The 120007-nt window shown below is 39.1% G+C and overlaps 1 protein-coding gene across 1 annotated transcript; it reads right to left on the bottom strand.

Annotated features, from left to right (window-relative positions):
• Window positions 1-17374: 17374 nt before the first annotated feature.
• Window positions 17375-86365, bottom strand: CCDC83 (coiled-coil domain containing 83). Its single transcript, XM_023558531.2, is given in 12 exon segments — window positions 17375-17783; window positions 20682-20884; window positions 21386-21465; window positions 22588-22663; window positions 22666-22691; window positions 23688-23809; window positions 35360-35428; window positions 38657-38748; window positions 56876-57043; window positions 60439-60601; window positions 75115-75199; window positions 83969-86365. Coding segments are annotated over 12 exon segments (1341 nt in total). The 5' UTR covers window positions 84064-86365; the 3' UTR covers window positions 17375-17621.
• Between the last annotated feature and the right edge of the window lie 33642 nt (window positions 86366-120007).

Genomic DNA, 120007 nt, shown 5'->3' with positions numbered 1-120007 from the left:
TTTCTAAGGAAGCGCCATATCATTTTCCAAAATGGTTGTATCATTTTACATCCCCACCAGCAGTGGATGAGAGTTCCGATCTCACTACAGCCTCTCCGACATTTGTTATTTCCTGTGTTTTGGATTCAGTGCTAGTAATGCCTGAGTGAGATGGTATCTCATTGTGGTTTTGATTTGCATTTCCCTAATGGCTAGTGATAGAGAGCATTTCCTCTTGGCTGCTCGAATGTCTTCTTTGGTGAAGTGTCTTCATTTCCTTTGCCTGTTTTTTAATTGAATTATCTTTTTGTTGTAGAGGTATTGGATTTTCTTGTAGATTTTACAGATTAGACTTTTGTCTGATTTGTAATAGCCAAAAATTTTTTCCCAGTTTGTAGGTTCTCTTTTTACTCTTTTGGTCAAGTCATTTGGTGAGCATAAGTGTTTAATTTTTAAAAGTTCCCAGCTGTCCAGCTTATCTTCTGGAGTTTGTGCGTTGTTGGTTGTGGCTTGTATCCTGTTAATGCCGTATATTAGGGCCTCTAGCGTTGACCCTATTTTTTCTTCTATGAACTTCATAGTTTTTGGCTTGGTATTTAGGTCTTAGATCCACTTTGAATTATTTTTTGTATATGATGTGAGATATGGATCCTGTTTCATTTTTTTGCAGATGGACATCCAGTTTTGCCAGCACCATTTGTTAAAAAGACTGCCTTTTCCCCATTTGATGGACTTTGGGTCCTTGTCGAAGATCAGGTGACCATAAGTGGGTGGATTTACAACTGGGTTCTTAATTCTGTTCCGATAGTCAATGTGTCTGTCGTCGTACCAGTACCAGGCTGTTTTGACTATCATAGCTGTATAGTAGGTTCTGAGGTCAGGTAGTGCGAGTCTGCCTACTTTATTATTCATCTTCAACAGTGCTTTACTTACGCAGGGTTTCTTCCGTTTCCACATAAAGTTAATGACTAGTTTTTCCATCTCTTTTAAGAATGTTGCTGGTATTTGGATCAGGATTGCATTGTATTTGTAAGTTTCTTTGGGTAGAATTGGCATTTTCACAGTGTTGAATCTAACCTATCCATGAGCATGGTATGTTTTCCCATTTATGTGGATCTTTTTTGGTTTCTTGCAGTAGTGTTTTGTTGTTTTCCCTGTATAGGTCTTTTACATCCTCGGTTAGATTTATTCCTAATTATTTTTTTAGGGGCTATTGTAAATGGTATTGATTTCCTTTTCATCGCTCTCTTTATTGGTGTATAGGAATCGAGCTGATTTTTGTATGTTTATCTTGTATCCTGCTACTCTGCTGAATCTTTCTGTAGTTCCAGTAGATTTCTCGTGGAACCTTTCTGGTTTCCTATGTATAGTATCATATCATCTGCAAATAGGAACAGTTTAACTTCTTCATTACCAATTCGGATGACCTTTATTTCTTTTTCTTGCCTTATTGCTCTAGCTAGGACTTCCAGCGCAATGTTAAATAGAAGTGGTGATAAAGGGCATCCTTGTTCCTGTTCTCAAGGGGAATGGCTTCAGCCTCTGTCCGTTAAGAATGATGTTGGCCATTGGTTTTGCATTGATGCCCTTTATTATCTTGAGAAGTTTCCCTTCTGTACCTCCCTGGAAACTCTATAGGGCAGTTCTACTCTGTCCTATAGGGTCGCTATGAGTCGGAATCGACTCGACGGCACTGGGTTTGGGTATACCTATTTTATTGAAAGTTTTTATCAGGAATGGGTGTTGGACTTTGTTGAATGCTTTTTCTGCATCGATTGACATGATCATGTGATTTTTGTCTTATTTATATGGTGGATTACATTGATTGATTTTCTAATCTTGCACCATCCTTGCATACCTGCTTTGAATCTTACTTGGTTGTGGTGTATTATTTTTTTGATATGTTGCTGAATTCTATTGGCTAGAATTTTGTCGAGAATTTTTACATCTATATTCATGAGAGATATTGGTCTGTAATTTTCTTTTTTTGTGGTGTCATTACATGGTTTTAGTATCAAGGTTATGCTGGCTTCATAGAATGAATTTGGAAGTATCACTTCTTTTCCTATGTTCTGAAATAGTTTGAGCAGTACAGGTGTAAGCTCTTCCCTGAATGTTTTATAGAATTCTCCAGTGAAGCCATCTGGGCCAGGGCTTTTTTTTGTTGTTGGGTTTTTTTTCAAAATTACCTTTTCAATCTCTTCTGTTATGGATCTGTTCAGATTTTCAACATCATTTTGTGTTAGTTTGGGTAGGTAGTGTGTTTCTAGAAATATGTCCATTTTCCTCTAGGTTTTCAAGTTTGTTGGACTATAGTTTTTCATAATACTCTGTGATGATGTTTTTTTTTCAGTGGGGCCTGTTGTAGTGTCCCCCAATACATTTCTTATTTGGGTTATTTGTGACCTCTCCTGTTTTTCTTTTGTCAATTTGGCCAGTGGTTTGTCAGTTTCGTTGATCCTTTCAAAGAACCAACTTTTGGTTTTGTTGATTCTGTTGTTTTTCTGTTCTCTATTGCATTTATTTGTGCTGATTTTTATTATTTTCTTTCTTCTGGTGGCCCTGGGCTTCTTTATCTCTTCTCTTTCTATTTGATCAAGCTGCGTAGCTGATATTTTGATTTTGTCCCTTCTTTGTTGATGTGTGCAACTATTGCTATAAATTGACCTCTGAGGACTGCCTTTGTTGTGTCCCAAAGGTTTTGTTATGATATGTTTTCATTCTCGTTTGATTCTAGGAATTTTTTTGTTCCATCTCTGATTCTTCTATTACCTTGTGGTTTTTAATGAGGTTGTTATTCAGTTTCTATGTAATTGGTTTTTTTTTTCCCGTCACTCTTCCTGTTGTTAATTTCTACTTTGATGGTGTTGTGGTCAGAGAAGATACTTTGTATTAGGTCAGTGTTTTGGATTTTGTTGAGGGTTGCTCTGTGGCCTAAGGTGTGATCTCTTCTGGAGAACGTTCCATGTGCATTGGAATAGGATGTGTACTTTGCAGCTGTTGGGTGAAGTGTTCTATATATGTCTATGAGGTCAAGTTGGCTCACTGTGCCCTGGAGGTCTTCTGTGTCTTTGTTGAGTCTCTTTCTAGATGTTCTGTCCTTTACCAATAGTGGTGTGTTGAAGTCTCCTACTGTTAGTTTATGTACTTTAGAGCCCTGTCATTGGGTAAGTAGATGTATATTATGGTTAAGTCCTTGTGATGGATCCTCCCTTTAATCATTATATAGTGCCTTTCTTTGTCTTTTATGGTGGATTTTGTTTTAAAGTCTCTTTTATCAGAGATTAGTATTGCCACTCCTGCTCTTTTTTGGTAGTTATTTGCTTTATATATTTTTTTCCATCCTTTGATTTTTAATAAATTTACATCTTTGTTTCTAAGATGTGTCTCTTGTAGACAGCATATTGATGGATCTTGCTTTTTTTTTTTTTTCCATTCTTTCACTGTCTGTTTCTTTATGCCATGTACATTCAGCATAATTATTGACAAGTGTGAGTTTATTGCTGTCATTTTGTCGTGCTTTTTTTTTTTGTGGTGCATTTTCTTTCTTCTTACTCTCTTGTGCTGATTCCTTTTGTTTATGGATTTTCTTTTCATTTCTTTTGTTTTTGTAAATTTGTTTTTATTGAGACTTTGTTTTCTTTATTTTGATGAGTAGGTTTCTTAACTTTCTTTGTGGTTATCTTGAAATTTACCCTTATCTTTCTAGGTTTGAATCACTTTATTACTTGGTATCACCTTGCCTTCCTCTCCCCTGGAAAATTCTATACCTGCATCGTTTAATCCCTCTTTTATTGGCCTGACGTTATTATTTACAAGTTAACCTCTCTGGTTCCCAGTTGCAAGTCTGTTGGTTTTGGATCATCCTTGAGAGTTCATTTCTTAGGTTGGTATCTGGCTGGTATAATCTTGTGTCATAGATTCAGGCTGTGGTCTGATGTTGCTTGTTCTCAGACCTAAGGACTCCCTTTAATAATTCTTTTAAGTTTGGTTTGGTTTTTACATATTCTCTTAATTATGTTTATCTGGAAATGTCCTGATTTCACTGTCATATTTGAATGAGAGTTTTGTAGGATATATTATTTTTGGTTGGCAGTTTTTTTTCTTTCAAGGTTTTATATATGTTATCCCATTGCTTTCTTGCCTGAATGGTTGCTGCCAGATAATCAGAGCTGAGTCTTATTGTTTCTCCTCTGTATGTGAAATTTTGTTTTTCTTGAGCTGCTTCCAAGATTTTTTCTTTGTCTTTGGTTTAAAAAAAAAAAAAAAAGAATTTTTTTTTTTTTTTGGTTTTAGCAAGTGTGATTATGATGTGCCTGGGTGATTTTCTTTTGGGGTCTTTCCTGTATGGAATTTGTTGAGCTTCTTGGATGGTCAGGTTTTCATCATTCATGATATTAGGGAAGTTTCCTGTCAGCAATTCTTCAATGATCCTCTCTGTGTTTTCCGTTTTCTCCCTCTGTTCTGGAACTCCAATCACTTGCAGATTTTTGCTTTTGATTGTATCCCACAGAATTCTCAGAGTTTCTTCATTTTTCTTTGTCCTTTTTTTCTGGTTTTTCCTCAGACTTGTATCCAAGTGTTTGTCTTCAATTTTGCTGATACTGTCTTCCATCATTTCAAACCTGTTCCTCAGCCCCTCTATGACACTATTTCTGAAATCTTGTTTATCTTTTAGATTCCTAATTGTTGCTTTTGTATGATTTCTGTTTGTGAATTTATTTTGGCATTTTGTTCCTGTATTATTTTCCTGAATTATTCCATTTTTTCCCTGTATTTTCCATGAATTTTTCTGCCTTTTCCATAAATTTGTCTATTTCTTCCTCATTTTTGGCTGCTTTTTGTTTCAAATCTTAGATAGCTCTGAATATTAGAGATTTGAGTTCCCTGTCCAGTAGTTCTAGTGCTTTTTCTTCTACTGGAAGTTTATCTGGTGTTTTATTTTGGACTCCTACTGGAACCATCCTGTCCTTTTTCATACATGTTTTGATGTTGTCTGCTGTGTTTGAGACATTCAGCAGTTATTTTCTTTGTTTATTGATTATAGATCTGTTTATTTTGTCCTGCTTTTTTGTTTTATTTGGTTATGTCTGAGCAGGTGGGTTGTACGATCTTTGCCCATCTGTGGTCACGATACTTTTCACCTCCTTGCCCAATGGGCAGGGCCAGTCGCTCAGCTTTGGTGCAGCAGGGCAGGTCCAGCTGAAGGAGAGGGGCTGGGTGGGTTGTTTGTGGCATGCACTAGGGTTAACAGAGCAGGCTGGGAATCAGTGCTGGGTAGGTTCTGGTAGACCATGCCTGTGTTGCTCGGTGGTGTGATGTTCAGTGCACAGTGCAAGCAGGCAGGAAGGAGGAGGAGATTGTGATGTGTGGAGATAATATGGGTACAGGAAAAAGGAGACAGAGGAGAGAGAAACAGGCAAAAAAAAAAAAGTGCTAAGGGAGCTTGCCACTGGGGTGGAGAGATGAGAAACCAAGAAATGGAAAAAAACGAAAAGGAGAAAAAAAAATAACTAGATAAAATTTAGGGGGAAAAGAAAACAAAAGCCCCCAGGAGTCCCACTGGTGTGGCTGCAAAGATTGGAGAAGTGGTTCCCAGGCTGCGCAGTATATCCTGGCTAGAGGGGGTATAGATGTCACACAGCGCCAGGTATTCAGGAGACAGGAAAAAAGGTAAGTATAGAGAGATGAGAACTGAGAAATGAAGAAAGGAAGGAAACAAGAGAAAAGGAAAAGAAAAAGAAATGCTTCCAAGGGCTGTGCAGTGCAGCCTAGCTAGAAGGAGCTCCCAAGCCGTGAAAAGAAAAACAAAACAAAACAGAAAACAAACAAAAAAAAAACCTTGGCTATCCCACTAGTGTGGTGTCATGGGCTGGGGGGAGTGGTTCCCTAGTCAAGCAGTGCTTCACAGCCTTTCAAGAAGAAGCAAAAATGGCACACAGAGCCAGGTGTTCGAGAGAAAGGGTGGGGGGAGGTGGTAGAAGGCACGGAAGAAACCAAAAGAAACAGAAAATCAGTAAAAGCAACACCAGCAACAGAATCCAAGCAGCCCAGGGCAGAAGCAGCCTTCCGGTCAAGAGACTGGCCAGTTGGAAGCAGAGGAGTTGTGGGGGAGAGGTGTCGGGGTTTAGAATGCGTATATCGCTGGTTACCAGGTCCTATGTCTCCTGCTGGGAACTTCATGAAGCTGCTTTCCTGTACTCCCTGTCCACTGATCTCTGACATCAGTGGATCGAATCCAAGCAGCACAGATGCTTCACTTCCTGGCCAGCCAAGCCACTGCAGCCAGCCAGGAAGCATGGAGGTAGAGCAGTGGGAAGAGGATACGGGGTGGAAAAGCGTGTATTGCTGGTTACAGGGTGCTCTGTCTCCTGCTGGGAGCTCCATGAAGCTGCTTTCCTGTACTCCCTGTCCGCTAGTCTCTAACATGGGTTGGATGAGTCCAAGCGGCACGGACACTGCATTTCCCAGCCAGCTTGAGCCACTGAAGCCAGCCAGGAAACACAGAGGTAGAGCAGCAGGGAGATGATGGAGGTAGGAAAGTGTGTATCGCTGGTTACCTGGTGCTCTGTCTACTGCTGGGAGCTCCATTAAACTGTTTCCCTCGCTGCTTGTCCACCATTTTCTAACAAGAGTCCAAGATGGTGAAGCCATGCTGCGTTAGCTGATAGGGGACCTCTGCATGTACCTCTCTTCACTCTGTTCTTTGTCAGTTTCTTATTCCATTCGGTGTTTGGCTAAGTTCTTTATCTCTTTGTTTGACACTTTGGGTTACAGGAATGATGTTTACTTAGTTTTTCGGGTCTTTGCTGTGGAGGGATGGCGTGGTGCTTCTATGACGCCATGTTGGCCAGGAGTCCCATATGTCCATTCTTGAAGCTTCTGTTCAGATCAATTTTGTCTTTTTATTGCCTCTTATAGAGAGAACTCTAAAAATTCTCTCTTCCTTTGTTTATACGTATGTTTCTCTACCCTATTTTGCCTGTTTGAATCCTATTACTCCTGGGAGGTAAAACTAGCAACTCTGGTGGACACTGTTGACTAGCTACCATAAGTCATTCCTAAACTCTTCTCTGTTGCCCACTTCCCACAATGTTGTTGTTAGGTGTCATTGAGCACCTACCATATAGCAGCCCCATGTGACAGAGTAGAACTACCCTATAGGATTTTCTAGGCTGTGATCTTTACTCCAGAGCAGATCGGTCTCTCTCCCACAATAGAGGTTGGAAAAGTTAAATACTGTCTTTCCGAGCTTCCCTGTAGATAGGCATGCCTGTTGACTCAGTTCAGGTCAATGAGATACAAAGGAAAATCTGCTGGATGTTTTCCTCCCTGATAAAAGCCTTTTTTATCATATTTTTTTCTTTTCTGTTTAGGATGCTTTTATAAAGATCTAATGCCTGGATTTAGGGTAGTCATCTTGCTTCTATAAGTGAAGATCAAGTGAATTGCAGATTTGAGAACCCAAGTCCTGACATTATAAAGTAACTCAATCACCTATCTCCAGACTGCTTTAGAAATAAACAAATGATCTTGTGATTAAAAAATAAAAACAAAAAACTAGTAACTCCGGGGGCACTGTAAACTGAATAGCCTCTTTGAGAAAGTCATAAAAATGTTCCTATCCTTTGCCCTGTTACCTCACTTGTGGAAATTTTTAAAAATTCGAAGTATGGAAAATACTTAATGCAGAAGAATACCCATCACAGTGATTGATGTTACTAAAGGAACAACTGTATTCAGTAAGAAGGCAGCCAAGGATGAGTCCCAGAGAACACCTCCATTAAGAGGCATTAAAGGATTTGTGGAGACCAGGAAAGAGATGCCAAGGACAGTCAAAGAAATAGGGAATGGTCAATACAAGTGAAATAAAGACCAAAACCTGCCCATTGGATCCAGCAATTAGTAAATTGAACCTGATGCCTAGCAATACATGGGCTTTGGCAGGGGCAGAAGCCAAATTGTGTGGAATTGAGGGGATGGGAAGAATGCAGAAGTATCAGGAAGCTTGGTTATAGAACTAAAAGAGGTAAAGGACTTAAGTTATCCAGCGCTGCTTTAACAAAAAATACCACAAATGGATGGCTTTAAAGAACAAAAATTTATTTTCTCACAATTCTGGAGGCTAGAAGTCTGAATTTAGGGCTTTTGCTCTAGGGAAAATTTCTTCTTCCCTAGTAGCTTCTGGCAATTCTTGGCATTCCTAGGCTTGTTGATTCATCTGCCTCACCTGTTGTCTTCCCCTGTGTGTTTTTTTGTCATAGAGTTGATTCCGACTCAGTGACCCTGTATGACAATGAAGTGCTCCATAGGTTTTCCTAGGCTGTTATCTTTACAGGAGCAGGTCACCAAGTCTTTTCTCCTGCAGAGCTGCAGGTAGGATCAAACCACCAACCTTTCCATTAGCAGCAGAGTGCTTAATCATTGCGCCACCAGGACTTCTTTCTGTATCTGTACTCCCCTTTATAGGATACCACTCAGAAGGGGTTAATTAGATTTAGGTTTATGACTTTATTAACATAACAAAAGAAAAACTAATTCCAGAGAGGATCACATTCACAGGTACAGGGGTTAGGACTTAAACATATTTCGGGGGAGACACAATTCAACCCATAACAAGGACAATAAGCAAAGGGCATACAGGCCCAGGAAGAGTCTTCTTTAAGCCAAAAGCAAATTTACTTCCTTGTTCATTCATTCACTCAGTACATTGGGTACCCTCTGCGTGCCAGTAGTTCTAGGTGCTAGAATCAGTAAGATACAGGTTCTGCTTTCATGGAGCCTATTGTGGGAGCCCTGGGGGTGCAATGGTTAAGAGTTAGCTGCTAACCAAAAAGTCGGTGGTTCATATCCACCAGCAGCTCCGTTGGAGAAAAGTCTGCTCCTGTAAAGATCACAGGCTAGGAAATGCTATGGGGGCAGTTCTGCTCTGTCATACAGGGTCACTACAAGTCGGAATTAACTCAACAGCATGAACAACAACAATGTTGTGGGAGCAGGCAATGAACAAATATTTTATGACAAGTGATCATGGATGCTATGATGAAAAAGCAGGGTGAAGTGGTAGAGACTGATAGCAGAGTACAGTCATGTGTCACTTAACTTCCACTATAAAACCAAAAACCAAACCCAGTGCCATCGAGTCGATTCTGACTCATAGCAACCCTATAGGACAGAGTAGAACTGCCCCACAGAGTTTCCAAGGAGCGCCTGGCGGATTCGAACTGCCGACCCTTTGGTTAGCAGCTGTGGCACTTAACCACTACGCCACCAGGGTTTCCAACTTCCACTATATGTTCTGTGAAATAGGATGTTAAGTGATTTAGATGTTGTGCAAACACCATATTATATACAGGCAGTCCCTGGTTACAGATGCCTGACTTAAGTACAACCCTTAGTTACGAACCAACCCCTATAAAGCCTATTATATTAAAAATCCAAGGTACATACTCTGGTTCTTAATAATAGGCTCCTCACATTGCAATCACTTTGTATATAAGAAACATGAGATAAACGTGTTGCATATGGACAACTGTTGCATTTGCTATATCTGGTTACGTCTGCTACGTCCTTTTCTCCAATTGGGATTTCTGAACTTATGGGACCACGGATGTATATATGGTGGGATGTTGCCCAAATGGACATTATGCAGAACATGACTTTATAGTGCTATTTTGGTTAGGGTGTCAAGGAAGACCTCTGATGAGCTAACCCTTAAGAAGTGAAGGAAGTCAGGAAGCAAGATGGCAAGATGTGTAGAATGTTCCTTCTTCACCCACATACCCAGGCAGAGGGAGAACAAAGTCCCTGGGGGAATTGTGCTTAACTTCTCTGAGGGACAACGAGGACACCAGAGAGGCTTGAGTAGACTGAATTAAAAGGGAGCGTGATGGGAACTGAGGTCAGAGAGGTGGCAGTGGTACAGAGCTTTCTGGGCCATGCTCAGGCTTGGATTTCATTCTCAGCTGAGAAGCCACTGGAAATGTTGAGCAGAGGCCTGAGGCCTCTTTAAAACTTTCATTGAAAGGATCACTCTGGCTGCCGTACTGAGAATGGACTGTATGTAGACTATAGAAGAAACAGTCAGACCAGCCAGGAGATGGTTGTAATAGCCCTCCAGCATGAGCAAAGCTTAGGTCCTGGGAGCTGTAGCTGGAAGAGATGGCAACGAGGCTGCAAAATCAATGGGAGGGAAGGAAATGCCGAGTGGTTAGGACTGGAGATGGGGTGGTTGAGGATAGAAGAAAGGCAAATGGAGAGCCAGGAACACAGAGGACAAGTTGCTGAGATGGTTGTCTTTTGGAGATCATTCTCTCTACCTTCTGGCTCCATCACTGAGTCAGACGGTACAGTTTAAATCCCAGTTTGGGCAAGTTACGCTCCCTGTGCCTTAGTTTTTCTGTCTGCAAAATAAGCATAATAGTTCTTACTTCCTACAGGTGTTGTATTTAATGAATTAATAGAAACACTTAGAATAGCCTGGCACATGACAAAGTCACCTGACCCAAGCCATGATATTTTGAGTTGCCTCATATGCATATGAAAGCTGGACAATGAACAAGGTAAACTGAAGAAGAAGTAATGCCTTCGAAATATGGTGTTGGTGAAGAATATTGAATGTACCATGGACTGCCAGAAGAACAAATAATTCTGTCTTGGAAGAAGTAAAGCTAGAGTGTTCCTTGGAAGCAGGGATCACAAGACTTTGTTTCACGTACTTTGGACTTGTTATCAGGAGGGACCCATCCCTAGAGAAGGACATCATGCTCGGTAAGGTCAGCAAAAAAAGAGGAAGACACATGGGACGAGATGGACGGACACAGTGGTCTCAAACACAGCAATGATTGTGAGGACGGCACAGTACCGGGCAGTGCTTCCTTCTGTTGTACATAGGGTCACTATGAGTCGGAACTGAGTCGGAACTGACTCGAAGGCAGCTAACAACAACATCGTTATTCTTAGGTGGATGTAGAACAGTTTGTGAAGAGCATAGATTCTGAAGGCAAACCACATGTATTCAAATCCTGGCCACCTAACTAGCTGTGTGACTTTGGGAAAGTTTACTAAATTTGCCTGTGCTTGTTTCTTCATCTGTAAAACAGGGATAATTATAGACCCTACCTCATAAGTTTACAATAATCAAATACATTAATATATGTGAAGTGCACATAATAAGCACACTGAAGTGTTTGCTAGTATTAGTATTGTTAATGGGTCTTTTCAAATATTCTTTGGAATTGTCCATTCTGATTTCAGAGTACAACCCTGAACCCCCAATTCTACAAGCCCTTGCACAAGCAAAAATCCTTAATCCTTGACAGCTTCAGTAACACTAGGAAGGGCCTGGTGTGACAGAAGACTAAAAACAGCCAGCCCAACATGGATACATATACTTAGGGCAGCAGTTTTAGCTTTCCAGAGGCAAAGCAGAATATTTTCTCAAATAGTTTGAGCCTTTTGTTTTTGTTTTTGTTTTAAACAAAGGATCAATGACTTACCCAAACCTTATTTGGTGTCTTAAAAGACCACCTTTTACTATTGAAAACATTGGTTTCTCGTAAGGTAAATGTTCATTTTAGACTCTATGTTAGAGTTAGGTTTGGCTATGTATAACAGAAAACTCAAACTAACAATGATTAGAACAAGATAGAAGTTTATTTTGTCTCCCAAAGAAGTCTGAACTGGCATAGCAGCTTTGCCCGATGATATTGTTAAGTGTCCACTTATCTTTGGGTCTTGCTCTTCCACAGTCCTTAAAATGTTACTCTCGTCTGCGCAATCCAACGTGGCTAGCCAGCACGACCAGATTCCGAGCAGTAGGTTGGAAGAAAGGGGAGAAGAAGAAGGGGAAGAGATGACTCAGAAAATGGGCACAACTGCTCCGGTTCCCGTGGCTAGAACCTTGTCACATGGCTGCACGGGAGGCCGGGAAATACAGTCTTTAATTTGGGTGACCGTGTACTCAGGTAAAACAGTGGTTCTATTATTAGAGAAGAGACTAGATTTGGAGGAAAACTAGCAGCCATTGCCACAGTCACACAATTTTTTTAAATTGTTAATCTCTTATTTTCTGATCAATGATTTCAAAACCCTACCATGACACATAAGCTGAGATCTGAGATAGTCTAAAAAATTAGTTTTAGAGTTGAAATATTTCCATTTAAAAACCAGTAAAATACAAAAATGTTAAAAGCTTGGAAAACAAAAGGTAAGCAAATCCAAACTGCTAGTGGTCGGTAAATGTTGCAAGACATATAATGTGTACCTTCTCACCAGATTTCAGGTCCAGCTATATCCCACATTGACATTTTCACATAAATAACATAAAAGGCACAGAAGACACGTTTTAAGTGGCTAGAAGAAAATGACTGATGCAAAAATGAAATGTAACAGTCAAAGAACATCAAAGATCTGAAGTTAATTACACACTTGCACTAGAACCTCAAGTGGCCAGGGCATGCCATCCCTCTGATTTGGTGTCTGAGGACTTTAAGATAAAAATACCTACCTCACTAGCCTAGTTTAGAGTATTCATACAAGGCGGGGCCAACAGAAGGAGGGAAATGTTGCAAGGGCTAGCATGTTTTTATAGCTGAGACTATGAAAAAGATGGCACCAACCCAAAACGGCAAGAGGTCAGCAAGTCAACCACAGGACTTGAAGGAAATGCTGACAAAAATTCACACTAAGTATCTGTGAGGATATCTGGATCTGCAGTCACTTTAAATCTGCGTTCACTGTGCTGGAAATCTGAAAACATTCCGCTTTGAAGAATCCTTAAAAATATTTTGAATGTTTTTAGCATTTACTCAGATCATAAAAACAGAGTAACCTAAAACATAACTAGCCTAACGAGTCATGTTCAAAAACAGCAGCCTTTCTGGGAACTTGAGCCTCACAAACTTATAGGAATGGGAAATGGAAATACTTAATCGAGTTAAGTCACTAATATTTAGAAAGCCTCCCTTGCTTGAAGGCACATTTCTTTGCGTCTAGTGCAAAAGCCAGTTTTATTCCAAGAAAAATACAGAGAACTGTTGTGTTGAGGTCTAGTAACACAAGCGAGGATCAAGCAGGCCTTTAACAAACAGCCCTTTATTACCACAAAAATACCCTGGCCTCTCTGTTCTCTGAATCGCTCTAGTGTCTGACTACAGGACTCAACAGGAAATAAAAATGTTACCACTGATACATACGTCCCTGCCCACTCCACCCCCTTCCTGCCCACACACACACACAAAATAAGAATTTCGAAACTGGTTTACTACTGGTCCCTACAGCCATCACTGCAGCAGATTGAGCTGTGGCCTCTTGGAGACTGTTTGGGGGCAGAATATGTGCTCACGCCATGATTCCCGCTCAGCAGCCAAGGCAGGATGGAGCCAGCCCGTGGATAGAAGATTTTACAGCCCAGCTGTCATCTGAGACTGATTTGTTGCTCAAAATCACATGACGTATTGGACAAGGACACTGCTCTATGTACCTCACCCCCTGAATGCATTATGAATACAGCCAGATGTTTTTGGTCTAATTTCAGAATCATTAAATTACTGTGAAATGTAAATAATCATTTCAACTGCCATATATTGCATATTTACTATTTTTACTATGTGCAGGTTGAATGCAGTATTTCTAATTCTTAAAATAATCCTGCAGTATGGGAATTAAGTCCATGTGGTACTGTATGTTGAGCAAATAATCCGAGAAACTGAACTATGTAAGGAAGAACGTGCATCAGGATTGGAAGAAAACTCACTAACAACCTGTGATATGCAGATGGCACAACCTTGCTTGCTGAAAGTGAAGAGGACTTGAAGCACTTACTGATGAAAATCAAGGACCACAGCCTTCAGTATGGATTACACCTCAACATAAAACAACTGGACCAATAAGCAACATCATGATAAACGGAGAAAAGATTGAATTTGGCAAGGATTTCATTTTACTTGGATCTACAATCAACCCCCATGGGAGCAGCGGTCAGGAAATCAAATGATGTATTACACTGGGCAAATCTGCTGCAAAAAGACCTCTTTAAACTTTTCAAAAGCAAATATGTCACTTTGAGGACTCAGGTACACCTGACCCAAGCCATGGGATTTTCAGTCGCCTCATATGCATGCAAAAGCTGGACTGTGAATGAGGAACACCAAAATTAGAATTGATACCTTTGAATTACAGTGTTGGTGAATATTGAATACACCATGCCAAAAGAATGAACAATTCTGTCTGGAAGAAATACAGACAAAATGCTTCTTAGAAGTGAGGATGGCAAGATTTCATCTCCCATACTTCAGACATGTTATCAGGAGGGACCAGCCCCTGGAGAAGGACATCATGCTTGGTAAAATAGAGGGTTGGTGAAGAAGACGAAGACTCTTCAAGGAGATGAATTGACACAGTTGCTGCAACAATGAGCTGAAGCACAACGACGATTGTGATGATGGAAATGGCGCAAGACTGGGCAGCATTTTGTCCTGTTGTACATAGGGTCTCACCTCGAGTTGGAACTGACTTGGCAGCACTTAACAACAACAGTACTGATGAGAAAACCAGGCTTTAAAAAGGTTCAGTGTCGGCCCAGGGTTCAAAGCAGCCAAGTTCACTCCTCAGAATGGATTTTCCCATACTTGACCCTGCCTCCTTAATCAAAACCTAGGCACAAATGGTTAACTACTCCACCCACAGGAGCCTCAGAAGATAGGCCTGGCAATCTGCTTTGGAAGGGTCACAACCTTGAAAACCCTACAGAGCCGTTCTGTTCTGCACACATGGGGTCACCATGAGTCAGAATTGACTCCATGGCAACTAACAACCACCACAATCAAACCTATCTAATTTCGGGTCCAGAATAAGCAATTGCCTGGCTTGAGGCTAAAGCTACCACACTTGATCCCTAGCCTCAATAATCTTGAATAAGCAAAACTCACATGCTTAGTTATTCTCAGAATCAAAACCTACATAAAATCTTCCTAAACTCATTTTAATTTTTATCAAACCTAGTGTAAGGTGTTACACAATGTGAGGCATATATATGTAATATCAAAACCAGTTGCCATGGAGTCGATTCCAACTTACGGCAACCCCATTTGTGTCAAAGTAGAACTGTGGTCCACATTCGATGGCTGATTTTTCAATAGATCACCAAGGCCTTTCTTCTTAGGTGCCTCTGGGTGGACTCAAACCTATAACCCTTCAGGTAATAGCAGAATGCATTAACCACTGGGACCACCCAGGGACTCCATACACATTATATATGTAATGTGTTAGTTATAGATAATTGTATATAATACACATATGTGTATATATTATATAAACAAAAATATATTTTATATATATTTATGTATATTATATAATTATGTATCATCATTGTATATATAATATATGCACTATATTATATAGTTGTTAGGTGCTATTGAGTCAGTTCTGACTCATAGTGACCCTATGTAGAACAGAACGAAATGCTGCCCAGCTCTGTGCCATCCTCACAATCATTGTTGTGCTTGGGCCAATTGTTGCAGCCACCGTGTCAATTCATCTTGTTGAGGGTCTTCCTCTTTTTCGCTGACCCTGTACTTTACCAAGCATGATGTCCTTCTCCAGGAACTGGTCCCTCCTGATAACGTGTCCAAAGTATGTGAGACCAAGTCTCGTCATTCTTGCCTCTAATGAGCATTCTGGTTGTACCTCTTCCAGGACAAATTTGGTCATTGTTTTGGTAGTCCATGGTATATCCAATATTTTTCGCCAATACCATAATTCAACGGCATCAATTCTTGTTCCGTCTTCCTTATTCATTGTCCAGCTTTCGCGTGCATGAGGCAATTGAAAACACCATGGCTTGGGGTCAGGCACACCTTAGTCTTCAAGGTCACATCTTTGCTTTTTAACACTTTAAAGAGGTCTTTTGCAGCAGATTTACACAATGCAATGCGTTATTGATTTCTTGACTGCTGCTTCTGTGGGTGTTGATTGTGGATTCAAGTAAAACGAAATCCTTGACAACTTATATATCGGCATATATACTATGTAAGATATAACACAATGTTATAGAACACTGTGGGTTAAACACATGGTAGCTCCACCCACCCCACCTAGAATGTCTTGTCCTGCCTTCTCCTACTTTTTCTTTTCTTAGTGTTGAAGACTGAAAACCAGTATCACCAGCCCTGGGAAGGCTTCTCTGACCCATCAGGCTCTCTTACTGGACCAAGAGCTCCTTGAGGAGAGGGTTCATTTTGCATCCCTCATGCCTTACACACAGCACCTGGCTGGAAGGACTTGTTGATAAATGCTCACTTGAGTAAGTGACACACTTGAGCAAGTGTTCACACTGGTACAACCTCATCGAGATTTGCTTTGTAATGTAGTCATCTAAAAAAGCTACCACCATAAGCTGTTTAGAATTTGGATTGTTTAAAAAAGTGCAGATTTGGAGATACTGCTGTTCTGCAAATCCTAAACACAAGAAATGATATTAACAGAAGGAAAGAACATTCTTCCCCTTCCTCTTCCAAATGATCCCTTTATAATTCTGACATCTTCTTGGCAGCAACAAGACTTTTAGTCATTTGATATTTTTTTCCAATTCAAATTCACATTGTGAAGGAGTAACTGCTGAAACAAATTATGCAGGAATCCTACCATGCCCAGCTCGTTTTAATAATCTCATGGACTGAACTGTCCAGGTGTGAAACAAAAAACAGTGTCAGTTTCTGCTGACCTACGAAATCAGTGAGCTGTTCCATAGGCTGTTTTTGTTGGTCACTGGAAGTTTTTTGATTTATTCCAGTGGAAAGTCAGTCAGTGTTTTTCCTATATGAGGAAAGTAAAGATATAACTGGTTAAAAAAAAAAAAGGAAAGATAGAGATGGGGGTCTCTCTATCTGTGGAATATTTTATGCAACAAATTAACATCCTCTAATTTATTTGTTTCTATTTTTTTATATTCATTATAAATAGGTTAAAAAAATAACCAAAAAAAAAAAAAAAACCCCAAAACAAAGAAACAAAAAACCCAAGCCTGCTGCCATTGAGTCAATTCTGATCTGACTCAGGGGGACCCCATGTGTGTCTGAGTAGAATTGTGTTCCATGGGTTTTCAATGACTATAATCTTATAGCTGTAGATCACCAGGCCTTTCTTCTGCAGCACTACCAGGTAGATGCAAACCACCAACTTTTCAGTTAGTGGCCAAGCTCAGGCTTGAATTGTGGACTGGTTATCATTCCGCAGCCTCAGAGGGAAAGCAATATAGTCAATGCTATGCAAACTTCTAAATTTTTCTCATAAAAATTTCTAATTGAACTATTTAATGTTGGAATCATAGACTCATTAGTGAATTTTTAAGTGGGAAGCAACCTCAGAGATCACTTTGAATCCACTGTCAGGCTTATGAACACTTTAAAACAAAGCGTACTTTCATTTTTATCACTCATGCCAAACCACTAAATGAAAAGCTGAATACTTGGAGCTTTGATTTGAAATGTAATCGTGACCTTTAGAAATAAATTTACCTAAGGGTTATTCTAACAACTGGTTTAAAAATAGACCAAAGTGTAAATAAAATGGGCAAATGATATATTTCAGTTCCCAGAGATCATTGATAAGGAAAAGTTGTTTTTACTTTGCAGCTTTCAGTCTTAGAGAAAAGACTTCATCATCTTATATGTGATGAGTCTTTGTGGACTGCTGATATCTTCGTAGAATTTGACTGGAAGTTCCTTCTCTTGAAAATGAATGGGCATTTTCTTGCTCTCCACAGTCATGAGCTTCACTTCCAGGGGGCCCAAGTTTACATAATCCTATGGTGAACAGATACAGAAAAGAAGAGTTTATTCAGCAAGTTACCAGCCTCCATAGATTAGATTTTCTTTATTATGGTTGGCCTTTATCTGATGGATTTCATTACCCTCCTAATTGCCCAACTGCTGTATAACCCATGAAATATGAGACCTGCTGTAAATAGCAAACAACTGAGAAAATTTGTATTCCCAGTGGGGCATAGCAGACAAGATCTCCCAAAGAGCAGGCAGCAAAGGGGTAAAGGGGTGGGTAGGGGGATGTGCAGAGGTGTACTAGCTAGAGTAAGGAGATATAGTCTCTGCAAGCTCTTGTTGGTGAAACAAAGTGTTGGCTATATCCACGGGTGTGTGTGGGTGTGTGTGCATGTGTGGCCCTCTGCTGGGAAGATTATAACCATACCAGAGCTTTCCATATTATTCAAGATTAAAGAGAAAGATCCACTAAAGCCATTTTGACTAAAAATATTCTAATATTGGCCAACTTTTCCATGGATTTTGTGCTTTTCACAGGATTTGGGGTATTGTATAGATAAAACTTAACCATATACTGCCAAACTCACTAACAGTCTGAGATATCAACAAGCAGAGCTAGAAATCTAATTCATAGGAAAATATACCCTAATTTACATGAAATCCCATAGCCAACCCAAAATTGGATTAAAACAGCTCAGGCCCTACCCAGTACCCCTCTGGGAAGCCTCCTGGACTCTCCAAGGCATAACTTTCTCTTTTGTACTACTGCAGTACTTCCATTCAGCAAACCTTTCCTGGGTGCCCACTATATGCCAGGCCCTGTTTCAAGTGCTGGGGAACAACGATAAGCTCACAAACTGGTCAGGGAGAGAGACACAGGTGGCAGGCACATTCCTCTTGTACAGTAATTATTGGTTTTCTTATCTGTCTTCTACTAGCCTGTAAGTGACTTGAGTGTAGGGATGTTTGAGACTTCCTTTCTTCTTCCTGTTCTCCCTCCTTAAATACCCAAGCATCTAACAAGTAGCTTGCATTTCGTGGGTTGCTCGACAAATAAAAATCTCAGAAAATATGTATTTAAGTTTGGAGAATCAAAGAAAGAAAAAGGAAGACGTTTTATTCCTCAAAATGCATATAGTTGTTTTTAGCTTTCAAAATACATTGTAATAGAGCTGTAATAAATGTAAGATAGGGCAAAAGCAGATTGATAGAGGTCTACCACATATTTTACAATCATCTGGAGAAGGATTCCAAAGTAATAAACCATGGCCATGGCAGTGCCACCACATCAAAAATCCATGGAAAGTAAGGTCTTTGTTATGGATTGAATTGTGCTCCCCGCGCCCGCTCCAGGTATGTTGAAGTCCTAACTCTTCTAGCTATAAATGTAACCTTGTTTTGGGAAATAGGGTTTTTCTTTGTGGATGTTATCAGTTAGATTAACAGTGTCATATTAGAGTAAAGTGGGTCCTAGTCCTGTATGACTAGTGTCATAAAAAGAGGACAGACACGGAAACAGAGACACAAACAGGGGAAGACATATTATGAAAACCCATCTACAAGCTAAGAAAAGCTTGGGGCTATAGAAGATGAAAGAGATAAGGAAGAATCTTCCCCTGGAGCTAACAGAGAGACAGCAAAAGAACAGAGCCCTTCTAATGCTCTGATTTGGACTTCCAGCCTCCAGAACTGTAAGAAAATAAATTTCTGCTCCTTAAAGCAATCCACTTTGTGGTATTTTGTTAGGACAGCCCTAGAAAACTAAAATGGGCTTTCATTCCACCAAATGGTGTGCAATTTGGGGATTTTGTAGACATTCATCTAGCTGGCCTAAGGTCATCATGACATACCAGTAGTCTGATTCCAAGATACTCGTGGGGGTGCTTGGGTACTATAGAGACTAGAACTTTGGTCCCTGGAATGGCTGCTTGATGGTAGCAGGACTAAGTTGCAGGCAGTTAAAATGTCTTCTGTTGGTCTAGTAGTTTCTTCTGCTTTCTTACAGCACTCTTTCCTACCAGACTTTAAAGTTCTTGGTAGTATGAAGAAGGAAAATAGATGTAAGGATAATTGGAATGTACCAAAAAGAGGTTTTAGGATTAAAAGGCATGATACTTCCAGTTTCAATAATGGTAGATGTGGCAGTTTGTACTTTCCAAAGATGGCCACACTAATATTTATGCTATCCCACATTGTCTTTCTTACAATGTGGTGCTGACCCTCCTCCATCAAGATATAGGATCTATGTTCCCTCCCCATTGGGTAGAATTTTGCAACTGCATCAATCAAGAAAATGTGATGGAACTGATGGTGTTTGATTCCCAGGGCTAAGTTTTGCAAAGCACTGCAACTTTCATCTTGATGTCTGGGGTTGCTTGCTCTGGGGGAAACCATAAAAAGACAAACTCAAAGAAGTGCCCTGTAGAGAGGCCCTCATGGAGAAGAGCTGAGGCCCACAGCTTAACCAGCACTAACTTGCTAGCCGTGTGAGTAAGCCACCTTGGAGGTGGGTCCTCCTGCTCCAGCAAGCCTTCAGACAACTGCAGCGTCAGCCAACAGGTAACTACAACTGCCTGACAGCTCCAAAGTAATAACTGCCCAGTGGAATCTTTCCTGAATTCTTAATTGATAAGCCATGAAAAAGAATAAATGATTGTTGTTATGAGCCACTAAGTTTGGGGGTGATTTTTTTTTTTTTAACGTGCAATTACATATAACATGCATGGTACACTAGTAATGAGGGGTCTATAAATGAATATATGGAACATACTGGGCATGGGTAGGATTAAAAATGGTATCCAATGAGAGAGGTGAATGGTGGGCCAATTTTACTGATAATTGTAAATAGAATTTTTCAATATCTGTATTTTATAGATTAATTTCCTCCATTAATTAATAAAACTATTCTCTTAGAAGTCACCTTACCTTGAAATCCTGTTCATCCTCGTATAGTAAGTATTTCATTTCAGAGGTTCCAAACTCTGTGGATGAAATATCCTTTTCATCTATCTTCAGATGGAACTCTTTGATGCTATCCTCACGATTAATATGTGAGGCACTGCTCTCCATTAATGGAATCATCACGTCTTTCATTTTTAATTGTTCATGTTGTAATTTTGACCTCGCTTCTGGGATGAATACAAAGAAATTAATTATGTATATATTTTGAACATTCTTTGTCACATTTTTAATTAAAAAGACCTTTGAGAATTAAAAATGTAGAATTTATTAAAATGCGAGTCCCATTTTTAGAAACTCTTAAGTTGTATTTCCTGTTAGCTAAGTTTCAGTTATCACATGGAAACGTATGCATGTGTCAGTATTTTGGTTGGCTAAATTGGGACCCAAACCATGCCAGTGTAGACAATACCCCACCCCTCTCCACCATTGTCTATGTAATTCACTGTGAAACACGGTGACTTGATTTGGGACTTTGAAAATGCGGCTAAAGAGAGGAGATGGGTTAGGAGAGGCTCTGTGAGAAGAGAAATATAAAGGAGCAGGCATGTTTTTATTCCCTGAATAGCACTTGGATATGAGGTGCCCACACATAATAGGTGCTCAATAAGTGTTTGTTAAATTGGAAAAAAAAAGAAAAAGTCATCATCACAATCACAATAAAATAATACCATTAAGTACTTCTGGAAACTCCAAAGCAGTTTCTTCAGGTGGCACTTCTTGTCCAGCTGCTTGCGTAAGATATAGCCGTCTGAAACAACAAATAAGAAAAGTAATTTGTCAGTCAGCAAATATTGTACTACATGCTCACTAGAGTGTCTGCTAGGTGCTAGAGACCCAGAGGTGAAAAATGAGACATAGGTTCTACCCTGGGTGTTTCCTCCGGGAAACCTTCCCTCACCTAAGGCTGAATCAGGTGCTGCTTCTCTCTGCCTCACAGCACTTCTCACGCTATGCTACTTCTCTGTCGTGGTATAAACCATTACTTTTACATCTTCGCTGGGGACAGTTCACCTCTATTTCTCATCACCCTACTAAATATTATAAAGAACGGAATTCTCAACAAAGAGGAAGAAAGGGCAGTTGCCATAAAATATATAATACATATTATATTTCTTTGACTTGGAAATAGGTACTATAAAAGGTCTTGAACACTCTCAGGTTATCCTTCTGGGTAAGAAGTATAAGAGATAATTGAGGGCTTACACGTGCACCTGTTTCTTTAAGATCTTTCTAAATATCCTAAACATTTGCATCAAGAGTTTTACAGTCTAGCAAAAAAAAACAAACATTAAACAAGTAATCACAAGTGTGATAAATGCTGGTTACAAAGGAAAAGTTCAGAGTCCCATAGAGGCATACACCAGAGGAGCTTAACCCTGTTCTTAAAAACATTGCCCACGCTTAGTTTTTGCCGTTGGGCAGATTCTCTCTCTCCCAACTCAGCAAAAAACCCAAAACCAAACCCAGTGCCGTCGAGTCAATTCCAACGCATAGCGACTCTATACTCAGAAGCAGGACTAAAGAAAATAACCGCTAAAGCACTGATGAACAGTGATGGAATTCAATGAAGATTTTGTGAGGAAAACTGATACAGTAAATTGTATACTACACAACAAATAATGAAAATGTTTCTCCTTTCCCTTCCTGTCCTTGGCCAAGTTCTCTCTGGCTGATGAAAGAATTCCCTTTTGTTATAATTATTAGCACTTCACACCCATGTCAGCTCCAAATCAGATTTACCAGATGAAGCTGACTGAAGCAGAGAAGTGGGGCTGGCAGTTTGGTGGGCAGCTCTTTCCTAGGGTTTGGCCAGAACCAAGAAGAGGAAAAGAGGGCAGTAGACAGCAGGGTAGCAGTGGTTGGAAGCCACAGAACCAGCCAGCAGCTGGCAGAGATTAGATGTAATCACAAAGAAAACAGGAGCAGCAGATGGCAAGGATTAGAGAGGGACAGGAGTGTGGAGCTGGAGGAGACCTGATCATAGAGATGAGGGCTGGCAACAGAGAGTATTTTCTTCTGGGAGGATAATGAGGTGCCCACCCCCTAAGGGCCCTCAAGGGCATCAGCTCAAGAGACTGGAGATACCGGAGCCTGGTAAACAAAAAAATTCACTCAGCCTGACCTCCTATCTTGTCTACACACGTGTCTACCTCTCCCAGGCAGCACACATAATTGTAGAAGGGAGACAGGTGTCCTCTTTCTCTACACCACTCCACCTAGCCTTTAACTTATAAAGTAATTGCATTATCTCCCAGTTTCTCCAATCTTTTATCCTGACACCCATCACCTAGCCCAGCAAACAACTATAAGGTATCAGTATCTGAAACATTTTAGGGAATTTGTAAATAAATTATTTATTGTGTCTCAAACGGTATTCTTCCACACCACACAAGCAACAGAAACTACCTGGGTAGAAAATTCTTCCTTGCTCTTCCACTATGTTCCACTTACTATCTGCTTTAATTCCTAGATTCTGAATTTTCTTTCCTAGAAAGTAATTTGACTCTTGCATTAACTATCAAAACAAACAATCAATTCTGCAGTTCACAAGGTAACCAAAAGCCCAGACAACTTCCAGGAAGCTTCTGGAAAGTTGATCACTCCCTCTTTGTGCTAACTCTGCACCTCATACATCCTCCTTTGCGTCCACTCTATAGGGCTTCCATGCCTATCTCTCCTGCTGTCCTGTAGGTTCCTAAAGGTTGGCGGTTGTAATATTCATGTTAAGTGTTTACTATTATCGCTATGGTGCGCTGCTTGACAAAACAATCAAAGCTTACACTGTAATAATCTTATACCTTTACCATGGCTATTTTGTGAGTTTCTTTCTTTTTGACTATTGTACTCTGACTGGAGCATTGAAGAATTAAATACTCTTTTTAAAATTAAAAGCAAAACAAAAACTTAAAAAAGACTTTTACAGATACAAATGCTTACAAAATACTTTCTAGATATGTTAATGACTTTCACCTGGATATGTTGAGATCCACAAGCCTACAGTTAAACAGTTGATCAATAAGCACCAAATTTTCTTCTTCCAGCTCATGAATAGCATTTTCCAATTCTTCAACTTCCTTCCTGTGAATTGCAATCTGTTCCCAGAAGAAGAAAATGGATGTTGGTACTTATTGACTTAGTTCTATTTAGTCTTCTAAAGAAATTCAACCCTTAAAGTGTGTTTGCCTGACGGGAATATCTATCACATATTATTTATTATTTATTACTGGATGTGGCGTTTACATTAACTTTACCTAATTTATTCTTTGTTTTTGGTTCCTGAGAGAGAGCTCTAAACCCTTGGAATTTCCTGAGTAATTTAGGTGCCTTTGTTATCTGTAAAGGAGCCCTGGTAGCACAGTGGTTAAGGTGATCGGCTGCTAACTGAAAAGTCAGTAGTTGGAAACCACCCGTGGTTCTGCAGGGAAAAGATGTGGCAGTCTACTTCTGTAGAGATTTAAAGCCTTGGAAGCCCTATGGGGTAGCTATGAGTGGAACTGACTTGATGGCAGTGGGTTTGGTTGGGTTTAGTGTTATCTATAAGCTTCCAGACCATACCTGAGAGTTTGTGCTAATGAGGTGACTCAGGTGAGGGCTCATCAGGCCAAAAAGCCCACCTTGTGCTATAAACTCACCTTAGGGGAAGTGGGCTGATTGAATTAATCGTGGCATCGTAATGAGAACCCATAAAATCTCTGGATATGGAAGTTCCAGGGCTTCGTGGTTGGTGAAAGACATCAATGCACGTGAAACAGTAGTGCATCCCTTTTTGGGACATGGAAGGCCTACGTTGGAAACCCTCTCAGACCTTGTGCTATGCATCTCTTTGTGTTCTTTTTGCTATGATAAAACTGTAATCATAAGCGTAGTGCTTTCTGTGAGTTCTGTGAGTTGTTCTAGCAAAGTATCAGGCCCGAAGGAGTAGTAGGAGCCAGCATATCAGAAGTGAGGGGGTCTGGTAGCCTGAAAAAAAAAAAAAAAAGCCTGAAGGGGCAGAGAAAAAAGAAAAAAAATTTTTGGGGGGGGCAGAGAGAGCCCCCAAATTTGTAGCCAGCAGGCCAGAGTGCCCTGGGAACTCCCAAGCTTATGGCTGGCATCCAAAGGGGTAGTGGTAAAACCCCGAGTTTGTAGCCAGCAAGTCAGAAGTAAGCGTGTGGTAGGGACTCCCAAACTCGTGGCTGGTGTCTGAGGTCTCGGGGAGACATGGTTCTGGAGGACTGTGTCTCTGAACTTGTGAGATCTAACCTAGCTTCGGATGGTGTGGATTAGAGGAAGAAGTACAGCATGTGCAGCTGATGTGAGAACAGAAGCGAAACAGAGGGGAACAGATTGATAATAGGTTAATTTGGATTGATTAACATATATTTGGTGTCAGAAAAGTAGGATTTTTATTTTTCCTGTACACTGGGTTTGTTCTTCCTCTGTAAGAAGGAATGGGTGGGACTCTTATCCACGTCATCAGCTAAACCTGTTTGCATGGTTAGGTAGTTATTACAGAATGGCAGGAGTTGTCCCTTCCTACCCTTCAAAAGCACTGCTGCTATATGAGTTAGAGGCAGAGATAAATAAGAACACATAGATAATTAATTTAGCAATATGGTATATTAAGAATTAACTGAGGATCTGTCTGAGGTTAATTATAAATGATACAAGGGAAAATAATACCACCAGAAAGAAATACTATAGTATGGTATTTTTAAAAAGAAATACTAGCTTTCACCTACTAGCTCTTTTTATTAGCCTTTATAATAGAATTATGTCTTCTCTGAGTGCTGGAGTAGTTCTGAGAAATATCCAACAGATGAAATGCTGTTTATTCGTTCAATTGTATTGTATGCCTACTATGTGCCGGAAACTATATTACATTTGGAGAACAAGATAAAACAACCTTCAAGAATCTCTTAGCTCAGTGGAAAAGAAGGTGATAAAATCAGAAAACAATGTGCTAAAAGCCATAATGGAGGCTGTCTAGGTGATGAGAGAGCAAAGAGAGGTTCACCCTTATTTATGCCAGGTGCAAAGGGGCAGGGGAGGGTTAATAGAAGAGACAGTATGTAGTCTGGATCTTGAAGAGCATAGGGACAACCTAGGCAGACAAGAGAGAGCACATTCTAGGCAGAGGGAACCACATGTACAAAGGCACAATTACTTGGGCCTGGCTAGATACAAAGTGGGAGCTAGGAAGAAGGAGGAAAGGAACTGGAGAAGCAGGGAAGAGCCAAGTAATGCTGAAGAGTCTGGATTTTACCCTGTAGGTAATGGAAGGTCATCAATAGACATAGCAGGCTTAGTTAACATTTACTGAAGAAATATGGCTCACCCAGCTAGGAACAGAATCTGCTGGTTCCGTTGCTAGAGTTCTCCTCAGTCTTTAAGAATTGTATTTTAATAACTTTTATCTTAAGAAGACTTGATAATGGGAATGATATATAGAAGAATGTTACTACATAGAACCCCAACTCACCTCTCTGCCTACCCAAAGAAACAAACGTATGGGTCATGAGGTTCTCATGAAGAAAGGTCAGGACAACAGAAGAATTAGAATTCAGAGTATAAAACAAAGTGATAGGCTGGTGAAAATATTAGAAAGATAAATTGGAGGAAGATAGGAGTCTCGAGGGAATATGATGAAACAGAAAATGCACAGGGGCTTAGATTCAGTGTTGCTCGTCCAGAGTTGCCAAGAGTATAACCGAGACGAGTACTTGGAAGGAGAAGGCTATCATTTTTTTGCTTTGGAATTGAGATTTAGTTATTGTATTTTGGAATCTTGAAGCATTCAGTATATTATCACATGCTTATCACTATCACAGAAGTCATTTACTAAATGCTTGAATTCTTACTGGGTAAGGATTTGTGCTAGATCTAGAAGGATACAAAGGTAAATAAGGCATGGCCTCTTCCCCAAAGACAGCTTACAATCCAGTGAACAAACCTTAAAAAATCATAATATCAGTTTCATAGAAAAGGCTCAAATATTGCCGGTGGCCTGGAGTTAGAAAGAAAAGCGTATATTACTTACCTGCCACGAACAATTCAGAAGACCCATTTAAGTCCATAATACTAAATTACAAAGCTAGAGGGTTGGTGCTTTAGGATCTTGTATGTTCAGATATAATCAACTTGATTACAAGCTTGAATGTCTTAATGTCAAAGGATAAAAAAGGAATTATAGTTAGAAGTTGTAAACAGAAGGGATTAATAGAACATTTGGAAATGTTTGACCTATAGGTTTGGCATGCTTGGGAGGCAGCACACACAGTTCTTGATCTCTTTGCAAAGTTGGGAATGAAGACCCTTTTGGGGAGTTACTTCCAAACTTTCAGGCTAAGGGTAGCCTTTGATATCGCTACTCCAATAGAGCACTAAGTACAGTGCACATCAATTGCCATCCCCCTCCCAGTTTTTTGAAATGTTAGAAAAATGAAAACTAGTTCCTTTTCTGGAATAAGAAAGTAAAAACAAGTAGAAAGGCACTTTACCCTCCCATTCCCTCCCCAAAATTCTCAAGAAATGCATATAGATATTGGGAATGATTGTTTAGTTAAAACTATTATAAGTCAGGCACCTAGGATCTTAAAATATGTGTTCTTTATCTATTCCCCTGAAAGACCCAAGTTATCCTTGTCTCCTCACGTTTGAAACTTTGGTTTCTAACCTCTTTGAATCCCTATGTCTAGTTTCTCTGGCTTTCCATTTGTTGAGTTAGTCTAAGCCATTTGGAAATTTCAGTTTTCTTCATTTTCCTAATGAGCATGCTAAATAAAACCAGATAATGAAAGTCATGTGATGGAATGACTCTGTGTCCTTTCCAGAGCTCTGGTAGGATTCTTCTACATATCTTTCCCAGTATCAAGTCTTCTTTAGACAAAAGTTATCAAAATACAATGTTGATGAAGCTTTTGGTTATTGTTGAGAAATAGTTGAATGGAAAAATATTTTCAGGAGTTCAATTATTAAATATCCCTTGTTACCCATTCTAAACCTTCCCCCCCAAAATTAATTGACATGCATTGTTTTATTCCCAATTTTCAATGCTTGTGATAATACTTATAGCCAGAAGTGGTTTTAATTAATTTTGTGAGTAAATTTAATAATGCTAAAATGAATATTTATTGAAATAAAGAGAAATTAAGTTGAATTATCTTAAAATGATTTGTTATTTATTACTAAGTTCTTTTTGCTCATGATTCAGTGAAACTCAACTTTCGTCTGTCATTTATGTCCACTGAATTATGAGAAGTAAAAAATAAAAAAAAATATAATTTGTGGCTTGAGTAAGAAGGGTCAAGGTACCAAAACAGCCTTTCTTGTAAGTCAAATATAAATTCTTATAGACATTTTTCCTAAACCTAAGATCTAGGACATTATTATAGGATTTAAATTATTAAATTATTATGATTGGGTCATACCACTGTAATTAACCAAAGTATAAGAACTAAATTTCTCCCTAATATTCTTCAATTATTGAGTATGCCTTGAGTTTTTTAAATTATTAGTACTTATTTTTTGGTTTTATTATTATTATTATTATTTTTTAATTCCACCATGTGTCTGTCAGTTTGTCGTACTGTGGTGGCTTGTGTGTTGCTATGATACTGGAAGCATTGCCACCGGTATTTCAAATACCAGCAGGGTCACCCTTGGTGGACAGGTTTCAGCTGAGCTTCCAGACTAAGATAGACTAGGAAGAAAGACCTAGCAGTCTATGTCTGAAAAAACTGACCAGTGAAAGCCTTATGAATAGTACTAAAACATTGTCTGATATGGTGCCAGAAGATGAGCCCTTCAGGTTGGAAGGCTCTCAAAACACAACTGGGGAAGAGCTGCCTCTGGAGTCACGCTTTTGGGATCTTCATTTGCTAATGTGGCATGACTCAAAATGGGAAGAAGCAGCTGCAAACATCCATTAATAATCAGAATGTGGAATATATGAAGTATAAATCTAGGAAAACTGGAAGCCATCATAAATGAAATGGAACACATAAATATTGATATCCTAGGCATTACCTAGCTGAAATGGACTGGTATGGGCCATTCTGAATTGGATAATCACATGGTCTACCATGCCGGGAATGACAACCTGAAGAGGAATGGCGTTGCATTCATGATCAAAAAGAACATTTCAAGATCTATCCTGAAGTACACGCTGTCTGATAGGATAATATCCATATGCCTACAAGGAAGACCAGTTAATACCACTATTATTCAAATTTACACTCCAACCACTATGGCCAAAGATGAAGAAATTGAAGATTTTTACCAAATTTTGCAGCCTGAAATTGATCAAACATGCAATCAAGATGCATTGATAATTACTGGTGATTGGAATGCAAAAGTTGGAAACAAAGAAGAAGATTTGGTAGTATACTCAGCATCAGATTGAGTGAATATGGTAAAAGGATACAACCCTGATGCACATCTTTCTTGACTTTAAACCACACAGTATCCCCCTTGTTCTGTTTGAATGACTGCTTCTTGGTTTATGTACAGGTTTCTCATGAACACAATTAAGTGTTCTGGAATTCCCATTCTTCGAAAGGTTATCCATAATTTGGTATGATCTACACAGTTGAATGCCTTTGCATGGCCAATAAAACACAAGCAAACATCTTTCTGATATTCTCTGCTTTCATCCAGGACCCATCTGACATCACAGGGGCTGTTGTTCTTCTTAGGGGCTGTCAAGTTGGTTCTGACTCACAGCAACCCTATGTACAACAGAACAAAACACTGTCCAGTCCTGCAACATTCTCATAATCATTGCTATGCTTGAGCCCATTGTTGCAGCCACTGTGTCAAGGCATCTCCTTGAGGATTTCTCTTTTTCACTGACCCTCTACTTTACCAAGCATGATGTCCTTCTCCAGGGACTCATCCCTCCTGATAACATGTCCAAAGTATGTGAGACATAGTCTTGCCATCCTTGCTTCTATGGAGCACTCCAGATGCACTTCTTCTAAGACAGATTTGTTCATTCTTTCGGCAGTCCATGGTATAGTCAATATTCTTCACCAATACAATTCAAAGGCATCAATTCTTCTTTGGTCTTCCTTATTCAGTATCCAGCTTTTGCATGCATATGAGGTGATTGAAAACACCATGGCTTGAGTTGGGTGCACCTTAGTCCTCAAGGTGACATCTTTGCTTTTTAACACTTTAAAGAGCTCTCTTGCAGCAGATTTGCCCAAAGCAATGTGTCTTTTGATTTCCTGACTGCTGCTTCCATGGGTGTTGATTGTGGATCCAAATAAAATGAAATCCTTGATGACTTCAATCTTTTCTCCATTTATCATGATGTTGCTTTTTGGTCCAGTTGTGAGGATTTTTTTCTTTATGTTGAGGTGTAATCCATACTGAAGGCTGTGGTCTTTGATCTTCATCAGTAACTGTTTTCAAATCCTCTTCATTTTCAGCTAGCAAGGTTGTGTCATCTGCATAATGCAGGTTCTTAATGAGTCTTCTTCCAATCCTGATGTCCCATTCTTTGTATGGTCCAGCTTCTCAGATTATTTGCTTAGCATACAGATTGAATAGGTATAATGATAGGATTAAACACTGACCCACACCCTTCCTGACTTTAAACCACATGGTATCTTCTTGTTCTGTTTGAATGACTGCCTCTTGATCCATGTACAGGTTCCTTATGAGCACAATTTAGTGTTCTGGAATTTCCATTCTCCACAACATTATCCATAATTTTTTTATGATCCACACAGTCAAATGTCCTTGCATAGTCAGTAAATACACAGGTAAACATCTTTCTGGTAGTCTCTGCTTTCAGCCAGGATCCATCTGACATCAGCAATGATACCCCTGGTTCCAAGTCCTCTTCTGAATCTGGCTTGAACTTCTAGGAGCTCCCTCTTAATACACTGCTACAGCCACTTTTGAAAGATCTTCAGCAAAATTTTGCTTGCATGTGATATTGTTTAATAATTTCTGCATTCAATTGAATCAGCTTTGTTGGGAATAGGCATGAATATGGATCTCTTCCAGTTGGTTGGCCAGGTAGCTGTCTTCCAAATTTCTTGGCATAAACATGTGAGCACTTCCAGTGCTGCATTATTTGTTGAAACATCTCAATTGGTATTCCATTAATTCCTGAAGCCTTGTTTTTTTGCCAGTGCCTTCAGTGCACCTTGGACTTCTTCCTTCAGTACCATAGGTTCCTGATCATATGGTACTTCCTGAAATGTTGAATGTCGACTGATTCTTTTTGGTATAGTGACTCTGTGTATTCCTTCCATCTTCTTTTGATGCTTCCTGTGTCGTTTAACATTTTCCCTGTAGAATCCTTCAGTATTGCAACTCGAGGCGTGAATTTGTTCTTCAGTTCTTTCAGCTTGAGAAATGCTGAGCATGTTCTTCAGAGGGGCTAGAGAGAAAGGGTCTCCTGGAGAAGTAGATTGGGGCCACATCTTGTGCCAAGAAATTTGGACTCTAGTAAATAATGGACAGTCATTGAAAGGTTTTTAAGCAGATTGACATGACCAACTTTATGTTTTAGAAAGATAACTGAGGCAGTGTGGAAAACTCTCCTCTGGGGGGAAGAAAACCAGCTAAGACGCAACTGAGAGAGTCTGGGTGAGAGACAATGAGGGCCTGAACCAAGAACAGTGGCAAAGGAGTTAATGAGAGGTGGTCAAAAGTAGAATTTATGGGACTTAGAGGCCTTCTGGAGCCCTAATTAAGAGCTCTGCTGCTAACCAAAAGATCAGCAGTTCAAATCTACCAGCTGCTCCTTGGAAACCCTATGGGGTAGTTCTACTCTGTCCTGTAGGGTCACTATGAGTTGGAACTGATTTGACAGCAATGAGTTTGGTTTTGGTTTTTTTAGAGGCCTTCTGGATGTGGGAAGTGAAAAGGACATTTTTAAGATAACTCCCAATCTCTTGTCTGTGGAGACTGCATAATGGTGGGATCCTTAACTGGGACACAGGAGAGGAGGTAAAGGGGAAAGGGGAAGGTGATGAAGCCAATTTAGAAGTTTGAGATGTCTTGAAACCCTGGTGGCATAATGGTTAAGTGTTACAGCTGCTAACCAAAGGGTTGGCAGTTTAAATTCACCAGGCGCTCCTTCAAAACCTTATGGAGCAGTTCCACTCTGTCCTACAGGGTCACTATGAGTCGGAATTGACTCAACAGGAACGGGTTTAGTTTTTTTTTTTTTTTTGGTGGTGCATTTTTAGGTGGAGTTGTACAGCTGGTTATTGAATGTGTGGGTTTAGAGCCTGGAAGTGAGATTAATTTCAACCTGGAGGGGATGCTTTTTAGGTGTGTGTCTTAGTTATGTAGTGCTGCTATAACAGAAAAACCACAAGCGGGTGGCTTTAATAAACAGAAATGTATCTTCTCACAAAAAAATAAGTCCAAACTCAGGGCACCAGCACTAGCAGAAGACTTTCTCTCTCTGACAACTCTGGGGGGAGGTCCTAATCTCTTTTCAGCTTCTATTCCTTGAAGATCATGTGGCATGGCATCTATCTTCCCCCATCTCTCCTTGCTTGCTTGTTCAATCTGCTCTTTTACTTCTCAAAAGAGATTGACTTAAAAACATACCCTACACTAATACTGCCTCATTAGCATAACAAACAAAGCCCATTGCCAAATGGGATTATAACCACAGGTAGGCGTTAGGATTTATGACATGTATTTTGGGGGGACACAATTCAGTCCATAACAGTGTGCAACATAATTATCATTGAGACATTCCTTCACTGTTATACTGGGTTGTAACCACTATTTCCTGTCTTCCTATTACTAAATTTACTTTCTTGTTTTGCTGGAGTACATTGTTAAGTAAGTTCCTAACAAAGATTGAGAAGTAAATATTCTAAGCCCTTGCATTTCTGAAAATAGCTTTACTGTACACTTAATCTAGTTTAGCTGAGTATAGAATTCCACGCTGAAAATAATTTTCCATCTGAACTTTACTACTGAAAAGCTGGATGCCAGTTTGGTTTTTATTCCTTTGTAGGTAACTTGCCCCATGCCTCTGCCCTGGAAACTTTTAGGACCTTCCTTTTGTTCTTAGTGCTCTGAAAACTCATGTTCCTTTTCTACACCCAGAATTTTTCTTCTATTATTTCATTGATAATTTCCTTCCCTCTATTTTCCCTGCTCTTTTTTTTTCCCTGGGATTCATATTAGTTGGATATTGTACATCTTACTTCAGTACTCTAAATCTGTTATTTTTCTTTCTTTGTTAATATTGTAGTCTTCACTGTTCTGAAAGATTGCTCTCTGCTTCCTCTTCTATATTTTATTTTTGTCTTTAACACCTTGTTTTCTAAATGAAATATCTTCTGTAATATTTTTGACTATATAAATAGAAGGCCTTTTCAGTTCCCTGTATTTTCTTTTTTTTGGTCTGTTTTATTCTTTTTGTTGTTTGTTCAACTTGGTCTTTCTCTTCTATTGTGCTGGTTGTCTTTATATGCCTGGTGATTTTTGGTGTCATATTTAAGAGCGGTCTGGTGAAAGGAATGAGTTTTCTCTACTGTTGTATGAGTAGGTTTGTTTTCATACCAAGTTTCTCCTCTGATGGGAATGCAGACTGGAGGCTCTGTAAGTGGTACAGAAGAACAGGTTGAAGGGCAAACTTCATTTTAGTATGAGAAGGCAGGAGTGGGCTATTGGGTTGTAGCCTCCTAAAAGTCAAAATAGGAAGTAAACATCTACACTAAAGCCTTTCACTTTTGTCAGATAATTTGTTCAGTGTTCCAAGAGGAGAGCTCTCAGGTTCTTTCCAGAGTAAATACCTTTGTTCTGTGTGAAGGAAGTGATAGGGGGTGATGGGGATGCAGATGTTCCCTATTCAGACCATGAAGTAATCCCCTTGTTTTCTGTTCCAGCCCCTATTCCCACTATCTATGGTCCATGCAGACTCTACGCTCAGGGATTCTCCCAAGTTTCCAAGGGCAGATTGAGTTTCACATCCTCTGTAGCACTCATAACATCTGGACCAAAGATTATCTGCCTGTCTCATCCAACAACATGCTCCCACATCTGCTATATGTCTTCCAGAAAATTGTTGAAATTTCCCATCAGTTAACTAACTCCTCTTATTCTCTTTGCTAATGAGTTCCTTTTGTACTTTTATAATATTATTTCAGTGGGGACTTGGAAGAGACAGAAGGGAATCTGCCATCTTGGGCCACAACATAAATAATTCACAAAGATTTCAACATAACTGCTTCCTCTACCTGAGATCTAAGCCATATATTTGGATCCATTCCTCCATTGTCTATTTTTGTTGCTGTTAGTTCACCAATAACTATTTGAAGAGCACAGACTATTTATTAGGTGTCATGGATATACAGACATAGCCTCCGCTCTGTGTAGTAGAGACAGATGCTAAACAATTTCAATGTATCTTACCAAGAGTTACAATGAAACAAAGAGAGCACTGGAGAAGGAGAATCCAACACTTCCTGGAGCAGTTACAAAATGATGTATAAGGAAATTGACAACCGAAGTCCATTCTTAAAGGAAGAGTTGGAGTTTTCTAGGCAGATAAGGGTAATGGGGTGAGGAGGTAAGGGAAGACATTTTAGTCAGTGGGACTAGCATGTCCAAAGTAAGGAAAACAAGACAGCATGCCATAACAAAGAATTATCTAGTCCAATATGTCAATAGTGCTGATGTTGAGAAATCCTGCTCTAGAAGAAGTCCTCACGTGACCACATCCAGCTAGAGTGGTAGTGCAGCACTGGTAAAGGGAGACACCTGAGCAGCTGAAGCTAAGGCAGTGCTCCCGGATCCTGTAGTTGCTGCATGCTCTCAATAACGAGGTATGAAGAGAGCCTGAGGACCAGGCTAGGGTAGGACATAGAGGCTGCAGGGGGCAGAGACATCTTGACCATAGGTCTGGTGCTGGTTACAAGGTCCAAAAGGACAGAGCAGTCTACTTCGAAAGTGACCAGTGCAGGAAGCAGGGCATAGCACTTCCTCGACAGCAGAGAGGGAGAAAGGATCCAGATTCATGGATCTGAGCCCTCCTTAGCAACACATCCTAAAAGAAGTCACATAAGCTCCATCTCCCTATACATCAAGAATCTATCTTGGAGAGGAGTAAAGAAATGGAAATCTGAAAGACTGAGCACTTGTCCAAAGAAGACTGTGTCATCCAAAAGAGGCAATTTAAATCAGCAGAGAATGAGGTTAGAATGATCTTCTAGCCATGGCCCTGCCACCCAGGAGGATGGGAGCTCAAGAGGAAGATCAGATTAGTTTTAGGACATAAAAAAGCTTTGCACATTTGAATATATTGTGTGAACCGCGACCCCTAAAAAAAGATTTCTGGTTATTATTTAGATTATTTCTGGTATTTGTTGAGTAACAGCTTGTGATAAGGCTAGTCTCCACCTGATTTTCATTTTGCCTCAGTCAGTCATACCAAACCAAAACCCACTGCCATCGAGTTGATTTTGACTCATAGCTACCCTATAGGACAGAGTAGAACTGCCCCATAGGGTTTCCAAGGAGCGGTTGGTGGATTCGAACTGACGACCTTTTGGTTGGCAGCCAGGCTCTTAACCACTGCACCACCAGGGCTCCGTGCTTTTCCCACGACTTCAGTTCTGTAAATAAAAGTTATTTCCAGTGCAAAAGAGAAAGAAAAATTATTCAATTCCACTTACCTCTCTTTTTAGCCAGTCATTCTCCAAGATCTCTCTATAGCTGCCCTTGTCAATGAACTTTACAGCATTCTAAAATAAAGTTTCTGTATTAAGGAAGGGTTGTCACCTGGCAATTCACAATTTAGCAATGATGATACACAATCAATTTATTTGACCATTCATTTTAAATTATGTTTTGCAATTACTTTGGGAACATACCTAAGAACTTTTGGGTTAGTTGCTCTTTCTTTGTTACCTTCCTGTTGTATTTTTGTTGCTGATTTACACTGTTTGATACAAGTTATTTGGGGAACTGGACAATGGTGTGACTGTCCATTCAATTTGGCATCCATTGTGACTGAATTTGACTGCCATGGTGAAATCAATCATTAAGTGACCTGCTCCATAATTTAGATGACTAAAATGCAAGAATCAAACAGTCTTCAAGCTCCTAGTCACAGACATAATCTAACATACAGCAAACACATGAATATATTACATTAATATATCTTTATAATTTGAAAGATTTCTGGATGTCAATAATAACAATGCACATATCTACAACCCTGAAGACAAATAATTTAAGGGTAATGGGAAAGTCTCGTGGAAAAAAAAAAAAATTAGAAGAGGAAAAGCAGAAAAGTCTTACTTTGTCACTAGGTTAATAAAAAGTAAATTCATTTTCAATTACTTGGATATTTACAGTTTCACCCAAAAAAGCTTTACAGTGTATAACACATCATATTTAACTGTGAGATACTTTTATATGGATGTGTTTTAGTTATTAAGTGCTGCTATAACAGAAATACCACAAGTGGATGGCTTTAACGAAGAGAAATTTATTTCTTCACAGTAAAGTAGGCTAAAAGTCCAAGTTCAGGACGTCAGCTTTCTCTCTCTGTCTGCCTTCTCCTCAATCCTCCCCTGGACTAGGAGCTTCTCCGCTCAGGGACCCCAGGTCCAAAGGATGCACTCTTCTCCCAGCACTGCTTTCCCGGTGGTATGAGGTCCTCCTGTCTCTCTGCTCTCTCTCTTTTATATCTCAAAAGAGATTGCCTCAGGACACAATCCAATCCTGTAGACTGAGTCCTGCCTCACTAACACAACTGTCACCCATCCCCCCTCATTAACATCATAGAGGCATGATTTACAACATATAGGAAAATCACACAATACCAGGAATCATGGCCCAGCCAAATTGATGCAAACATTTTTCAGGGGACATAATTTAATCCATGACAGGATGCTAGGTTACAAATTAAATATTCAGTAACTGAAGGGCAATCAAAAGACAAGAAATTAAGAAAAATACTCTAAATCATAAACACAGGCAGAAATAATTTAAAAGTGTGTTAAGGGTAAATTTTTTTGTTAAGTCTTTAGAGCTGGAAGATTTCCAATCAAGAACAACAAAAAAATTTTTTTAATAGTCCTAATTAAACTAAGAGTAGGCCTGTATTTCCTAGGAACCAATTACAACTGATAACTCATTTATAAATTCATAATTTCATTTATAAAAAAGCAGTTCAGTACATAACTGAAGTTGATTGGCTAACAGCTTAACACAACATGAACAATGCAGCAGTGGTTTTCGACTTTACTATACATTAAAATTTCCTGGAAGCTTTGGAAAATCTCAAGCCCAGGCAACATCCAGGACCCAAGCATCAGTATGTTAAAAAAAAAAAAAAAAATCGGTCTCAAGTGATTCCAGCATACAGCTAAGGGTGCAAAGAACTGGATTATAGGAAGTTGAACTGCATGCCAAAATAGTCAGATAAAATGAGGAAAATTCATTCAAGCTTGTGGTATACAGTCGTTTCCGACTCATAGCGACCCTGTGCAACGCCCCACAGGGTTTCCTAGGAGCGCCTGGCGGACTTGAACTGCCGACCATTTGGTTGGCAGCCATAGCACTTAGCCGCTATGCCACCAGGGTTTCCATATAGCATTATGTGAGGGAAAAAATGTATAGTGTAGTGATTAAAAGCAACGATGTGAAGATCTCCTGAATTGAATCCCAATTCTGTCACGTTCTAGCTCTGGGGAAGTCATAAGATATCTCTGCGTCTCAGTCTTATCATTACCAAGTCCCTACCTTACAGGATTGTTGAGAGACCTAAATGTAAAATGCTTGGAACCGTTTCTGGAACGGTCCTTATTATACATGCTTGAAGTCTTTATGCTTGAAGCGTATTTGATCTATATACGCATTTTTAATATTTTATTTTTCATTGTTGAGAATATACACAGCAGATCATACACCAACTCAACAATTTCTACATGTACAATTCAGTGACATTGATTATATTCTACAAGTTGTCCAACCATCCTCACCTTCCTTTTTCGAATTGTTCCTCCCCCATTAACGTAAATTCAATGCCCTCTAAGTTTCCTATCTAATCTTTCCAGTTGCTGTTGTCCATTTGATCCCATATAGATAATTCTTAAAAGGGCACATTTTAAACCATCTTAACTATGGTCAGGTCACTTCATGGTTGATTTCACCATTTAGTCAGATTCAGTCACAAAGTGTATGGGCAAATCACTGATCAGTTCTCCATAATCCTCTGTATTTGTGTAAATGGGTAAAAATCATGCAATAGGCTAATAGTAACACTGGAAGAACAACTGAATCAATAGGGAAGAAACAAGCAATAGCAGCTGAAATTTAATGAACTTAACAACCAGACATTTATGATTCTGAAGAAGGGATGTCACAAATGAAAAGTTAACTGCAGCGGCCTCCTCAGTGATTTAGGAGGTTGTTTGGGGGAAGGGCAGTGAAGAAAAAGGAAAGTCAGGTATTTTGTGTAAAACAAAGACATGAAAAAGCATATAAAATTGGAAATTATATCTCTTTTTTTAGTATTCTAAAATTTTTAAGCAGCAGCAATGTAGAGTGTACTCTCTCAGGTCTGGGTATGTAAGAAAGTGCTTTTTAGACAAATTATATTTCATTCTATAATTCATCCATACTTTTTATTCTGATAATTTAGTATCATTGTTATTATAATACTTGAAAAATAACAGCATAATAATTTATTGGACTCTTGCTATGTTACCTAAATTATCTCGTTTAATCTTCACACCATCTCTTCAAAGCAAATACTATTACTGTCCTTATTTTATAGATTAGGGAACTGAAGCCCAGAAAAGTTAAGTAACAGATTCAGGTTATATAGCCAGCAACAGGTAAGACTCAGATTTAAACTACAACTGCCTAACATCAGAACCCAAGTTCTTAACCATTATGATATACCACAAGAAAAAAACTGGGGGAAAAGTTTTTTTTTTTTAATAAAAATTGAAAAATACCTGTGTGGCCCATTCCTTCTTTTGGTCCAGTTGTAACAAAGTTTCTCTGATTATTTTCTTTCTAGCATCTTCCAGAGTGATTTTATACTGTTCTTTAAAAAGAAAATTAGAAGCCTTAACAAGGCTAATCCTAGGTAAAACTGGGATAATAAATTTTATTTACCATGATCCTTACCTCTCCTTCCTGAAAATTTTTTTCCTGAATTTTCAGGTCACACATTTACTAAAGTATCTAGTTTCTCCAATTAGAAGAAAAGCTCCAATAACTTAAAAAAAAAAAAAAGAAACAAACAAACCCCTTGCCGTCAAGTCAATTCCAACTCACAGCGACCCTCATAGTGGTTTCTGACCACCAACCTTTCAGTTAGCAACCAAGTGCTTAATCACTGCACTACCAGGTCTCCTTCCAATAACTTACTAATGCCTTAATGTGAATTAGTTTAAGATGATAGCCCTCTCATGAATATTTGCATATTCAAAGATTGTCTCTTCAAAGAGAGAATTTCAAACACAGTATTTGTGTGGGCAGTCTACACTTCACATCCCACAACTTATAATTCCACAACAGAAATATAAAGATTTTACTATTCAAGAGACTAGCTCCTCAGACTCCATCCAACTAAATTCCCAGCACTCTTGGCACATGTTTTCTGGGGTCGGGAAGGTAGAATGCAAAGAGGAGAGTAAGAGGTAGTGGAGGGTGTGAAAGTTAGTAGACCTGGTTCTGAGTTAGGCTCACAGCAAGAAAGGAGGCCAGACGTTGAGAAGGGCAGGATTCTCTACCCTCTCCAAATTTTCTCATGCTCAGAAGTGTCAGCATTGAAAGAGCAAAGAATCATAAAATTTTAGGACTTGAAAAATGCTTAGAGATCATACAGTCAACACCTCTGTTTAAGGAAAAACCAAACCCACTGCTGTCTAGTTGATTCTGACTCATAGCGACCCTATAGGACAGAGTAGAACTGCCCCACAGCATTTCCAAGGAGCAGCTGGTAGATTCGAACTCTTGATTTTTTTTTTTGGCTAGCAGCCGAGCTCTTAACCACTGTGCCACCAGGGCTCTGTCTTTAAGGAAAACTAGGCATAAAAAGGAAACCATGGTGGCATAGTGGTCAAGTGCTATGGCTGTTAACCGAAAGGTCAGCAGTTTGAATCCACCAGGCGCTCTTTGGAAACTCTATGGGGCAGTTCTACTCTGTCCTATACGATCGCTATGAGTCGGAATCGATTCAACGGCAATGGGTTTGTTTTTGTTGTTGGTTTAGGCATTCAAAAAAAAAAAAAAATCCACTGTCATTGAGTTGATTGTGACTCAAAGTGCCCTATAGGGCAGAGTAGAATTGCCCCCATAAGGTTTCCAAGGCTGTACTCTTTATGGAAACAGACTGCCACATCTTTCTCCCATAGAACGATTGGTGGGTTCCAACCTTTCAGTTAGTAGCCAAGTGCTTAACCACTGCACCACCAGATCTCCTCAAACTGATAATGTTGAATTTTACCTGAATTCTGTGATAGAGGAAAACAGCCACGGTCGAAGAAACGAGTCCCCCCGACCCCCAGCTTTGTGTTCGAGAAAATCACTTTCTGCAAACAACCACCCTTCCCGTATGACTTAGACAGGACTTACAGATGCCCCCTTGTTTACCTATGACAAGGCCAGACACAGATCCTCCAAATTCCTATTCCTTGCCTAATCAATGAGTAACTGAATTGCTTGTCTCAACTGATCAATCAGAAACAAAATGTTTCAGAAACAAAATGTTTCTTAACCAAATGTAAACAATGCTTGGTTAAGCTTCTCTCCTTCCCCCAAGTCCCTGAACTTCGGCCCACCTTCAGCCTGAGCCAACATACTACCCCTCTTGAAGAGCTCCTCGAGGAGAATAGGCTGAACTCTGCATAAAACATTCTCTGATTTACTATCTGATGACTTCACCCTGTCATCCAACTTCTTCACACCTGGGTTTTTAAATTTTTTTTTCAGATAGAGGAGCTAATTGGCTGTGATTAACCCACAAAATGCACTGTCTCTGTGAGCAACCTTAAAACAGCACACTGCCTGTCACTGCCAGCTGCTCAGCTAGGGAAACAGCACTGAAATGCTTAGCCATACATAGGAAACAGAAAAACTTGGAGAAAGGGGATGTTGCCTGAGTGTTAAGTAGCAATTAGTAAGTGTTTTTGTTGTTAGCTGTTCTTGATACATAAATAATAGGCCTGTAGGTGTCTAATAGTGATAGCAATCCTTCAAGAACTGGCTTCTTTTGCAGCACTGGTGCAATGGAGGCAGGGCTTTCCCACCTCACTCCCCGCAGCTCTCCAGGGGAACCCAGGCATCATTCTGGAGCACACTTGGACCATTCTCTGTCCCTTTGCTTTTATTCCCGGGTTTTACAGTCTGAGTGGCCCTCATTCTCGATTCCTAAGTCCACATCCAAATCCTACCCAACCTTCGAGCCTACTTAAAATCCTACTTCTTTCATGAAGTTTTTCCAGAATCCCTCGCCCCTGAAGCTTCCTTGAGAGCTTAGTCCTTATTGTTTGTTGCATTGGTTATTTACTGCTGTATAGCAAATTACCCCAAACTTAGCAACTTTAAGCAACAACAACCATTTATTATCTGCCAGCTTTCTAAGGGTCAGGAATTGGGCACAGCCTAGCTGGGCACCTCTGGCTCACAGTCTCTCACAAGTTTGCAATCATGGTATTAGTCAGGACTGCAGGGATCTGCAAGTTGAGTCATTCAAGGTTCAAATGGGGGAGGATCCAAGGTCATGATGCTGTTGGCAGGCCTCAGGTCCTTGCTACCTGTTGGCCAGAGACATCAGTTCTTGTGGGCCACTCCTTAGGGCAGCTTATAACATGGCAGCTGTCTTCCCTCAGACTGAGTGCGTGAGAGAGCAAGAGAGAGAGAGAGAGAGTGCCCAAAACAGCAGCCACAGTCTTTTTGTTACCTAATATTGGACGTGGGATCCCGTGGCTTCTGCTGTATACTCAAGGGGAGGGGATTACACATGAGCATGAATACCAGGTAGCAAGGGTCAACTGGGGACCATCTCAGCAGCTGCCACCATATCTGTTCAAATCAATTAATTGGAAATTAATCATATACTGCCAGATGTAATTATCACATCATTTTTGCATATCTCACCTTCAATCTAGCTTATAAATCCCTCAAGGGTAGGGACTATGTGTTAGTCACCTCAATAACTCTCTTTATATCCCTCTTGATGCCCATGGCTGAGGAAGAGTAATAAATGTTTGCTAAATATGATAATTTGTTGAGGAATAATTAAATGAAAATACATAAAAAGCATATACCAAGACTGTACTACTCTAAATGAATTAATCTGAGAATGATTAAGAGGTTGTCATACCCTGACACATCCCCAATTTATGCCTTAGTTATGTTTTATTATAACATCTGCAGGAAAATTATTTGGAAGTCAGAAGGTATTTTCCCATAGAAATGATGTTAAAAATTATGACTGTCAAGATTGCTAGAACTCTCCGAGATCTTAGGCTATGGGGAAGGAGAGCTGCAGTTCTAGGTTTCTGAAGGGACCAGGAGCCAAAGTCAGGCCACTACCGCTGGAACCGGGGAACCAAGGACCTAAGCAGGAGTTATTCAGCCCTCATCTGCCCTTGCTACTCAAGTAACTGTTTCACCTAATAAATGAAAACTTTTTCTGGTAGCAGGAAGTAAAACCTCTGTTTCACATCTTTTTACTACTGCAAGACCTTGGACATAAAACATATTGAAAAAGATTTTTGAAGAAAATTAAATTCAGCAAACAGTGAGTCTTGGTGGACAGTGATTTGAGGCTTCGGCACCAGAGCAGCAGCAGCAGCAAAGGCTGGCTCTTTGGCAGCAGCTTTGGTGGGAAGGGAAAAGGGAAATAAAAAGAGAGAAGGGGCAAAGAGCCATGGTGGTGCAACCGTTAAGTATGCGGCTGTTAACCAAAAGGTTGGCAGTTCGAACCTATCCTGCATCTCCAAGGAAGAACATTAGCTATAATGTTCCCGTAAAGATTACAGCCTAGAAAATCCTATGGGGCAGTTCTACTCTGTCACATGGGGCAACTACAACAGCAACAAAAGAGAATAGGGGCAAGCTCTCCCAAGTTGAGGAGCGGCCAGAAAGGTGGTCTGAACAGGTCAGTTTCTGCCTCTGACCGAGCTGGATCAAGGGCGTCTGACCGAGGCAGCTGTTCATGAACAAGAGGGTTCATTAGATTTTGAGGACTAGTCTAACTTGTCATCTGGAGACTAAGAAGATGGAAGTCTTTATTACTCCAACCTACATAGTCTCATCTACATAGCCTATTTTTTTTTTTTTCTTACCCTTATTCAAAGTAATCACGGGAATATTTTAATTCTTCAAATCCCATTTCTGATGGAATTTCTCTTTTAATCCAGTATGTAGTCCATCAGGCTAACGCTGGTTATTTATTTGAAATTTCTATCCAAAAAATCACCACAATCAATCTAAAAGTTGCATTGGATCAGGATTTTAGCTATAATGGATTGTACATTTTTAGCATCTGAAAGAATCCATAAAACCTGGGGCTTGATAACATTAAGTATTAATACTTTGCTGTAAATCATAAAAAATAGATTACAAAATACACTCTGATTAAAGTCGTAGCTCTCTCTATTGCCATATTAATACTGTAAAAGCCATATTACAACCAACTCTGTTCCATATAAAATTCCATGGACCTTTTTTTCTTCTTAAAAGCACAGTAACCAGCACAATGGGTGGATGTGAAAGCCTTGTTGTCAGCCTTTGTGACTCAGGAGATGCTTCTGGCAACATTCACTTGAGAATATACCTAAATAAACTGGGGGTACGTAGAAGTCTCCTTCTCATAGAGGCTAGAGACATGGCAAGTGGGAGTCCGGAAGATTGTGACTTTGTGCCTTCAGACTCCTGGCTGCTCAGATGCCTAACATAAAGCTTGGTTGCTAAATGGCAGGTAGCCAGTCTGCTATGGCTGCTTCCCAGAAGCTGACCACAAAACTACACTTGCCGAAGCTTGCTTCACCTTGTTCTGCCTTCCCTGTTGTGTTTGGCTCTTCTTTTGTTCACTTTTCCACAGCTTGTTGGAAGTCTTGTTGTTGCCCACTCTTCATACTCATCTGGGCCAATGGGGCTTCATTGTGCTGATCCTCGCCTGTGGCGGTGGCCTTCTGTCAGCCCTCTGTAGAGAAAATCGAACAGGAGCAGGTGGAAATACTAGCCATGCAGCAATTTCTTCAGGCACAGTCTGGGTGTAGAGAGCCATTTCTGCTTTACTGGAATCACAGAGCTAGGGAGACTTTGAAGCACGTGGGCTTTGTGATCTGACACACCTGGGTTCAAATCCAGTTCCGCCCTAAGTTTGTGAGTTTGGTTAAGGCTGTTTGCCTCTCTGGGCCTCTATTTCCTCATCTTTAAAATGGGCACAATTATATCTAAGTCTGAGGTTCTTGTGAGGATTATATAAGGTACGTGTCTTAGTTTCTTAGTTCTGCTTTGAAATACCACAAGTGGGTAGCTGTAAAAAATAGAAATTGAATTTCTCACAATTTAGGCTAGAAGTCCGAATTCAGGGCACCAGCTGTAGGTGAAGGCATTCTCTCTGTCATCTCTGGGGGAAGTTCTCTCAGTTTTTGTAGCCCTGGCATTCCAAGGTTTCTGGGTCATCTCCATGTGGCATCTATCTTTCCCCCAGCCCCCCTCCCCCGTTTGTCCTTGCTTCACTGTGCCTAATCTGCTCTTTTTATCTCTCAAAAGTAATTAGGTTTACGACACACCCTACAATGATATGGCATCCTTAACATAATGAAGAAAACCCTATTGAAAGACAACACACAATACAGGAGAGGTCAGCACAACTGGACTTAACCAAAAGCAAAGAAGTTTCCTGAATAAACTGAACTTTTCCAGGGTCACTGTAGCAAGGGCAGGGGTTTGGGGACCATGGTTTCAGGGGACATCTAGGTCAATTGGCATAATAAAATCTATTAAGAAAACATTCTGCTTCCCACTTTGGTGAGTGGTGTCTGGGGTCTTAAATGCTAGCAAGCTGCCATCTAAGAGGCATCAATTGGTCTCAACCCACCTGGAGCAAAGGAGAATGAAGAACACCAAAGATACAAGGTAATTATGAGCCCAAGAGATGGAAAGGGCCACATAAACCAGAGACTACATCAGCCTGAGACCAGAAGAACTAGATGGTACCCAGCTACAACCGATGACTGCCCTGAAAGGGAACACAACAGAGAACCCCTGAGGGAGCAGGAGACCAGTGGGATGCAGACCTCAAATTCTCATAAAAAGAACAGACTTAATGGTCTGACTGGGACTAGAAGGACTCTGGAGGTCATGGTCCCCAGACCTTCTGTTAGCCCACAACAGGAACCATTTCCAAAGCCAATGTTTCAGACAGGGATTGGGCCGGACTATAAGATAGAAAACGATACTGGTAAAGAGTGAGCTTCTTGGCTCAAGTAGACGCAGGAGACTATGTGGGCAGCTCCTGTCTGGAGGAGAGATGAGAAGGCAGAGGGGGGTCAGAAGCTGGCAGAATAGAAACGAAAATAGAGGGTTGAGAGAAGGAGTGTGCTGTCTCATTAGGGGGAGAGCAACTAGGAGTATATGGCAAGGTGTGTATAAATTTTTGTATGAAAAACTGACTTGATTTATAAACTTTCACTTAAAGTGCAATAAAAATTAAAAAAAAGAAAGAAAAAAAGAAAACCCTATTCCCAAATGGGATTATATCCACAGATACAGGGGTTAGGATTCCAACACATGTTTTTTGGGGGGGTTGGGGGGTGCGGTTTTTGAGAGGGACACAATTCAATACTAACTGTATGGAAAAGCGGGTGCTAGAAATTCGAGTTCTCTTGGAGATCACCTGGGGACTCTCATTTTGCCAATGAGGAAATTGACACACAAAAAGGCAAGTTTACTTATTTGTAAGTAGGCTTGAACCCAAGTCTTTTAACTATTATTAGTGTACAAAGTAGAATTTTTAGGGATTCCTGTCCTGTGCTCCTGGTAAAGGAAAAAAATAAAAAAGCTCTGTGACTTTCATATCTAATGACTTGTCATAACCCTCACCCTTTATTCCTGGGCCTAATCTCAGGTTCCCTTTCCTTGTAGTGGGGAGGAATAGCCTTGTCCTGGGCAATATGAGTGACTGTTTCTTCAACACCCTATATTCCAACATCTTCTATTTAAAGTTCAGGGAAGCAGTCGCAGGTACTTCCTCCCCTCCTCTGTGTTTGCCCCTCCCCTCTGCCTAGGGCCACATGGCCACTGAGTAAAGCAGGGCTGGACACCTAAGCAAAGCTTAGGTCATGCATGGTCCTATCAAAGATGTGGTAAAACCCATGTGAAATTGTTCACTACAGATTAGTAAGTAAGCACAAGTAAGCCCATGCTTACCTTGCTTACTGGGTCACCCACCCCTGTTAGGAATTGTAAATTTGAAAAGAGGCTTTGATTCTATAGGAAGGTACTGTGGGGTTGGGAGAGAGACAGATGTCAGCCATACCTAGAAGCAGAGTCTTTGATGTGGTGAAAAAACACGAAGTTGTTCACTACAGGTGATCTCGTAAGCAAGGTGAGTATGGTTACCCTGTTTACTGGATAATCTGCCCCTGCTTAAAACACACCAGCATCTTTTTCCAAAAGCTGTCCCCTAATTTTGAACAGTCTTTCCTTGAGCTCTCCAACTTCTTTGTTTAATATAATTTATTTTTATTGTTGTTGTTAAAAATATACACAGCAGAACATATACCAATTCAACAATTTCTACAAGTACAATTCGGTGACATTGATTACATTCTTTGAGTTGTGTAACCATTCTCACCTTCCTTGTCTGAGTTGTTCCTCCCTCATTAACATAAACTGGCTGCCTCTTAAGTTTCCTGTCTAATCTTCTGAGTTGCTATTTGATTCCATATAGGTAGATCTTAAAAACAGCACAATGCTCAAGGCAGACATTCTTTACTAGTTAAGGTACTGTTTTAAGAAGACTTCAGGGGATTTTTTTGGTTTAAGGTTTAAAGATTATCTCAGGGCAATAGTTTCAGGGGTTCATCCAGCCTCCAAAAAATCTGGATTCCACAAAAATGTTAAATTTTGTTCGTTTTCTACCTTTTAATCAGGATTCTTCTATGAAATCTTTGATCAAAATGACCAGCTCTTCTGGTCTCATGGCAAAAGGCAGTTGTTCATAGAGGCAATTAGCTACGCATTCCATTTCCTCCTCCTATTCCTATCTCTCCTTCATCCTCTGTGCAGGTGAAAAGAGACAAATTGTTGTACCTTGAATGGCCACTTGCAAGCTAAGACTCCAGGCACTACACAAGGAAGTAGGAAGTAGAACAGAAGCAGTGAACACATTATTAGGCCAATTAACTGTGATGTCCCATGAAATCATGAACCTAAACCTCCAAACCAAGGAACCAATTCCGATGAGGTGTTTGGTTGTACATAAGTAGCCTCAGCAGCTACTCTTTGTTGTTGTTGTTGTAAATGTATCTTCCTTAGTTATCTAAAAAAAATAGTGCTGCTATAATAGAAATACCAAAAGGGGGTGGCTTCAACAAACGGAAGTTCATTCTCTCACAGTCCGGTAGGCTGCTTGTCCAAATTCAGGGTGTCAGCTCCAGGGGAAGGCTCTCTCACTGTTGGTCCTGGTAATCAATCTTTCCTTGGTCTAGCAGCTTCTATGCACAGGAACCTCGGGTCCAAAGGACTTCTCTGCTCTCAGCGTTGTTTTCTTGGTGTAATGAGGTCCCCATACATCCCTGCTTGCTTTTTCTCTTTTATATTTCAAAAGAGATTAGCTCAAAACACAATCTAATCTTGTAGATCTCATCAGCATAACTGCCGCCAATTCCAACTCATCAACATTCATAGAGATAGAATTTATTAGACATAGGAAAATCACATCAGATGAAAAAATGGTGGACAATCACACAATACTGGGAATCATGGCCTAGCCAAGTTGACATATATTTTGGGGGGACACAATTCAATCCATGACAATATCTATCACAAAACTTTTGCCAATTCAACTTTTTGCAGACGTACAACTTATTGACAGCAATTACATTAATCAGCTGTGCAACCCTACCCTTAAAAAAAAAAAATAAGCAATGCAATTTTTCCATCATCATGAACGGAAACTCAGTACACCATGAGCAATAATCGCACTTTTCCCTCTCCCTCCTGCCCCTGGAAACCACTAATAAACTTTGTTTTTTCCTGTTCTTGTCTTCTCATATAAGTGAAGTCATACAATATTTGCCCTTCTATGATTGACTTATTTTACTCAGTATAATGTCTTCAAGCTCCACCAGTATTGTAGCATGTACCAAGATTTCATTTCTCCTACTAACTCTATCGGGCAGTTCTACTCTGTCTATAGGGTCGATATGAGTCAGAATCGACTCAACGGCACTGGGTTGGGTTTTTACTGCTGAGTAGTATTCCATTGTGTGTATGTACCACATTTTTTTTTAATCCATTTATCTGTTGATGGACATTTAGGTTGTTTCCACCTTTGGGCTACTGTGAATAGTGCTGCAATGAATATTGGTGTACAAGTATCTATTTGAATCTCTGCTTTCAAGTCTTTTAAGTATATACTTACGAGTGGAAATGCTGGGTCATATGGTAGTTCTAGTTTTAGCTGTTTAAGGAACCACCACACTGTTTTTCGCAAGGGGCTATACTGTTTTGCATTCCCACCAGCAATGGATAAGGGTTCCAATTTCCCCACATCCTCGCCAACATTTGTTATTTTCTTCTTCTTTTTTTTTTTTAATCTTAGCCACCCTAATGGGAATGAAATGGTATCTCATTGTGGTTTTGATTAGCATCTCTCTGATGGCTGGTGACATCGAGCATTTTTTCATGTGTTTAATGGCCATTTGAATGTCTTCTCTGGTGAAATGTCTATTCAAGTCCTTTGCCCATTTTATGACTGAGTTGTCTTTTTGCTCTTAAATTGCCAGTTTTATATATATATATTGGTTATTAGATTCTTATCAGATATGATTCCAATGATATCCTTTTTTTTAAAATAATTTTTATTGTGCTTTAAGTGAAAGTTTACAAGTCAAGTCAATCTCTCACACAAAAACCCATATACACCTTGCTACACACTCCCAATTACTCTCCCCCAATGAGGCAGCCTGCTATCTCCTTCCACTCTCTCTTTTTGTGTCCTTTTCACCAGCTTCTAACCCCTTCCAACTTCTCATCTCCCCTCCAGGCAGGAGATGCCAACATAGTCTCAAGTGTCCACCTGATCCAAGAAGCTCACTCCTCACCAGCATCCATCTCCAACCCATTGTCCAGTCCAATCCATGTCTGAAGAGTTGGCTTCGGCAATGGTTCCTGTCCTGGGGCAACAGAAGGTCTGGGGGCCATGACCACCAGAGTCCTTCCAGTCTCAGTCAGACCATTAAGTCTGGTCTTATGAGAATTTGGGGTCTATCCCATTGCTCTCCTGCTTCCTCAGGGGTTCTCTGTTGTGTCCATTGATATTCTTTCAATTGGTAGTTTGTCTTTCCAATTTTTGGTAACGTCTTTTAATGCACAAGAGTTTTTAATTTTTATGAAGTCCCATTTATTTTGAGTTTTTCTGTTTGTGCTTTTGTTATTATATTGGATAATCCATTGTTGAAAGCTAGGCCTGACAGCGTTCTTCCTGTATTTACTTCTAAGAATTTTGTGATTTTAGTTTTTGCATTTAGATCCTTAATCCACTTTGAATTTGTTTTTGCGTATGGTGTGAGGCATGGATCCTGATTCATTTTTCCGTACGTGGAAATTAAATTTTCCAAACACCATTTATTGAAGAGACTCTTCTTTCCCCATTGAATGGATTTAGCACCCTCATCAAAAATTAGTTAAGCATAGATGCATGGGTTTATTCCTGGACTTTCAATTCTATTCCATTGGTCTATGTGTCTATTGTTATGCTAGTACAAGGCTGTTTTGATTACTGTAGCTGTATAATACATTTTAAAATCAGGATGTATGAGTCCTCCTACTTTATTCTTCTCTTTCAACATTGTTTTAACTACTGGCGCCTCTTGTCATTCCATATAAAGTTGAGGATTGGTTTTTTCATTTCTGTAAAGAAGGCTGTGGGAGTTTTGATTGGGATTGTGCTGAATCTACAGATTACTTTGGGTAGTATTGACATCTTAACAATATTAAATCTTTTGATCCATGAACATGGAACATCTTTCTACTTATTTAAGTTGTCTTTAATCTCTTTCAGCAGTGTTTTATAATTTTCATTATATAGGTCTTTCACATCCCCGGTATCATGGATTAAATTATGTCCCCCCAAAAATATGTGTATCAACTTGGTTAGGCCATGATTTCCAGTATTGTGTGGTTGTCATCCACTTTTTGGTTGTAATTTTATGTTGAGAGGATTAGAGTGGGATTGTAACACCACTCTTACTCAGGTCACCTCCCTGATCCACTGTAAAGGGAGTTTCCCTGGGGTGTGGCCTGAACCACCTTTTATATCAAGAGATAAAAGGAAAGTGAAGCAAGCAAAGAGTTGAGGACCTCATACCACCAAGAAAGCAGCACCAGAAGCAGAGTGCATCCTTTGGACACAGTGTCCCTGTGCCTGAGAAGCTCCTCGACCATGGAAAGACTGAGGACAAGGACCTTCTTCCAGAGCCAACAGAGAATGCCATCCCTTGGAGCTGATGCCTTGAATTTGGACTTTTAGCTCACTTTACTGTGCGGAAATAAATTTCTCTTGTTAAAGCCATCCACTTGTGGTGTTTCTGTTTTGGCAGCACTAGATGACTAAGATACCAGGTTAAATTTATTCCTAGGTGTTTTATCTCTTAGATGGTATTATAAATGGAATTGTTTCCCTAATTTCCCTTTCAGATTTCTCATTGTTTGTGTAAAGAAACCCAACTGATTTTTCTTTGTTGACTTTGTACCCTGCAACTTTGTTAAATTCATCTATTAGTGCTAGAAGATTTTTGCAGATTCTTTGGGATTTTCTGTATACAGGATCATGTCGATGGCACTGGGGTGGGTCATCTATGAATAGAAATAATTTTACTTCTTTTCCAATCCGGATACGTTTTATTTCTTTCCCCCGTCTTATTGCTATGGCAAGCACTTCTAATACAATATGGAATTGAAGTGTTGAGAGTGGGCACCCTTGTCTTGTTCCTAATTTCAAGCAGAAAGCTATCAATCTTTCTCCATTAAGTATAATGTTGGCTATTGGTTTTTCATATATGCCCTGAATCATATTGAGGAACTTCCCTTCTATTCCTATTTTCTTGAGGGTTTTCATCAAGAAAGGGTGTTGGGTTTTATCAAACGCTTTTTCTACATCCATAGAAATGATCATGTGGTTGTTTTCCTTTGTCTGTTGATGTGGTGTATTACATTCATTGATTTTCTAATGTTGAACCATTCCTGCATTCCTGGAATAAATCCCACTTGGTCATGGTGTATGACTCTTTTAATATGCTGTTGAATTCTGTTTGCTAGTATTTTGTTGAGGATTTTTGCATCTATATTCATAAGGCATATTGGACTATATAGGTTTCTCTTCTTGTGGTGTCTTTGTCCTGTTTTGCTATCAGGGTTATGTTTGCTTCATAGAATGAATTAGGGAATATTCCTTTGGTCTGTATCTTCTGGAGACATTTAAACAGTATTGGTGTCAGTTCTTCTCTAAATGTTTAATTGAATTCCCCTGTGAAGTCATCTGGGCCAGAGCTTTCTTTATTGGGAGCTTTTATGTTTGTTTGTTTCTTTTAATTTTATTGTGCTTTAGGTGAAAGTTTACAGCTCAAGTTAGTTTCTCATTCAAAAATTTATACACATATTGTTTTGTGACATTGGTTGCAATTCCCACAATGTGACAGCACCCTCCCCCTTTCCACCTCACTTTCCCTGTGTCCATTTGCCCAGTTCCTGTCCTTTTCTACGTTTTTGCCTTGCTTTTGGGCAGGAGTTGTCCATTTGGTCTGGTATATGTGATTGAACTAAGGAGCATGTTTTCCTCACCTGTTTTATTGTTTCTTTTATAGTCCTGTCTAATTTTAATCTTTGTCTGAAAAGTGGGCTTCGGGGTGGTTTCGGTTCTGAGTTAGCAGTGTCTGGGGTCCATCGTCTTGGGGGTTCCTGCGGTATCTGTCAGACCAGTAAGTCTGGTTTATTTTTGTGAATTTGAACTTTGTTCTACATTTTCCTCCTGCTCTCTGCAGTACTCTCTGTTGAGGTCCCTGTCAAGAGGGGTCGGTGGTCATAGCCATGCACCATCTAAATCTTCTGGCCTTGGAATGATGGAGGCTCTGGTCCATGTGGTCCTTTAGTCCTTTGGGCTAATATTTTCCTTGTGTCTTTGGTTTTCTTCATTTTCCTTTACTCTGGACAGGATAGGACCAATAGATGTGTCTTAGATGGCCACTTGCAAACTTTTAAAACCCTGATGCTGCAGTCTTGAAGCAGAATTTCTTCTTCCTCAGGGAAACCTGTTTTTGCTCTTAAAACCTTCAGCTGATTCAATGAGTCCCACCCAGATTATTGAGGGTAATCTCCTTTACTTTAAGTCAATTGATTTTAGATGTTAACCATATCTACAAAATACCTTCACAGTAACACCTAGATTAGTATTTGATTGAATAGGTGGAAACTATAGCCTAGCCAAGCTGACACATAAGACTAACCATCTCAGAAGGTAGGTTTGAGGCCAACACTGGAGACCAGAGGGCAATGTTGGGCAGGGTTGTTGAGCAAGAATTGGGCACCATCAGTGGAGGGTTATGGGAAGGTTAACATGGTGGTGGGTATAGATGAATCTGAGTAGGGGACTGTGGGGAGTGATCAGGTCCCAGGAGCAGGCAAGAGGGCCTCAACCAAGGTGCCAAGGAGGAAGTATGTTGGTTTGTGACAGACTTGAAGGGGAAGGGAGAGTCTGTGCAGGGCTCAAGCCCCAGGGCAGCCAGTATTTCTCTCTTCCAGGTGGGTGGGGATCAGGCAAGTCACTGCTGGAACCCCACACCCAGCACTGGCCTCTGCTAGACCTGTTGCTGGCCTGTGTTTTCCTTTCTCTCTAGAATAGGTTGAGCCTTGGTCATTCCAGAACAGCCCAGAGGCTGCATGACCCTGGGCATCCTCCTTGCTCTGCAGCCCGGGCTTCCTCCTTGCCCTCCTGGTGACCACATCATCTCTGCCATCCCATGCTCCCTGAGCCAACTGACTAATGCACAGAAACCTCCCCAGCAAGAGCAGACAAGGCTGAACTCAGAAATGGAAACCAAGCCCAAAGAGGTATGAATGGCAACCCAGGCAGCCCTTCATCATTGCCCATGGGTACCAGGAGACGTCTGAGGGCCAGGGAGAGGAAGGAAGGGGGCCAAAAGCAAGAATAGGGGCAGGTAGAGGGAACTGACAAGTGGGATGGGGAGAGATTTTCCCGTAGATTGGAATCTTCATGACGGCAGGAACCAGCCTTGTCTTGTGCACCCAGGGCCTAGCAAGTAACTGGCATGCAGTAAGCATTAAGTATTTGCTGATGGACTGACTGAATGATTTTGAAGAAACTCACCTAGAAGGGCTGTTCAGATGATGGGGGAATGTTGGGAGGTTTTTGATCACTGATTCAATCTCTTTACTTCTTATGAGTTTGTTGAGACTTTCTACTTTCTCTTGAGTCAGTTTGGGTATGTTGTGTGCTTTTAAGAATCTGTCCATTTCATCTAGGTTAACAATTGTTGTGGTACAATTGTTCATAATATCCCATCACAATTCTCTTTATTTCTCTCTGGCCAGTTGTAATGTTTCCTCTTTCATTCTTCTTTTGATTATTTGCACCTTTTCTCTTTTTTTCTTTGTCAGTCTAGCTAAAGGTTTGCCAATTTCATTGATCTTTTCAAAGAACCAACTTCTGGTTTTGTTGATTATTGTTTTTCTGTTTTTGATTTGATTTATTTCTGCTCTGATCTTTGTTATTTCTTTTCTTCTGCTAGGTTTAGGCTTAGTTTTTTCTTCTCTTTCTAATTCCTTTAGTTGTAGAGTTAGGTGTTGATTTGAGATCTTCTTTTTTTTCTGTAGGCATTTATTTCTATAAGTTTCCCTCTGAGTTCTATTTTCCTTTATAGTCTGGAATTTGGTGACTGAAGGTGCAATTTGTCTCATCATACTGCAAGTTGGCATGGTAGTATCTAACCTCACTTAGAAACATGGTATCCATTATATTAGAATAAAAAACTTCCATTTTACTGGGCTCTTTCACAAAAATAACCACCCTTCTCCTAAGATAGGCTGAGTCAACCTCTGTTCCTTGCAACTAAAGGAGCCTAACACACACAAACTCCAGGATCACAGGTGGGAGGAGAATTCCAGAAAAATAATGGAACAAGGGGTCTGTGAAAAAGGAGGTAGGAGAAAAAGAAGAATGGTAGTAAGGCTTTGAATAGATTGATTTAGAAGTCCTGCTCATATTTGTTGTGTCCAATTGGTAGGCGATAAAGTGTTTAATAGTTCCCCAGTAGAGTTACTGATGCTTCCTGGGTGGTAAGGAGAAGGTCCTACAATGGCATAAAAGACAAGCCATAATGACCATTTTCCAATAGCATCTAAAATTGCTATACCTCAAGACTGGACGAGTCATTGAATATATACATGTTATTTCCACAACCCAAAAGTTGGATACAACAGCATGAAAATTTTCAGCTAAACGAAATCATTCAAATTTCTGATTAAGATAATGAGTGAAGTTTATATGTGATCATATAAGTCTTCCTACTTTAAAAATGTAAAATGAAGACATTCTAGATACAATATTTTAAGTATTTTAAACATAGCCAAAGAATAATTGTTTTTAAAGTATGGTGCAGATGTACAAATGCATAGATAATAGAATAGAGTAGAAAATAGAGAAAGAGACTCAAACATACATAGGAAATTAAAGTACAATAAAATTAGTATTTCAAATAAGTGGGGTAAAAATGGATTATTCAATAAATTATGTTAGGACAACTGGAAAACCATCTGGTAAAAAGTAAAGTCGGATTCCTACCTCACACAAAAACAAATCAAAGATTTAAATACAAAAATAAAGCCATAAAAATTCTAGAAGAAAATACCGGAGAATTTATCCACAATCTCAGAAATCACAAAATCTAACACTGATAACTTGAGCACTATCAAATTACAAAATTTCCTCATAAAAAGACCCATAAACACAAAACAAATGACAAATAGGAAAAATATTTGCAATTTATTTCACAGATAAAAATCTAATTTCCTTAAAATGTAAAAAGCTCCACAACACAACAGAAAAATGGGCAAAGGATGTGAACAGATGGTCTACAGAAAAGGAAATTCATATGGCTCTTAAACTTATGAAAAGATATTCAGTATCACTTATAGTAAGAGAAATGAAAACTAAAACTACAATGAGATGCTATTTTCTACCTATAAGGCTGGCAAAGAACAAAAAGTTGGATAACACTCTCTGTTGTTGAAGATGTAGGAAAACAGGCCTTTCATGCACCCTGGTGGGATGCAACTTGGTACAACATCTATGCCTATTGAAATAAAAAACAGATTGTTTGGCCCAGCCATTTCTCTTTAGAGATAAGCATAAGTGAAATGATCTAAGTATAAGGATATTCTTCACAATAAAATGACATACTTATAAGGATATTTATTGCAGCATTATTTGGAATAGTAAAAGACTGGAAACCTAAATGCTTATCCGTAGGGGAACAGGTTAAAAAAATTATAATACAACCAAGCAATGTAGCCATTTGAAAGAATGAGGCAGTACTAATATATACTGATCTATAAAGATACCCATATTGTTACATGAAAAGGCAAGTGAAAAATCAACCTGTAGCATTCTATTTGTGATACATATTTATATATGCATTGATACAGGCATAGAATATTTCTGACAAGCTACACAAGAAACTGGTAATAGTAGTTTCTGATAGGGAGAGGATCTGAGTGGCTGGAGGGTGTCACATTCACTCTCTACTTTTATTTCAGAAGGAAAATCATTTGAGAAATCAAGAACTCCAAATTCAGATTAGTATGGTTGTCAAATTCACACTATCTTTGAGGTGCAGAGCCTCTGAGCTGAGAAACTTACACAAAAATCAGTCCAGAGGCCCAGGTAGCTAGGTCCTGGACTATCATCCACCCCCAGCACTCTTTTTGGCCAGATTTTCCCCATTTATTCTATTCTATGACTTCTCTGTCTCTGAGTCTCTGGTGTTCTTTTAAGCTACTATGCTCACTTCAGTGACAGACAGGTGACCTTGTGTTAAAGGACAGGGCCAGCACATATACCCGTTGTACCTAGTTCGGGCTTCATCACACCTGTTGCCATCCTGCTCAATACCCTCTCCACCTTCTATCTCACATTTGCCCTCCAGTTTTTTCAGACTACGGCTTAGCATTACTGGGGCGTTTCTCCATAATGATTCTGGTTTTTCAGTCTGCCTAAATTGCCTTGGCTTGCCTCAGGTGAATTCCGTTTCTAATTTAGTCCAGTCCCAGGATCCTCCTGTTGTTGTTGTCAGCTGCCGTTGAGTTGGCACCTGACTCATGGAGACCCCGTGCACAAGATCGGACCATAGTGATCCACAGGGTTTTCGTTGGCTGATTTTCTGAAGTAGATTGCCAGGCCTTTCTTTCTAGTATACCTTAGTCTGGAAGCTACACTGAAGCCTGGGGAGCATCACAGCAACACATGAGCCTCCACCAACAGACGAGTGACAGATGTGCTTGAGGTGCACTGGCCAGGAATCGTACCTGGGTCTCCCACATGGAAGGCCAGAATTCTACCACTGAATGACCACTGCCCTCCACCCCCCCCACCCCACCCCACTCCACCCCATGATCCCCCTACCTGAGTGAATTTGCACCAGACCCAGGTATGGGAGTATGCTGAATGAAGCTTCTTTCTTCAAGTAAGTTGGTCGCAGTGTTCCCCACCCCCCTTTATTCCCCTTCTCATAGGTGGTCCTGGGTTCATTTCTCTACTTTCCCTCCACTTTTACTTTTAGGCTCACAGTTGCTTGTGCAGACAGCAGAGAGTAACAAATGATTCAGGGAGTACCCATTTTTCCATTTTTTTTTCTTCTAAATGTCCTCTAAACATTGTTTATTTAACTTAAATTAGCTTTGTTGCAACTGACCTGACATTTTCCTTGCGTTCTCTTTAACTGTGTTGATGTCTTTTTCTAAGGATGTAATGAGTTTAGCATGTTTTTCACTCCCTACATTCTTGTACTCTTCCCAATATTCCTTCTCACTGAGTTTCTCAAGAAATAGTTTCTCAGCATTACTTATTTGCATGCGCATATCTGTTAAAAGAAAATCAAGACATCATGTTATTTCTATTGTCCTTGATACAATTATGTGAAGCGATCTGATTTTTATTAAGTCAAAGTCCAGTAGTAAAATGCTGTTAACTCATGAACATTATTTTACACCTTCGATTTAGTGAAATCTAAACTATTCAAACTATTGTTTATCTAGACCTCATAATTCAAAATCCAAACATAAATTAAACTTGTCTGGTTACAAAACAGATGTGTAGTTTTGGATCATGATCAACAGAGATAATTGACTTATATGCCTAGCAACCCACATGTTTAAATTATGCTGTGATAGCTTGATAATGGTCATATTTTATACAATGTATTATATCACATACACTCTGAATAGTAAATTGTTATTTTCCTGGCCATTATGCCTGTGGGTAAAAATTGATTTCAACTTTTATCCTTCCCAGATCCTTGGCAACCATTTTTATAAGTAAGTTGTTTGATTAAGTTATCTAAAATTCATTTGTTTGGATTGCCCGTGGGTGAAATGATAGTCATAATAACATGTCTTTCCCCTCCTTACCCCCCCATAACCCTGTTATTAAGATTTCAGAGAGATAAGTTCCTCAGTTAAATATGTACAAATATTGAGTCATGTCAACCACATAAACTTTGAATTTTCCCTGGTGTACTTGATAAACATGCTAGTCTACAGTCTTTAGGTCTGGGTACCATGTTGCTGAATATTTTGGAAAAGGAAGCATTACAAATAGCTGAGAACAATTAATGGTTGTTTGGCTCACCACCACCCACCTCGTTTGAGAGCTTCTTAAGGTCAGGACGGAGTCTTATTCATCCTTGTAAATACAGCACTTAGCACAGAGCCTGGCAATTAGTCCTCAGTAAATGTTTGTTGAATGATTGAAGTACTCCAATCAGGCCAGAGGCTGGTCTTCAGTCCAGAGATCCAGAAGGACTCTGGACGCATGTTTTTCCAAAGATGTAAATGATAGAATATATATTTTCTACAATCCTTAATAAATGATGCTTGTTATTGTAATTTAAACAACTGTTAATATGCATTTTAACCCAGAGAGGTAGCCATTCTCTTCTTTGAGCAGATAGCTGCTGCCACAGCCCTAAGCCACATTCAGCGTTTGCCGGGGAGGGTGGAAGACACTGAAGATTTCCTAACAGAGACGGATGTTCTATGTTCCCAGAATCCCTCCTAGGAACAACCTTTTCCTACCCCTTGTCAAATAAGTATGCCAATTGCAGTGGCCCATCTCCTGGCTATAGGGATTGGGCCAGGGGTGAGCAGGTGCCCCAAGATATCCTTTTACAGAAATATTCTCACTGAAAGTGGTGGAAAACATGCCTCTTTAGCCTCAAATTTGAAGATATAAGGTTGCAAAATCAGAGCTATTGGCAGTCAGAGTTCCAGCTTCGCAGGGACAACGGCATGAGAAAAAGGAGCCAACTTGCAGGGGGAAGAGTAAGACAGAGAAACAGTTAAAAAAAAAAAAAAAAAAAAAGCTGAGATCTGATAGCATTTGAAGTCCTGGGTCCAGGTCAGCAGCACCCTGCACTTTCTGTGGTTTGGTTATATGAAAAAATTAGCATCCCCTTTATGCTTAGGCTAATTCAAGGTGGCTTTTTACCTTTGCAACTGAGCGAGTCTTGACTAAAAGTTGGAAGAAAGGGATTATGTCAGCACTTCACAAAACTTTATGGGCACAGGAATCCCCTGGGATCTTGTCAAAATGCAGTTTCTGCTTCACTAGGTCTGGGTGGGGCCTCAGAGTCTGCACTGGAACAACCTACCAGGTGAAGCCACCACTGATGCTCTATAAACCAAAATGAGTTGCAAGGGACGACCTGGTACAATTCATAACAAACTGCCTCAGAAACTCTTTTCAGACACATATGTTCTCTCACTTTCCCTCTCTTCCTCAGCATCTGTGGGCCTCTTTCTCCCTTGGACCACCACACTCGCCCAGCCCTCCTCTACTGTGCTAAGCCATCCAGTTCGGACCCAGACTTGTATAACACATATGCCCCAGTGCTCAGCCCAAACCATAAGCAATCAAAAAACCAAATCTGCTGCTGTCAATTCTCACTCAAAGTGACTGTACAGGACATAGTAGAACTGCCCCCATAGGGTTTCCAAGGAGTGGCTGGTGGATTTGAATTGCCATCCATTTGGTTAGTGGCCAAGTTCTTAACCACTACACCACCAGGACTCCAAACCATAAGCAGGCACACTTCAACTAACTCAACCATTTCCCTTAGAAGACAGTTTAGGGAGCATGCCTAAGCATCCTTTGGGGTCTTACTCCCACCTTAAGGATTTATTAAAATATTCCCTCCAAACACAAGCAGAGCTGTTCCAGAGAGGTGTCCTACAAAATACAATTCTACCACCTCATGACATCACTATTGCCAATAAAGAGACTTGGTTAGGAGGAGGGTTATGGGAACAGTTTTGGAAAGTTCTATAAATGAAGTTTGCCTGTAGGTGTTTGGTCTTGGAAACTATTTCATTCAAAACAATAAATAGCAACTGAGTGGAGTGCCTGCTCTGTGCAAAGTTCTCGGGTACATCGTCACTTTGAAATACTTGGAGAAATTCGGGAAAAATCTAGTCCCTACCCTTGTTTTGCTTTTTAGCTTCTGGTACTGCTTCCTGATAATGCTCTAGTTGTTTTTTCCCAGGTTTCCCAGAGGATGGCTTTTATAGAGGTCTGGCAAAAGTGGTTTGAGAAATATTGGCAGCAAGCTTAGGATGAAAGAAAACCGATTATAATTGAGTCGATTCTGACTCAGGAATAAAAAATGTGAAGTGTCAAAACTGTGTATGACTATGGTATTTCTAAGCCATGGCAAGAGTACGTTCTCAGTCTTTCATCTTCTGCACATAGCATCATTTCTATCCATGTCTTCCAAGCTTTCCCTTTCTCAACTCTAATCTCCCTTTTCCCACATTTAAATGGGGGGCTTAGTTCCCTTAAGGATTTTGGGAGAAAAACTGTCATGGTTATGTTCATTTTATCATTCCCAAGTCTAAGCCAAGGCTGAAGCCACCAAACAATATCATTTTTCCAAAAGAACAAATCACCAACTGTGAGAAGCAGCTCAGAGCTGTGTTTAATAGAATAGTGTCTGGTGTTAAGAGTCAGATGGTTTTCATCTGTGTTTGTTTTTGATCACTGCCCTTATACCCTTATTATTCCTCCTCAATTGGCTTCAGTGTCACTGCCCGCCTCATATTTCCCTCTCCTGTCCATTTGCCTACATGTGTCTGTGGTTGTGGTGGTAATGATGGCATGTGAAATATGTTCACAGCATTTTGAACATAATGGGAGAAACAAAAGCATTAAAACATTCAGCAAATAACTCGATATAGCTTTACGATAGTTTTCTTAAATCACCTTTCAAATTTTGTTCCTGGTCTCTTTCAAACTTCCATTTTTCCTTCATTGCTTCTTCAACATCCTCTCTTGTTACAACTGGTACTCCCTTTGACTTATCTTCACCCAGTTCCTTTAGTAGGTTCTTTATGTGCCAAATCTGTTCATCCTTTAAGCGTTTATTCTGTCATGAAAATTGACAGCATGTTAACTATATCTGTTGAACTATTTACATTGTTTTTCCTAAAAAGAGAGTCACATATTGCAGCTTTTAAAGTGAGAAATATTTAATGAAATAAATTATATAATAATATCTGTAAGTTTATGGAAGATTCAAAATAAAATTAAACCCATCAACACAGTAACTGTTAAATACTAACATTATCATTCATTATTCATTTAGTCAATATTTATAAAGCATCTACTATTTGCCAGGTGGAGCCCTGGTGGTGAAGTAGTTAAGAGCTTGTCTGTTAACCAAAAGGTCAGCAGTTTGAATCCACCAGCTTTTCTCACAAATGACCCTCATTCTCTTCTTTTATGGTGATGGGTACTCACCATTCCCAACATTTCACACTGGCAATATGGACTAGGTTGCTCTTATGGACATCCCATCCATATTTCTAAGCTTCTTATGTAATCAACTTATCCTTGCCTTTGCTATCTTATTATATACACATGCAGAGAGAGATTTTTTGTGTGTGACCTTAATGTTTCTTTGTAATTTTCTTAGGTTCCCTTTTAAGCTCTAGTAATCAACTTCCCTCATGTCTTTCCTTCAATTTCCTAAGCCTAATAAAATGTATATACTTAAACTATTTTAATACTTCTTTTAAAAATTACTTCCTTTTCCCTATAATGTAAATTTCCTTTATTATAACTTTTTCAACATTGTATTTTATTAGTCATATTCATGTCTTTTATCCTCTGAACTTACTGAGTGCTCCACTATAAAGGAATATTTTATTAAGATTAATTTTCTAGGCAAGTGGTTCTGAAACTTTAGTGTATATAACAAGCACCTGGGGATCTTGCTAAAGTGGAGATTTTGCTTCAAGCAGTTTGGGATGAAGCCTGCAACTCTGCATTTCTGAGAAGTTCCAGATGATGCCAAGCATGATGAACTTTGAGTAGCAAGGCTCTTTCAGATAATTTAAAAACACATATTTATATACTTTCACCAAAATAAAAAAGTATAAAAATAAGTAAATAGATAAAAGCACATAGTTATGACTCTTTGAAAGTCCTACAGCCTACTACAATGCATTTCTTTAATTTATTACTTCATCCAACAAATCTTAAACTCAAGGGCTGAAAAAGTTGATTCCTTAAAACTATTTAGCGAAACAGACACTAATATATTAATCTCCTCAGATAAGGCTTTACTGCAACCTTAAGAAAAGATGCTCTTTAAATTATTCCACAGGCTGAATAAAATAACTGATACACAGTGCATTAGAAGTTTAATTTAAAACTTTAAAAAAATGAATAAAAACAATTGACAATAAACTTTATGACACCAAGGCTTGATTAAAAGAAAAAAAAAAAAGGAGGTGGATAGGATTTGAGTAATTTCAGACAATGGAAATGGAAATAAAGAATAGAAATAAATGATGCTCAAAATTTAGTAGTTTTAGGTTCTCTGATTTTTAGTTTGTAATATTCTAAGGTATCACAATCCTATTTCTAAAGAATTTTTAATACCAAGGGATTCATAATACGATGTTGTATTTAAAATTGACTCTCTTTCAACTCCCTCTTTAAAATCTTATTAGGAGTGACGTCAGCAGGAATGGTGGAGTAAGGACCACTGAAAATCCTTTCCTCTATAAAAGCAATGAGAGAACTGACAAAACTTGTCAAAACCAACTTTTCAGAACTCTGGAAATTAACCAAAAGCCTGCAACAATCCACGGAGTGTTTATTCAAGAAAAATGGCTGAATCTAAGTAAGGACAATGAGCTTTGTGGTGTTGTAACTTGTCCTATTATCATCCCCTCGCTCTAGTCCCATGATAGCCTTGAAAATCAAGAGTCTTGCAATCATGGTAAAAACCAGCAGCAGGCAGCCTCAGTGGGAAGGAAGGGGAGAGAACTCCTCCAAAACCTGATTCCCAATTAACTGTCCTTATTATAAGGTTTATTATTATTATTATTATTATAAGGAGCCCTGGTAGCACAATGGTTAAGCATTTCAGATGCTATAAATGAGAGGACAGACATTCGAACCAGTTATATTTCTCTACATTAGCAATGAAGAATCTGAAAATGAAGTTAAGAAAACAGTTCCATTTACAATAGTACCAAAAAGAATAAAATGGGAATAAATTTGAAAAATAAGTGTAAATCTTGTACATGAATGGTTATGGCAGCAGTACTCATAACAGCCAAAAAGTGGAAACAACCCAAATATCCGTCAACTGATGAAGGGATAAACAAAATGTGGTATATCCAAGCAATGGAATGTTATTCAGCATAAAAAGGAACGAAGTGCTGTTACATGCTACAACATGGATGAATCTTGTAAACATTACGCTAAGTGAAATAAGCCAGACACAAAAGGCCACATATTGTATGATTTCATTTATATGAAATGTCCAGAAGACAAATCTATAGAGACAAAAAGTAGATTAGTGGTTTCCAGGTGTCATGGATTGAATTGTGTCTCCTTCAAATATCTGTTAACTTGGCTAGGTCATGATTCCCAGTATTGTATTATTATGTACCATCTTGTCATCTGATGTGATTTCCCTATGTGTTGTAAATCCTATCACTATGATGTTAATGAGATGAATTAGTGGCAGTTATATTGATGAGATCTACAAGATTAGATCGTGTCTTAAGTCAATCTCTTTCAAGATATAAAAGAGAGGAGCAAGCAGAAAGACATGGGGACCTCATACCACCAAGAAAGCAGTGCTGGGAGCACAGCTCGTCCTTTGGATGTGAGGTTCCTGCGCTGACATGTTCCCAGACCAAGGGAAGACTGATGACAAGGACCTTACTCCAGAGGAGATAGAGAGAGAAAGCCTTCCCCTGGAGCTAGCACCCTGAATTCAGACTTCTAGCCTACTGGACTTTGAGAGAATAAACTTCTCTTTGTTAAAGCCATCCACTTGTGATATTTCTGTTACAGCAGCACTAGATAACTAAGACACCAGGGGATGATAGAAGAGGATAATTGGGACTGACCGCTAATAGGATTGGGGTTATGAAATTGTTCCGGAGTTAGATAGTGGTGATGGTTGTACAACTTTGTGAATCTGCTAAAAAGCACTGAATGGTACACTTAAAGGGTGAAATATATGCTTTGCAAATTAAATCTCAATTTTTAAATATGTATTGCTACTTTGGTCTGTAATTAAAACTAAAAATGAAATCAATTAAACTTCTGTTTTCAGAAAGATGGAGTAGATGTACCTCTCCCTATTCCTTCTACTACACACAACTAAAAACCCTAGATATTACATATAACACAAACATATGAAAATGACAAATTTTCATATGTTTGTGTTATATGTAATATCTAGGAGATATTACATATAACACTGGAGAGAAGAAAACTGACTGGCTAGGAACTTTAGGAACTGATGAACAACACAGTGGTGAGGGTTTTGGGTTTTCTTTTTGACTCATATATTGCAGACATGGAGCTGAAGCATTTGGCAACCTAGAAACACTATTACCTGCAGACATAAAAAGCCTCAACAAAAGTCTGCCTTCTCTAGCCAAAAGACCAAAAAAGAGGCAACCTAGCAAGATGGAAAACTTTTAGACAATAAATGATCCACTTCAGTCAAATACCATAGAAAAAACTGTCGCCCCACCTCCACCCATGCCTGCAAAGGTAGAGTGGGGATCCTGTAATGAAGTACTCCAACACCCACTGGGGTGGTGTCAAAGGCCGCCAACTATGGAGCCTTGATGGATGGTAACAAGCCCCCTCCAACAGTGTCAGTGGAGACCTCGTGGGAAACCTGTAATTCTACCTCCACCTGGCATAACGAGGCAAGACCCTCATTTCCCCTGCCAGAGTGGTATCAAAAAAATCCAGGCAAAACAGAAGGTTGTAAATAAGATCCAGAGTCTCACAACATATGAACAAGTCCAGGTTTCAACTGAAAATCAGTCATCATAACAAGAACCAGGAAAATCTCAAACTGAATGAAAAAAGTCATTCAGTAGATGCCAACACCGAGATGACAGACATGTTACAATTATTTGACAAATATTTTAAAAAGTCATGATAAAAATGCTTCTATGGACAGTTATGAACATGCTTGAAACAAAAAATAGAAAGCAAGAGCAAAGAAATAGAATATATGAAGAAAAATCAAATGAAAAATTTAACTGAAAAAACAGTAACTAAAATAAAAATCTCAGTGGTGGGCTCAACAGCAGAATGGAGGAGGGGGCAGATAGAACAACAGAAATTACCCAATCTGAACAACATAGAGAAAACAGGCTGGGGAAAAAAAAAAAAAAAAGAACAGAGTTTCAGGACCTGTGGCACTATAACAAAAGATCTAACATTCACGTCATCGGACTCCCAGGAGAAGAGGAGAAAGAAAATGTGGTTGAAAAAGTACTCAGGGAAATAACGGCTGAAAATTTCCCAAATCTGGTAAGAGACATAAAACTACAGATTCAAGAAGCAGAGCAAACACCAAACAAGATAAATGCAAAGAAATTCACGCCAACACATCATAATTAAACTTATGAAAACTAAAGACAAAGGAAAAAATCTTAGAAGCGGTCAGAGAAAATTGATAACTATTGGGGAAAAACAATTAGAAAATTGGCATTTTTTAAAATCAGAAATCATGGAAGCCAGAAGGAAGTGGCACATTTTTCAAGTGCTGAAAGAAAAAAACTATCAACCCAGAATCCTACACCCTGCAGAAGTATCTAATAAAACGTGTTTAAGATTTATATACTAAAAACTTTAAAAAATGCTGATAAAAGAAATCAAAGATCTAAATGAAGTCCTGATACATACTACGACATGAATAAAATGTAAAAACATTATGGTGAGTGAAATAAATCAGCCACAAAGGGCAAATATCATATGATCCCATTTATATGAAATATTTAGAATAGGCAAATGTATAAAGACCAGAGTTTATTAGTGGTTACTGGGGTAGGAGGGAGGGAGCAGGGGGAGGGCTTGCTTAAGGGGCAGTGAGCATCTGTTAACGGTTCTGTACTAATTAGGAAATGGACAGCAGTGATGGTTGTAAAACATGATCAATAGAATCGGTATCACTGAATTGTACATGTCAAAAATGTTCACCTGGCGAATGTTTTGTTATATATGTATACATATATATCTATATACATATATATATACACACACTAAAAAAGCAAAGATCTAAATAAATGAAAAAACATTGTGTTCATGGATTAGAAGACTTAGTCAAGTTGTCAGTTTTCCCCAAGTTGATATACAGGTTTAACACAATTCCTGTCAAAATTTCAGCAAGATATTTTTGTAATTTAGACAAGGAAATTCTAAAATTTGTATGGAAAGACAAAGGGACTATACAGCTAAAACAAATCTGAAAAAGAAGTATAAAGTGGGAAGAACAAATTTACCTGATTTCAAGACTCATTATATAGCTATAATAATCAAGCCTGTGGTATTCACGTAGGGGTAGACCCACAGATTAACAGAACAGGATAGAGAAGCCAGAAACAGACCCACGCAAATATGGTCCGTTGATCTTTGACAAAGGTGTAAATGCAATTCCATAGAAAAGCCTTTTTAACCAATGGTGCTGGAGCAATTGGACATCTGTAGGCCAAAAAAAAAAAAAAGAATCTTGATCTAAGTCTCAAACTTTATACAAAAATTAACTCAAAATTGACCATGACTTAAATGTAAAAGAATAAAACTTTTAGGAAAAAAAAAATAGTAGAAAATCTTCAGGATCTAGGGCTAGACGAAGTTTTTAAACTTGACACTAAAATCGTGATCCATAGAAGGAACTAAACCATTAAAATTAAAAACTTTCACTCAGCAGAAGACCCTTGTATGAGAATGAAGAGGTAAGTTATGAATTGGGAGAAAATATTTGCAAACCACATAATCAACAAAAGAGTAGTATCTAGAATAGATTAAGAACTTTCAAAACTCAACAGTAAAAAAAACACAACAAAACAAAACAAGAAACAAGCAATCCATTTAGAAACTGGGCAAAAGATATAAAGAGAAATTTCACCAAAGAGGATACGTAGGTGGCAAAAATAAGGACATGAAAGGATGTTTACACCATTAGCGTTTGCTGTTGCTAGGTGCGGTCCAGTCTGTTCCGATTCATAGTGACCCTGTGTACAGCAGAATAAAACACTGCCTGGTCCTGTGCCATCCTCAGAGTTGTTGCTATGCTCGAGCCCACTGTTGTAGCCACTGTGTCAATCCATCTCCTTGAGGATCTTCCTCTTTTTCACTGACCATCTACTTTACCAAGCATGATGTCCTTCTCCAGGGACTAGTCCCTCCTAATAACATGTCCAAAGTATGTGAGACAAAGGCTTGCCATCCTCGCTTCTAAGTAGCATTCTGGCCGTACTTCTTCCAAGATAGATTTGTTCGTTCTTCTGGCAGTCCATGTTATATTCAGTATTCTTCACTAAAACCATAATTCAAAGGTATGGATTCTTCTGCAGTCTTCTTATTCATTTGTCCAGCTTTCACATGCATGTGGGAAGACTGAAAACACCTTTTTTTTTTTGCGGGGGGGTCAGGGACACCTTAGTCTTCAAAGGGACATCTTCACTTTTTAACCCTTTCAAGGGATCTTTTGCAGCAGATCTGCCCAGTGTAATGCATCATTTGATTTCTCAGCTGCCGCTTCCACGGTCATTGACTGTGGATCCAAGTAAAACGAAATCCTTTAGCCATTAGGGAAACGCAAATTAAAAACACACACATTAGATTGGCTAAAATAAAAATAGCAACAACGTCAACTGCTAATAAGGGATGCAGAGAAACTACAACACTCATAGACTGCTGGTGGAAATCCAAAATGGTATAGCCAGACTGGAAAATAATTTGGCAGTTTCTTAAAAAAAAAAAACAACTAACATGCAACTACCATATGACCCAGCAATTGAACTCCTGAGCATTTTTGTTCGCACAAAACCTGTACGTGAATGTTTACAGAAGCTTTATTCACAATAGCCTAAAACAGGAAACAATCCAGATGTCCTCTAACAGGAGCGTGGTTAAAAACTCCAGTACATCCATAGCACGCTATACTACTCAGCAATAAAAAGGCACAAGCTATGATACTTGCAACAACCTGGATAAATCTCTAGAGAATTATATTCCGTAAAAAAATAATCCCAAGAGGCTATTTACACATGATTCCCTTGATATAACATTCTTAAAATAACAAAATTTATTTTAGAAATGGAGAACAGATTGATGGTTGCCAGGGCCTAAGGAGATGGTGGGATCTGGAGGGAAGTTAAGTGAGTATAAAAGGGAAAAATGAGGGATCCTTGTGGTGAGGGAAATGTTCTGTATCTTTACTGTATCGATGTCAGTACTGTCAATGTCAATATCTTATTGTACTACAGTTTTAGAATATGGTAAGGGAACCTGGGTAATGAATACACAGCGTCTCTTATAACTGCATGTGAATCTACAACTATTTCAAAAAGTTTAATTTAAAAAATGAAGAAATCAATATTAGCAACCAAAAAGAAACAACTTATATTACTCTGTAGCCAAGTATCAAGGAGCCCTAGTGGTGCAATGGTTAAGCACTCAGCTGCTAACCTAAAGGTTTGTGATTCAAACCCACCCACTGGCTACCTGGGAGAAAGACTTGGTGATCTGCTCCTGTAAAGATTAAAAAAAAAAAAAAAAAAGATTACAGCCTAGAAAACCCTTTGGGGCACTTCTACTCTGTCACATCGCTATGAATCCAGTTAGACTCGATGGCACATAACAATTATCAAATATTTCATTTTCTTCATGAAATAGATCTATGTTTTGTCTGCTTATTAAAAAAAAAACTGAATTCTTTTGGCTGGACATAAGTTATTTTAAAATGAAATATTGGTAGAAACTTGAATAACAGGGGAAATACCCCTTGCCAAACTATTGCACTGCTAATGCTCTTTCCAAATATGGGCTTTTCCACTTATATTTGTAGAAACGGAAAATTCCACTAGCAAATATGTTTCAAATACTAAATAAATCTTTATCTGATTTTACTTATGTTAATTTTAGTAAGGCAACAATGATCTCTACATTCAATTCCAGCTTAAAAATATTTACCATGATATACAGGTAAAATATTTCTAAAGTCAGTGATAATTTAAAAATCAAATCAAACTCAATGATTTTGAGTTGATTCTGACTTATAGTAACCCTACAAGGCAGAGGAGAACTGCCCCATAGGGTTTCCAAAGCTGTAAATCTTTATGAAAGCAGACTGCCACATCTTTCTTCCATGGAGCAGCTGGTGGGTTCGAACCACCAACCTTTTAGTTGGCAGCTGAGCACTTAACCACTGTGCCACCAGGGCTCCTAAATTGCATTACATGTCCCAAAAATGTTATATGATGTTGCATAAATGTTACTAAATCATATTTGGCATTATATATAAATTTAGTAAGGTCTATATTAACTTTCCGGTCTGGGGAATATTAACTTTCAAAATATCACCTGAATTTCAAATACAAAGCAAAAGATCTGACAACATGTTACAAAATCCAGTAGGTCTGAAAAATTATTTTGAGTGATATACTGAAGTAAAATTTAGTGCTAAAAAAAGATATGTTTATCCTACAAAGGGGAGTCAATAATTATTATTTGAGGCAAGAATAATCATCACATTATAAAATAGGGGAAAAAAGATATTCAGTAAATAAGCTACAAAAAAAGGATTGATTTTGTTGTAAGGCTATTTTATGGGTTTTATTCTTTTAATTTTTTAAGACTCACAAGAAAGAAAATAAGAAGTTGCCAAATAGTACAGAGTTTCCATCTACTATTCACCCAGCTTTCCCCAACGATAACATCTTACATAACCACAGTTCATTATCAAAACCTGGAAATTGACATTGGTACAATATTATTAACTAAACTAGACGCTTTATTCGTATTTCATCGGTGTTTTTTTTTTTTTTAATAATACTTTATTGTGTTTTTAGTGAAGGTTTACACAGTGGTTTAGATTCCCATTCAACAATTTCTATGGAAATTGTTCAGTGACATTGGTTACATTCTTCACAATGCATGAATATTCTCAATATTTCTGTTCTGGTTGTTCCTTTTTCTGCTCCCTTACATTCTCGTCTTTGTTTTAAAGTAATTGTTGATCACTTGGTCTCATATAGATGATTTTTTAAAGAAGCACAGTACTCAAGGGTGATATTTTTTATTTTGTGAGCCAATCTGTTATTTAGTAAAAATTAGGTGACCTCAGGGGCTAGTTTCAGTTCAAGGTTTAAAGAGTATCTTGGGGCAATAGTTTCAGGGAGGCCACTAAAATGAACGAGTCCAATAAGTGGTTTTTTTTTTTTTTTTTTTTTTTTAGGAATTTTGGGTTCTGTTGCATATTTTTCTCCTATTCTATCAGGGTCCACTTATTGTGGCCCTGGTCAGAATGGTTGGTAGTGGTAGCTGGGCACCATCTAGTTCCTCTGGTCTCAGGGTAGATGAGGCAGTGGTTCCTGTAGACTATTAGTCCCATAGACTAGTTTCTTCCTTGAGTCTTTGGTTTCCTTCCTTCTCTTTTGCTCAGGACAAGTAGAGACCAATATTTGTATCTTAGATGGCTGCTTGCGCACTTTTAAGACCCCAGATGCTCCTCACCAAACTAGGATGTAGAACATAAACTTTATGAACTATATTATGCCACTTGACTAAGATGTCCCACCAGACTATGGTCCTATCCTTCAAACCCGGAAAACCAACCCTATGAGGTGTTTGGTTATGTCTAAGAAGTATCTGTAACTGTGAAGGGGCTTGATTTATAGACACGTTGAATTTCAGGTGCTCATGAGCCGTGGTGGTACAATGGTTAAGTTGCCACTAACCAAAAGGTTGTTGGCTCAAACCTACCCAGTCGCTCCATGGGAGAAAGACCTGATGATCTGCTCCTGCAAAGACCATAGGCTAGAAAACCACCCTGGGCAGTTCTGCTTTGTCACATGGGGCTGCCATGAGTCAAAAATTGACTCCACGGCACCTAACAACATATTTCAATGGAAAAATCTAGTAGGTAGTTGAGAATACAGTCTACAAGAAAGTCTAGCATTAGAGAGAGAGATTTGACAGTCTCTGGCAAATGGTTGGTTGCATCCCTTGCAGTGGGACAAGGCCACCCAAAGGAAGTGTAGAAAAAGAAAAGGGCAAAGGAGGAGGAGGAGCCAGTAAGGCTCACTTGGAGAGAAGAAACTCAAAGGAGAAGGGAGGGGTACATTGGAAGCTCAGGGAGGAGAAAGTTCAAGGATGGAGACAGTAACTTTGTCACTTGTCACAGAGAAATTAAATAGGATAAAGATTAAAAATTTGGCAAAAGCTATATTACATTGGCTTAGGTTTTTAGACTCTTATTTTTTCTAAAGTAGTGAAGCAGATCTTTTTCGTCTTTGATTCCCAGTTCCCAGTCCACATTAAGAATTAAAAAAAAAAAAAGTTTATTGAATGAATGAGTGAAAGGAGTGATAGTGTTATGGTGATACCCTGACGGGAGGGAAGATCATAGGACATTTTGTATTATTTGCCTTCTTCAGACTGATGGAAACTTGGGCACATTGGCAAGTCCAGTGGAGTTTATGCCAAAAAGCAATTTGAAGAGAGTATAAACCAAACAAACCAAACCCGTTGCCACTGAATTGATTCCGACAAATGGTGATCCTACGTGTTTGAGAGTAGAACTGTGCTCCACAGAGTTTCCAGTGACCATGATTTTTCAAAAGTAAATCACCAGGTCTCTCTTCCTAAAAGTCCCTGGATGGGTTCAAACCACCAACCCCCCAGTTAGCAGCTGAACACATTAGCCATTTGGACCACCCAGGGAATCTTGAACAGCATAGGTGGAAGATTACATACACAGCAAATTCTAGGGGAAGAGTTTGGGATGGAATCCAGGGCATGCATAGGAAAACTGACCTCAGAAAAAGAGGACCAATCCTCTTCCTCACCAAGAGAAGAAAGGGAGGATACAGATAAATTAAGGAGTGAAGAGAAAGGGAGATGAGGGAGTTTAAACCTGGTTATTTTCCCACTCAAGTAGAAGTTTAAGTTATTTGTTGAGAGTGCACTCAACGAAAGCAGCATTAGGGAAGCTGAAGTGGAGAGTTAAGTTTCAGCTCAACCACCATGGTGATCAAGAAGGAGAGCTGACCAGGGATAAGCAAAACGGATTGCTTAACAGTGCTGAGATTCAACTGCGTTGGAAGCTACAAACTTTTAATGTCACTGTGTTTATGTGTTCAATTGTGCTTGGGAGCCCAGTCACAGAAGCATGAAAATCTGTTTTTCAAAGTTGCAGATAGGCAAGATAGATGTGGCAGTACAAGGCGGCAAGGGTATTTCACCAGCCTTTATATGTGTGTGTGTGTGTGTATAGTATGCATATGGAGTCCTGGTGGCAGAGTGGTTAAGCACTTGGCTACTAACCAAAGGTTGGCGGTTCGAACCCACCAATGCCTCCATGGGAGAAAAGACCTGGAGATCTGCTCTCATAAAGATTTACAGCCTTAGCTGGCATTAATCCAAAGACACAAAATAATAAATGTTGGAGAGGTTGTGGAGAGACCGGAACACTTACACAGTGCTGGTGGGAATGTAAAATGGTTCAACCACTTTGGAGCCTTTACACAGATATATGCACACTCATGTTCACTGCAGCACTGTTTACAATAGCAAAAAGATGGAAGCAACCAAGATGCCCATCAACAGATGAATGGATAAATAAATTATATAGAATACTATGCATCGATAAACAACAATGATGAATCCGTGAAACATTTCACAACATGGAGGAATCTGGAAGGCATTATGCTGAGTGAAATTAGTTAGTTGCAAAAGAACTAATATTGTATGAGACCACTATTGTAAGAACTTGAGAAATAGTTTAAACAGAGAAGAAAATATTCTTTGATGGTTACGAGGGTGGAGGGGGGGAGGGAGAGGGGTATTCACTAATTAGATAGTAGACAAGAACTATTTTAGATGAAGGAAAAGACAACACACAATACAGAAGAGGTCAGCACAACTGGACTAAACCAAAAGCAAAGAAGTTTCCTGAATAAACGGAACACTTTGAAGGCCAGAGTAGCAGGGGCAGGGGTCTGGGGACCATGGTTTCAGGGGATATCTAGGTCAACTGGCATAATAAAATCTATTAAGAAAACATTCTGCATATCCCACTTTGGTGAGTGGTGTCTGGGGTCTTAAACGCTAGCAAGCAGCCATCTAAGATGCATCAATTGGTCTCAGCCCACCTGGAGCAAAGGAGAATGAAGAACACCAAAGACACAAGGTAATTATGAGCCCAAGAGACAGAAAGGGCCACATAAATCAGAGACGACATCAGCATGAGACCATAAGAACTAGATGGTGCCTAGCTACAACCGATGACTGCCCTGAGATGGAACACAACAGAGAATCCCTGATGGAGCAGGAGAGTAGTGGGATGCAGACCTCAAATTCTCGTAAAAGATCAGACTTAATGGTACGACTGAGACTAGAAGAACTCCAGAGGTCATGGTCCCCAAACCTTTTGTTAGCCCAAGACTAGAACCATTCCCAAAGCCAACTCTTCAGACAGGGATTGGACTGTACTATAAGATAGAAAATGATACTGGTGAGGAGTGACGTTCTTGGCTCAAGTAGACACATGAGACTGTGGGCAGCTCCTGTCTGGAGAGGAGATGAGAAGGCAGAGGTGGACAGAAGGTGGCGGAATGGACACGAGGAATATGGGGTGGAGAGAAGGAGTGTGTTGTCTCATTGGGGGGAGAGCAACTAGGAGTACATAGCAAGAAGTATATAAATTTTTGTATGAGAAACTGACTTGATTTGTAAACTTTCACTTAAAGCACACACACACACAAATATTTACAGCCTTAGAAACCCTATAGGGCAGTTCTACTCTGTACTATAGGGTCACTATGAGTTGGAATCGACTCGAAGGCACACAACAATAACAACGGTATTATGAAATTTTATCACGTGAGATTTATCACCATATAAATATGGTAGTTGAAGCCATGGTGGTAAGTGAGATCATCCCAAAGAGAGAATTTAAAGTGAGAGAAAAGGACTGAGATCAAAACCGTGGTAAATACCATAATTAATGAGTGGCCAGGAAAATTTCCAAGAATGAAAAGCAAGATGAAATGGTCAAAGTAAAATGAAAATTAAGGGAGAGTAATATTCTCTCCCAAAAGAGAAGAGAGTTTCAGGATGAAAGGAGTGACTATATCTGACTGCTGATGGGATGGGGAGTAAAGCAAGGACTAAAAAGAATTCCTTGGACCTGGCTAATTGGTCCTTAATAGATTTTGCTAGAACCATTGAGGTGAAATGGTAGGAGCAGAAGACAAATTGGAAGGTGAGGAAGTGGACACGGTGAACTGTGGAATGTGGAATGTCATAAGAGGCATGATGAACACAAACAGGGAGAAATAAAGATAATAAATACGGTGATAACCCAAATAAAATTAAATACACATGGGAAGAGATGATAGCTAGGAAGAGAGGCATTTCTGATGTTGACGTAACTTAAGAGAAAAAATATATCTTGCTAATGAGTCATGTTTAATTTAGCAATTTAAATATCTGTGACCTCAAATTTTCTTCCTTCCACTGATGTTAATGTGAATCAACTCAATATTTGTTGAATGCCTGCTCATGCTGAGGCCTCCTGGGGAAACGAAGATAAAAAAGCCTTCATTGCTGCTGTCTAATAGAGCTTTCGTTTAGTGATGGAGATATATTTTTGTACAGCTTTCCAGCTTAGATTGGGGGAATGAAAAGGAGCTAGCCAAGAGAAGAGCACTCCTGGGAAAGGAAACAGCATGGGTAAAGGTACAGTAACAAGAAAGAGATTGAGTTTTCTAAGATTTGAAAGAAGCAGTAGTAAGCAAAGGGCAGAACAGCTACAGACAAGGCTGGAGAGGTGAGCAGGGGCTAGGGTTTGCACAGCCTTGAAGTTTGTTATGATTTACTGCTGCCAAAATGTATTCCTGTTAGTATTTAGTCCTGATAGTCATTTTTGATATTCATTTTAATCTAATTTTACATAAACAATGTATCATGTTAAATATCCAATTAGTCATTTTATCAACTGGGGTTATGTTTTTAAAATGGTATTTATATATGTAAACTATTTGAAAGTCTAAAAGCAAAAAGATACAGAGGTTTGGTAAAATAAGAAGTCAAAAAATAAATATGGTTTCAAAAGTTTAGAATTTTGAACATAAAATTCAGTGTCCTCAGGATCTAAATAATGTAATTCAAGCTTCCTTTGACATTATAATTAATACAATGGGAACAGTAGTATCTTCTTGCATCATTCGTACAAAGAGACTTAAACGGATTATAAATTAATCAGTTCCAAGCATTGAAGATAATTTCCTAGAGTACATTTTGTCACAATTCACAATTTTTCAAAGCATGTATGTAAATGTTTAGTGACTAGATAAACGCACTAAATTTTATACTCACTCTTTCATGATACTTTTGGTTCTTTTCCCTAAGTTTCTTTAATTGAACCATGAATCGTTCTACTACATTTTCCTTTATTTGACAGCTAAGAATAAACAACAACAAAAAATGTTACAATTCTTTATTTTAGGAAAAATTAATGAGACAAAACAAACTAAATTGTGTGAATTGAAATGAATCATTAAATATATTATAAAAGTCCATTTTTAGGGATAAGAATCTTTCCTAAGTGATTTTGTGTTTCTGAATATATTTTGCTTACTAAAATATCTATTGAGGAGATGCAAGTTTTGCTTTGTTTTTGAAAAAAATCAATCTCCATTCACAATTTTGTAATTTCTAATTATAAATAATTCAACTTAAAGAAAACCTAGGAAAGGGCATACAGAAAACACGTTTTCCCAAAGTATAATAACGTTCAGATAAAAATGACAAACTATGACAAAACAATTAATTTATAAGGACAACCACATCTTGAAATACTAAGGTAAACTAGGCGTGCCTATTGTTCAAGTTCATTAGTACACCATGTCTTACACAAATAATAAAAGCCTCTATCTTGGCACAACTACATTTCTTTAACATCCAACATTCTTTAAGCATCTGCTAGGTATGAAAGAGAGAAAAGAACAGAATGGCTTTGCTATAGACCCTGTGATAGCTATTCGAAGGGCTAATCAGATCTTAATATGGCTATTACATAGTAAATCTTGTAACTTTAAATTTAAGAGCAAAATAAGCAAAGGAAATAACTTCACGCTACCTCCCTTGCCTCTAGGAGCCTTGGTGGCACAACAGTTAAATGCTTGGCTGCTAATCAAAGGATTGGCTGTTGGAAGCACTCAGTGTGGCTCCACAGGAAAAATCCCTGGTGATCTGCTCCTGTAAAGAGTTACAGCCTAGAAAACCCTATGCAGCAGTTCTACTCTGTCACATGGGCTTGCTGTGAGTTAAAAATTGACTCAACAACACTTACTAACAACATCCCTTGCCTCAGTTAAAAACAAAAATACAGCATGTTTTTTTTTTAAGACTGAAGAGTGGTTAGAAAGTGAGAAACTCTGGTTTTCAATCTTGTCCCTACCACTTCTTACCTATGTGGTCTCACGCAAGCTAATCCTCTGGGCTTCAATTTCCAAGCTGTTAAATGGAAATAATACCTAGCTCTAAATCCTGGTGGCATAGTAGTTTAAGAGTTTGGCTGCTAACCAAAAGGTCGGCAGTTTGAATCCACCAGGCGCTCCTTGGAAACCCTACTGGGCAGTTCTGTTCTGTCTTATAAGGTCACTATGAGTAGGAATCGACTGGATGGCAATGGGTATAAGGGATATAGCTCTAAACTTTATTGTAAGGAGTGAAATAAGAAATCATATGTGAATGTTTGGGCATAAAGTAAGTGCTTTGCAAATTTCAGTTGAATCAGAATCTTACGTCTTCAGCCTTGTCCCCCCAAATATCATTTATTTTTATGTATATGGTTCTTTGTAAAGAAAAAGAAAGTGCCTTCCTTCCAAATGGTGAGATAACGCAACATAAAAACAAAATAAGCAAATCTTCTAAAGGCAAAAAAATCTCTGTTTGTGTACTATGAAACTTGGATTTTAGTCCTGGTTCTCTACTAATTGCCTAAAAATGCTCAGCCTTTTTATGCCTTGGCTTACTCTTCTATAAATAACAAGACTGAAAAGAGATGATCTCCACAGTTCCTTTCTAGTTCTAAAATTTTGCCATTTAAATTGCTCAGTGTTGCCTTCCATACAATCATAAAGGAAATATATATTAATGAGCTGCTACTATGTGCCAAGCATTGTACTAGGCATTAGGGAGACAGCATGAAACAAAACCATCATGATCCTTGCCCTCAAGGAGCTTACACTTTACTAGACAACAAAGAAGTAAACATATAAACATATTGTTTACACATTGTGATAAATGCTATGAGGGAAATAACAGGATATGAGATAGATAATAAATGAAAAGATTACTATAGACAGTAGTTTTACAAAGGGTCTCTGAGTCAGAATCAACTCAACAGCATGTAACAACAACAAACAACTACAGAGTGGTCTCCACACAGTAGTAAAAAATAAGGCTATAAAAAAAAAAAAAAAGGCTATACGTAAGTAAAAAGCATCTTTTACTTCTTACCTAAAGCTCAGGTGTGCAGAATCTTGAAGGAGTACCTTCTCTAACTCTGATTTTTAATTATAAAAATATTATAAATGAAAATTATCTTAAAATAGCCTATACACAAATGTGTGCAAGTTATTCATAATTCCTGCAATTATAAATACAGTGTCTTGGTCATCTAGTGCTGCTGTAACAGAAATACAAGTGGATGACTTTAACAAAGAGAAGTTTATTCTCTTACACTGTAGTAGGCTAGAAGTCTGAATTCAGAGTGCCTGCTCTAGGGGAAGGCTTTGTCTGTCTGTTGGCTCTGGAGGAAGGTCCTTGTGATGCATCATTCTTTTCTTGGTCTGGGAGCACCTCAGTGCAGGAACCTCAGGTCCAAAGGACGCGTTCTGTTCCTGGCACTGCTTTCTTGGTGGTATGAGGTCCCCATGTCTGTCTGCTTGCTTCTCTCTTTTATATCTCAAAAGAGATTGGCTTAAGACACTAGCTAATCTCGTAGATCTCATCAATATAACTACCACTAATCCATCTTGTTACACCATAGTGGTAGGATTTATAACACACAGGGAAATCGCATTAGATGACGAAATGGTAGCTAATCATACAATACTGGGAATTATGACCTTGCCAAGTTGACAGGTATTTTGGGGGGACAAAATTCAATCCATGACATATGGTAATATTTCTAAGCATGGGTGACGCAAGCAAATAAATCTCAAGTGTGTGGTCTCCATTGGTTCAAACTGGGTCTTTGGATGAGCGGTTGGAAGACTGACTCCTGATTTCAGCTGAGAATGTTCCTTGGTGATGGCTGAGCATGCAACAATGGAGCCTCAGATATTGCATGGGACATACTTATACTAAAAAAAAATCACTTGTTGTTTGTCTGAAATTCAAATTAAACTGGGCATCCTGTATTTTTATTTGCTAAATCTGGCAACCCTACACATAAACCTCCCCTCTAACCCCTAACCAGGGCAGTTAGGAGCAAATGATCTAGGGTTTTGTCTTGTGTTCAGGCTCCAGTGATTAGTTCATGATGATCTCCTCAGGTGTGGCATCAGCAAGCCTCAGGAGGAATTCTGAGATGCCCTAAATATTTTGGTGGCTTCATCAGCCCCTTTGTGGAGCTCATGGTAAAACCAAAACCAAACCAGTTGCTGTCAAGTTGATTCTACTCAGGTGATCCCTTGTATGTAAGGATAGAAACATGCATCATGAAGATTTTCAGTGGTTGATTTTTTGGAAGTAGCTCGACAGGCGTTTCTTCCAAGTGGACTTAAACCTCTAACCTTTTGGTTAGCAGCCAAGTACATTAACAGTTTGCACCCTGTGATGGTTAAGATTGTGTGTCAACTTGGCTGGGCTATGATTTTCAGCGTTTTCGCAGATGTATAATGTTGTGATCACTTCCCTGTTGAAATTTGATATGTGATCACCCCCATGATGGAATCTGCTGAGTGTACTGCTGGGGGCGGGCCTGTGGCAGCTCATCGCCCCCTCAGCCTACATCTCTCTGCCATCTGCCACCTGCTTCCTTCCTGTTCACCTTTCCAAGGCTTTTGGCTTGTTCTGGATTCAGCAGCTGCCTCTTGTCGTCTGACCTCTGGTTCTTGGGATCTGAGGTGGCAGCTTACCTGTTGATCTTGAGATTGCCAATCTTCACAGCCTGAGAGCAAGAGTCCTGCTTCCCGACATGCCAATCCTGGGTTTGCCAGCCCCTGCAGCTACCCTAGTCAGGAGAACCTTGCGGTCTTGCATGCCTATCTTGGAATTCATCAACCTTCACAGTCTGTGAGGTGCAGCCTGCTTTCTGAGCTATTGGTCTTGGGTTTGCCATCCTCTGAGGCTGCATGAATTGGGAGAGGTCTCTATCCTGATTCAGGGACTTGGGACGTTCCAGCCTCTACAATCATGTGAGCTATTTCCTTGATATAAATCTCTCTCTATACATATTTATATGCTTTACTGGTTTTGCTTCTCTTTTTTTTTTAGAGAACCCAGCCTAAGACACACCCCCTCCTGGTGGTTTTAGGTCTAACAGCTGAGCCTGTGCCCTGGAATTCACCTGAACCTCCTCAGGCCTCATGCAGAGGCAGATTTACCAGGAATCCAATGAAGCTTAACTTCAGAATTCCACACTATTAGCCACTGTGAGGAATTCAGTCTTCATCATTCTTCACATACTTTTTCCTTTTCATATCTCTCCTTCATCTACTCAGTACTCTAGTATCTGACGTTACACTAAATACTGAAGCAGGTGAATGGTAAATCAATGAAGTAATATATAGTAAAGTATATAAAGTATATCCATACTTATTTCTATATCAATACTCACTGTAGAAAACTGGGGAGGGGGAAAACAAATTTAAAGGAGAAAATAAATACCACCATTATTCAGATAGGACCACTTTACCAATTTATCTTTGACACTGTCAGTTCTTCACAACCGAAGAGGTTCATGGCCTTATTTCCTTGGGATAGAGTCCCTACACATATGGAATTAACCGATCAAAGGGCAGGGGTTATGTATAGTTACTGCCAATGTTTTCAGGATTTTTGAACAATTTATACCCTCAACATGGGTAATAAAGTGCCTGTTTCATGGCCGGACATCTCATCATTGAATATTAGCACTTATGCTGAAATGAGATCCTGAGCCCTGGTGGTGCAGTGGTTAAGAACTCAGCTGTTAGCCAAAAGGTCAGCACTTCAAATCCATCAGCTTCTCCTTGGAAACCCTATGGGGCAGTTCTACTCTGTCCTATAGGGTTGCTATGAGTCTGAACCCACTCCACAGCACCTAATAACAACATGTTGCCTTTTGCCTTAGTTCTTCGGAAAAACAACCTAAGAGGTTTTTTTCCAAGCCCTAAGATGTTACCTTTGCCCTAGTTTTCTCCCCCAGAAGGTTTGTTACTGTCCTCCAGATTGACTGACATTTCCTGGGTAAACCATAAACAACTTGATGGTTTGATACTTTTTGTCTGGCTCTGGGCTACAGCCTGCCCTGTGGTTGGTATATTTTACGTGCCTTGCAGGGATTGGTCAATATACCATAGACTATACAAATGAAGTGATTATAGTTCACCACGGAGACCAGTCATTTCATGGCCCTGCTGGGAAGGCCATGCCTTGAAATTGACAAGGAGTTTGCTAATATATGTAGCCAGCCACATGGAGGTTTTAGAAGAAAGAAAGGAGAAAAGGGGAGAAGAGAAAAAAGAGAAACAGAGAGAGAGAGAGGAAGCAAGGAACCTCCTAAAAGAGCTGTAACACAGGTTTGCAGCTAAGAGAGGGATGAACAAAGCTGCTACACTGGCTATGCATAGGGTCAATTAGCATGGGGAGGCTGACAGCAGGGAGGTCAAAGGCAGAGAGGCCTGCACAGCTGAGTGGGGGCAGGCACGCCCAAGAGGAAGCCCATTCTCAGGGGGCTGAGAGGAGGCCTTAGAGGCTGCCAGAGGGGATGCAAGGCCATGAAGTCTGTCCTGAGGGGGCTAAGAGGAGGCCTGTCCTGCGGGGCCTGAGGGGAGGCCTGCAGGGCAGAGAGAAGGGCCTGCTTACTTGCACAGTCAAGAGGAGCTGACAGAGCTGTCCTGCACTGAAGAAGGAAGGGATGTGCTCTCTAGTTTGGGGGAGCTCCCAAACTTTGCCTACATGCTTCCTGATCCTAACACCAGTTGTAGCCTATTGATCCTGATCCTGGGTTGTAGCCTGTTGGTCCTGATCCCGAGTTGTACCCTGTTAATTCCTTAATATACCACTCAACTGTAAGTATGTCTGTGAGTTCTGTGTGGCCACTGCAACAAATTATGTAATCCAGCAGAGAAACAGAGAGTGCCATAGAGGGATGGCCAGTGTTAGGAATGGTAAAGAAGTTGGAGAATGGAGGTATGTCTGACCTCCACCTCACAGGAATCAGCTTTATGTTGATGGTGATTCTCTCTTCTCCTCCTGAAGTTAGAGGACTCAGACGCTACTAGAACAATACAGTACTTTTCATTTTATCACTTTCATGAGTGTGATTTCTGCTCTCAAACAAGATTGAACAATACTTCCTCAACAAAGAAATCTTGAGCTCATACAATATACCAGGCCGTGCTAGGTACTAGAGTTACAAAGAGGAATAAAATACAGTCCCTGTCTTCAGGAATTCAGTTTATTGAGGGAGAGCCAAGCAGAAATTACCCTCCATCTTTTTTCCCTTCATCTCAAATATTCCAATGACACTTTCCATATGGGAACCCTGGTGGTGTAGTGGTTAAAAGCTGTAGCTGCTAACTAAAAGGTCGGCAGTTCGAATCCAGCAGGTGCTCCTTGGAAACCCTATGGGGCAGTTCTACTCTTCCTGTAGAGTCACTATGAGTCAACAGCAACAGATTTGGTTTTGGTTTTCTGTCCATATAAAAATACAAATCCCCAAACTACCCATACAAATAAGTAATACAATACCAAAAAGAAGTTCATTTGCTCAGTAATCATTAATCAGCTACATATTATGTGTTCAAGGCTTTGTTAGGGGCTGGGGTAGCATAAGAGAAAGATAAGATGCTGCCAGAAGCCTACTGGATAATCCTTCCTCAGACAGTGAGGGGGTATTTTAGCTGTTTGTCATTAGACAAAAGTTCTATCACCTGGGAACACATGGAATAAGTAAATTATCACTAGCAGAGCATGATACGACAAGGCTTTGGCTGTTCCAACCCTTGAGATTATTTAGTTTTAATAAAGACAAGAGAACAAAAAACGTGATGTTCAGTTCATATCTTGCTCTACATCATAAGAATTTTTGCCTCTTTGTAAAACCCTGTTAAAGAGGAAAGAGACTGGACTCTGGTTGACCCAAATATAGAGAAACAGCTGTAATTAGATGCCATCACCATAAATCTTGAAAGGAAATTAGGGACCAGGTTATGTTCATGGTCCACTTTTTTTGTTCACTTTTCCTGAGATGAGGGAGGTTTTTGGTTATGTTGGTAAATGAGTGTGAATAGTATATGATTATTATTGAATGTTATCTCAAGTAGAAAATTAAAGGGAACTGTGTTAAAAGCCCCTTCCAATGGTTCTTAGTCTGCTGATACTTTCACTGCCTTCTAAAAACAACATATGAATAGATTTGGAGTCTCTCAAGGAAGAGATGGATTTTCCCTGATAGATGTTAAAAACCATTCTCTTAAACAAAGACCTAGTCACCCTCATCATTGGCTCCCTGCTTTCAGTGGGGATTCAATGGCGTCCCATTCCCAAATCCCAAGTGTTCTAATAGGCTCTGCTTGATCTTACTCTTACATAACTTACCAGTGTCTGCTCGTGCCCTCTCACCCTCCCTCTGCCTTCTCTCAGTTCCTGGACTGTGATTAGCTCTTTCCCACCCCAGCGTCTTTTCCATAAGCATTCTCTCCACCACTCTATGCTTGCACAACACCTGCTCCTCTTCCAGGATCAGCTCAAACATCATTTCCTCAAACAAGCCTTTCCTGGCGCCCCAAACTAGGTCAAGTCCTTTAGTTATACCGTCACACAGCACTCTATACTTTCATAGCACCATAATTACAGTTATATAATATTTTTAAAAGCTTGAATTAGTTGTTAATTTCCTTCTGCTATACTTCATCAGGAAACCCTGGTGGTGTAGTGGTTAAGTGCTATGGCTGCTAGCAAAGAGGTCTGCAGTTCAAATCTGCCAGGCGCTCCTCGGAAACTATGGGGCAGTTCTACTCTGTCCTATAGGGTCGCTATGAGTCAGAATCAACTCGATGGCAATGGGTTTTGTTTTGTTTTTTTGGTTTATACTTCAACACGGCAGGGACCATGTGGTCCTGTTCACTGCTGTACCCCAGTGCCTAGCACTGCCTTGTCCTTGTTGAATGAGTGCATGAATGAGGTAAATTTCAGTCTTATTGGGGAAATGACTAATGCTTATTCATTCATTCTTTAATAATTATACATTAAAACACCTATCTGGCCCCAAAAATTGAGGTTCAAAAGCTTTCAAAGAGCTTACTATCTAGTAGTTGGATTAATACACACATAGAATAGGTGCCATCTCCAGTTTTGTTTCAAGCTCTTCAGAGTACAATATTACATGTTCTTACTATTAAAAATATTTCTCCTTAAATCACTTGGATTTGATCCATAGCCACTAGGGATAATGTAAGTTAGAATGTCTACAGATTAAAGCTTAAATAAAAAAGGGAAATTTCCTCTTCCTCTGGTATAGGAGCCCCGGTGGCACAGTGGTTAAGAGCTCAGCTGGTAACCAAAAGGTCGACAGTTTGAATACACCAGCCAGCCATTCCTTGCCAACCCTGTGGGGGCAGTTCTACTTTGTCCTAGGGTCACTATGAGTTGCAGTTGATTCGATAGCAATGGGTACTCTGCTGTAACTGTGTATCAAACATTCTGAGTTGTATTTTAAGAGCGAAACCAGCTTGTGTGTACAGGGCAGAGTGACTATACCATGGAAGGAGAGGGGGAGAGAGCCAAGATCACTTCAAGGGATGTTGTTTCATAGCTACTGCTTGGCCTACGTTACATTCAAAATTTCAAGGATCTTTAAAAATACGCACGTAGCACAAAAGTGCAATTGTGTCTCCAGCTCACTTCTATTCCCTTGGCAACTGCTGAGTGCATAATTTCCCACGTGGAGTTATAGGAGTCTGAATGATGACTGTCATTCACGTAAATTTTGGATTTCAAAATCTAAACTTACTGATAGTCTAGAAGTGCTTCACTGACAGGCAGTTTGACTTCTTTTGGTGGCCCATCTTGGATATCCTTTTTACTTACTTTTGCTGTGTTTTCCATTGTGCTGGTTAGCTATTAACACATACACCTGTTTAGAAAAGAGACAAACAAGAAAAGTAATAAATTCCATCTTTGCCCCCTACTTGTATTTATTCTAGACAAGGACCTGCTAGGACTTAATTTAAAACTGGCTTTTCCATGCAAACAGCTTCTATGCCCCCAGACCTAACATCCACCACCGTGCTGGAACATCACGAATCAACTGGATTCTGGAGAATGGTGAATCCATGCTTAGTCCAGGGATAGCATTTCCTCTACCCAAAAATTCCTAAGAAACTCATTCCCGTGTTGTCCATCTACATTTCTTGCCCCATCAGACTTCATTAAGGGCAAGGACTGAACATTTTCAATCATTTTATTTCCCCCACAGTGCTGGGCAGAATGCACTGCACATAACAGCAGCTCGATAAATTTGTTATGTAAACAAAAAAAAATCCAAACAACAAAACCATAACTTTCTATGCACACCAAGAAAGAGAACTAGGATCCAAAAGAACTAGGTTTGCCTAAGGTTGTTATAAATATCACATGAAAGCACATATTAAAGTGTTTTATATACAGTTAAGAAGTTTAAAAATGTAAATGAGTACTGTTGTGTTGTTAATAATGTTCATCAGCTATTAATTGCTTTTACACCTAATAATAAAAATTATCAAGAATGTTGTCTTTGTTGCTGTTGTTGTTAGGTGCTGTTGAGTTGGTTCTGACTCATAGCGACCCCATGTACAGCAGAATGAAATCCTGCCTAGTCCTGTGCCATCCTCAAAATTGTTGCTATTATGAGCCCATTATTACAGTCACTGTGTCAATCCATCTCATTCAGGGTCTTTCTCTGTTTTGCTGACCCTCTACTTTACCAAGCATGATGTCTTTCTCCAGGGACTGGTACCTCCTGATAACATGTTCAAAATACATGAGATGAAGTCTCACCATCCTCGCCTCTAAGGAGCATTCTGGCTGTATTTCTTCCAAGACAGATTTGTTCATTCTTCTGGCAGTCCATGGTATATTTCAATATTCTTCACCAACACTATAACTCAAAGGCATCAGTTCTTCTTCAGTCTTCCTTATTCATTGTCCAGCTTTCACATGCCCATCAGGTAACTCAAAATACCATGGCTTGAGTCAGGTGCACCTTAGTCCTCAAAGTGACATCTTTACTTTTTAACACTTTAAAGAGGTAGTTTGCAGCTGATTTGCCCAACGCAATATGTCATTTCATCTCTTAGCTGCTGCTTCCGTGGCTGTTGATTGTGGATCCAAGTAAAATGAAATCCTTGACAACTTCAACTTTTTCTCTGTTTATCCTGATGTTGCTTATTGGTCCAGTTGTGAGGATTTTTGTTTTCTTTATGTTGAGGTGTAATGTGTACTGAAGACTACAGTCTTTGATCTTCATTAGTGTTTCAAGTCCTCTTCACTTTCAGCAGGCAAGGTTGTGTCATATGCATATCACAGGTTGTTAATGAGTCTTCCTCCAATCCTGATGCTGCATTCTTCTTCAAGTAGTCCAGCTTCTTGGATTATTTGCTCAGTATACAAATTGAACAGTTATGGTGAAAGGATACAACCCTAATGCACACCTTTCCTGATTTTAAAGAGTAATATTTTTAAAAAGGGGAACTCAAGGCCCACTGCTCACAGATGTTTATAGTAAGCAGGAACACATCATGGATTTAGCTTGAGTACTAAAGCGCATCTTTTCAGATTATAGTCTTCCTTACCGGATTCTTATCTTTGAATTCCCACTACTCTCTGAAGAATGAGTGCTAATCCTCAATGTATTAGTAGTTTGGTGTGGTAGAAAGAACATAACCTGTGTAACTATTTGTTTAAATGGCTGTCAACTCCACAAGAATAGGAATGATGTAATTTTTCTTCATTACTGTACTTCCCGGGCTAGCACATAGATGCATAATAAATCCTTGTCAAATGAATAAATGAGTAGATGGATGAATGAATTAGGCAGACATGATTTTAATTCTAGATCCAGCACGTGTTATCTACATGACCTTGAGTAGGTCACTTAATCTTTTTGAGCTTCCGTTTCATCATCTGTAAAGTGAGAATAATTACCGTTCTAAGAGCTGTTCTAAGGATTAAATAAGTTAATATTCAAAGGACCTAGAATACTGTCTGACATATAGTGGGACATTAGTAAGTATTATATCCCCTCTTTACCTTCAGTTATCACTCCAGATCATGCTTCGTCAAATGCCAGTTTACTATAAAGCAAAGGATGTCTGCCTCCTATCAGATACAATAATATATGTAAAGACTAATTCATGAGGTTTTTGCTATCATCAACCTTCATCATGGATTTGGATCACTAAATCAGTTATATATGCAGCAATCTACATAGATCATTCAGATTCACAGTGGAAAAACTCTTGAAATGAAAACATACTTTTTCACTATACACATGTTGCTCACATAACCAGATCTCCAGAGGGCTCAGTCTTCATGTCTGAGACTTTTTTTTTCTAGCCAAGTGGGTAAGTCTCTATATGCTAACAGATTTGAGTATACGTATATTCAAATATACTACGATACTTTCCAACAGAAAAGCACACAGATGACACAAAAGTTTAATACATTAAGAGAGGGTAATATATTAAGCATGAAAGTATTGAGAATAATTCCAGAAGCTACATACCAAAATGTGTCATCATTAAACCATCACGGTTCACAGAAACTAAGAAAAAATGCCTTCTTTTGTTTCTGATGCAGTTGAATTTTTATATTATTTTCTATATTACAACCAGAATTTTTAACTTCAGTAGTATATACAAAGATAACATGCTGACAAGCGTTGCATTTTAAAACAGTAACCTTTACTATTTAACAACCAACTTTACTATAAAATATTTTATTTAAAAGTTAAAACAAATGTCAACATTAATCTCTGATTTTCTGAGTCTTATGGAGGAGACCAAGTGTTACAGTCCATCCTGTCATACCCATTGGTACAGGGGGGAAAATGACCTCATTTTGCTCAATTACCTCAGTTACCTGGCTGTTGTGTTTTTACCTGCTATGAGTAATGTATAATTTGTTACCTAACTGCAGTTCACTGCAAAGAGTTTTAATAAAATGTGAGTGAAAATGTGGATCCGTTAAGCACAAATGATTTCTGCATAAATTATATTAAGATTCATTGTTTCACACACTTGCAAGAAAATAAGTGAGCCAATTTGGATTGCCTGTTTAAGGGTTGGATTTCTATGGTGAGCTGATGACCCGAAACCCATCGCCGGCTTGTAGCTAATGACAGTATCTCAAAATATACTTTTGCATTTGACAGTGTGCTACAAACAATAGGGACTGTTATAAAGATTTCCAATAATTTACAGTTCCTGACCACCTAGAAGATTTCTGTCTCAGTAAAGGATGAGAATCCTGGAAAAATATTCACAAAGTAAATGTAATTATGTTCCAGAAAGGTTTTACTTAGAGTAATTCCTGACAAATAAACACGTCATCTATTTTTCAGTATCTGCAAACTTACAGTCAGTGCTGCCTCCATGCACAACACTTTATCTGGCCCTCAGTTACAAAATATAGAAGAGACAAGATCCCTACTCAGGCTGGTAGGAAGAAAGAAGTAGACTCCAGCAGAACTTTAAAAAATAATGAGCAACTTTTTAAAAGACTTTTCATCTGAACTAAGCTGAATGTAGACAAATAAAGACAAAGAAAACTCTGGGGGGGAGGGGGGAAACTTTACCAAAATCACGTAGGCAATGCTATTGAGATCTTTGCCTCTACCATGACATCTCTCTTATCATTTTTTTGTGTTTTTCCTCTCCCAACTCTGTTTGGGCACTCTCTACTGTACATCATGGAGTGAAAGCACGTGAGAAGTCTACTCCATAATCATTTTCTGTCTGAAAATGTTTTAAAAAATATTCCCCAAATGCTTCTCAGGAGTCCCTATGTGGTGAAAATTGTTAAGCACTGGACTACTAACCAAAAGGTTGATGGTTCAAACCCACCCAGAAGCACCTTGGAAGTGAGGCCTGGCGATATGCTTCTGAAAGGCGGTAGCCTTGAAAACCCTATGGAGAGCAGTGCTACTCTGCACACATGCGGTTACCTTGAGTCTGAATCCACGATACGGCAACTAACAACAACAATAAAGGTCCTCAGTGCAAAGTAAGAAGTCTATTTAGTGAAAATGAACACATAATAACCATTTCCTTCATATGCAGTTACCCCACACTGCTTTCCTTGACTCTGCGAGATCACCCATAAAACGCAGACTGAGTCCCTTCCTGCACAGTTTCAAGATGCCAGCTCAACATGCAGAAGCCTTCTAATGACTCCTTTCAGGACTTTTGTGGAGTCATGAATATGCAGCAGCCTCCTAAGGAGTGCTTTCATGATTCTGTGGAGGCTGGGAGGAGTGGCAGTTCTGCCTTAATACCTTTTCAGACATAAGAAATAGATCCCGACATTTGTTAGCTAATGTTCAATATAAATGTAGATCAAATAAAACTAAAGATATCTACTTAATAGCATAGTAATGACAAAAGTTCAAATGATGTAGTTAAAAGATTCCTCTGCGGGTATTGGAAGGCTTGTAGTCTTGTCCCGGCTCTGCCATGAACTAGCTGTAAACTTGAGTAAGTCAAACGACATCACAGCAACAACAATGGTGCCTCTCAAAGCCTTGCTAAAGAGCAATCTTTCTTAAAAAGCATACATCTTACAATAGTGTTAATTGCAAGGCTAAAATGCATCTATATTTAAAAATACTAAAGGGACTCATCTGCAAGAAAATATCACTCCTTTAATGCTGATTAACAACTAGCTACTTCATTAAACCCTCATCTTTGGGATTTCAAAAATAGATGTTGGCACATGGGCCTCCTGGCAGTCTCCTGTGGATACAAACTACATGCTCAATAAAAATGTTTAATTTGAATAATTGACTTTAAAATTATGCATTCTCACTTTCTTTACTGGCGACCTTATTTTGTTCATAATGTTGCACATATCCTGAATTTGGAAAAGCAAAATTATGTTCACCTATGCCAGAATACATTTCTAATACAATTTTTAAATGTTTTAGAAATGCTCTTCAAGCATGTTTTAAAAAATAATTCATTTTAAGCCTTTTAATAGTTAAAATATTATCTAAAAGTTTTTTTTTTAATTTCAGACAAAACCAGTTAATATCAAACGGTTAATATTATGCAATATGTTAAAATATAAAATTCAACCATTTTAGAGATTTAACATTAAACAACTGTATATTCAGGTTTTAAAAATATCTGGACAGATATTTTCAACTTTCACTTGGAGGCTTGGACATGGATTGATGATGCACATCATATTAGTATGTTTTTTTTCTTCATAAATGCAAATCCTTCCATCAGTGGCAAATTTTTAAACTGCAGTGCCCGAATTATGTTGCATTCTTAGCTAAAAAATGGGTCTGCCTTCTGATCCAGAATTGCTAATTATGAATAGTTTGAAATGCAGTGTATTTTAGTAACCTCTCTAACAACCTGTATTGCATTTGCTTCCAACTCCTGCTGTCCTTCCATTTTAGAACTGTCCAAAAAAAAAACAGTCATCAAAACAAAATTGTGAGGATAATGGAAATTCATGCAGTACTCTATACTCTGATGGTAGAAGAGAACAAAAAGGCTTTTCTCTTCCTACTTTAAACTTCGAAGCGCAGCGGTGAATATAAAGAGGATCTGCTGAGCCCGGTCTTGGGGATGGGGGCAAGAAAATCCATGAGCAATTGTCACACACCAATAAATATCCAGTCTTGTTATTTTCCTTCTCTGTCTTCACTGAAATTATTTCGTTTGACTTAGATGGGGCATATTTTCCCACTTCCTCAACTCTCTCTGCCTAGCAGAGAATTATGGAGGTAAGAAGTGAGGAAACAAATAAGGCACTGTACAAATCTAGCAAATTCATAAAACAAAGAAGCCAAGCGTTTTGTCTAGAGGAATGTTGTTAACAATCAGGGCAAGGGGTAGAAATGAACCTGTGGGTGGGGAGTGTGAGGGTGAAGTGAGAATCCATCACCACACTGAGCTCTTACCACGAAGTACCTACAATGGGAGAGGCACTATGCTGGTTATTGTGGAGGATGCAAGGAGGCCAGAGAACTGGGTGAGAAGAGCACTAAGCGAAGTAAGACTTGAGTTCTAGTCCCCCAGCGCCTCCATTATTGAGTTTTATAACTTAGGACAAGTCTGCACTTCACTGACCCTCAGCTTCCTCCTCCATCTTTCCTACCTCCTGTCAGGGTTATTTATGAAGCTCAAGAGATGCTTTTGGAAAACCATCAAGTGATAAAGCCTCATACAAGTGGAAGGCATTAGTAATTTACTGAGCGCCTACTGTGTGTTAGGGACTGGGCGGGGCATCGTGAAGGTTACAAACCTGAATCAAATTCAGATCCTGCCCTCTGGAGCAGAAGATCTAAAAGGGGAAACAAGCCACATATCCAGGGGGCTCTACTGCAAAGCGGAAAGAGAGAGGGGTTAATATTCCGATTAGATCAAAAGAGACCTGCCTCCGTCTCCCCCGTGGACAGGATGAGTGCGGCCAATGAGAACCCCTGGAACCCCTCACAGCATCTCACAGGGCCCAGGCCGACCCTCCAGGTGGAGACCAGGAGGACGCGACCCCAGGCCAGTTTGGGGCGGAGCAAGCCCCGGGCCCCGAAGATGCCCCTGTCCTGTGAGGAGCGGGAGGCCGGGAGGCACGTAGAGACTCCAGTGTCAGACTGGAAGGAGTCACAGTATTAGCGAGCAGACAATCTAGTTTCCCGACCTCCCCTCGCAGGTTTCCAGGTGCCGATACACCAGTGCGGGCCGACAGCCCGCGCTCCCACCCCGCTCGCCGCCAAAGCTTCCTACCCGCTCTGGGTAGTCACGCCTCGGTTTCCAAGGCGACCGGCGCACGCTCCTCCCACCGCCACTCACGCTGCCGCTGGGCGAGCGGCGGGCCTGGCGCGCCACCTGGTGGCCGCTCGGGGAAGAGTCCGGGATGAGGACCCTCACCTTCCTTCCTGCGGGTTTTTCGCAATCACTTCTTCTGGAGCTCTGTCTATAAAACGCACTCGCCCGCCCTTCCCCTTAGTCGCCAACGGAGAAGTGTTGAGCTGTGTGGAAACTTGACATCCGGGTCCTAGGCTGTGACCGTGAGCCGATCACCTTAGTTTCTGCGAGACATCTGGACGCTTCAGTGGTTTTCAAACAATTCGCCGAATGTGGGAGGGTGTGGGCGCGTGATGGGGGTTCTGCCCGCCTCTGCGGGGCTCTGTGCATTCGACCGTGGTATCTTCTCCTCTGTCATCTTTAGTTGTGCGCACGGGTTCTTTTATTTTTAGCTCCAAATAGAACTGCAGCCCCCTGAACTGAATGCTTATAAGGTAACTTCTGGCTCCAAACCCGTCGTTGTCCAGTGGATTCGGACTCATGGCGACCTCATGTGTAGGAGTGAGCTCCATAGGTAGCGTTTTCTTGGGTACAGTCTTTATGGAAGCAGATCACCAGGCCTTTTTTCCGTGGTGCTGTTGGGTGAGTCTGAACTGGCAACCTTTTGTTCTTGTTAGTTGTGGTGGAGTCTTTCGGACTCATGGCTGTCCCATGTGACACCACGTAGCAGATTGCAAACCATTTTTTTCTTACACAGGGACCTCATCCGGCTGCAGAGCTTGCCTATTTTTCTTTGTTTTTTTTTTTTGTTCAAGAGAACCGGTATAGACCTCCTTTCATTTTTTGAAGCTCTCTCCTCATTTGGGAAAAAAACACGCAATCTACAGCCTTTAAATTTATCATTTTCTTTGCTAGACTCTTTCTCTGCTTGGGAGCACCTACTTCCTCTATTGTTAGTAATTTAACCTTTTGTCCCGTGAGCCACGCCTATCATCCTTTTAAAAAAAAAAAAAGAAAAGAAAACCCGTTGCCATGGAGTCCATTCCAACTCTTAAATCTCCTGCTTGGCATTCTGCTCGAATTTGATTTTTAAAAAGAGATATTCATGTTTTATGATTCATGTGTGTTATTTAAAGTAATAGTTTCGTTTTTTACTTCAAATTAAGAATTTCCTAAAGGAAGAGAACCGAAGCAGTAAAAATACTAAGATTTTACTTCAGGCAGCTTTTCTCATCAATAAAAAGTCCACCCCCAAAATTGACCAGTTAGAGGAAATTTATGTGTTCAACCTCATTTAAACTTCTCTTTATTCTATTGGTATTATATATTTGTTCAATGCCAGTCATTTGCTGTGAGATTTACACATCTCATAAGGAATTTTTTTTTATTATTATTGCTTGGCTTCTGTAGAACAACAGGTGGGATTCTGGGGTACAAGGATTAGCCTGCTGATGCAAAAGAAAGAAACCACTGCCAAATATTTTAAGTAAAAAGCATGGAAATTTTTTAGTTAAATGGAAAAACAATTTTGTGATTCTTCAGAACTTTGAATTCATTCCCAAATAATTTCCTATAAATCTTAGGCGTGCTTCTTTTACAAGATCCTGGGCCCATGGTCAAAAATGTACTTTTACCCTATCATTTATCTCCTGCTCAGTTTTTCTTTTGATGTTTGCCAGTTGGTGGTCAAACAGTGAAGCCAGATAAAAACCATTTGCTATGTTTCCTCATTTGACCTTGTTTTCTGTTGGCCTTGCCATGTTGAATGATGCAGAAATAGGACCAGGAGAGTATCTGTGGTAGAAACAGCCAAATACATTGCCTCTTTTTGTCAAAATCACAACAAAACTGTTTGGTATGAACAATTGCTGAACATCTTACACTTTTTTATTTTTAATGGCAGGGTTGTTTTTGCCAATATGATGACTTATTAAAAATCATGAACTTAAATTTGTTTTTGCCTTGTTTTTCACCTATTTTCATTGATGGCTACTATCTCTACAAATAGACCCAAAGGCAATCAGCTAAATGTATTAATATTAAATCTCACAATAATTTCTTGAAACCTAAGCTAGAGATGAATCTATTGTCTTTACAAACCTGTTCAAACTGCTAGTAACTCAGAAGTTTTACCCAGTCATGTCACTAGGGTTGGTCACCCAGCATGGTAGCTCATGGTATCACCCCCCACCCCAACACACACCATGGATCTCCTCCCATACCAGACCATACAGAATCCTTAGAAATGTTTCTTTTACTAATGTTACTTGTAAATCATAATTTCCATATATCACTTATTCTTTTCCTTTAATTGAAGCCCTGGCAATGCAGCAGTTAAGAGCTCAACTGCTAACCAAAAGATCTGCAGTTCAGATCCATCAGCCACTCCTTGGAAAGCCTATGGAACAGTTCTGTTGTATCCTATAGGGTCATTATGAGTTGGAACCAACTCAGTGGCAACAGGTTTGCTTTTTGGTTTTGGTTTTCCTTTAATTACTACTTCATTCTCAAAAAAGGTATTGATATAGGTTCACAAATAAGAATTACCACAATATTGTAGCTAAAATGCCAGAAATTTTGACAAAATTAGCAACTATAAAAACACCAGCAGCCAACAGCAATGGGTGCCCAAAGAGTGGCTGCACTACCCCCTCATTATGTGCTGTAGTGGTCAGGGGCGTGCCCTCCATCCAGGTGCCCAGGAGCAGCAAACGGCCGCCTGCCTCACCCCTCAATCGCCCTCCACTGCAACCAGAGACCCTGCGTCTGCTCTAAACACCTTTGCCCCGACCATCTGGCAAGCAGTAGAATGTACACCCAACACGCAACCCAACGACCAGGGAGAACACTCCCTGCACCCACGGCCAGGTGACCAGCAGGATAGATACATCACCTCAACAAAAACACCACCTACATCCTCAACAGCCCCACAAGAACAATGAACAGAGTCTCTGGCTCACACACCTAGTAGCTGCTCTGCCCACCTAGAGACAGGAAGTGAGAGCTTCGACATGGCCCACTTAATGGACAGAGCAGCACACACATCCAGCATGCTTGGATATATCAAAACAAAACAAAAATTCAGGACACAGTAAACAAACATACAGTAAATAAATAAATATGATAACTTCTTGATACCTAAGAGACAACAGTCAATATCAAATCACATAAAGAAATAGGACAAGATGGCTCCAACGAGCAACCAAAATAAAGAACCAGAAAACCTTCTGGAGGAAGATAAGGCAACAGAAATACATAATAAAGAACTCAAAAGACTTTATACAGAACTCCCCAAGAGATCAAGAAGGAGACCAGGGAAAACACAGACAAAACCAAAGAACACACAAACAAAGCAAAATAAAAATTCAGGGAAACAATGTAAGAACCAACTTACAGGATAAGTAGGCTACTAGAAACCATATCAAAAAACAGCAACTAGAAATCCATAAGATTAACAATAAAATTTTAGAATCAGATAATGCAATAGAAGGTAATAAAGCAGAATTGAGAGAATTGAAGTGAGAATTACTGAGACTGAAGATAAATTCCTTGACACCAGTTTGAAGAAAAAAACAGAAGAAAAATGAAGAAAGACTAAGAATTATGTGAGATACTATCAAAAGGAAAAGCCTACAAGTGATCAGAGTTCCAGAAGAGGGTTGTGTGGTGTGGGTGTGGATGTGGGGGTAGAGATAACAGAAAACACAGAATTGCTGAAGAATTGCTGGCAGAAAACTTCCTTAATACCATGAAAGTTGAGACAATATTTATCCAAGAAGCTCAATGATCCCCATACAGGATACACCCCAAAAGAAAGTCACCAAGATATATCATAATCAAACTTGCCAAAGTTTGAGAGAATCCTGAGAGTGGCTAGGGATAAACACAAAGTCACCTACAAAGGGGAGCCAATAAGACTAAGCTCTGATTAGTCAGCAGAAACCATGCAAGCTTGAAGGCAATGGGTCGACATATATAAAGCCTTGAAGGAAAAAAATTGCCAGCCAAGAACTATATATCCAGCAAAATTATCTCTCCAATAAGATGGTGAAATTAGGTCATTTCCAGATAAACAGAACTTAAGGGAATATGTAAAAACCAGACCAAAATTAAAAGAAATATTAAAGGGCGTCCTTCGGTTAGAGAATCAGCAACATCGAACAACAATCCAAGACTAGGCCACAGGACACATCAACCAGATACCAACCCAGGTAGGGAGTTCTCAAAAATAAAAGCTAAAAGACTGAAAGTAGGGGAACTAGGTATATTAACATATAAATAACATCGTCAAAAAAAAGAGGGAATAAATATTTTAATCGTACAACTTCCATAGGGAGAGGAAGCCAAGGCAATATCAAGAAATAAAAGACTGGTTTAAACCTAGAAAAATAACAGTAAATTTCAAGGTAACCACAAAGGTAGGTAACAAACCAACCCATCAAAATAAAGGAGAAAAACAAAGATTCAGCAAACATGAAATTAACAATAATGAAAGAAGTGAAAAGAAAATACATAAACAAAAAGAGCTCAGCCCAGAAAATTAAGCAGAACAAAGATATTGTCAACACAACAACAACAATATAACAAAATGACAACAGTAAACTCATAAAAAAAAAACTCATACCTATCAATAATTACACTGAATGTAAAGGGCTAAATGTACCAGTAAAGAGACCGAGAGTGGCAGAATGGATTAAAAAACAAGATCCATCTATATACTGCTACAAGATACACACTTTAGACACAAAGACATAAACAAATTAAAACTCAAAGAATGGTGGAAAAATCAACAAATATTAACCAAAAGGAAGAGTAGAAGTGGGAATACTAATCTCTGATAAAACAGATGTTAAAGCAAAATCCACCATAAAGGATAAGGAAGGACACTATGTAATGATTAAAGGGTCAATACGCCAGGAGGACATAACTATAATAAATATATATGCACCCAGTGACAGTGCTCCAAAACACATAAAACAAACTCTAACGGCATTGAAAAGTGAAATAGAAAGTTTGACATAATAGCAGGAGAGTTCAACATACCACTTTTGTTGAAGGACAGAACATCTACAAACACAATAAAGGTACAGAAGATCTAAATGTCACAATCAAGTAACTCAACCTTATAGACATATACAGAACACTTCACCCAACAGCAGCAAAGTATACATTCTTTTCCAATGCACATACAACATTCTCCAGAATAGACCACATTTTAGGTCACAGAGCAAGCCTCAACAAAATCCAAAATATCGAAATAATACAAGGCATCTTCTTTGATCATAATACCATATAAGCAGAAATCAATAACAAATATCAAGGAAAAAAAATCAAATAAATGGAAACTGAACACTTTGCTTAAAAGCTACTGGATAATAAAAGAAATGAAGGATGGCATAAAAAAATTCATAGAATCAAATGAGGATGAAAACATATCTTACCAAAACCTTTGGGACACAGCAAAAGCAGTGCTTAGAGGTCAATTTATGACAATAAACCCACACATCATAAAAGAAAAGGCCAAATTCAAAACATTAACCCTACAACTGTAACAAATAGAAAGAGAGCAGCAAAAGAAGCCCAGAGTCAGCAGAAGAAAGGAAATAAGGAAGATTAGAGCAGAAATAAATGAAATACAGAACAGAAAAACAATAAAAAGAATCAACAAGACCAAAAGTTGGTTCTTTGAAAAAGATCAACAAAATTGACAGACCAGTGGCCAAACCAACGAAAGCAAAACAGGAACTGAAGTAAACAACCCAAACAAGAAATGACATGGGTGATATCACAACAGACTCAAGTGATATAAAAAGGATCATAACAGAATACTATGAAAAACGGTACTCTGACGAACTTGAAAACCTAGAGGAAATGGACAGATTTCTAGAAACGTATTACCTACCTAAAGTAACACAAACAGAGGCAGAAAAACTAAACAGACCTATAACAAGAGATTGAAGAGGTAATAAAAACAAAAAAACCTCCCAACAACAACAACAAAAAACCCTGGCCCAGACAGCTTCCCTGGAGAATTCTACCAAAGTTTCAGAGAAGAGCTCACACCAATACTACTCAAACTATTTGAGAGCACAGAAAAGGAAGGAGTATTCCCGAATTCATTCTATGAAGCCAGCATAACACTGACACCAAATCCAGGCAAAGACGCACACACACAAAAAGAGAAAACTGCAGACCAATATCCTTCATGAACATAGATGCAAAAATTCTCACTAAAATTCTAGCCAATAGAATTCAACAGCATATCAAAAAAATAATACATCATGACCAAGTGGGATTCATACCAGGTATGCAGGGATGGTTCAACATTAGAAAATCAATCAATCACATAAATAAAAGAATCACACGATCATCTCAATCAGTGCAGAAAAGGCATTTGACAAAGTGCAACACCCATTCCCTGGTGGTGCAGTGGTTAAGGGTTTGGCTGCTAACCAAAAGGTCAGCAGTTTGAATCCACCCGCCACTCCTTGAAAACCCTGTGGGGCAGTTCTACTCTGTCCTACAGGGTCACTATAAGTTGGAATTGACTTGATGGCAATGGGTTGGTTTGGTTGGTTAACACCCATTCCTGATAAAAACTCTCAGCAAAATAGGAACAGAAGGGAAATTCCATGACATAATAAAGGGCATCTCTACAAAACCAATGGCCAACATCATTCTCAATGGAGAGAGACTGAAAGCATTCCCCCTGAGAATGGGAACCAGACAAGGCTGCCCTTTATTGCCAGTCTTATTCGTATTGTGCTGTAAGCCCTAGGTAGAGCAATAAGGCAAGAAAAAGAAAGAGAATCGAAATTGGTAAGGAGACAGTAAAACTATCCCTTTTCGCAGATAGGGATGATCTTATTCACAAGAAATCCCAAAGAATCCACAAGTAAGCTACTGGAACAAGTAGAACATTTCAGCAAAGTAACAGGATAAAGATTAACATACAAAAATCAGTTGGATTCCTCTACACCAACAAAGAGAGCTTCAAAAAGGAAATCAACAAATCAATACCATTTACCATAGCCCCCAACCCATTACTGTCAAGTCTATTCCTACTTATAGTGACCCTATAAGACAGAATAGAACTGCCCCATAGGGTTTCCAAGGAGCAGCTGGTGAATTCGAACTGCCAACCTTTTGGTTAGCAGCCATAGTTCTTAACCACTGTGCTACCAGGACTCCAGACAATAGTCCCCAAGAAGATAAAATACTTAAGAATAAATCTAACCAGGGACATAAAAGACCTATACAAAGAAAACTAGAAAACACTGCTGCAAGAATCCAAAAAGACCTACATTAGTGGAAAAACATACCATGCTCATGGATAGGAAGACTCAACATTGTGGAAATGTCGATACTATCTAAAGATCTACAAATACAATGTAATCCCAATCCAAATTCCAACAACATTCTTTAACGAGATGGAGAAACAAATCATTAACTTTATATGGAAATGGAAAAGACCCTGCATAAGTAAAGCATTATTGAAGAATAAAAACAAAGTGGGAGGCCTTACACTACCTGATCTCAGAACCTATTATACAACCACAGAAGTCAAAACAGCCTGGTACTGGTACAACTACAGACACATAGACCAATGGAACGGAATTGAGAATCCAGATGTAAATCAATCCATCTATGAGCAGTTGATATTTGACAAAAGGCCAAAGTCCATTATATTGGGGAAAAAAATTGTCTCTTTAACAAATGATGCTGGTATAAGTGGATATCCATCTCTAAAAAAATAAAACAGACACATACCTCACACCATACACAAAACAAACTCAAAATAGATGGAATACTGAAATATAAAACCTAAAACTATAAAGATCATTGAAGAAAAGATTGGGTCAACATTAAACTCGTTTCCGTTGAGTTGACTCCAACTCATAGCAACCCTATAGGGTAGAGTAGAACTGCCTCATAGAGTTTCCAAGGAGTGCTTGGTGGATTTGAACTGCCGACTTTTTGGTTAGCAGCCGTAGCTCTTAACCACTATGTCACCAGTGTTTCCAGGTCAACACTAGGGGCCCTAATATATGGCATAAACAGGATACAAAACATAATTAATGATACACAAACACCAGAGATAAGTTAGATAAATGGGGTCTTCTAAAACTTAAACAGTGATGTTCATCAAAAGATTTACCAAAAGAAGAAAAAGAGAAACTACAGACTGGGAAAAAAATTTGGCAATGACATATCTGACAAGGGTCTAATCTCTAAAATCTACAAAATACTTCAATGCCTGAACAATCAAAATGCAAATAATCCAATTAAAAAATGGGCAAAGGATATGAACAGACACTTCACCACAGAAGACATTCTGGTGGATAACACACACAGAAGGAAATGCTCACCGTTATTAGTCGTTAGAGAAATGCAAATCAAAACTACGATGAGATACCATCTCACCCTGACAATACTGGCACTAAAAAACCCAGAAAATAGCAAATGTTGGAGAGGTTGCAGGGAGATTGGAACTCTTATGCACTGCTGGTGGGAATGTAAAATGGTATACTCACTTTGGAAAATGATATGGCGCTTCCTTAAAAAGCTAGAAATAGAGATAGCATGTGATCCAACAATCCCACTCCTATGAATATATCCTAGAGAAAAAAGAGACATCACATGAATAGACATATGCATGCCCATGTTCACTGCAGCACTATTCACAACAGCAAAAAGATGGAAACAACTTAAGTGCCATCAACAGATGAATGAATAAACAAATTATGGTACATACACACAATGGAATACTACACAATGATAAAGAACCATGAACGATAAAGAACCATGATGAATCCGCAAAACATCTCACAACATAGATGAGTCTGGAGGACATTATGCTGAATGAAATAAGCCAATCACAAAAGGACAAATATCGTATGAGACCACTATTGTAACAACTCAAGAAAAGGTTTACACACAGAAAAAAAAAAATCTTTGACGGTTATGAGAGTGGGGAGGCAGAGGAAGAGGAAATCACTAACTAGATAGTAGACATGGGTCAACTTTGGTGAAGGGAAAGACAACAATATAGGGAGAAGTCAGCACAACTTGATCAACACAAAGCCATAGAAGTTTCCTAGACACATCCAAACAGCTTGAGGGACCAAGTTGCTGGACCTGACAGCTGGAGACCATAGTCTTGGGGGACATCTAGGTCAATTAGCGTAACACAGTTCATTAAAGAAAAGTTTTATATCCTACTTTGGTGAATAGCGTCTGGGATCTTAAGAGCTTGTGAGTGGACATCTAAGATACATCTATTGGTCCCATCCCATCCAGAGCAAAGGAGGATGAAGGAAACCAAAGATATAAGGAAAATATTAACACAAAGGACTAAAAGATCACATGGACCAGAGCCTCTACCAGCCTGAGCCCAGAAAAACTAGGCGGTGCCTGGCTACCACCACCTACGCTGTAACAGGGATCACGACAGAGAGTTCCAACTGAGCAGGAGAAAAATGTAGAGCAAAATTCTAATTCACGAAAAAAGACAAGACTTACTTGTCTGACAGATAATGGATGAACCTCCAAGACGATGGCCTCTGGACACTGCTAACTCAGAACTGAAACTACTTCCAAAGCCCACTTTTCGGATAAGATTAGGCAGCCTTATGAAACAAACAATAACCCACGTAAGGAACATGCCTCTTAGTTCAATCAAATACACGAGACCAAAATAGAAGATTCCTGTCTAAAAGCAAGATGAGAAGGCAGGAAGGGACAGGAAAACTGGACAAATAAGGTGGAAAGGGAGAGAGTGCTGTCACATTTTGGGAAATGCAAACAATGTCACAAAGCAATATCTATACAAATTTTTTGAATGAGAAACTAACTTGAACTGTAAACTTTCACCTAACACACACACACACACACACACACACAAGCCACCAGCAGCAGCAAGGATTTCGTGTGCTTGTAACATATGCAGACGAAACAATGTGGTTTAAGGCATCCTTGTAATTGGGTGATAATGACAGCTCTAATCAGAGGGCATTAAAAGGTTCAAAAAGTAAATTAGCATGGAGTTTTAGCCTTGTATTGATACATGTAAGCTGGGCTTACGAAAAATGTTTTTTGTTGTTATGACTAACTACAGGGATACTTTTAAAAAATACTAAATTTCTGCTGAAACACTGCCCCAAAATTTTATAGACAGTCATTTTGGTGTCACCCCCTCTGACAGTGTGTCACGTGGTGCAGTCCTTATACCCTATACCAGCTAGTGATGTAACTGGTTTTTGTTTTCTCTAAATTTTGTTTTGTTGTTGATGGTATACACAGTAAAACATACACCAACAGTTTCTATGTGTACAGTTTAGTAACATCCATTACGTTCCTCAAGTTGTGCAACGATTCTCAACCTCCTTTTCTAAGTTGTTCCTCTCTCATTAACATAAACTTACTGCCCCCTAAAGTTCTTATCTAATCTTTTGAGTTGCTGTTGGCAATTTGATTCCATATAGATAGTTCTTAAAAGAGCATAATGGTCGAGGTAGATCTTTTTTCTAGTTAAGCTAAACTGTTGCTCAGTTTTAAGGTGACTTTAGGGGATATTTTTGATTTAAGGTTTAAAGATTATCTCAGGGCAATAGTTTTTGGGGTTCACAACCCTCCATGGCTCCAGGAAGTTTAGAGTTCGTGAGAATTTGAAATTCTGTTCTACATTTTCCTTCTTTTGACCAGGATTCTTCTATGGAATCATTGATCAAAATGTTCAGTAATGGTAGCTGGGCACCATCCAATTCTTCTGGTCTCATGGCAAAGGAACTAGTTGTTCACGGAGGCAATTAGCCACACATTTCATACCCACCTCCTGCTTCTGACTCTCCTTCTTCTTGTGTTTCTCTAGGTAAATACAGACCAATTGTTGTGTTTGGATGGCTGCTTGTAAGCTTTTAAGCAGGCACTACAAAATGAACTAAGAGGTAGAAAAGAAGCACTAAAAGCATTGTTAGACCAACTAACTAGGATGTTCCATGAAACCATGACTCTAAACTTCCAAACCAAATCCCATGAGGTATTTGGTTGTACAGAAGCAGCCGCAGCAGCTACTCTGTCTCTCACTCTTTTTTTTTTTTTTTAATATACAGGCATACCTCAGACATACTGCAGGTTCAGTAAGGGTATATTGCAATAAAGTGAGCCACAAAAAAACTTTTGGTTTCCCAGTATATATAAAAGTTATATTTACACTATACTGCAGTCTATTAAGTATGCAATCACATTATCCTACAAAAATAATGTACAAGGAAGAAGTAAAGTTATCACTATTTGCAGATGACATGATTATATACACAGAAAACCCTAAGGAATCCTCCAGAAAACTACTGAAACTAATAGAAGAGTTTGGCAGAGTCTCAGGTTATAAAATAAACATACAAAAATCACTTGGATTCCTCTACATCAACAAAAAGAACACCGAAGAGGAAATAACCAAATCAATACCATTCACAGTAGCCCCCAAGAAGATAAGATACTTAGGAATAAATCTTACCAAGGATGTAAAAGATCTATACAAAGAAAACTACAAAGCTCTACTACAAGAAATTAAAAAGGACATACTTAAGTGGAAAAACATACCCTGCTCATGGATAGGAAGACTTAACATAGTAAAAATGTCTATTCTACCAAAAGCCATCTATACATTTAACGCACTTCCGATCCAAATTCCAATGTCATATTTTAAGGGGATAGAGAAACAAATCACCAATTTCATATGGAAGGGAAAGAAGCCCCAGATAAGCAAAGCACTACTGAAAAAGAAGAAGAAAGTGGGAGGCCTCACCTTACCTGACTTCAGAACCTATTATACAGCCACAGTAGTCAAAACAGCCTGGTATTGGTACAACAACAGACACATAGACCAATGGAACAGAATTGAGAACCCAGACATAGATCCATCCACGTATGAGCAGCTGATATTTGACAAAGGACCAGTGTCAATTAACTGGGGAAAAGATAGCCTTTTTAACAAATGGTGCTGGCATAACTGGATATCCATGTGCAAAAAAATGAAACAGGACCCATACCTCACACCATGCACAAAAACTAACTCCAAGTGGATCAAAGACCTAAACATAAAGACTAAAACGATAAAGATCATGGAAGAAAAAATTGGGACAACCCTAGGAGCCCTAATACAAGGTATAAACAGAATACAAAACATTACCAAAAATGATGAAGAGAAACCCGATAACTGGGAGCTCCTAAAAATCAAACACCTATGCTCATCTAGAGACTTCTCCAAAAGAGTAAAAAGACCACCTACAGACTGGGGAAGAATTTTCAGCTATGACATCTCCGACCAGCGCCTGATCTCTAAAATCTACATGATTCTGTCAAAACTCAACCACAAAAAGACAAACAACCCAATCAAGAAGTGGGCAAAGGATATGAACACACATTTCACTAAAGAAGATATTCAGGCAGCCAACAGATACATGAGAAAATGCTCTCGATCATTAGCCATTAGAGAAATGCAAATTAAAACTACGATGAGATTCCATCTCACACCAACAAGGCTGGCATTAATCCAAAAAACACAAAATAATAAATGTTGGAGAGGCTGCGGAGAGATTGGAACTCTCATACACTGCTGGTGGGAATGTAAAATGGTACAACCACTTTGGAAATCTATCTGGCGTTATCTTAAACAGTTAGAAATAGAACTATCATACAACCCAGAAATCCCACTCCTAGGAATATACCCTAGAGATACAAGAGCCTTCATACAAACAGATATATGCACACCCATGTTTATTGCAGCTCTGTTTACAATAGCAAAAAGCTGGAAGCAACCAAGGTGTCCATCAACGGATGAATGGGTAAATAAATTGTGGTATATTCACACAATGGAATACTACGCATCAATAAAGAACAGTGACGAATCTCTGAAACATTTCATAACATGGAGGAACCTGGAAGACATTATGCTGAGCGAAATTAGTCAGAGGCAAAAGGACAAATATTGTATAAGACCACTATTATAAGATCTTGAGAAATAGTAAACCTGAGAAGAACACATACTTTTGTGGCTATGAGGGGGGGAGGGAGGGAGGGTGGGAGAGGGTTTTTTATTGATTAATCAGTAGATAAGAACTGCTTTAGGTGAAGGGAAAGACAACACTCAATACATGGAAGGTCAGCTCAACTGGACTGGACCAAAAGCAAAGAAGTTTCCGGGATAAAATGAATGCTTCAAAGGTCAGGGGAGCAAGTGCGGGGGTCTGGGGAACATGGTTTGCAGGGACTTCTAAGTCAATTGGCAAAATAATTCTATTATGAAATCATTCTGCATCCCACTTTGAAATGTGGCGTCTGGGGTCTTAAATGCTAACAAGCGGCCATCTAAGATGCAGCAATTGGTCTCAACCCACCTGGAGCAAAGGAAAATGAAGAACACCAAGGCCACTCGACAACTAAGAGCCCAAGAGACAGAAAGGGCCACATGAACCAGAGACCTACATCATCCTGAGACCAGAAGAACTAGTTGGTGCCCGGCCACAATCGATGACTGCCCTGACAGGGAGCACAGCAGAGGACCCCTGAGGGAGCAGGAGATCAGTGGGATACAGACCCCAAATTCTCATAAAAAGACCAAACTTAATGGTCTGACTGAGACTGGAGGAATCCCGGCGGCCATGCTCCCCAGACCTTCAGTTGACACAGGACAGGAACCATCCCCGAAGACAACTCATCAGACATGAAAGGGACTGGTCAGCGGGTGGGAGAGAGACGCTGATGAAGAGTGAGCTAATTATATCAAGTGGACACTTGAGATTGTGTTGGCAACTCTTGTCTGGAGGGGGGATGGGAGGATAGAGAGAGAGGGAAGCCGGCAAAATTGTCAAGAAAGGAGAGACTGAAAGGGCTGACTCAAGAGGGGGAGAGCAAGTGGGAGTAGGGAGTGAGATGTATGTAAACTTATATGTGACAGACTGATTGGATTTGTAAACGTTCACTTGAAGCTTAATAAAAGTTATTAAAAAAAATAAATAATGTACATATCTTAATTAAAAAAAAAACTTTATTGTTAAAAAAATGCTAACCACCATCTCAGCCTTCAGTGAGTCGTAATCTTTTTGCTGGTGGCATCTCTTGCGTCGATGTTGATGGCTGCTGACTGATCAGGGTGGTGGTTGCTGTAGGTTGGGGTGGCTGTGGCAATTTCTTAAAATAAGATAGTAATGAAGCTTGCCGCATCAATTGGCTCTACCTTTCATGAAAGATTTCTGTGTAGCATGCGATGCTGTTTGATAGCCTTTTACCCACTGTAGAACTTCTTTGAAAATGGGAGTTAGTCCTCTAAAACTGTGCTGCTGCTTTATCAACTCAGTTTATGTAATATTATAAATACGTTGTTGTCATTTCAGCAATATTCACAACATCTTCACCAGGAGTAGATCCATCTCAAGAAATCACTTTCTTTGCTCACCCGTAAGAAGGAACTCCTCATCCATTAAAGTTTTATCATGAGATTGCAGCATCTTCAGTCTCCACTTCTAATCCCAGTTCTCTTGCTATTTACACCACATCTGCAGTTACTTCCTCCGCTGAAGTCTTGAACCCCCCAAAGTCATCCATGAGGGCTGGAATCAACTTCTTCCAAATTCGTGTTAATGTGGGTGTTCTGGCCTCCTTTCATGAATCATGAATGTTCTTAATGGCACCTAGAATGGTGAATCCTTTCCACAAGGTTTTCAATTTACTTTTCCCAGACCCATCAGAGGAATCACTATCTATGGCAGCTATAGCTTTACAAAATGTATTTCTTAAATAAAAAGACTTGAAAGTCAAAATTAATCCTTGATTCATAGGCTGCAGAATAGATGCTGTTAGTCTCCTTGTACATCTCTGTCATAGCTCTTGGGCAACCAGGTGCATTGTCAATGAGCAGTAATATTTTGGAAGGAATTTTTTTTTTTTTTCCCCGAGCAGTAGCTCTCAACAGTGGGCTTAAAATATTCAGTAAACCATGTTGTAAAAAGACGTGCTGTCATGCAGGCTTTGTTACACCATTTATAGAGCACAGGAAGAGTAGATTTAGTGTGATTCTTAAGGGCCCTAGGATTTTTGCAATGAGTATTGGCTTCAACTTAACGTCACCAGCTGCATTAACCCCTAACAGGAGAGTCAGTCTGTCCTTTGACGCTTTGAAGCCAGACATTGACTTCTCTGTAGCTATGAAAGCCCTAGAAAGCATCTTCTAATACAAGGCTGTTCTGTCTACATTGAAAATCTATTGTTTTGTGTAGCCGTCTTCATCAATCATCTTAGCTAGATCTTCTGAATAACTTGCTGCAGGTTCTACATTGTTGCTTCACATTGTACTTTTATGTTATGAAGACGGCTTCTTTCCTTAAACCTCATGAACCAGCCTCTGCGAGATTCAAACTTTTCTTCTGCAGCTTCCTCACCTCTCTCAGCCTTCACAGAGTTGAAGAGTGTTAGGGCCTTGCTCTGGATTTGGCTTTGGCTTAAGAGAATGTTGTAGTTGCTTTGATCTTCTCTTCAGACCACGAAAACTTTCTCCATATCAGCAATAAGGCTGTTTTGCTCTTATCATTTGTGTGTTCACTGGAGCAGTACTTTTAATATCCTTCAAGAACTTTTCCTTTGCATTCACAACTTGGCTAACTATTTGGCACAAAAGGCCTAGCTTTCAGCCTATCTCAGCTTTCAACATGCCTTCCTCAGTAAGCATAATAATTTCTAGTTTTTGATTTAAAGTGAAAGATGTGAGACTCTTCCTTTGACTTGAACACTTAGAGGCCATTGTAGGGCTATTAAATGGCCCTAATTTCAATACTGTCATGTCGTAGGGAATAGGGAGGCCCAAGGAGAGGGAGAGAGAAGGGTGAACAGCTGGTCTGCAGAGTAGTCAGAACACACACATTTATCAATTAAGTTCGCTGTTTTATATGCGTGCAGTTTGTGGTGCCCCAAAATAATTACAATAGTAACGTCAAAGGTCACTGATCACAGATCACCATAACAGATATAATAATAATAATAAGTTTGAAATATTGTGAGAACTACCAAAGTGTGACACAGAAACACGAAGTGAGAATGTACCGTTGGAAAAATTGTGCCAATAGACTTGCTTGACACAAGGTTGGCACAAATCTTCAATTTGTAAAATATACAATATCTGTAAAGTACAATAAAGAGCAAAGCACAATGAAATAAAGTATGTCTATATCTATCACACAACCTTTGCCAGTTAAAATTTTTACAGGTGTAAAACTTAATGACAGCAATTAAAATAATCAGCTGTGCAATACCCTTAATCAATGTGCTATTTCAGTCACCATTAACCCTCTTTTTTCCCCTCCCTCCCCTGGTAACCACTAATAAACTTTGGTCTCTATGTATTTGTCTTTTTATGTCTTCTTATATAAATGAGGTCATGCAATATTTGTCCTTTTATGATTTGCTTATTTCGCTCAGCATAATGTCTTCAAGCTCCATCCATACTCTAGCATGTATCAAGACTTAAATTTCTCCTACTGGCTAAGTAGTATTCTATTGTATGTATGTATCACATTTTGTTTATCCATTCATCTATTGATGGGCATTTAAGTTGTTTCCATCTTTTGGCTATGGTAAATAGTGCTACAATGAACATTGGTGTACAAGTCTTTTTTTGAGTCGCTGCTTTCAAGTCTTTTGGGTATGTACCTAGGAGTAGAATTGCTGGATCATATGGTAGTTCTATTTTTAGTTTTTTGAGGAACCACCACACTGTTTTCCACAATGGCTGTACCATTTTGCATTCCCACCAGGAATAGATAAGCATTCCAGTTTCCCCACATCCTTGGCAACATTTGTTATTTTCTGTTTTTTTTTTTTTAATCTTAGCCATCTTAGTGGGAGTAAAATGGTATCATTGTGGTTTCAATTTGCAACTCTCTGATGGCTAATGATGCTGAACATCTTTTCATGTGTTTGGTGGCCATTTGAATGTCCTCTTTTGGTGAAATATCTATTCAAGTTCTTCGCCCATTTTATGACTGCGTTATGATGTCACTGGTTTTACTGACAGCAAAGTTGCTTTTGAAAAAGAGAAAAACTCTGCTAACAACTTCTCCAAAAACTTTGTTCCTGCCAAATTTGAAACAATTAAATTTGTACTTTGCAAAAAGTCATGAAGTAAAATATTATATTTAGTGGAAAAAAATTTACACAAGGCACGGCGACAAACTCACAGAGGGAATTATGTTTTGACTCAACATCCACTACCGTGTTGCAATACGGGGTTGTTTCCCATTTTGTTTTAAAATAATACCTTTTTTTCCCTTTAGCCAAGTTTATCAAGTTTAACTCGAATTTCCGTAACTCAGGCAAAAAGATATCACATCTCTTTTTTTTCCCCTGACTGCCTTTGCCTAACAAATTTTTACATTTATGATCTCTTTGTTCCCTCTCAGGGAAGAGGAACCAAGGATGGTAGGCTGGAAGTAGAGTGCCATGTCCTAGGAGCCTGGGCCAGATGGTGTATATTGTGCCTCAGGGCTTTAGTGCATGGAGTCACAAGAGCAATTCAGCATCAGTGAATTGCTACATGCCTGGGACAGTTTTTAAATATGGTCACATAAAGATAAACATGTAAATCAGGAGGACAGGACACATAACACACACAAAAAATCCTGAAATAGACATAGATATAGGGTCAATTGCTTTTAGACAAAAGTTCCAAGATAATTCAATGAGGAAAGGATAATCTTTTCAAGATATGGTGTTTTAACTACTATATACTGGATATTGGATATCTGTTTGGGAAAAAATGAACCTTGACCCTTACCTTATATGATAGGAAAAATTAACTCAAAAGGAATCGTAGATCTAAACATAAAATCTAAAACTATAAATTTATGTTTAGATCTACAATTCATTTTGAGTTAAAACACAGGAGAAATTTTTTGCGACCTTGGGTAGGTAAAGATAGGACACAAAGAGCTTGAGTCCTGAAAGAAAAAAAATAGCGATTTGGACTTCATCAAAATTAAAAATACCTGCTCTTTGAGAGAACCTTGAAGATGAAAACACAAGCTACAATCTGAAGAAAATATTTGCAATACATATATTTGACAAAAAGACTGGTATCTAGAGTTTATAAAGAACTCCTAAAACTAAATAATAAGAAAATAAAGCAATCCAATTACAAATAGGCAAAATATTTCAACAGACACTTCACAAAAGAAGGTATATCAATGGCCAATAAGCACATGAAAAGATGCTCAATATCGTTAGTCATCAGGGAAATACAAATTAAAGCCACAATGAGATACCACTACATACCCATTAAAAAACAAAACAAAACAATCCATGGTATTGATTCTGACTCATAGTGACCCTATAGGACAAAGTATAACTGCCCCACACGGTTTCCAAGGAGTGCCTGATTGGTTCGAACTGCTAACCTTTTGGTTACCAGCCATAGCTCTTAACCACTATGCCCCCAGGGTTTCCAACACATCCATTAGAACAGCTGAAATTAAAAAATGGACAATACCATGTGTTGAAAAGGATTTAGAGTAATAGAAATTTTTATACATTGTTGATGAAAAAGTAAAATGGTACTATTTTGGAAAATGAGTTGGTAGCCTCTTATAAAGTTAAATATATACCTACTGATGATTTAGCAATCCCACTCCTCAATATTTATCCAACATAAATGAAAATGAATGTTCATAGCACTTTCATTCATAATAATCCAAATCTGGAAACAATCCAGATGTCCATCAACAGGTAAATTCATAAACAAAAAGTGGTATATCCATACAACAGAATACTACTTAGAAATAAAAAAGGAATGAACTATTGATACATACAACAACATGGATCAGTCTCAAAAGAATTTAAATGAACAAACCAGGTATGAAAGACTTCATGTTGTATCATTCCATTATATGAAAATCTAGAAAAGCCTGAAAAGCAGATCAGTGGTTGAGTAGGGCTAAGAATGGGGTGAGGGAATTGACTGCAAGGGGGCAAAAGGGAATATTTTGGGATGAAGGAAAAGTTCAATATCTTGATTATGGTGGTGGTTACAACGGTGGATGCATTTGTTAAAACTCATTAAACTACGCATTTAAAATAGGTGCCTTTTGTTGTCAGTAAATACTTCATTAAAGTTGATTTTTTAAAAATAGTTGCAAATTCTTTGACTCCCTTTCCTTCAAGAGGTGGGATCTCTCTTCACTCTCCTTGAACCTGAGTGGTCTTATGACTGCTTCAGTCAGTAGAATATGGAGGAAATGACACTATGTTTCTTCTGAGGGTATGTCATGAAAAGCTTCCTTCTGGTTTTTTTGGGACACTTACTGCGTAGAAGCCAGCTGCCGTGTAAAAAGTCCATCTACTTTGGGACAACCAAGCTGGAGAGGTCAAGTGTTAAGTGCTCTGGCCAACTATTCCAGCTGAGCCCTATATTCTAGCCTACAAAGTGCCAGGCATGTAAGTGAAGACATTTTGGACTCTTCCAATCAATCCATCCACCAGCTGAGTATTGCTGAGTTGATCTCGGTTGATGCCACTAGGAACAGATCACCACCAATTGCTGATCTACAGAATCTGTGAGATATAACAAAATGATTGTTTTAAACCACTAAGTTTTTTTTGTTCGTATTTTCCCTTGACGCTTCATTCCTCCCTCCCCCTAGCATTTGGTAGTCACTAATCTTCTTTTGTCTTGATTAATTTCCCTATTCTAGATATTTCACATAAGTGGGGTCATGCAATAGTTGTTTTTTTGTCTGACTTATTTTACTGAGCATGATCGTTAATTTCATGTGTCAATTTAGCTAGGCTATGATTCTCAGTGGTTTGGCCAGACACTGGATTGGTTGTTGTTCCATAATATAATATAATCTCTTTCCATGATGTGATTTGATGTGATCTACCAATTAGTTGAAAGGGGAGTTTCCTTGCGGGATGTGAACTGCCTCCAGAATATAAACAGATGTTCTGGAAGAGTGCTCTCTCTCTCTCTCAACCTTGCACTCTTCTCATCACCTGACCTACGAATCTTGGGATGTAAGCCTGCAGAAGTCTCTGACCTGCCACCTGATACACAGATTTTGGATTTATCAGCACCCCACAATCCCCTGAGCCAGCAGAAGTCTCCAGCCTGCCACCTGCCCTACATATTTGGGACTTGCCAACCCCCACAACTGCATGAACCATTTCCTTAAAGTAAATTTCTCTCCCTCTCTTCCTCTATCTATATTTAATCAATATATATAGACCTAAGTCATGGTATTTTCAATCGCCTCATATGCATGGCAAAGCTGGACAATGAATAAAGAAAACCAAAGAAGAAATGATGCATTTGAATTATGGTGTTGGCAAGGAATGTTGACTATACCATGGACTGCCAGAAGAACAAACAAATCTGTATTAGAAAAAGTACATTCAGAATGCTCCTTAGAAGCGAGGGTGGCAAGGCTTTGTCTCACGTACTTTGGATACATTACCAAGAGGGACCAGCCTGTGGAGAAGGACATCATGCTTGGCAAAGCACAGGGTCAGCAAAAAAGAGGAAGACCCTCAACAAGATGGACTGACACAGTGGCTATAACAATGGTCTCAAACATAGCAACAATTGTGAGGATAGCACAGGATAGGGCAATGTTTCATTCTGTTTGTGTGTGGGGTCACTATGCGTTGGAACCAACTTGACAGTACCTAACAACAACAACAACAACATATCTAAAAAAATATAGGTATAAATAGATAAATTCATTTTGAATTAATAAGATGTATACATCTCACTGGTTTTACGCCTCTAGAAAATCCAAACTAAGACACTGTCACGGACTGAATTGTGTCCCCCAAAAATGTGCGTCGACTTGGCTATACCATGATTCACAGTACTGTGTGGTTGTCCTCCATTTTGTGATTTTCCTATGTGTGATAAATCATAATATCTAACTGTGGTTAAAGAGGGTTAGGGTGGGATGTAACACCCTCACGTCACATCCTTGATCCAACGTAAAGTGAGTTTCCTGGAGTGTGGCCTGCACCACCTTTTATCTTATACTAGATAAAAGGAAAGAGAAGCAAGCAGAGAGTGGGGGGACCTCATATTACCAAGAAATCAGCACTGGGAACAGAGCATGTCCTTTGGACCTGAGATTCCTGCAAGGAGAAGCTCCTAGTCTAGGAAAGATTGATGAGAAGGCCAACAGAGGGAGAAAATCTTCCCCTGGAGCTGGCACCTTGAATTTGGACTTTTACCCTACTTTACTGTGAGGAAATAAATTTCTCCTTGTTAAAGCCATCCACTTGTGGTATTTCTGTTATAGCAGCACTAGATGACTAAGACACTGAGCATAATCTTTTCAAGGTTCACCTATGTTGCAGAACTTCATTTCTCTTTATGGCCAGATGATACTTGATTGAATGTATATACTACATTTTGTTTATCCATTCGTCTGTTGATAGATACTTGGGTTGTTTCCATCTTTTGGCTATTGTGCATAATGCTACAATGAACGTCAGTGTACATGTGTCTATTAGAGTCACTGATCTCAATTCTTTCGGGCACGTACTTAGGAGGGGAATTACCGGGTCATATGGTAATTGGATGTTTAACATTTCTAGGAACCACTAAACTTTCAGTAGTAATTAACTCAAGGCCGACGGGCTTGGTTTTTGGGTAAACTGCTTTGCACAGCAGCTGTCCCATTTTCCATTCCCACCAGAAATTAACTAGTGTTCTAATTTCTCTACATCCTTGTTACCACTTGTTATTTTCCATTATTTGGATAATACCCAGTGCCATCGAGTCGATGTCAACTCATAGCGACTCTACAGGACAGAGTAGAACTGCCTCATAGAGTTTCCAAGGAGTGCCTGGCGGATACAAACTGCCCACCCTTTGGTTAGCAGCCGTAGCACTTAACCATTACGCCACCAGGGTTTCTATTTGGATAATAGCCATCCTAATAGGTGTAAAGTAGTATCTCATTGTGGCTTGGATTTACGTTTCCCTAACGACTGGGTTTGAGGATCCTTTCATGTGTTTATTGCCCTTTTGTATATCTTCTTTGGAGAAATGCTTATTCAGTTCTTTTGCCTATTTTCTAATTGGGTTGACAAGTCTTTTTGTTGTTGACTTTTAAAAGTTCTTGATTTCTTCTATTCTGTAGGTTGTCTTTTCACTCTCTTGATAATGTCCCTTGATATACAAAAGTTTTTCATTTGATGAGGTACAGTTTATCTGTTTTTTCTTTTCTCGTTGCTCATGCTTTTGGTGTCATATCTAAGAATCCATTGCCTAAAAGAAGGTCCTGAAGCACTACCCCTATGTTTTCTTCTAAGAAACCTATATTTTCTTTTAAGAGTTTTATGGTATTAGCTCTTATATTTAGATCAATGATACATTTTTTCAAAAATTTTTATTGTGCTTTAAGTGAAAGTTTACAAATCAAGTCAGCCTCTCATACAAAAATTTATATACACTTTTTTTTTTGTTACATACTCCTAGTTGCTCTCCTCCTAATGAAACAGCACACACTCTCTCTACTCTCTATTTTTGTGTCCATTGGCCAGCTCTGACCCCCTCTGTCCTCTCATCTCCACTCCAGACAGGAGCTGCCCACATAGTCTCATGTGTCTACTTGATCCAAGAAGATCACTCCTCACCAGTATCATTTTCTGTCCTATAGTCCAGTCCAATTCCTGTCTGAAGAGTTGGCCTTGGAAATGGTTCCTGTCTTGGCTAACGGAAGGTCTGGGGACAATGACCTCCGGGGTCCATCTAGTCTCAGTCAGACTGTTAAGTCTGGTCTTTTTGCAAGAACTTGAGGTCTGCATTCCACTGCTCTCCTGCTCTCTCAGGGGTTCTCTGTTGTGTTCCCTGTCAGGGCAGTCAAAGGTTGTAGCCGGGTACCATCTAGTTCTTCTGATCTCAGGCTGATGTAGTCTCTGGTTTTTGTGACCCTTTCTGTCTCTTGGGCTCATAATTACCTTGTATCTTTGGTGTTCTTCATCCTCCTTTTCTCCAGGTGGGTTGAGACCAACTGATGCATCTTAGATGGCTGCTTGCTAGCATTTAAGACCCCAGAAGCCACTTTCCAAAGTGGGATGCAGAATGTTTTCTTAATAGATTTTATTATGCCAATTGACCTAGATGTCCCCTGAAACCATGGTCCCCCAGCCCCCGCCCCTGCTATACTGGCCTTAGAAGCATTCACTTTCTTCAGGAAACTTCTTTGCTTTTGGTTTAGTCCACTTGTGCTGACCTCTCCTGTACTGGGTGTTGTCTTTCCCTTCACCTAAAATAGTTCTTGTGTACTATCTAATTAGTGCCAATACCCTTCTCCCTCCCTCCCTCCCCCCTCTCATAACCATCAAAGAATATTTTCTTCTCTGTTTAAACTATCTCTTGAGTTCTTATAATAGTGGTCTTATACAATATTTATCCTTTTGCAACTGAAGAATTTCACTCAGCATAATGCCTTCCAGATTCCTCCATGTTATGAAATGTTTCAAGGATTCATCATTCTTCTTTATCGATGCGTAGTATTCCATTATGTAAATATACCATAATATATTTATCCATTCATCTGTTGGTGGGCATCTTGCTTGCTTCCATCTTTTTGCTATTGTAAACAGTGCTGCAATGAACGTGGGTGTGCGTATATCTGTTTGTGTAAAGGCTCTTTTTTCTCTAGGATATATTCCAAGGAGTGGGATTGCTGGATTGTATGATAGTTCTATTTCTAGCTTTTTAAGGAAGCGCCAAATGGATTTCCAAAGTGGTTGTACCATTTTACATTCCAACCGGCAGTGTGTAAGTGTTCCAGTCTCTCCACAACCTCTCCAATATTTATTATTTCGTGTTTTTTGAATTAATGTCAGCCTTGCTGGAGTGACATGGAATCTCACTGTACTTTTTATTTTTATTTATTTATTTATAATGGCTAGTGATTGTGAGCATTTCCTCATGCATCTGTTAGCTACTTGAAAGTCTTCTTTAGTGAAGTGTTTGTTCATATCCTTTGCCCATTTTTTAGTTGGGTTATTTGTCTTTTTGCAGTTGAGTTTTTGCAGTATCATGTAGATTTTAGAGATCAGGCCCTGAACAGAAATGTCATAGCTAAAAACTTTTTCCCAGTCTGTAGGTAGTCTTTTTACTCTTTTGGTAAAGTCTTTGGATGAGCATTCCAAACCCCACTGCTGTTGGGTGTTTGATTTTTAGGACCTCCCAGATGACTAGTTTTTCTTCTACATTCTTTAAAATGTTTTGTATACTGTTTATGCCATGTATTAGGGCTCCTAACTTTGTCCCTATTTTTTCTTCCATGATCTTTATTGTTTTACATTTTATATTTAGGTCTTTGATCCATTTTGAGTTAGTTTTTGTGCATGGAGTGAGGTATGGGTCTTGTTTCATTTTTTTGCAGATGGATATCCAGTTATGCCAGCACCATTAGTTAAAAAGACTGTCTTTTCCCCATTTAACTGTTTTGGGGCCTTTGTCAAATATCAACTGCTCATATGTGGATGGATTTATGTCTGGATTCTCAATTCTGTTCCATTGGTCCATGTATCTGTTGTTGTACCAGTACCAGGCTGTTTTGACTACTGTGGCAGTATAATAGGTTCTAAAATCAGGTAGAGTGAGGCCTCCCACTTTGCTCTTTTTCAGCAATGCTTTACTTATCCGGGGCCTCTTTCCCTTCCATATGAAGCTGGTGATTTGTTTCTCCATCTCATTAAAAAATGTCTTTGGAGTTTGGATTGGAATTGCATTGTATCTATAGATCACTTTTGGTAGAACTGACATTTTTACAATGTTAAGTCTTCCTATCCATGAGCAAGGTATATTTTTTCCACTTATGTAGGTCCCTTTTGGTTTCTTGCAGTAATGTCTTGTAGTTTTCTTTGTATAGGTCTTTTACATCTCCGGTAAGATTTATTCCTAAGTATTTTATCTTCTTGGGAGCTACTGTAAATGGTATTGATTTTTTCTTTTTGATGTCCTTTTTGTTGGTGTAGAGGAATCCAATTGATTTGGTGATTTTCTTTTGTTGGTGTAGAGGAATCCAACTGATTTTTGTATGTTCATCTCGTATCCTGATACTCTGCTGAACTCTTCTATTAGTTTCAGTAGTTTTCTTGAGGATTCTTTAGGGTTTTTCTGTGTAAAAGGTCATGTCATCTGCAAATAGAGATACTTTTACTTCTCCCTTACCAATCTGTATGCCGTTTATTTCTTTATCTAGCCTAATTGCTCTGGCTACGACCTCCAGCAGAATGTTGAATAAGAGTGGTGATAAAGGGCATCCTTTTCTGTTTCCCAATCTCAAGGGGAATGCTTTTAGACTCTCTCCGTTTAGGGTGACGTTGGCTGTTGGCTTTGAATAAATGTCCTTTATTATGTTGAGGAATTTTCCTTCCAATCCTATTTTGCTGAGAGTTTTTATCATGAATGGGTGTTGAACTTTGTCAAATGCCTCTTCTCCATCAATTGGTAAGATCATGTGGTTCTTGTCTTTTGTTTTATTTATGTGATAGATTACATTAATTGTTTTTCTAATGTTGAACCATCCCTGCATACTTGGTATGAATCCCACTTGGTCATGGTGAATTTTTTTTTGATATGTTGTTGAATTCTATTGGTAGAATTTTGTTGAGGATTTTTGCATCTAAGTTCATGAGAGATATAGGTCTGTAATTTACGTTTTTTGTGTAGTCTTTACCTGGTTTTGGTATCAGGGATATGCTGGCTTCATAGAATGAGTTTGGGAGTATTCCATCCTTTTCTATGCTCTGAAATACCTTTAGTAGTACTGGTGTTAACTGTTCTCTGAAAGTTTGGTAGAACTCTGCAGTGAAGCTTTCCTGGCCAGGGTTTTTTTTGTTGGGAGTTTTTGATTATCTTTTCAATCTCTTCTTTTGTTATGGGTTTATTTAGTTGCTCTACCTCTGTGTTAGTTTAGGTAGGTAGTGTGTTTCTAGGAATTCATCCATTTTCTTTTAAGTTTTCAAATTTGTTAGAGTACAATTTTTTCTAGTAATCTGATATGATTCTTTTAATTTCAGTTGGGTCTGTTGTGACATCGCCCATCTCATTTCTTACTTGGGCTATTTGTTTCCTCTCCTGTTTTTCTTTTGTCAGTTTGGCCAATGGTTTATCAATTTTGTTAATTTTTTTTTCAAAGAACCAGCTTTTGGTCTTGTTAACTCTTTCAATTGTTTTTCTGTTCTCTATTTCATTTAATTCTGCCCTAACTTTTATTATTTGCTTTCTTCTGGTGCCTGAGGGTTTCTTTTGTTGCTCTCTTTCTATTTGTTCAAGTTGTAGGGATAATTCTTTGATTTTGGCCCTTTCTTCTTTTTGGATGTGTGCGTTTATTGAAATAAAATGACCTCTGAGCACTGCTTTAGCTGTGTCCCAAAGGTTCTGATAGGAAGTGTTTTCATTCTCGTTGGATTCTATGAATTTTTTAATTCCATCCTTAATGTCTTCTATAACCCAGTCATTTATGAGCAGGGTATTGTCCATTTTCCAAGTGTTTGATTTCTTTTCTCTGCTTTTTCTGTTACTGATTTCTACTTTTATGGCCTTATGGTCAGAAAAGATGCTTTGTAACATTTCTATGTTTTAGATTCTGCTGAGGCCTGCTTTATGACCTAGCATGTGGTCTATTCTAGAGAATGTTCTGTGTGCACTAGAAAAGAAAGTATACCTGGCTGCTGTTGGGTGGAGTGTTCTGTATATGTCTATGAGGTCAAGTGGGTTGATTGTGGCATTTAGATCTTCTGCATCTTTACTGAGCTTCTTTCTCAATGATCTGTCTTTCAGTGAAAGTGGTGTGTTGAAGTCTCCTTCTGTTGTCATGGACCTGTATATCTCACTTTTCAATTCTGTTAGAGTTTATGTATCTTGCAGCCCTGTCATTGGGTGCATAAATATTTAATATGGTTATATCCTCCTGGTATACTGTCCCTTTAATCATCGTATAGTGTCCTTCCTTATCCTTTGTGGTGGATTTAACTTTAAAGTCTATTTTGTCAGAAATTAATATTGCCACTCCTGCTCTTTTTTGATTGTTGTTTGCTTGATATATTTTTTCCATCCTTTGAGTTTTAGTTTGTTTGTGTCTCTAAGCCTAAGGTGTGTCTCTTGTGGACAGCATATAGCATTTTTTTTTTTTTAACCATTCTGTCACTCTCTGTGTCTTTATTGGTGCATTTAGTCTGTTTACATTCAGCGTAATTATGGATAGGTATGAGAGTTTAGTGCTGTCATTTTGATGTCTTTTTTTGTGTGTTGTTCACAGTTTCTTTTTCCCACTTAATTTTTTGTGCTGAATAGTTTATCTTTATATATTCTTTTCCTCTTATTCGTTGTTGTTGATTTTGTTTCTGCTAAGTCTCTATTTTTTTCTTGTATTTTATTTTGATGAGTCTCCTTTGTGGTTTCCTTAATATTTGCCCCTATTTTTCTAAGTTTAAATCTAACTTTTCTTTCTTTATATTGCCTTGTCTTCCTCTCCATGTGAAAGACCTATGACTACATTTCTTAGTCCCACTTTTATTGTTTTAATGTTGTCTTCTTTTACATAATGACATCACTGTTTCCTTGTTTTGAGTGTTTTTTAATCTTGATTTATTTTCGTGAATTCCCTATCGGGGTTATCTGGTTACTCTGTCCTGTGTTCTAGTCTTGGGTTGACATCCGATACTATCGATTTTCTAACCAGAGAACTCCTGTTAGGATTTTTTTTGTTTGTTTTGACTTGGTTTTTACAAATTTCCTAAACTTCTGTTTATATGGAAATGTCCTAATTTTGCCTTCATATTTGAGAGACAGATTTGCTGGAAATATGATTCTTGGCTGACAATTTTTTTCCTTCAATGTTTTATATATGTCATCCCATTGCCTTTTCGCCTGCATAGTTTCTGCCGAGCAGTCTGACTTTATTCTTATTGACTCTCCTTTGTAGGTAACTTTTCGTTTACACATAGCCACTCTTAAAATTCTCTCTTTATCTTTGTTTTTGGCAAGTTTGATTATAATATGTCTTGGTGACTTTCTTTGAAGATCTGCCTTGTGTGGAGTTTGATGAGCATCTTGGCTAGATATTGTCTCATCTTTCACAATACCAGGGAAGTTTTCTGTCAACAAATCTTCAACACTTCTCTCTGTATTTTCTGTTATCCCTCTCTGTTCTGGTACTCCAATCACTGGTAGGTTATTTCTTTTGATAGAGTTCCATGTGATTCTTAGGGCTTCTTCATTTTTTTAAATTCTTTTATCTGATTTTTCTTCAAACATATTGATGCCAAGTGTTTTATCTTCAGTCTCACTAATTCTACCTTCCACTTCCACAATTCTGCTCCTCTTTCTACTGAGTTGTCTAATTACGTAATTTTATTGTTAATCTTCTGAATTTCTGATAGCTATTTTATCTCTCTATGGATTCTTGCAGCGTATTAAATTTTTCATTATGTTCTGAATAACCTTTTTAATTTCTTCAACTGCTTTATCTATGTGTTCCTTGGCTTGTTCTGTGTATTGTCTGATCTCCTTCCTGATCTCGTTCCTGATGTCTTGAAGAGTTCTGTATATTAATCTTTTGTATTCTGCATCTGGTAATTCCAGGTCGGCACCTTCATCCAGAAAATACCTTGTTTCTTTGTTCTGAGAGCTTGTTGAAGCAATCACGGTCTGCTTCTTTATGTGATTTGATATTGACTATTGTCTCCAAGCGATCTATAAATTATTGTATTAGTTTATCTTATGTTTGCTTACTGTATCCTAGCTACTTGTTTTGTTTTGTTTTGATGTGCCCAAATAGGCTGCTTGAGTGAGCTAGCTTATTTTTGCCTTTGAAATTCTAACGTCCTGTCACCAGATGGCTACAGCTATTATCAGGTATATGAGCCAAGGGTACATTCACTTTTCTTGTATGGATTCAGCTCAGGTTTCCAGGTAGTTGGTCATCAGGTGTGTAGTACAGGCTCTGTCCTACAGTCTTAGAGGGGCAAGGGAGATT

This window comes from Loxodonta africana, chromosome 7, assembly GCF_030014295.1.
Source record: "Loxodonta africana isolate mLoxAfr1 chromosome 7, mLoxAfr1.hap2, whole genome shotgun sequence".
Taxonomy (NCBI): Eukaryota; Metazoa; Chordata; class Mammalia; order Proboscidea; family Elephantidae; genus Loxodonta; species Loxodonta africana.
The sequence above is the reverse complement of the archived record's forward strand: the minus strand, read 5'-3'. Positions and strand labels throughout refer to the sequence as shown.